General features: G+C 37.7%; 1 protein-coding gene across 2 annotated transcripts; it reads left to right on the top strand.

Moving 5' to 3' along the window:
- Window positions 1-1606: 1606 nt before the first annotated feature.
- Window positions 1607-119539, top strand: PPP1R12A (protein phosphatase 1 regulatory subunit 12A). Of its 2 annotated transcripts, XM_061369375.1 has the most exons (27): window positions 1607-2005; window positions 48305-48435; window positions 64464-64582; window positions 73076-73235; window positions 75197-75341; window positions 78154-78228; window positions 78655-78743; window positions 78873-79030; window positions 81698-81825; window positions 84645-84761; window positions 85127-85342; window positions 86092-86186; window positions 89017-89139; window positions 90970-91131; window positions 91573-91749; window positions 94190-94280; window positions 95522-95719; window positions 95899-96070; window positions 98148-98266; window positions 98946-99003; window positions 104020-104041; window positions 105182-105323; window positions 105985-106089; window positions 106970-107017; window positions 110980-111030; window positions 112684-112845; window positions 117383-119539. In XM_061369375.1, the coding sequence occupies exons 1-26, from the start codon at window positions 1769-1771 to the stop codon at window positions 112816-112818; spliced, it is 3273 nt and encodes a 1090-aa protein (XP_061225359.1). In that variant the 5' UTR covers window positions 1607-1768; the 3' UTR covers window positions 112819-112845; window positions 117383-119539. The 2 variants fall into 2 exon arrangements, with proteins under 2 accessions (XP_061225359.1, XP_061225360.1); XM_061369376.1 differs by lacking the exons at window positions 84645-84761; window positions 112684-112845 and having other exon boundaries at window positions 1608-2005.
- The last annotated feature ends 2357 nt before the right edge of the window (window positions 119540-121896 follow it).

Genomic DNA, 121896 nt, shown 5'->3' on the forward strand with positions numbered 1-121896 from the left:
CAGTGCAGTGTATGTCATGCACTGCTGTATATCTGATGGTTACCATGCAAATAGCTCAAGGCGAAATTCTGCTCTGAAAGACAGTAGAACAACACATTGCTACAAGTACCCTACAGCTACTACTTCTTGCAAAATGCTGCTGACATTTATATCAATAAAAGTGGAAATACGAAGCCTGCACAGGCTGTGATACTGCCCACTGTAAGCAGGAAATATTATAATTAGGAAAGAGCAAACCATGCAAAATTTGAAGTGTATGAGGCTTGGTGACCCTCTCAAACTATGCTTTGTTTCCTATAATTAGTTGAAAATAAATTTTTTTTTCCAGTAAGTTTAAAACCAGTTTCATCCCCAGAGATGGTTCAATTTGAAGCAAAATACATATTGCTTTTAGCTGAAGAAAACATGCTATGCATGGCAAAAAATTTACTATGTACAATAGCTTAGTTCCTAGAAGTCACAACTCCAAACGAATACATTTTAGTCTTTGTATCTTCAAATACGGTATGCTTTGTTGTGAAAACTACTTGTTTTCTCTGAACAGAAAAGATGGATGTGCTTCCCCAGGTTTTCAAATAGCAGAAGTGACCCGTACGTAAAACAGACTACAAGCACAGGGATTTGCCCACTGCCACACTGAAGCATCATGGCATATGGGAGATGGTGCTTCTGTACAGCAAGCTCCCTAACAGACGAATCTAACCTCCCAAAATGAGGGATCCTAAGGAAGACATCATTGAATTGTTTGGGTTGGAAGGGACCTTAAAGGTCATTCAGATCCAACCCCTCTACCATGGGAAGGGACACCTTCCACTAGACCAGGTTGCTCAAAGCCCAATCCAGCCTGGCCTTGAACACCACAGATGGGGCATTCATAGCTTCTCTGGGCAACCTGTACCAGTGTCTCACCACCTTCACAATAACTTACTACAAACTCACTCCATTTCTCTCCTCCTTTCCTCCAGGTGGGTGCATTTACCCCATTTGCAAGTGCAAGCAGGAATGCTGATGCTTTATCACGTCTTGACACAGAGGTGGTTGGCAGGGACAGCCAGCACCTCTCATGAAGTGGAGAGCACCATGACTCCGGCTACAAAAGCACCTGGGAGCTGCAGCTCTTAAACTTGGCACAGATTTTGGGGGCAAGCCAAATAAACTGCACCATTCCCTATCCCCACACACTTCTTTCTGAAGCAGCACATCCCTGGTCACCCTTCTGTGATAACCGCTTTTCTGTAAAAACCCCCATCGCTATCTGAGTGGGTTTTCTCGGCGCTGACAGCAGGCGCAACCACGAAAGGCCCTGGGGGCTAGACCCACGCAGGCAGCGGGTGCCGTACGGGGCCACGCCACCAGCCGCCTCTCGGCCGGACTGTTCCCCGGCTACGGCGGAGATTCCCGCCCCAGCAGGGCAGGGCGAGCTGCTGAACTCTTGAACTCACGGGCCCGGGCTAAGGCAAACCAGGGCGGCCCCGTCCCAATCACAACATACGCACAGGCTCCGGCACTACCGACACACCCCTACCCGGCCCCCACCAGGGGCACCGCCCGCACCGCCCCTAAGTCCCACCCCCCGGAAGTCTCGCGGTGTTATGCTAACGAGGCGGCCTCCGCCCCGCCCCTCCGGGTGCCTCCCGCCTTGCGCCCTCCATCTGGGTGGGTGGGTGAGCGAGCGAGGGCGAGTACGGGCCGCGGTGCTCTGTGGGATACTGGCGGTATAGTCTATCCTCTGTGCGGCCGTAGCGGAGGGGCCAGGCAGGAGCAGGGTATGAAGATGGCGGACGCCAAGCAGAAGCGGAACGAGCAGTTGAAGCGCTGGATCGGCTCCGAGACCGACCTGGAGCCGCCCGTGGTCAAACGCAAAAAGACCAAGGTGAAGTTCGATGACGGCGCTGTCTTCCTGGCCGCCTGCTCCAGCGGGGACACTGAGGAGGTGCTGCGGCTGCTGGAGCGGGGCGCCGACATAAACTACGCCAATGTGGATGGGCTCACCGCGCTCCACCAGGTCGGTGCGGAGCTGTTCCCGCCGACCGCGGGGCGGGGGGAGGGAACCTAGCCGAGCTCTGCGGCGGGAGCACGGCTTGGGCAGGCAGAGAAGGGGAGGGGGCGAGGCCGACCGGCGGAGTGCACTCCGGGAGGAGGTGGAGGAGGAAGGGGCCGGAGGCGGCTGCTCTCCCCTCCGCTGGGGGGTGTCGGGGCGGGGAGGGGCCGGCAGCTCGGGGCGGGAGGCGGTGGCTGCCGGGGTCAGGCTCGGGGCCGGCGGGCCGGCCGTGGCCTCGGGGAAGCGGCCCGAGCACCGGGGCTGAAGGAGCGGGAGGCTGCGCCCTCCCCGCGGGCCGAGTGGCGGAAGGGGGCGGCTGGGCCTCTCTTTCGGGGGGAGGAGGTGCCGGTGACCCTTTTTCGCTTTGCCCGTCGCCTCGTTTCCCCTGCTGGCAGCGCCTCCCTCGGGAGGGACTTGGGGGCGGCCGGGCAGGTGCCCCCCGGCGAAGGGGTGGTGGCCGGCAGGTGAGGGAGGCGGGCTCGCCTTGGGGGGCGCTTCCCCCAGCTGCCTCTTGCCTGGGATCCCGGTAGCAGTTTCCTGCTTCCCTCGTTCCCCCGGTTTCGCAGCAGTGGAGCCTATTAAACCCGGCTCCTGTGTGCGGGAGGGCGTGCAGAGAGACGGATCGTCTGTTTCTCCCCGGTTTCTAAGGGGAGCCAGTGTTTTGTTCCTAATATAGAAACGTATATGAATAACGAGCTTCTTGCTTTCTTTAGTGATGGTTTCTGCCGCAGTGTGAAAGCTAAACTTTAAGGGGAGCAGGGCTCTTTACCTTTTTCTTCTGTACGTTGGAGAGCAGTTAAAAAACGAATCCATATTGCTTTGTTCTGGCGCGGGTATGTGGGAGGGGGGGCTGGTGCAGAGGGAGATATCTTTCAGTTGGGGTAGGGGGGGAATGGAAGGGAAACTGGCTGTGAAGTTTCCTCAAAATGGATGCTTTGTGCATGTTGAACTTCGTAGCAGTCTGATTGGAATCTCAAAACGTTAGCCAAATAAGGAAAGGCTGTGGCAATCCGGAGATAATGCGGGTTTGCCTGAATAGTTTTTGTTTCTCTAGAAAGCTGAAAGCTTCCACACAATATTAGATTCACTGCATATCCAAAAAGCAAAACCAAACATATGCAAAAAAGGTATTTGACAGGCTAGCTTATTGATCTTAAGTTTAGAGTTTGTCCAGTAGCTTGAAAAAGAAATCTGTTAATGATTGAGATGTAGGTTGATCAAGCAGAAATCTTCCCAAAATGGTTAGGTGAGGTAACTATATATGTCTCCACATTGCTTTTCTTCAGTTCACCAGCTCATTTTTGTTTAATGTATTTTATCCGTCCCATATAAATTTTTCAAGGATGTCAGGCTCTACAAATATGTACATTTCCCCATAGTCCTGTATAGAATCTTCTCCTGAACTTAAGAGAATTCTGCTAGTCTTTACTCTGTTTCCTATAAGTTGTCGCTTGCTCCCCTGTGAAGGGTACTGGTTTACTTTCAGTTGTGAACTGAACTGGAAGAATGCATGTGTGGTGGTGTTAAGGCTGTCAGCGTGTTACTACAGCACGGTTACCTGACTTCAGGCTAGCTTGTCACTTCACAGTGATGTTTTATGTATTTAGCGTTCTCTAATCAAGCTATGATTGCTTAATGCTTCCAGGATAGCTCTGTATCATAAGTCATACCTTAACTGGTTAGATTGTTGGGTCCAAGAGTTACTGTACTGCAGTGATTGGTAGGAAAGGATGACGTTTGATTTAACTCTATTGTTAGAATATGAGATGAATGGTGTTCCCTCTTTGTGAAATCCAGAATACATTTTCAGAATGTTTATGATGCTATATACCACAAAACCTCCATCAAGATCATTCTGAGCTTATTCTCTCCTTCTTTTTACCTGTAGTCAGCTTGCAGTTTTGAAGGGCAAAGTCTAAGGGAACAGAAGTGAGGATTTACATCACTGCTAAAACTTGCTTTCTCCTCCTTTCCTATTCCCCTCCTTCAGTGATACTGAAGAGCCTTTTCTGGTTTGATACATGAAAAAGCAAATAAAAGATCAGTTGTGAAGTTATAATTGTCTTGAGATGGTCCTGTAAATGAGCATTTCCTGTTGCTATAAAAAAAGGCATATAAGAAATCCCTGCTCATGACTCAACTGTGAATGGTTTCACTTTGTTATTATCAATAAATCTTATTTTTCTCTAATATGCCATATAAAAGGTGCAAATCCTACATGGTGCAGTTTATAGCATGAATTAATTTTATCAGTCTTGGCTGTGGCATGGAACAAAGCTTTAATTTGTTCCCAAAGGAAACTCTCCAAAACCTTCTATCAGTCATTCTTCCTGATAGAATTTTGACTGACTGATGTCAATTGTGCTGAAGTCCGTGTTGTTGTGCTTAAGACTGCCATGGCTTGCTGTTGCTTTGTGGTTTGTTGTTTTGTTATTGCCTGTCAGATCCTGTGTAAACTTTACTGCTCATCAGAATACATTTGTTTCAGCAGAGTCACTTTATCTTTTTTTGGGTTGTGGCCTTTTTGTTTTGCATCAAAATTTTTTTTTTGTTATTGAGAACCAATGAATGTGTCTGAAATAGCAATAGAGTTAAATATTTAACATACTAGTCAGCTTTTTTTTTTCTGCTAGATATGACAGTTACAGACAGAAACATACGTGGTGTTTTCTTTTCCATGGCCCAGGTAGTTGGAAGTGCTAAGGGGAAACTACCATTAATCCTGAAATTCTGGTGAACTTCAGATCTGGTCTTTAATGGAGCATCAAGCTTTGTTACTAAAGCCATTAACTAAACTTTTCTGATATCAGTGGGGTAGAAAGCCATCACTATCAGAAAGCTTTATGTAATATTGTTTTTCTTAATACATACGGGAAAGAAAAAATTATAATTGGCTTGCTAACTCAGAGGAGGAAGGGGGAGAGTGTGTGTATCTATGTGTATGCATGCATATATATATCTATCTATATAATGTAGGTACTTTAGTCATGTTTTGACAGTGCCAGTAAGTGATTTTGTTTTAAATTTTCATGTGCATAAGTGAGTGGACTGGAATACATCATATCTGAGGACGCATCAGATAAAACTTCTGTGAGTTAAAGATCTTGCAGAATGGGAAAAATAAGTCATTAGGTGATGATTATTATTCCTCTATGTAATGTTGGGTTCAAATGTCATTCTCTGTAAGAACTTGTTTTAGTGTAAGTTCAGGTTAGGCCTTAAGCACCAAGGACCAAACTAGGTATACCAGTTTTCTTTCTGTGGGAGATATAAACAATGTAGAATATTGCAGCAGGGTAGTATGTATTCTGCTGCAGTATTCTGTTACATAGGTATTATAGTGTGTGTATGTCTGTAAGACCAGAAAACTTGCATTTAAGTTGCACCTTAAATTTACAGTTGGAGTCTGCTCTGTTTAGTTAGTGGAGGTTGAAGTTGGTTGTTTTTAAATCGTACATTCCCAGACAGTTGTCATGCAAGATGAGATCTAACTTATAGATAGTGCAGCTTTTTTTAATCTGCCTTAACAATTGAATGCAAGGAGAATGTGAGAGAAAAAAGAAGCCCAAAGGTGAGCTATGAGCTTGCAGATTAATAGTTTCTGCAGAGGGGTTGAGAAGTGGCATTTTCTGAAATAACTTAGAGACTATATACTGCTTTCTAAAAATCTTGGTCCCTTTTAGGGCAGGCATATTTATTCAGGGGACTAAATCTGATTATACTGAAAACTTAGAACCTATCATTCTTCAGAGCGTGGACTCTTCCTCTGCTTCCATGAAATATGCCTTGATTCAGTAGCTCTGATTGGAATTTATTGCTGAAATTACTCAAAGTAGTTTGCCTAAACTTGTAGAGCTTTGTACAGGATAGAGGAGCCTACCCTTTCTGAGCAGCACCACAGGAAGGCTGCATGTGGTGGGGAGGGACTGTGGTGTGACCAGTTTCCTGGAAGGCTGGATTTCCTGTGCAGACTGCTCCCCTGGGATCATGGGGTGTGCACTGTGGAGCACCTGCACGTTCCTGATAAAGAAGCCAGTTGAGATTAGCCTGTGGTTAGGTAAGACAATTTATGCAGCCAGTTTAGTGGCTGCCCTTTTTCTTTGAGTCTGCCCAGACCTGGGAGATGCTAACCTGGTTTTTTGGCCTCATTCTCTCTGGGTGAGGAAGGTGGGAGCTGCGGCCTAATTCCATCACATAGAAAGGAGCATGTTCTGCTGTCTTGATCTTGTTGGGTGTTTTTTTCTGTAGAGGGTACTGCTTTGGAAGTAAGATAAAGGAAATAGTCTTGGCTGCGCATGGGAATCATTAAGTACTATAGGTGTTGTCATTGGTGATCATTATGGAAGCTCCCATGTGCTCTTTTCTTTTTCATCCAGTTTAATTAAGCAAAGTTTCCCAAAGGTTAGCTCTTTGTTGCCAGTGCCTGCTGCAGCTGTTCCAAGTACTAAATTGAATCTGTGTGAGACTCTTTTACCAACATTAGTTATGTGTTAGTTTGCAGACATAGCAGTATGCAGTGTTAAATAGAAATTTTGATTTGATGCCACTGCTGTAGGGCCCTGCCATGTTGATCCCTCAGTAGTAGTTAAGATACTGAGAAACTCTTCACAAGTGTGTTTCGCTGAACACTCATTCTCTCTAACTGATTGAGGATGGTTACTGCTGTCTTAATATTTCCTGTGAGTTCCATGGGATTAATTTCTTTGATAAGAAGTACCTTCCTTTGAAGGAGTTTCTGCAATGGCTTAAGTGAAAAATTCTCTCAGGACTCTGTGGTATGCTCATAGTACCTGATATGGTAAAGGGTGTCGTTACTGTTGGGATTAGCCGTTGTCCTTCTTACAACACCCTTTCAGACAGCAAGGAGTGATGAAAAAGGGACATAAAATCTACCAACACTGGTTCCCTTTGCCTTCGAACTTGATAAAGGACATTAAGGCTATGCTGTTGGAATCCTTTTTGATAAATGATAACACAGGTCACATATTTGAGCTGGGGCCACAGCATGCAGAGCATGTCAAGTTGTAAGAGCAAAGAACAGGTTGCCACAGTCTTAAATCTCTAGGGTGTTTGAATCATAACAGTAGCACCCAACAACCAAGGATAAGGAAGATATGGAAATAGCTCAAAGCTATCTTGGTAACCTCGTAGCTATGACTTCTGCACTGCCTTGTTTGGAGAGTGAAAATACTGCTGTGTATGGTGGTAAACTTACCGATTTTTCAAGACTGTCAAATAAAAGAACTTTCTTTTGTACATAAAGGTTGCTTAAATCTCATTGTTTGGAGGGGAAACGGCCTCCCACCCACTGAGCCTCCTAATGTTCTTGTTGTAGGTGATACACAACTGTGGATTTTGGAGTCATTTGCTCAGCTTTTGTTATGTTATCCTGTTGGTTTTGGTTTTTTTCCCCCCTTTTTCTTAATTCTCTATGTGTATGACAAAGCAGAGCAAATGAGTCTTGAAATAAGTGTAGTGTTGACTTCACTCAGTGATTAGAATACAGAGGCATATTTGTTTGAAATCCCTTTGTAATAGGAGAGGTTTCTTGTGCGAGCCGTAGGTCTTTCTCTCTAGTTACAGTAGCTAGGTTCAGATTCTACAATAAGTACTTGTTAGCTTCCTACTGATCTTGTCATCCAAGTTTTGTGTTCTGTTTTTTTCCCATTTGAAATGGAAACAAGAAGAGGAAAGAAGATGTGATTTTTTTCATAATATACTTTAATAATGGAAATTTGAATGCCACATTCAAAATAATTGTGTTCTGTGTGGTGTTTTATAAAAGAAACAAGTCACATTCTTTTCATGTTTTTAGGCTTATATCTACAAGTGTTTTGCAGCCTTATCATGGCCTGTCAAGTTTGAACCTGGGATTTCTGTGCCTAGTTACATAGCAGTTGCCATTGCTATGGATGTTTCATGTGCAGGAGTAGAACAACCCAAGTGAATTCTAGCATATAGTAGTTAAGTAAAGGAAGTTTCCATGTTAGTGTAACTGACAAATTTCTTAAATTTACTTAGTCATGGAGGAAGAGTTATGTTCAATGTAAGAATGAATTCAACTGGTAGGGCATTAGTATTTACCAAAGCTAATGTCTGGGGACAATTTCTGCCAGTCTTTAGCTATGGATTTCACTGTGGCATTGATGCTGCTTTTACAGTAAGGCTTTATCTATGGTTTTCTATGTGTACTGGGATATTCTTGGTGGTGTTAGAACACTCCATGATAAATCATCAAAAGCTTGTAGCATCTCATCTGGACTTGTAAGAGTAGATGAGGTGTGCTCTTGTATGAATAAAATGTAAGTGAACATGCTTGATTTGAGGCTTTTTGATGTTGGCATTGTAGTAGCAAGTGTATTGTTTTTTACCAAATTATTAATTTTCATTTTGTTAGCTAAATCTTAAGGTAGGAGATAGAAGCAGTCACTATAAATCATTACAAGAGGTACAGTTAGGTCTTCTAACTGAGGTTCTACATTCCAGGCTTAAGGGCATATGCTGAATTTTAGTTGGAACAGATGGTTTGACAGGCTCTCGGCCAGTTCTTCACATATTTGCCCTTTGCTCATACTCTCGCTTTCTTTCTCAAAGTTGTTATTTGGGCTAATAAGATGCTTATTGCAATCTTCTCAAAAATTAAGAGCCCAGAAAATGGCTTGCGTCTTTCTGTGTCATTGTGACTTCTGAGAGTGGACTGACAGTGGAACTGAGGAGCATGCATGTGCTGTAGCAAGTACTTAGATTTTATCCAAGAATATGTTCTGAACGTATCAGACACTGATATGTTCTGGAAGGAATGTGGTGGTAGTTTTGGACAACTATAGCATGAGTACACCTTTCTGGGACTCTTGCAACCAAGAAATTGTGAATTATGCCCCATTGCTGTCATACAGTGTTCTCAACATAGAGTATATGCATATTGGACATGCAATGTATGAGGACATTTACCTAACAAAATTTATATGAGTGCTTTACAAAATATCTTTCTTTGTTAATCTGGGCAACTGTAAAATGCAAACTGGAGTGCAGCGGCAAGACAGTGAAGCTGTTGGTAAGCTGGACAGCTTCTGATGCTGCTGGCTGGGTGGAGACATTCCAAGCTCCTTTACTTTCCTATAAGCATTCCAGAAATGACAGTCAATGGAAAGCATGGCATAAGAGTGGCAGCATTCCTCAGCTGTTTCCTTTCTAGTAATTTCTGGACTGTAAGGATAGAACAGGAAGGCAGAAGATGATCAGGGTACTTAGGGGCAGAGGGGAAGTATTTCTAGATTTATTTTTTTTAATGCTTTGTATTGGCAAGACCAGCTTTCAGTTGGTTTTTGAGAACACAGAATCTGGCCTCTGTGCTTATCCTGGAAACCCTGAATCTTCGAGGACTCATTCACAGAACTGATATTAGAGCAATATGATGAAGTCTTTGAAGAAGACTGTTTCCCATTTATGCCTTTGTGGTGTTAGCACTTAACCCATTAACAGTATATTTCTCAGACTAATGGCTTGTAAAGGTCTGTTAAACAGTGAAGAGTGAAGCTGGCTTTAAGAAGAGGTAAACCCCCTGGAAAAAACTTAACCAACAAATGCATCCTCATTTTGGGCCTGCACACAAAGTGTTTGTCTGCAAGGCTCCAAGTTACTGCTGTAACTTCTGAATACTTTTATGTTTGATCTGTAGCAAGCACATAGCCATCTATTTTAATACTCAGATATTTGTAAGAGATGGGGGTTAGAAATGGTTCCAGCTTTAAAACATTCTGTCAGGGACCAACTCTCACTGATTTTAATTTTTTTTATTATTATTTTTGATCAGTCTGAAATTACCTGTGGTTTATTTTCCCATGTTATGATTGTAATTTTGGAGTCTTGAGTTAAAACTATGAGAGTTTGATGTGATCAGTTAGCAGCCAGTGGTGATTACTATGCGAGTTTTAGTTCTGGGGTGATTATTTACTTAGTTCTGCAGTTGCTGTTTTACTGTCCTCATAGCGGAGCTAGAAGAGTAACCAAAGTATCATCTGAATACATACTTGAGTACTTGAAGTTTCTTGCGCATCAGGAGATTACATGCAAGTGTTAGCCTTGTGCTGTGGATTTCAAATATCCACAAATATATAGATACATATGCACCACTTCTGGTGTGAATTTCAGTTTCTTGCTACGTTTTTGGTTCTTTCACAGAATAACCGAGATGAATGTTAGCAACATGAAAGCTGCTTCTTAACAGGTCTGCTTCAAACTGATGGGATGAACTTGCCTAACAGTTTTGTTTTTTTTTATTTTTTTCTCACTTGAATTGAGTATTTGTCTAAGGCAAAGTAACAATATGTTCATCTGGTAACAGAAGTGAACACAGTTAACAAGTGTGTATGTTGATAAATGCGTGTACACTGATACATGTGTATGGTCAGTGCCACCTCCTGAAACACTTAACTTGGATGAAGCTTTTGCGGAGAAGCTTCATTCCTCTGTCAAATTCAGGACCCTTGTGGGCCCCTTTTGAAACCAAAATACTATTGTAGACTTCTGGCTTTGAAACCCTTGGCTTACTGGTGTCCTGAAATTTGCTTTGGCCTTCTTGATTGAAAACCTATGCTTTCATTACTGAAGGAGAAACTTTGTTATTTTAAAGCTGCAAAGCATGTTCTTCTTAAGTTCTAACAAAAGTATTTCTGCTTGCAGTCTGTTCATGCATGTATGCAACTGTACTTGAAGAGTAGGCTTAATCAGATGAATGATCTTAAAGAAATCAATGAGACTTTTCCAAAAGTATGTCCCCAGTCCCAGAGATGCAACAATCTAAAACATTATTTCTTTGATCAGTCTTAATTTTTTACTACCTTCCCTGTATCCCATAAAATGTAAGTAACCCTGCTTATTGTTGATGCAGCATTAAGTTATTTTTTTTAAATCTACTCACAAAAGGTCAGCACCTCTTGAACTTGCTTTACTAACCTGTTTTCTGGAAATGTTTTCAAATCAGTCCAGCCTGGTGCTTTAGGTGTTAAACTTGTTGCAGACTTGGGTAGAAATGAATTGCCTTAGGTTTTAATCAAAGTGAAAACCAAAGGTTAGGGTAACATCACTGTGCCTGTGGGCCAGATTGGAACTGCTGTTGTTGAGTAATAGTCTTATTTCTATAAAATCATATAAACCAGTGTTTTAGAAAGCTTTCCAAACTGTACAATGCATTATCACTTACTTTGTTCAACTACTGCCATGTGAATTATGTTAGGTCCTAATTATTAAAATTTCATCCACAAGGAGCTTTCTCTTTGTCGCCTACTCAGCTGAAAATAAAAGTTAAACACTTTCATCTTTGAAATGAGAATTTTTGTGTAATGGCAGTTTCTTGGCTTCTGAGTATTGCAGAGCAGGGAGGGGGTGGAAGGTTTCACTCACAGGGTCTTGTGAGTTGGGGTACTGTCTGTCACTCTAGACATGGCTTTCTGTTCACTCATTTTCTACTTGCTTGCAGACAATCTAGCCAAATGTTTGGCATGTCTTTCTTGTATAGCTACGCTTGTATTTCTCTGTATGGCTACATGTGTAATAGTGGTATTAAATGCCAATCCATGTATGTCACAGTGCTTATCAGGTATTTGTATGCTTAGGAAAAGAAACAACTTTTCTCCATTTCCCTAAAGAAGTAATTTAACAGACCTGGAGGCCCTTGTGCTTTATGCTTGTAATATGCTTGTAATATACTTGTAAAATACTGAAGGCAGTCACTTAAAAGTATATGACTGCTCTCTGTTTTAGTTGAGCTGCCCTCAAACTTGGTTTTGTGTGAAATAGTTTCTTCATATTTTTACCTGCCATTTGCAATGTCATATCTTAGTCACAGTCTACCTGGCTTTGGCCTCATCTGTCAAATGTGACTTCAAAGAAAGCTCATTAAATTACTGTATAAACAAGTTTTACCTATCCCTGTATGTAAATATAGCAGTGGTGATTTAAAAGCTGCAATTTCAAAGGAAAATGCAACGTGAATTTTGGTGTGAATGCTAGGAAATACAGTACATATTTTGCAAAATGTTCTAGCTGTTACTGACCACTGTAAGAAGATGTGGCAGTAGGGGAGCGAGCTCTTTTCCAATTGTTTTCTCAGCAATTGAAGGGGATGCTGTACTTCTCCATAACGTAGTCAAAAGTGTTGGTTGTAATTAAAGCTCTGCATTTGCAGGCTCAAGTTGTGTTTGGATTTTTAGAATACCTCTCTACTGCTTGTTAAAAATTTGCTACAAATAAATACTGCTGAAAATGTGGCACTTGCTGCTGTTTGTTTTGGTACACAGATAGCTCCAGATATAAAAATAATGAATGTAAAATGGGAATCTATATTCATTTAAATAGTTTTATGAGAAGAAAGGCCTACGAGGAGCTGTAGTTGAAAACCAGGAATAGGCTGTCTTGAGAAACTTAACGCTTTGGCAACATATACCAGTGCTGGTTGCATCTGTGGATACTGATGTGAAGTATGGAAACATGGGCAATCCTGGCTGCTTGTATATAGAAATTACAGTTTAAAAGAGCTGTTACTTTCTTAAAAGTAGCATGAGAGATGTGGGGGATTTCATCCTTTCACTAATTTCCTCTAGAGAATTGTTCCTGAATTAGATTATGCTAGCACTAACCTCTATATGTAGTTGTCTATTAGTAATTCCTAACTAATTCCCTGCTAATGGGCTAGCTTTGTACTAATGAGTAGCAATGATAATCTAATTTCATAAGACTGTCAAGTTTGGAATCCACATCCTCACGTGTAAGAAATGTTAAAGATAATGACGTCTTATCATGAGGTTACTTAAAAGAAAAAAACTAAAAGCAGATAAGGCATTTCTGCCTTTTTCTCCCTCTAGAGAAGACTACACTTCATTTAGGGATAATTGTAGCTAGATAACTACGATTAATTGGGAAGAAATATTTAGTATCGCATATTCAGTTTACATGATGGTATGATAGATTACTTCTGCCTCTTTAGTAGTGCCAGCATGTCAGATATAACTTCTGTTTTTATGAAGGAGAACGTGCAGGAGAAGGTATTTATGTCACTGGGAGGAAAAGCCTATTCCCATTTAACTGTCCTTTTAGCCTTTTTTTGTCATGCAGTTATTCTGTGACAGCTTGAGATACTGCCTTTTATATTTAAAAAAATAAAATATCTTAGTTGCTAGAGTTCATTCAGTGTATCTAAATTCTTAGACAATACTCTTCCTCCCCAGTCCCTAGAAAATCAAAGCTATACGATATCAATAGGTCTGAGTATGTTGCAGATGATGGAAATTGTTTGGAGAAACATGCATGGTAGGCTTGAAGAGCTAGGTGATTCTGTGGTACTGTCTTAACATGCCTAAGAAGGACTGATTTATCTTCTCACTAGTTATAGGTTAGCTCATATTCAGGTTTAGTTTGTTGGTTTTGGTCTTGCTTAAGCCTAGAGGTTTCCCCCAAGTCTTTGAATGTCACATTGCCTTCAGTAAGAATTTCGTGCTCAAACGTGTCATTTCTCTTCTCCCTTCAAGAAAAGCTACCATCCTGAACAAACTTTACTGAAGACTAATATAAGTATTTAATACAGTTTTCAGTACAATTGAATACAGTTCTAGAGTAAAATGACTGTTGGAGTTTTTCTTAATCAGCAATTGCAGTGGAGAATTTGAAAAGATCATTTAAATATGAAATATAAGTTGCAGCTACAAAATTCAGTACCTGGTTATATTTGGTAAGCTAACCAGAGGCTTATGGCTGATTACCTGCTGTCTTTATCTAGCTGCCTTATTTAGTATCTACCAATTGAGAGCTATACATATGAACTCTATTTGTCCAGTTTGAGAAGTGTGCTGTGTCTTGAATGCAATAGGAATTGCTAGCTCCTAATGCAAAGTGCCGTTAAACTTACACCAGCATAAAAAGGACATGGACATATAGGAGCAAGTCCAGAGGCTCTGAGGAGACCTTAGAGCAGCCTTCTAGTACTTAAACGGGGTTCTGCAAGAAATCTGGAGAGGGACTTTTTTACAAGGGCATGTAGTAACAGAACAAGGGAGAATGGCTTTAAACTGGGAGGGTAGATTTAGATTATATAGTAGGAAGAAATTCTTCACTATGTGGGTGATGAGGCACTGGAACAGGTTGCTCAGAGAAGCTGTGGCTGCCCCATCCCTGGCAGTGTTCAAGACCAGGTTGGACAGGGCTTTGAGCAACCTGGTCTAGTAGAAGGGGGTTGAAAGTGGATAATCTTTAAGGTCCCTTGCAACCCAAAGGCAAATGGAATCCTATGATTCCATTTAAGTGTGGTGGGGTTTTTTTTGTGTGTGTGTTTTTGTTTTAAAAATATGGCATATAAATAAAAAGCATCAATAAAAGTTGAAGGCATGCAAACTATGGGGATTCCAATAAAAATCCAGACAGCACTTAAAAGCAGCTTTCTGCTGAGAAGCATTGTTGGCATCAGAGTCATAGATTCTTCAGTGACATAGTTTATCATCAACTACACTGAGATATGACTCAAGTGCTTGCTTGAAGAGCTGATGTGTAATTTCCCCCTTTTTGGAGATCTTCCAGGGACTTTGTATCTCAGCAGCTGTTCACTTACCTGTACATATAGTAAGGAGTTCTGAAGTCTTTTTCAAGACAAAGTCATGTGACTGTGTTTGGAAGGCTTTGCTGTCTTAATTTCTTTCTTCTAGGATTTCAAGCACTTTTAATTTCTTCTCTATGATTTATATTCTATTGCTAAGTTAAATGACTTGAGAATAGAAGAATTTTCCTGATGTTTTTCCTGTTCATTTTGCTTTGTCATATTTCACTGCTGATAATGTATCTGATTATAACATGCTCTGCATTCTGTTAATACTTGGAAGGTGTTTATGCAGAATTTAAACAAATATCAGCCTAAGTCAACTGATTTGTGCTGCTTTATCTGCTTTATTGTAGCTTGAATTACAAATACTACTTGGATATTAAAACCATTTAAGCCTTTAGGTAGGATCTTCAATTTTTAAAAAAGATATGGCTTAAAATCTGGTGTCAGATGTTTGGCGGTTGAGCTCATGTGACAGGTTGTAAAACTGAGGAGTGTCACTTAACTAGGAATGACATCACTAACATTTTTATCAATACACTTCTATACATATCTTTGGTAGCTGTCTGATTCATAAGACCCATATTACATTGTACAGTTGCATAAGTTGCTCTTTGAAGAAGGTATTTGACCTACGCAAAGGTGAGCAGTGGGTAAAACGGGGTAGAAAATATTCCCTGATTATAAGATAGAACAGTGACAGGAATTCTTTTTAACTCAGGTAAACTGCCCTTTTTCTGTTCTCCTGTTTCCTTGCTCTACTTAAGTTATAGAAACTGGATCTTGATAATCAAATTATTTCAAATTATTCTTAATAAATAATCACTACTTGGTAGTTGTGATTTTAGAGGTATAAAAGCAGGCTCTGAATTGAAGTCTTCATCTGTAGAGAGTTTAACAAGGTGCTAATGCTTATGGAAACCCAGCATGTGCTCTGTGTTGATTTTTTTTCCTTCAAGAAAGGTCTGTCACAGGTTTGTTTTCTTTCTTTGGTAGTATTGGCAACCATCAGGACACAGGATATTTACATCTTTGCTCCACTTCATGATCACACATAAGATGACACCCCACCCCTCCAGACATAAAGCTGTTTGAACCCTGGACACCATGATTGCACTATGAATTTCTCTGAAATGTTTCTACTCTGCTTAATGCAGGGAATAGTAGAATGTGACGAGGTTTTCCTGTGAAGCCCGTTATGTGAACCCAAGATTTCTGTGAACTCTTGCTCTTGTCAGTCTCAGTTTATATATTGTTAAATGCCTCTGGCACTTCAAGTGAGTCTTGATTCCTTGAGAATATTGATGACTCCGTTAGGTTATTTACTTTCTTAATTTTGAATATTTCTGGGTGATGTCTCATTTTAGTAATGCTGTGACTTCAGAAGTTTCATATAAGAACTTAAATTCTTATGTTAAGATGCAAATAATTTGCCTGCTTTAGGCTCAGTGTAGCATGTGGGTTTTCTATAATTATCTTTATTTATGAATATAAGACTTAAAGTTCCATATACATCAGTTCAGTTACTGAGTTTTATCAGCTGGTGGAACTTGACTTCTTGAAAACATAATGCTTAGGAAGAAAAGCAGTTAATGACCCGTGAGTATTGTGAAAATAATCAGTCTCTTGGAGAAAAATTACCTATTTCCCAGAAACACTTTAGTCATACAACAATAATAATTTGCCAATTTAGAAGAGGATGCTGAAAGAATGGAAGTTGCTGCTTACAAGATTATGCTGGTGCACAAAGGGTGAGTAGCAGACTGTTGGTGGCCTGCTGGAATAAATAGGGAAAGGTAATTTGTCTGTCCCATCTGCTTTGTGGGAGTGGAGAGGATGACACCAGCACTTAATTTGCAAAATTACAGCTTCAGATTGGAGCAATGTCTAAACCAAAAAATATAATCAGGCAGCAGGTTACTAGTTAAGTGGACAGGTCCATAATGTGAAGAGAAACCTCTCTAGCCAGCAGGGCATGCATTCTGGTAGTTGAGCCAGTAGTTCTGGCTACTTTGCTTTTATTTGAATGTGTATTCTGAGGCCTGTTTAACCTGGGGGTTTTGACTTGTCATCATGTTTGTCCCTTTGGTTCTGTCACAGCTAATATCTACAGAAGCAGGAAACAAAGGGAAGTGCTTCATCTCACTGAATGAGGGAGCGCAAAATGTTAGATTGGACTGTTTGCGGTAAAGGCTGTAGGTGCTGCCATATGAAGTGAAAAACTTCTGCAGAAGATGCTGTAATTATAAGCAACTGTGGAGAAGAAAAGCTATGTTTTTTGCAACAGAAATGCATGTTCTTTATCTGCAAGTATCAAGAGGTTATAGGTAAGAGCAAACTCATAATGGTTTTGATTGTGTAGTTTTAAAACTATTTGGAGGTGCCTTTGTGATCTATTCCACTTCAATAACTTTCAGTTTCTAGCCTGAAGAGTGGTAGTGTATTTTTTAAAACAGGCTGTTGTAATGAATATGGTGTTAAGTGTATATCTTTTTATCCCTTCCCACTTCAAGTGTAAGCTACATCTATGGTTAATAATTCTTAACATTGAGTGGCTTTTCTTTGCAGTTATTAGGAGGAGATGTGTCCATGCCATGTAGTCTGTTGAACTCAAGGAATGCCATGAACATCAGGGTTGAATAGGCAAGTGTGCTCTAGAACCTTCAGGTGGTGGTGTAATTCACCTGCAGTATCCCCATGTTATTACTAGATCTCCATACTGTTTTTACTAGAGTTTTGACAGCCTTGATTAACAAATGGTACAGGTGCTTTGCTGGTTCACTGTGCTCTTCAGCCATAAATAGTTACACTTTTGGCTTTACTTATGTTGGTGAATCTTTGATACAGTAAACTTCTAGAATGTCCTTTTTGAGCTTCGGAATTCGAACAAATATGTCAACAGTAACTTTTTTAATTTTTAGAAGAATTTTCAAATTGGCAAGCTTTAGTTTTGTCCTCTAACTTACGTTTGTGTTGAGTTTGACCTGTGATTTCAATACACATATCACATACAGTGAAATAATTGTGAATTTTACTGTGTTGCCGTAATTCTTTCCTATATTATGTCAGTACCTGTAATACTTTGTATTTCCACTGTTATGAACCAGTAGTGCCTTTTTTTTCCCCTGAGTTGTGGGGAAGGAGAAGAATGGATGTTCTACACTTGCAAATCGGAAAATGCATGTTGTACATGCTACTGAATTTGATGACAGAGGAGTCTTTGACTGTATGAAGCCGAAATGCTTACTCACCATTACTGGGTATGGGATTATTGAATTTGTAGTTTCATCTAACACTTCAGGTAAAACTGCTGGAAGCAGATGTTAAATTCTCCGCTAATAGCTGAATCTCAGTATTTAAGTATAGGGCAGCGTCTGCCTCAGCTGATGAAGTTCCAGTATACTTGCTTTGCTGAAATAACTTAAATTATATTTTGTGCATTACTGGCACAAGCAGATCCTTCAGCTCGTAACCAACCACGATATGTAATCAAGGATAGCCAGATCGTTCTGACCTTCTGCAAGTTAGCCCCCTAAAATGGAAATTATTAATTTTGCAGGTGGAAATGGCAGCCAGGCAGCAGTGAATTCCAAGAGGCAAATACTGAGGCAAAGTCATAACTTTGTTCTTCTGTTCAACAGCCAAATTACAGTTGATTCCAGTATTTCCCGCTTGATTTTCATCTGTGATTTAAAGGTATTTTCCATAAATCCATCAGGTATTTCTATGAGGACATAGCTTAATACCCAGAGTCTGTTGTTGTGGGCTTTTTTTTTTTTTTTTTTAAATCTTCATAATCCTCCCCTAAAACAACAAGCTCTTTCCGTCCGGCAACCTTTGCTTCTGTGGCTGCTGTTTCAGGGAGTTATTATTAATTTGCATTTAATCAGCTCTTGCAGACTGAATGGCAGAAAACTAGGATGGTTTGATAAGTTTGTGTGCATGTTTTCCTATGCATGCGGCAGTGACTCTGATAACCTGCATCCTGAAAGGTCAGTGTGGAACTGCTGAACTAAAAGGGCTGTTAAAAGTAGAAATCAGAAACTACATGCTTATAAATGATTACTCCATGAATCCATGCTCCACTGTGGCTCAGTATAAATGTCTTTTCCTAGATGGAAGACTTCCTGTTCCATCTTTGGCTTAGCTTTGGAAATCCAAGACAAAAACTGGGTGAAATTGTGTTACTGCTATTAGTAGTGTTTTGTGTTTTTCCTGGGGGACTATATCATCTAACTGATGCAGAAATTTTCAGTCTTATGTGAAAGATTGCTGTGTCTTTTATGTTTGGATGGAGACTTGCAACTAGCAGTACTTCAGGTTTTGTTTTTGACCAAAATCTGACTTTTATGCAAAGGCAGAACTAAGGATGTATGCAGGCAAATTACCAGACAGCTCTGGTGATGTTCCCAATGGTCCTACATAAGCTGGAAGAAAAACTGTGTGGCCTCCTCAAACTGCATTCCTGGTAGCTGTGTTCAAACCTTGCCTTTAAAGAAATAAGGCTCTTGTAGCCTAGGGCTACTAAAAACCTAATGCAGTGTCATGCATATGCAGAATGGTTTGGATCCTTTCCCAATAACTAGGTCAGCCTAAGAATTCTTTTTGGTGGGAAGTGGTCTTTTGGAGGACCATTAAGAAGCTGGAAGACAAAGTAGAACTGTGGTTTGGTTTAAATTATATATATATTTAAAAAAAAAAAAAATAAAAGGCTTCTACTGGGTCTCACAGACAAGAAGCTACCCTTGCATGGCTTTCACAACCTCTCTGATTCAGCTGTCAAGGAGTACAGTCAAGGGTGAATGAGATACTATTTCCTGTTATGAGGTGGGCTGCATTTAAAGTATATAAAGTACCTGGCTGTTGAGTGTCTAGTGGAAAACTGTGCTAGTTCTACCACTGAAATATCAGGAAGATACTTGCTTAAAAGGCCCCCCCCCAAAAAAAAACAACAAACAAACAAACCCCCTCCCCCCCAAAAAAAAAAACACAAACCCAAACAAAACTGATTTGTGTGGCTTTTGATTTATAGGGTCTAAGGAATTCTGACTTCCTCAGATCCTTGGCCATGAAGGCTAGTAAATATTTAGAGGCTGGGTATTTACTGCAGTTGGGTACCAATCGTCTTGTTTTCTGCTATATTCTGGTTGGCCTTTTTGGTTTGATCCCTGCTCTCCCCATTTTTGCCAGAAGCAGTAAGATGATCTTTGAACTGCTCTTCTTTTAAATATGTATGTTTACCAGAGAGACAATTTTACAATGCTGTTTGGTTTTCTGTTTACCTTGATAGCCTGTGGTGTGATCTTTCCTGCTTCAGTCAGTCCAAGCAAGGCGTTTTTCTCTGGTCTAAATGCAAGCCTTAGTCTGTTGGGAAGGGATACTTCTTTGCTCAGCCTATTCCTGGATCTTCTTTGGCAGGTAGGTAGGCTGTGTTATAATCTTTCCACCTACTGCTAAGTTGCCTGGACAGAAGTTGTGCTCATCTGAAGTGGTCTTCCTGAAAAGCATAATGTACAAAGCAGGGAAACTGAAAGTGGAGAGGAGGAAAGGCAGTGGCATACTGAACAGAAAATCTTTAATGTGAAAAGAGTAACAAGTTTTTTATAGCAAAGTAGTCTTTGTTCCACAAAGCAGCAATGTAAAATGCTGTTCCTAAGTGCTATATAACTTAGCGAATCTTTGTTTAATACATAGGTTATCTTACATTACCTCTCTAGAGTTTTCAGCAATATATGTCTTTAGATTGGCTTTAGGCTTTATGGTTTTTTGTGTGTCAAATGTGCAAATAAGAGATATGGGGCCCTGGCTTGATGAAAAATAAGTTTGAGCAGAAGGTTTTCTTTGATGATGGTTTAGATTGTCTGCTTTGAATACTTGTTCTTATAATTGGATGCAGAAATTGAGGTGCCCAGGATACTTCTTCAGCAGTATTGTTTGTGGAGTTCAGGACTTATGGTGGTGTGCTAACTAATGCACCAACTATTTTATTTATTTATTTCCTTTTTGGAGACTCTCCTATTTTTTTTGCTACAGTCATGCAGATACATTTTTTTTTGGCTACTGAAGCAAAAACCTCTCTTCCGGAAAGCTGACTTGCTCCACAGATGTGGGTGTAGATTCTTTGGAAGACCCTGGTCTATGTCTAGAGCTCCTAGGTGGAATAGTAATAGAAAGTTAACTGCTGTAATGCCCTGATATGCCTGATGTATAGACCAAGCAGAAATTCTTAGTGAAACAGTGGCTTCACTTTGCCTAGGCTCTGTACAGACCTCTGAAGATGTCCTTCCTGCTCTACAGTGCGTCATAATGGAAGACACATGGGAAGTTTGGGAAGGAAGAATACAGTCAAACACATAAAATTACATTAGTTTGCATTTCAATGTCAGCTGCTTGCTGAAGGAAAGCAATGTTTTGTCTTACTCTCTATCACCTCTGTCAGAAATGTTGTACTTCATTGGAATTTGTACCTGAATTGAGGGGCACTATATTAATACTGGGGGTAAAAAAAAAAAAGTCCTGTGTTCCTGTATTGTTCAGTTTTTGCTTTGTCATGGGTTGTTTGTTTTTTTTCCTTACCTGTTGAGTTTAATTAGAGAAGTTGGGCAGGAGCTATTATTCAGAATTTCTTCAGGGTTTTACTCCATCTTTAAAACATGTTGGGGTTTTTGTTTTGGCTTTTTTTTTCCTTGAAAACTGGAACACTGCTGCATATGTGAATTATCTGGTCCTGTAAACTGGTTTTCTTACAACAGTGTATGCATATATTTAATGCAATAGCTATTAAAGAAATAAATGATCTTGCTGTTCTGGGGGTTTATTTGTCATGTGACAAATGAGAGGATCTTTTTGTTTTGCTGGGGTTTAGAATTTTCCATTTATCCTGAGGCAGTAAAACACCACAGTCAATTACTTTCGGGCAGCTGTGATGGTGGAAGTTAAGATTGCTCATGATTAAAAAAATCTGAATGTTGGGTCCCTCAAATCCACTCAAGAAGTGCTAAAACTGTTGCTCTGTGTCACTTGATGACAAGGAAGGAATGGGTTAAACTGTATTTTTGTGTTTTAAATATTGTACAAATTTTTTTTTAAAGTAGATGGGCTGTAACTCTTGCTTCAAGCTCATTTTGTTAATTTCAGCAAACTTTATCTTGCTTTAACTGTAGTTCTGAACTTGTGATGTTCTGAACATGCTTAGACTAAAAGAATCCAATAAAAACAAAGTAGCTTGCAGTAATGGAAAAAATGACTGTACAAGTTGAGAACAGAACTTAGCTAAAAGGCAAACAGTAATCCTTAAAACAGAAGCTAAGTTTAAGCACTTCAGGGTTGAAGATCAGTCTGTTCTGCTGGTTTTCCAGCTACCCAAGTGCTTCAGTCATAGTGTTCATGTGTAATTCTCCCTAAAATTCCCCAGTTTTGCCAAATGGATTTCATGGTTTGATTTGGTCATTTATTACCATGTATCAAGAACCATAAGCCAATGTAAGTGTAGTCATCTGAGATTAAGTTACGATGTAACTGTGGGAGCTTATGCTTCACACTTGAGAATGTCACCAGGAGAGTAAGGATGGTGTTAGTTTGCTCATCTTCTGCTGGTTGTGCCAATAGGTGCACACTTCTTTGGAGAAACGAGCTTGCTGGTCACATGAAGGCCACCAACTGTTCAGCTTCTCTGGTTGTGTCTGTGTGCCAGAGTTCCAAGGTGTAGACTAAACAAATCTGAAAGAAAGAAGCCATTTCCTTATGAGCAAGACAAATCATGTTTTGCAGTTTCACATTTAACCTTCATTTAGATATTGTATCTTCAGTTCAAGACCTTAAGTATAGGCTAATTTTAAATATTAAACATTAATATGGGAAATTGCTGTAATTAGGGACTCATTACTTCATAGTTATGAGTGAGGCTAGTACATAGATGTCTCATATAAAGAATGGTATTAATCAAATTAGCAGTAATGTGCTTCTTTCCTTGGATTCCTATCTGATTCAGGCTGCTCTAACTGTACTTTTGCCGAACTAAAACTAACTAGAATATTCTGCACAAACTACCTAGTCATGTTCTGGGATGTTACAGTCTGCAGTACAATAGGTACCTGTTAGGCACACAGCAGGTACCTCCTACCAAAGCAATAGCCGGAGCTTATGTTGCAGTACATGTTGTAGCTGGGCAGAGGTAACGTCTTTTGTTACCTCAGTGATCCCTAAACACGCTTCTAACATGGGAGGAACTAACTCCTGGTTTTATGACATCCAGATGAGTTCCAAATTACAGAAAACTGGCTTTGTCACCTGGTTTCCCAAGAGGAAGTGAAAATTAACCAGAACTTTTACTCCTAAGCTTCTTAATGACTTTTTTCAAGGTGATAATTCTCAGTTTTACACTCCTTTTACTTTTTCACATCCAAAATCTGATGTTGGCTCCTGCATGAATGATGCCTCTGTTATGTAGGTGCTTTAAGGCACAACCATGTATAGACTTTTTCCCTAGATAACATTAGCTTTCCAAATAAGAAGGGGGAAGTTCTGAAGCAAGGACTTTGGGTTACCTTGTAGGCACTGGCCATTGTCGAGTCCATCAGTGTTTTGTAGTTTCATTGTTGATAGACTCTACAATCACTTGAATGCAGTGGTTTAAAACACCAGGAAAATAAATACAGTTCATCTTTACCAATTTTTGTTGTTCTGTTTGAGATAAAATTTGATTCACATTATACTTCATAAGTTCTTAACCAAATATTACAAATCATTCTTCTACGAACATTATTAATTCATCTTCATCTGAAAGCCCTTTCTTTGTATCCTGGGCTGCATATAAAAGGAGTGTGACCAGCAGGTCGAAGAAGATGATCCTGCCCCTCCACTCTGCTCCTGTGAGACCTCACTTGGAGTTTTGTGTGCAGCTCAGGTGTCCTCAGTATAAAAAAGACATGGAACTGTTGGAACAAGTCCAGAGAAGGGCCACAAGGATGATCAGGGGACTGGAGCACCTCCCATATGAAGATCGGCTGAGAAAGTTGGGGCTGTTCAGCCTGGAGAAGAGAAGGCTACGTGTAGACCTCATAAAAGCTTTCTGGTATCTGAAGGGGGCCTGTAAAGATTCTGGGGAGGGACTCTTCATTAGGGACTGTAGTGATAGGACAAGGGGTAGTGGGTTCAAACTGAAACAGGGGAAGTTTAGATTGGATATAAGGCTATCCTGTTAGGGTGGTGATGCACTGGAATGGTTTGCTGAGGAAATTTGTGAATGCTCCATCCCTGGCAGTGTTCAAGGCCAGGTTGGACGAGGCCTTGAGTGACATGGTTTAGTGTGAGGTGTCCCTGCCCATGGCAAGGGGTTTGGAACTTGATGATCTTAAGGTCCTTTCCAATCCTAACTATTCTATGATTCTGTATGTGGGAACATCCTTTTTTCAATGGCTTACATTTAAAATCATATATTCTAGGTTTTCCAGAACTGTACCTGTAACTTCATGCAGCTTTGCAAATTGCAAAGGCATTGTTTTCCCTATCTGTAAAAAAATAAAAAACTCCTGTCTAAGCACAGAATTTGCATCTGCTTTAACTAAATAAATTGCTTTGCAAAAGGAGCTATCTGTGTTAATACCTGAACCTGTTTTACTGAAGGCAGTATCAAGGTACTTTTTTTCTGGCTGCTGAGTAATTATATGCTCTGCTTTTGGGAAAGTGTGGTTAAATACAAACCTCTAGAGCAGCAGGGTGGTGTGTCTTCTGTTTCAGCACTGGTTTTGCTTGCCATCTTCATGTGGGGATCTTAATTTGACACAACTCCGCTGTTCATTCTACTTTAAAGTAACCTCATCCATTCCTAAGTGTGCTGCTTCTGGTCTCCCTCGTGTCCTGTTGCTTTTCATTAGGGTTGAGAGAACTGATTCTCGCAACCACCCTAAAACAAGGCCTTTTCTTCTGAAATTCAAATATATATGAATTTTAATGCAGATACGTACACATGCGGTTTTACTGATGAATATATGTCATGGTCATGTGTCAGTATTATTCTTAGACTAAAGCCAAAACACAGCACTGTACCAGCTACTAGGAAGAACCAGGACACTATATAAATGGCTTTAAACTGAAAGAGGGTAGGTTTAAATTATATAGTAGGAAGAAATTCTTTACTGTGAGGATGGTGAGGTGCTGGCACAGGTTGCCCAGAGAAGCTGTGGCTGTCCCATCCCGTTAGCATTCAAGGCCAGGTTGAATGGGGCTTTGAGCATCTCATCTAGTGGAAGGCGTCCCTGCCTGTTGCAGGGGCACTGGAACTAAATGATCTTTAAGGTCCTTTCCAACCCAAACTATCTTATGGAAATCAACAATATAGTGTTGTATGAAGATACGAAGAACAGCTGCAGTGTTACTGGAAGCTTCTTGGCCAGAAAATGACTGGGTTGGGTTTGAATTCAGCTAGTCTGGATCTGAACTTTTCTTCACTTTGACCTCGGAAAGTGATGATTGTGTTCTGCAGTATCATCTTCTTTCACAGCTGTCCTCCCCAGTTGTGAGATGCAGCTTTGAGATAAGAATAAGGATGAGCACTGCCTCAGCATGTGATCAAGGTCAGCTGTTCATAGGTTTTGAAAGAAGATTGCTTGTTATTCTTTCTGACCTTACAAGGCTTAAGACTTCTAAATTATCACTCATTAGACTAAGAAGGGTGTATGCTTTTGTTTTGCCCTGACCTGAATTACCATTCTTTTGCTAAGTGATCATAAGGACTTCTGGGCTGAATTTTGTTGATAATTAGTTACCTTCTCCTCTCACAGTTCCTAGCCAGGAGGAGGGGAATAAGGGAGGGACAAGATAGGAACTGATTAAAAAATTTTAAGCTAATGACTGTCTAAAAAGTCACAGAATGATGGGGCAGCATCAGCTGTTAATCTGTGTAGAACCCTGCGCCTTGTACATGGCAGCTTGAGGTATTTTAAGTGCAAAGTACTTCACTGTTTCAATGACCTTTTGTGTCTCATGCATCAGTTACTTTCATGGGAAAAAAGTATTGTGTAGCCCAGAGTAATTTGGAAAGGTGAAATCTCACCTGCTGTCTTACTTCCTTCTCCACCTTGCTTGCTAACATATTGCAGAGGACTTTGACATGCTCATGGCATTCAGATGTCTGCAGCATGCTATGCTTGTGCTGTGTTTTTTACCTAAACTATTTTAGTCTAACAAGAGCAAGTCCTCAGCAGAGCAGTAGGTATTTTTTGTGCCATTCCTAAGGCCAGCAGTGTATTAATGCTCTATTGCTTCAGTGTTAGCTTGATGTTATATATTTAGTGCAGAACTGTTAGAGAGTGACTGTTGTATTCTTGAGGAATCTCAATACCGAATACAGCCCTTCCAAATGAAAGGTCACCATTTTAACTGCCATAGAGGCAATCTCTGGGATGCTGATAGGAATTGAATGAGTACATTTCCTTAGACATTTCTTCTGTGTGGCTTTTAAAGTCCAAGGCCACATAAAACGTCCTTTTAGCAAACTGATACTCTGCAGAGCAGAAATATAGTTGTTGCTACTATAAAGTTATCTAAAATAGCTTAGTATAATGATACTTTTTTATAAACTAAGCGTGCGTTTACTTTAGATAGTTAGGGATATAGATATTATGAACTACAGTGCCATCATTATGATAGTCTAAATGCCTATTTAAGCAGAGTACTTACTCATTCACAGCTCCTATACATTCCCATGCTCGTTCACTCTTGTGAGAAGCTTAATTTGTCCACTTGGCAAGTAATGTTGTAGACAAGCTTGCAGTTGGAGTGCAGTAACTTCTAAAGTATTGTTAGAAGAGCTAATTGTGCAGTCCATTAAATTCCTGTTTAGGACAACCCAGTGATAAGATCTTGAGAACTGAAGTCTTAGCTCTCTTCTGTGGATAAAATCACATAAACCTAAATGCTTTACAGCTCCTCATGGGATCTTTTTAATTCAGGGTAGTGATAGCCAGTTGAATGCCAAACTTGAATAGAGATGGTTCTGCTTCCCAGTGTGGTACTTAGGTTTCAGAGGTGGTTAGCGCTGGTGGCAATGTTAAGAGCAGACTGAAGTTTCATCTTGCACACAAATGTTGTCATCTCTCCTCTTTGTGTATTTATGCCACGGTCACGTATGTAGTTGGTTTCTGTAATAAAATTGGTTATGGGCCCTTTTGGGGCCATTTTTTTTACTTTTTAACTGGTTTAATTGCCTATACTATTTGTCATATAAATCTCAGTGACTCTGAGATTTAAGACTCTCTTAAACATCAGACTTTTTTTTTTTTATTGGATATATGAGGCAAAATTGAGACATAATGCTTGTAGAGATCTAGCCCAGAAAATTTTCTCTAGGTACATTTTTCTGTCTTTGTTGGTCCAGAATGTTTCCTGATAATTAGATTTTGATGTTGAACTTTTGTACTAAACTTTAGGTATGAAACCCTCCATATAAGCAGACAGGCCTTTTTAGTTAAGGCCTTTAGTTTTAAGGTGTTTTAGTGAAGTTTAGTTAGATAGGCCTTTAGCAGTTAAGGCCTTTTTAGTTATGAGCAAAATCTTTTAAGTCCATTGGAGTGTGGCTGGAAACTAAGTGAAACATTATTGCTGAAACATCTGGACTTACTGATTTTTGAGATTTCTATCAGTAACTCACACCATAACTGGAATAGAAAAGACATCTGCAGAGGATCTATATGGATATATTTATATAGTTTAATATGCAAATTGTCTGTTAACAGTTCTGTTCTGAATCTTAGTGGTAGCCATCATTTTATATTAAATAACTGAACAGATCCTTCTGCTAAGGTATATTAAATAAATATCTTAAGAGAAAGCAATAGGTTTGTTTATAATTTCTAAAGCTTAATGCTTAGAAGACTGCAGTGCTGTCCATTAGTATTAAATCTATAGTTGAAATCTTATTTGGTCAAAGATGTGCATGCTTCCCACCCGCCTTATGGATTTAGAGCTTGAAGAGTTTGTTCTTTGGATGCCCAGACTACCGTTTCCCCCAAAAGAAGCCAAATTTCTGAGTATTACTGCTTTTATGCTCTATCCCAAACCTTGGGGATAGTCTCTCTAAATAAACTTTTTGTTTTATCAGCCCACCCCATTCTGAATCTGTTGATTCACACTGAGGAGAAAAGAGTTCTTTTAGTGCTTGGAAGTCTGTTCTTAACTTAGTTGTCAATGAGCAGAGAGTTGTTTGCATTTGTCAGTTACGGCCGTTATGTTCTGGTTATGGATACGAATACAAATCAGTATCATACTTAGAATAGAATCTCCATCCTTCTGTAAGAGGTTTTGCTTTTCCAAACTTGAGCCCTGTCTTTTTGACTGTTGCTTCAACTAAAAATGCAAGTTAATGATTACATAAGCTGTAACATTATATAAACAGTGAAATAGGTGGGACATAATCTTCAACTTTTCCTCAGGAAATTAAAAGAAAAAATTAGAGCCAAACATAGGGGATGTGAAGAATTGTTGAAGTTGACTTTAGTTTTCGTATACAGGAGTTGTTGCGGGTGCTCTGTGTGCCAGTAGTTAACATAATTCTCCAGTGTGCTTACAGGAAGAACTCAGGTGCTTTTGCAGACAATATAATGCAAATTAATCAGAATCCCCCGTATTTTTATGGAGGACATATGAAGTTGATCTAACTACCTGTCATTTTACAGATTCTTTGATGTGAGTGGTTGGAATAGTAGGTAATAGATTGGTGCCATTTTCATTCTGTTTGTAAGCAGTTTGGTTGTGGCAGAGGGAACACCAAAGCAAGTGTTAAAGAGGAATAACATAATCTGTATGCAATGGAGGAAGCATGTAAATTTTGAGTATTTAATGGGTAGATTGTTGGCGATTGATACTGATTACTGTCGTTACAGCACATGGTTTCACTGAATATAACCTACTCTTATGATACTCAGGATAGCAACAATCTAAAATTTCACTTCTCTGTTAGGTGAAAGAAATTTTTAGATGGAGAATTCTTTATTGGAAACACCAGCTTTCAGCATCATGCTACATGAGCCTGGGTCACACTGACAGCTGGTAACTAGTGCACACATATTGAGGAAGTAGCAATGCTTTCAAAAACTGCTGAGTATCATTTTTAATTTTAGTACAGAGGTTAGGTTTAAGTTAGATGGGGTATACTCTTGAGGTGCAAGGAGGCAGCTTGATCTGGCAGCAGCTGGAATTTGTTGGAAAGAACTGTTCAGCTTATATTAAACTACAGACACATTTTTTGTTCTTTTGAATCAAAAGAATACTTATTGATTGGAGAATTATATTCTAGTCCCAGTTAAGGCAGGTACAAATGCCCTAGTTAATGGAACAGATAAGGTGGCCTGGTTTACAGAATACTGTGAGGTTTGGATACCTGTTTGAAAAAGAAACCCAGTGTTGACCAAACCGTACAATGTTTTGGCAAAACTGGGTTCTCCTAAAGCATTGATGATCTGTGTTGTGAAATTAATTCCTAAAAAGCTATTAATTAGCCTTTTAATAAATGCAAATAGTAACTGAAGGTAGGATGTAAAAGGAATGACAGAGTTTCCTAGTAATTCTGATACTGTGTTATAAGTGTTGCTTCCCAACATTTAAGTGCTTGATTCCTTCTGAAAAATAAGTCCTAGAGCTGGGAAGATACTGTTGTCATGCTGGCACATGCCTCTGACCAAGGTTTTTTGTATTCCTGTATTTGTCTGTCTGACTGTAAATTCTGCATATATTTCTTTCTTGCCCCTTCTTTGCTTCTGACAGTGTTTTCCTTCTGCCTTCTCAAAAACTCCCAAGCCCTTCTGAAGTAGAAGCCCTGTGATCCTCTTTATTTTGCACCCCCTCCTGTTCAAGAATGGTGCTTTCTCCAGTTCTCCCTGTCCTTTCTCTGTAGACTGTGTATTACCATCTCCTTATAAGCCCTTGCTTGTTAGAGTTATTCTTGTTGGAATCTAGGCTGCAAATAATCTTTCCATGCGGCAAGTTGCTGCCTCTGATAAATGCAGGCTGCAGCCAGCAGCTGGCAGGGAGACTCATTCGCTGTCATACCCCTGAATTGTGAATTAGGCTTTTCTGGTACTTTTCATTTGTACCAAAATCAGAAATGTTGTGTTTATGAATGCTGCCTGCAGTTTTGAAATCAGTCTGGTCAAATATTATGTAAAGAAATGTATTCAGTTGAAAGTTAAGCTGTAAATTCTTCTGGAAGGCTACTTCCATGAAACTCAGTTAAAGCAAAAGTAATGCTGTATCTGTAAGATTTAATTCTGAAGTGACTTTTAAAAATGTACTCTGAGTGTTCATGTTAACTATAATATATAAACTAAAAAGACTGCATGGATATGATTTATGTAAGCATTTTCCATGGGAATCCCAGTGCCTTATATGGTCAACTTGCTTTGTAGTGTTTCAGTGAAATGAAGGCAGCCATCCAAAAACCAAAGAAAAAAAACACAGCCCAGCTGGCTTTAGCTCTGTCTATAATACCCTCTTTCTTGGCCTCCTTCAGTAGCACAGTAGCTAATTATTAAAACTAAAAATGTGGCAAGAGCCTGTGCAGCTCGTAGAAGAAATTCTTTTTGTGGCGGTGACTGTATACCAAAGATTTACTGCTAATTTAATAAAGAATAGTAGCATATAGATAGTACAGCTTTGTTGCATGATGAACTTTTGCCATCAGATAAGCTGCTGTGCCTTTACCCAAGCTTGTTGTTAACTGGTGGTGATTCCTGTAGCTGTTATAAACAAAGTTTAGTCGACAAAATCCAGCATGCTTTTTTTTTCCCCTGCTTGAATAGATGCTAACAGTTTAAATAAGTGCCTGTTGAGGCTTGCATATTAAGGGATTGCTTCAGAGAGATCTGGTGCAGGTTCCTCTGGAAAGAGCATCTTGAGTATGGTAGCACCAGTCATTGGAAATGACTATGTTTGCAGTGAGGTAAGCTGCCCTGTATTTACTCTGAAGTATTAGGATGCGCATGAGCTTGACTAATTCTCCTTGTGGTAACTTATATACCTGTACTTTAAAAAACCCTCCCAAATGAGAGGCTAGACTATTAAACTTAGTCATATTTCTTTCTTCAGATACGGAGAATCCTGTTTTACAAGTATGATAAATTGAGAATGCAAGTATGTTGGTACTTTTATTTGGAATACTGTTTAAAAACACAACATACTTTCTTTTGCAGAAAAGAAGGAAACAGAGCACTTTGTCACTTAACCTGCTGTGATGAGTGTAGTATGCAGAAAAAATGCTACAGTGTTAATTTGACTTGCAATTAAGGGGTTGGGGTTTTTTTTCTGTGTCCAGACTGCCTGAGGCCTTTAGGACTCTTCTCAGTTAATCATATAGCTCCAGCGCCTGATTTGTGTGGAAAAGAAAGGCCAATCAGCTGAGCTCAGTAGTAAGTCATCTCTGCTTCTGCTGATACGGGGCATTCCAGTCAGCTTTCAGAAAAGCAGCTTTTGTTTCTGTATGTCTTTTGGTTTCAGCTCTTACTTTAGTTAGCTTCATCTAATGATTTCAACTCCTTGTGCTAGCAGAAAGGGTGAACAGCTGATTCGTGTTCGGTTTCTCCATATTATTTCTGATTTTGTAGTTGTTTATTGTACGGTCATCAAAGTCATTTTGGTCTAGGCTGATGGGTTCTGGCTTATTGAGTTTGTGTTTTTCTGGAAGATAGTCCATATGTTTGTTAAAAAAATAAAATGGATCTCTACAAAGTTTGCTCTCTTACTATTTGCAGCCAAGAGCTGTAAAGAATTTTTTTCATACTTAAACAGATTGGGGGAAGCAAAGAGAAAGTGTTCTTGGGTGGATCTCTGTGTTTAATACCCTAGCATTCTGGAGGTTGCTAGGATTTTTCAGAAGGACTCCTTTTTTCAAACATTTTCAGATTTGCCACAAGACAGGAGTGTTTCAGAGAAAAGCTGATATCCAGCAGAATTTACCAAGACCTAAAGGAAAACTGCAGCATTGTACAGGGATATATCTGAGTTAATTTTTAATACACTAATTCAGAGCATGACATCAGTGCAGATGTCAGGTTGCTGTGGACTTCTAAAATTCATTTAGAGATACGTTAGTGCTGTCTGCACTGTGACCTCTTTGCCTTCACTAGCACAGAGGAGGAAGCTGCAAGATGCAAAAATAGAGTAGGGATGTAGGAGTGAGTCAGAAGAGTGGAGGCAAAAGCAAGCTGTCAGATGTGGGCTGGCTGTCAGGATGAAACTGAGAGTTAGGAAAATTAAATGGTGGTGTGGAAAGGGAAGGGGGAAGAAAGCAGATACTGGGAATACTGAAATAATTGAGCTCTGGTATTGGTGTATTGAATTATCAGATAATTAATATTGCCGGTGAAGTCTGTACTTGGACTTAACACGTTAACCTTTTAATACTCCTTTATGTCATCATACCTAGATTGTGGGGCCTGTATAGAGGATTTGCTCTTGGAATATTTCAGGACATCTGATAAAACAGATAAAACACACTGTTGCTCATGGGACTTCTGTTTTGTCAGTGCGGGGGAAAGAATATGGGTTAGGAGACTGCAGGGAAATCTGTAGAAACATTACACATTTGTTGCTGTAAATGTAATGAAAGAAAGCTTTTCTTTAGACAGGGAATATGTCTTATGATGATCTTTCTTTCTGTTTACTGTTTGTAAAATGATAACTCTTGTAGTGGAGGTTTTATGAAAATTCTGCTTGTGTACCTAAGTGGTTGTAGGTGCTGATAGGTGGAAGAGCCCATGAGAAAATGAGTTCTGTTTGGAGTAAGATTTGAGTAATACAGGCTGAACAGTGAAGAAAAATCTATAATTTTTAATAGCTGTACATTCTGAAAGCACTGATCATCTATCTCTTAGATTGCATGAAACAAATTCCTTTGGCCACAAGGAAATACAGATCATGTAGGACTGCACGCAGATCATATGTTTGTAGAGCCAGTTTCTTTGGCTTAGGCAGCATTAGAGCGTTTCCTAGTCTTGGAATATTTGGCTGTTCAGCCTTACTATTGCTTATATATAGGTGTGTGCATAAATGAATATTTAATGTAAAAGTAGAGTCCTTAGAGAAGCATCAAGCTTAAGCATGTTTTGGCTAATTTAATAGTGTAAATTAAGCTGGCAGAACAGCTTTCCCCTCCAGGAATTCCTGTAGAGGTGTGCACCATAGAGGAGAAAAAGCAAGCTCAAGGCAGTGAAGGTAGTCTGCTGGTGTGTCCGGGAGTGGGTTTCTCCTTTCTGTTTAACATGGAGGCAGTTTCTCACTGTGTACTCAGAGGTATTTGGGGCACAGCCCCACGCCAGATGGGAAGGTCTTACATGAAAATAAATTAGAACCCATTTTAAAAACAGTTTGCTTTGCAGGAGCTTTTGGTTTGGAGCATGAACAGTGGATGATTGAATAATAGAGAAAGCCAGATGGGCCTTTGTCCGTTTGTCTGAAATAAGGAAACTTGGAAATCTTCCCTGTTAAATCCTACCCCTGCCCTTGCCACTGCTCCGTCCCTGCCAGGGCCACTGAATGGTTATTTGCCAAAACTCAGCAGCACATAGACTTTCCCCATGCTGAGACAACATGGACGTTTTCTCCATATAATCAAATCTGTTTTGGTTTTTGTGTTCTTTCCACCTGTTTAGCAATCAGTAAAGTCAGTCACATTGCCATGACTGACCTTGAAGCCAGTATGCTTTTCAACCAGCCTTTTTTTTTTGTGCTCTTTGATAATAATCATCTTTAACTAGCAGTATGATGTACAAAAAGCAGACTTTAAAATATTTATGGTTAATTTCACAATGACATGCATACTGCTACAGTCAGGTAAACAATAGATTTCTGGGTTCTTGCGATGTCTTTCAAGCTGACACAGTCCTGGTGAAGAGAAGGGCAGCCTGTTTTCTGTCATGGTAAAATTCAAAGATGTCAGCAGTCTCTCAGAATTTAGAACTCAACACAGATGAGTTACTACGTAATTAGAAATGGAGGCTTCTACCCCTTTCTCCATAATTCTTTGTGAGAAGGAAAGCCAGAAGTGGTTGCTGCTCCACGTGTGACTGAGGCAATACTGTACTTTGTTGCCTTGGAAGGGTGTGCTCTTGCTTCTTACTACAACTGCATGTTCTTTCTCTCTTGTTTTCTTAGTTATTTATGTCTGTGGGTGAGGAGGGAGAAAGGGTTGTTTCTGCCTTGCCGGTGAGTTGAACTGGCTAATGGATAATCTGACAAATGCTTTGGGGAGCGTGTGGTTGAGAAGGAGACTGGGACCTCCCTGTTTGTCAACAGTGAGCTCCTATAGAATCATGCCCTGAGTGTGATTAGCATGTGTTAGCTCAAAATTGAGTTAGGATTTGCTAGTTTTATAATACTACCTCCTGCAGGGAACAGAATATTGCTTAAAACTCGCCTTGAAACACAGAAATGCAAATTATCCAATAGGGATGGCATTTATGAGTACTTTGAACACTGTTGTTACCTGAGTGTCAGAGATTCTAATGCAGAATATTCAGGTAAGGGTCCAATTATTGTGAACAGGGATATTGTTTTTATATAAGTGCCTAAAATCAAGTGTAGCAGGGGAAGAAGATCCTATAAGCTCAATTAGAATAAATTATTAGAGTGTGTTTTTAGCAGCATTTGACTACAATAACTTTTACCAAAGATGTCTTCTGCTAACTTCTTGAAAGTGGTATTATGTGCTGCTAAAGACAGTAAAAGAAATACATCATTTTACTTTGACTCAGCTGAAAGCTTTCTGTGAAGTGACACTGTTGATGAAGTAGTGAGCATAAACACCCTTTTTTAAGTAAAATTTTGGATTTCAGGCATGTTTCTTCAATGCCTTTTCTCCTTGAAACTTCCAAAATCTGGCATGCTGCACTGAGAAGCTATAGATTACAGCATTAATGTATGAATTCCCTGTGCTCTGGCAAAAGAGCAGATAAGGCATGAGTGCCGTGCAGATTTCTGTGTGTATGCTGTTGATTACAATTGCTCATCTAGATACAGTATTTTCCTGGTGCTTTATTGCTTGGATAAAACATGCACTTTAGTGAGAAGTGGAAAATGTAGATGTTATTATTAGACTACAGCTTTATATTTGCATACAGAGGTAAAAATCCTCTATGAAAATACAGCTGTGTCCTTGCTCTTTTTGTAAGCTCTTTCCTAAATGCTTGCAGAGAATTAGGGGATGGTAAGCGTGACCTCTTCATTGTGTGCCTAAACAGTGGAGTTAGTCTTTGATGCTTGATGTGATGGTTTATGGCCAAATCAGGACTTCATGATTTATTGCCAGAAAAAGAGAGAAACCTGTTTAACTCAGATTTGGGGAGACAAAGTTGTCTTCTGATGAGGAAGCCTGTTTAGGTTCTTCCCCTAAGGTGGCTTTGCTAATAAGCTTTCATGAACATCTATGAACTGTGCAGAGTCAACTTCCATCCAGCAATGAAGGCTGCAAGCCTCTCTGGACTCATGTTGGTTCAAAACTGTGTTTGCTAGTGCCCTAGATTTTAGGAGTGTGTCTCAGCTGCATCCTTCAGTGTTGATGAGGTCTAGCTCCATGGTGCTCTTGGTGAAGCTAAGCAAGCCCTTGAAGCATTATAACTGTTGGCATGATACTGCCTTCCTGCTAATAAGCTTAATGAACCTCAGATATCTTGGTATCTGTCACATGGGCTTTTCTCTGTGTGTGTTTTATTTATTTTATCCAATATGGCTGACAAGCTAATGCATTTAGGCATCTGTGTTAACACTTGGCAGTGCCGGTACACTGTTAACAGTCCCTCTGCTGTTTCCCAGGTATTTCAAGATCTGTTCAGAAAATAAACATTGGCAAACTTGAAGCTGCCTGAAGTTCTTGAATATGGCTGGAGAGCTGCCTAAGCAAACTTGTGATTTGTATTACCAGGCTCTAGAGAGTTAAACACAGATCTGTGGGGTTTTAGTGTTTAGTTCTTTATTTCTAGTCGACTAGAAGGTATATAGTCTTCATTATGCAAGACAAAACTTTCTGCTTCTTTAAAAACACAAGGTGGAGATATTTGTTGATAAACGTCTATATTAATTGTATATCTACCCTATATCATTGCTGGGTGGTTTTTTTTTCCTATTAATATATTTAAGAAATGTATTAGCATTGCTGCCACTGCCAGCTTTTTTTTCATTGATGTTCATATCTTTTCTTCCCAAATTTCTACTGTTACTTAGTGTATACCATTTATACTTGTTCTTTAAAATTCCAGTTTTATATTGATTGTCACAGTTTTCTTTGTTAAATATTTTCTTTTTAATTGCTGCCATTCCTTTGCTTTGTCTCTGTACTACTGTAACTTCCTAATCAAATTGCTTTGTAGAATAATGGCTTCGGAGCTGTGTGATACCTGTTAGAAAACGAAACCAAACCAAAACCTTGAAATTTTGCCCATTTAAAAGGCCATGTGTTGTGTATATATAGTGGTACATTCTGTTGCAGTTGCGTCTGTATAAACTTGGATGATTTTAGTTGTTGTCTGTTATCTTCCTGTCCATTTTTCAATGTAATTGGGATGTAAGGGGTTTCCTAGGAACTTGTGATTACTTTCAGTTTCTTCATTAGTTTGTCATAATGAGTTTGTAATGAGGCAACTATACCAAAGTATTTCCTGTTTAAATAGACCAGAAGGGAGTCCAGTGTCAAAGCTGGTACTTCTGTTGTGCTCCTTTGGAGAGAGGAAGTTCACAAAGTGGATGTTGTTTTTACGCTTGTGGAGGGAGATAAATTGTTAGGAGGTCTCTGTTGAGAAGCATTTGTGGCTGTTTTCCTGTGCTGGTGAAAAATTTGGATACAGTCAAAAGATAATTGTTGGAGGTGGGAGTGGAAATTCTGCTGGGGCAGAGGAACCATATGCAAGTGAGTGCAGGTCTCCTCTTGGTTCCAGCCAGTGAGGGTTTCCTGAGCAAGTTCAAGAGCAAGGCAAGCTAGCCTATTGAAAATAGAGTTTTAAGTTACATCAAGGCAAAAATGCCTTTTTTAGAAGTTGCAAACCGTATCTGTGTAGATGAACAGCTGCATAGCTGGTCTTTGAGAGAGAGGGAGTTTGATGTTGAATACTTTTTCGCATTCTTTATACTGCACAGAGGCTTGCAGTGCATTTGATGACTATCTTGTTTGTTTGTGCAGTTTTATTAACTCTGCGTGGCAATGTACTTCATGCGAGTTACTTTAGAAGACAGTAAACTTAGTAATGGCGCAGCACGAGTACACCCTTATTTAACTTCGAAGAGATTCCTGAAGTGCCTAGTCTGACTTCAGTTTTGGCTTTAGGTGTATTCTGAGTTGATCTTGTCCTTGCCAGAGGATTTATTTGAATCTTGGTGACCTTTGTCTATTGCAAGTACCTTACCTTTTGGGGATGACAGTGACATTTCTTTTTTGCAGATTAAATGAGAAAAGAAGGCTTTGTACAGGTTGTTCCAAGTGATGCTGATGTGGAATATGACAATGTAAATGGAAATTGCCTGACACTGGATTTTTTTTAGCATTGTCTATACCTTATGTAATCCCCTGAGTAATTCTGTCAAACTTTTGGCAGATCAGAGAGCAAACCTACTCCCATTTTCTTTAGATTTTTTGTGCTGAATATTTTTCTGAAGTCAGAAATGAATTATTTTAAAATGTAGTTATGTGTGTACCACAGCCAGTCTTTTCTGAAAAGGAAAATTGGAGAGCTGTGTCTTGTTTTTTTTCTGTTGAAAAGTGTCCACGTTGCTGGTGAGCATAACATGCTTCTGTCTTTAGGTGTTTAAAACTCTAACAGGATTATTCTGGAGGTTTATCAACATGTCTGTGCTTCCCTGCTTCCAAGCTAGGGCTGCCCTGAGGAATTGTTCCTTCTGCTACACCTGGCACAGATGTTGTCTGACACCTGAAGGTTTGTGGGATGGGAACCTGCAGGTTTCTCATCTTGTTATCGCCTGAATAGAGAAAATCTGTGTTAAAAAATACAGTTCTAAGAGCGAGCAACTGTTTGATATTTACTGTAACAAATCTGGCTAATTTGCTTTTGGATCATATCACTAAAAGTCTGCTTAATTTGGTTTTTAGACAGTTCTTGTTTCTCTGCTAAAATTTCAGTGAGGCTGTCAGAATACTCTTCTTCCATCCTGAAGCTGCTGATCTTCAACCTAAATCACTTTCGAGACTTAATAGCATTTCTGAAGAGCTGAAGATGCTTTCCAATTCATCTAGTCTATTTGGTGAATCATATGTTTGATCATACATCAAAAAACTCACCGGGACTTATATTAGAGAAGGAATGCTTTTCCCAGTCTAAGAACAGAAAACAGGAGTAGCAATATAGTCCTTCCTTAAAAATGGAAAATGATGAAAAACAGTTAAGTTTCCTGTTTATGTCATACTACCTTTGATTGGTTGTATGTGCAAAATGCCGTTTTGATTAATATATTTACCACATTTAAAATAATTTTATTAATGTTTGTTTCAAATGCCAGTTTGACTTCTAATTTAATTCTTGTTTCTATCCAAGTACAACGTGATTGTATTAATTTTGTACATATACAGTACATATAAATCTAACTGATGTATCATTTATGTTTGAAGTGTACTTTTTTATTCTGTTAAATTTAATTATGCAAATTAGTTGCTTATTTCCATAGTTTCGCCTACTTAGGGAGGAAGAAAGTCCTGAACAATTCTAGCCTTATCAGCTTACTAAAAATATGCTTTTACTACTAATATGTTGTATAATGTTGTATAATGATGAGGATAAAAATGATAAAACCACACGTGGCAAGTGCTAATTGAGTAAGGCATTTATAGGTGTGTATGAATGCTTCATTCGTTTATAGTGAGTGTGTTACTACCTTTCTGTACCTGTATTCTTGTTTTTTTCTGTTAAAGGTGCTTTTTACTGTCAACAGTAATGTGTAGTAGGAAAGTGAGCACACAGAAAGTCTGTCTTGGTTAGTTTAGTATGCTCTATTAACGTGTATTTTTTCCCCTCAATTGCACGAGGGATTATCATTGTTTTTATTAAATTCAGTGTTACTAATTTTATTCTACTCAGCTTTGCCACTTCACTTGGCTAAAATTCGACAGCAATGAAAACTTCCCTAGATCCTGCTAAAGGAGATTAAGTGTCGATCTATGTAACCTGTAAGAGTTCATAGCAAAATGCTGATAGGTGCGGCCAGATTTGCTTTCTTCCAAGGCAGTGCAGTTTTCCTCTCTGAAGAGCTCAGAGCTGTCTAGAGGTGATGGCAGCAGAAGAAAAAAAGGGAAACTTGGCACAGATGGTTTAAATTTAATCCAGGGTACATAAAAGTGAACAACAAACCTGTCTTTGAATGTAAACAGATTCTTCTAATAAGTTGTCTTGGTGCCCTTTTGTTTTGCTAGATGATTAATTTGATTAAGAACATGTATTAGGGGATATCAGTATGTTAGGTACCTTAAATTGAAAAGCTGCTTTGGCACATGAACTTGTTTACTTGCCCATATGCTAAAAGCAGAATATGTTTACACATGAAAATATTTAAGTATTTGAAATATGATTGGCGTATTCCTAAATTTGACTGGGACAGAAATACATACACTGTGTGACACTGCCTTCTCAGATTTAATATTTACCCATTGGGTGACCATGAAAAATAATCAGTATCTTGCTAAAATTGCAGCACTAAATTCTTAATGAAAGCATGGCTGCATTTGCATAGCGTAGCATGCACTGTATTTTAAGGTATGAAATTTCTGTTTAATCCTAGACCCCTTGTTTTTAAAGAATAAAGACTCCTTCCAGACCCACCAGGAGGTGAAAGCGGAAGTTGTGTATCTCTGTCCTACTCACTGCGGTGCACGAAGCCACAAATGTTGAAATTGCCTCAGAAAGCGAACTGGGAAGGCATAGGCCGGAGAAGAGTGAGGATGCAATTTGTGAAATGAATGAGCTTGAAATTCGGTTCTGGATTTAACTCCCAAATTCACAGATTTGGTGCTGCTGGACAAACGTCATAGGTTTCAACAACATGTAGCAGAAATAAGAATCTCATACATAATTGTACGTACTACCTACCTAAACCTTCAGGGTTCAAGACAACTGTGAATTTGTACTTTGTACCAGCTATAATACCATGCTCTCAGTCAGACGTTAATTTCTCCATTTCAACCAGTAAACTTGCACTCTTTCACCTGCAGTGTGGTTATAAAGCTAAGAAACCCGAATCTACATTTAAAAGTAACTTCTGTTGTTCCACAAAATGTACTAGGTTTGGTTTTAAATTGAAAGAAACCAGAAGGAATAGCAGAAGTTGCTTCTTGTATGCTTTAATACCATGAGTTAAAAGTAGAGTCTCATTTCTGTGAAGTTTAGGCAGAGTTTGCTTCGTAGAGTTCTTCATGTCCAGTGTCTTCATTAATTTCATGTCAGTATATTGAGCCAGGAGAAGAAAGGGCACTGAGGCAGACAGATCTGCTCCACTATCAGTATTCAGTGCTGCTTGATTTGATCTCTTCTAAAATAATTTTGTAAGGGCTATCTTTTTTTTTTTTTCCATGACATCTCATTTTTCCAGGATTGTTTGGGTTTTGTTGTCAGGTTTTTTCCAGGTATTTTTTTTTGGCAGGTTGCCTGGAAATTATTCCTTGAGTTGAAAGAAAGGAATACCATTAAAACTTAACACTAAACATTTAGCATGGTAGTTTTAATTGAGGTGTAACTTTTAGTTATCTTCAGTGTTCCTGAAAATAGATTTGCACTCAGCTAAAAAAAAGCCCATAATATTTATTTAAAAGTAGATTTGAGTGTAATACTAGGTAGCCTGCAATAGTTGGGTTTTGGTGTTTTTTTTTCAGCAAAAACAGGTAAACACACATTAGACTCGTTGTTTTGTCCATAGAGTGCCTGTCAGAGTAAGTCTTGGTCCGTTGCTGTCATTGCTAGCAGAAATGGTAGCATCTCTGGTTATAGTAAATAACATGTCATAGTGAACTCTCTTCTTTCCTTTATTTACCTTAGCAGGAGGTTAAAGGATAAGAATAATTCTATCTCTGCTTGAAATACACAAACCCCACTTAAGTATTTGTATTTTATTACAGTCCTGATTAAAAACTATGATTAAGCATCCATTAGGGTTTAAATAATGCAAGTCCCTATGAAATCTCTTTTATAACACATAGATTGTCAGTTTTAACAGCGATAGATTTTAGTGTTTTTCATGAATTGTGCCCTTAATTAAATGTGCAAGCTTAACTATAAATTACAAACTAGCAAAGCTTTAAGGGCATGTAATTAATTTAATAGTGTGCCGTGTAACAGAAAAAAAACAAAGCAGTATTGTATAGAAATTACATTATGCTCTTACTGAATATTTGAGCTAAACGGTTATTGATTTTGTGTAACTCCTGGTTTTATCCACCTCTAAGTGAACTTTTATTGAGCTATACTTGTGCATGTGACAGGATGGTTACATGAAGGGGAAATAATAACTAGAGAAGTGTGAGTTCTGGAATGGTTTGTCTATTTTTGTCAATGTTCAGCTTGGCAGCGTTCGAATTAAGTAATGATGGTTAATGGGTGCTCAGTTTCAGTAGTCTCTGCATGCCTTCCCCATGAGACTTGAATGGACATGAAACGTTGCTTCAGCCTCAAGTAGTGTTTTCTGCTTAAGAGGAAGCGTCTTGCCCACCTGTTTTTGCAGGTGTCTGAAAAGATTCGCCTTTTCTACTCTTCGTAGTGAAATATTTCCAAGAAATTTCTCTGGAGAAAAGTTTGCTACAGTGCAGTGGGGGAAAGGGTTTGACACTGAAATTAATGCCAAGATTGAGTCATGTTCTGGGGTGAGAGAAATACAAACAATAAACTTGAAACTGCCACAGCTTGCAGAAGCAAAGAGGTGCTCTTTAAATGATTGGTTAATTGGAGTTACTGGATACGGCAACTGTCATTTTAACAATTTTGTATGGACCGACTCTCTAGGATTTTAAATAGTAGGCTTGTTCTTAACTGACAGTAATGAACGTGTGCATCATACACACAATATTTACAAACAAGCTAAGCAACACTAGTGTAGCAGAAGGGTAATATTACTCGCTTGTCAAGGATTTCTGTGAGTTAAGCGGTTCAATTTTTACTAGTAAGCATGCTGTAAGAAGTAAAATGTTAAATCCTAAAACTAGATTTTGTCAGTATGCAGAGATACCTGGTATTACCCCACCTCACTGAAAAACAGAAGCTGACCTGTGAGTTGCCTAAATGAACACTGGAAAGATTATACTTAATTTCAGAATTGAGCAATATTTGCCATCTGTAATACTAGATTAGTGCCTGAAGTTCTCTTACAACACCAGAACTGTCTTGGTTTTTACTGTAAACATGAGTATCAACAGCAGCCTTTCCACCCTGTATGTACTGTATTGAAAGAACAAATGGAAAATACATGCTTTTATGGCCATTCCTTAGCTAGTAAATAAGTGTAATAGCCACTAATATTTCATTACTTTATATGTTGGTCATTCTTATTACACTTTGCTGGAAGCGTGAGTCTTAGGACATTGTCATTACTAATATTAGACTCTGGAGATGTCGTACTTTATATGAAAACATTGAAATAAAGTAACCTACGAATAAATTTAAGGTGCAAAAAAAATATTCCTCCTGTGTTCTGGTGTCTGTAACTGCTGGGTTACCTTGAATCTGTATCTGGGAAGTTAGATAAGGATCATGTTTTCGTTTTGAATGCCATCTGCCACTTCACTTGTTTGTGCTGCATTGTTAATGTGCAGAATAAATACATGACCTAACAAAAGAGGAAAATGTTGGTTAAGTGTTGCTTTGGATCTTTTGACTAAATGCCTTTTTATATCTTCTCAGTGGTTTATTGAAGGAAAAATATAAGAATTGCAATATGTAAGCTTGTTCTTTTATTTGTTTGTTTGTTTTCCCACGGAGAATGAAAATGGGCAGAAGATGTTCACAAACAGTGTGACTAGTGAACTGTAATGTCATCTGTCCTAACAAAACCTCTTCTCAAGAGGGCAAAAATCACTGCAGACTTTGGGACAAGTGTTCTGACTGCAGGGAGCTGAGCTCACTGGAAGGCCAGCGAGAGGACCTAGGTCAAAGTGGTAATTGTTGAGTTCATACTATGAACTATTCTGTGGCAGCATTAGTTCAGAGGATTTGTTCTTTAACCACCTTTTCATGACGAATAGCAAATTTAATTCTCTTCAGCCTCTATTCCAGTCTTTAGTTCAGTTGAGATTGCCTGGGGAGGGAGGACAACCAGGTAGACAGTGATTAATGTGATTTCCTTAGGAAGTCTGTACACAAAAAAAAGTAGGCTAAAATGTGCTGTAAATTTAAAAGTGTGAATGGTAAAAGTGGTTTCAAATTAGCAATGTGTTCTTTGAGGTGTCAGTTTGAAACAAGAAGCTTAAACACAAGGTTTGTAATGGGTCAAATTCCACAGTAAAACAATTTTTTTTTCTCTGATACTGCAATTAGTATGTGAGGATGAATTTCAGAGCATATCTTCTCTGAATATAAGAAACCATTTTAAGATAATCAAAGCAAATAATTCTGCTTTAATCAGACACAGATAATACTATATTGCTGTCATTTTCTTATTTTATGCAATTTTAAATTCTAATTGCTTTTCTGATGCACTTTGGATCCAGTTCAGCAAAGTATGTCGGCATAACTATAAGGGTGTGGTATGTGGTGGCAGAGGGAGCAAGCAATCCGGGGTGAAGAGAACAGGAAGTGCTTTTAACCAGCTGTGCTGCTAGGTGTGGATCAGCCCTCCCTTAATTTGGTTCTAGGGTATGTTAACAAAGATGTTAATGTCCTTCCTTTAGTTCCACTGGACTCACTGGACTTGGCTCACTAGATAAATCAAAGGAAGGGATAAACTATTCTCCAGGACACTGCGTGAGGTCTTTCTCCTGTTTCCAGCATTCTCACAGGAATTCAAAATGGTTGTTTGGCTTGGTTTATCCCTTTAAGTCTAACATATTATTCCATGTTCATATTTTTGATTCCTTTCCATACTAAGAGTAAATAAGGAAAAATGAAATGTGATGACAGATACAATGTTTAGCTTCTGTTAGAGGCAGAATATTTTGTGGAATAGATCAGGATATTAATCAGATAACAGAAAAAGGTAGGTTTTAATCTCTCTAGAAAATACTGGTAAAAAAGTACATCTAAACCTTGTTAGATGGCATTATCTCATTAGATCTCTTCATTGATGAAAGCCAATAAAAATTGTAGTCTGATGTAAGCTGCATGTACATGGGACAGTCTAACTCATTGATTGCCTCTTTTCCCTACAAGATTCCTGATTTATTTAAAACAATAAAAAATACAGACTTGTTTTTCTTGTCTTTTGGGGAGGAGTGCTCTCTGCTAAATCCTTTGGGTGGTTACTCACTGAGGGGCCAAGCACTAGATACCTTCTTTAAAGCTTTCTATTTTTAAGGTACTTACTAACTTAGTGCTACCCTTCACCTATGTACTTTACACCTGATAGTAATGATAGCCAGCTTAAATCACATGCCACTTGCACTGGGATACAAAGTCATGCTGAATTACAGTTAACATCTGGTGTGTTCAGGAGGCATCTGGTGATCCCCTTTTGAGTGATCAGAAAGTATTTCAGGGAAAAGTTTAAAGCGTTGTTTCACTTAACATAGATGTGTTGTTTCCAGAACAAGTTGAACCTACCTAGTGTTGGTCTGTGTGGGAGCTGGGTAGTGTTGATCGTTGCTGGTCTTTGCAGTCCAGGTTTCAGGTTGTTGTACAAATAGAAAGTGGTTTTCTTTCCTGGGTCTTAATATGCTTCCTTTGAGATTTCATCTCTGTTCTTATCAGAAAAGGTAACCAGACTTTGTATTATCAACTTTGCTTTGTTTTGCTTCCTTTATGACTAATTAGCCTAGTTTCTAAATTAGTTCCCAAAGGAAGTGAGGTTTATATGATTGCACTGTCCAGCTGTTGTTCTGTTTAGGTCCCACTGGCTAACTTCCATCAGATTTGGCAGAGTAATGAGTGCTTCATGCATAAATGCTGCTTTTCTACACACTTATAGAGGCTGAGAATGAGGTTGAGAGACAAAACCAGTGCATGGGATCGAGGCAGTCTTGATTATGAGCTCCCGTACTCATCTTTTGTCTCCTGGAGCTGGCTGATGTGTGCACTCGTACAGATGTGGTGGTTAACAAGTTCTCAGAAAGAGCTTTAGGGCAACCTCTTGTTTTGCTAAGTGGTAACTGAGACTCTAGGTAGGAGCTAAGGATCATGAAGTGAGAGACTGGGGGTGGGGAGATGAATGCCAAAAAAAGAGATGAATCCTTTATGGATTGTAACAAACATGGAAGAGGAATGCCTGTGGCTGTCTGTCCTCTGTGCAGAGAGTAGGACAGAATCAGAAGTCCTCATAAGAATTTCTCTTTCTAAGTCACTAACATCAGTGGAACTCTTTGTTATTTACATCTGGTGTGTGCATTGATTTTTCCTTTGTAATAACTTTCAGGCTGAGATCTACAAAGGCAGACTTTTTGGAGGCTGTTGCTTTATCATGTTGTTTTGACAGGCTTTCCTTTCGGGGCCAAGATGCCAGTCTTTAACAACAGAGGCACTTCTGGCACTTGATAAATATTGCTTTTAGAAGTGACTACGAAGATAGTGCAATGACAAGCAGAGTAGAAATGGAAAAACATGAAGATGAAATTTCTCATAACATCTGTTTCTTGGTTTCCTGACTATGATTCTGTAATTCTAGTCTATGACTTAAAGTACCTGCTGATAGTCAGAGGTGTCTATCATAGGGAAAGTGCTGAGAGTGATAGGGTCCATCAGACACCTGCATTTTGTGCTGTTAAGAGAAGGGGACAAGGAGAAATAGGATGCATTATATACCTCTTGTTAAGCAATAGGATTAACTGCATTTGCTTTTCTTAACCTTAAGATGGGTAATAACCTTCTTGGAGACTACAGTGGGTTTTCTATTAAATATTTTGGGTAGAAGGCTCATTTGTGAACAATCTGTGTTTAAAGAGGCTCAGAAGTTATATTTTTTAAATTAGACAACTGTCTTCTAGTTCATCAACTTCAGCTTCTGTTGTTCCATAATAAAATTGTTAAACAGTTGTTCAGATTGTGTAATCAGTTGAGGAACATCATTTAAACCTCATAAGTGTGATCACTAGTGTTGCCAGTACTCTTCCATTTGCATAAGCAAGTACATTCTTTTATTATCTTAATAGTTACTCTTCTATCATCCAAATATATATAATCTCACAGATTGTTTATCTTTGCTTGTCATGAATGTGCAGTCTCTGATAGTACATACGAAGTGTGTTTGAGCTCTCCTGATCCTTGCCATGTATGGCACAATAAACTGCCCAAATTTGGTCAAATATTTTTAGCCACTTAGTCATATGTCTTTTAATGAGCTGCATATGTAAGCTTTTGATTCACTTAGCAACTGTATTTTTATGAGTATGTCTTGCCACTTTTTCTTATGTATACTTGAAAAATGGATAAGGTTTGTTCTGTTTTGGGGTATGTCACAACCAGATGATTTGGCTTTTTTTTGTTGTTGTTTTTAATAGTGGTAATCAATTTTAAGATACCCTTTTTCACAGATTATGAATTTTAATTATTTTACAATATACAAGTATGCAGCATATTGAATGTTAGATTAATCTGTACTTTTAAGTGCTCAGGCAGTTTCAAAGCTTTCTGATACATTTTCCTTATAATAAACTTGTGGACATTAGGATATACATAGAATATCAATGGTCAGGCAAATTGGATATCAGGAAAACTATATATGGCATGCATGAATTATGACGAGGTTAATGTTTGTGCTAAGTGCAAAAAGCTGTGTTTCTTGAATTTGTTTTCCTTCCGAACTGAGTTATGATGTCTTGCATTTAGTTCCTTTTCATTTAAGTAACAAAATGTATTGCAAAGTGAGATGATTCTTTTCTTTCCAAGCTTGTTGAGAGCATATATGCGTTGTACACTGATGATCAGTGGAAGAAATTGAAGACAGTATGCTTGAGGAATTTCTAGTCTTTATTCGTGGAGTATGTTAGTAAATTATTTTATTGGAAGAATTGCTGGTTTTAGGGGTTGATGTGACTAAAAAGATAATTCCAGAAATCCTCTAAGAAGGGAGTTTTCAAGAATACCTGAAACGGTAGTAAGGTTTATGAGTATTTTCACTCACGAATGTTTTTGCTTTTAATTGAAAAAAAAAAATAATGCAAGCAGTGTACTGCAGTCTGGTTGCAGTCTAGCTGCAAGCTTATGGATGAACAAGTCCAAATGAGACTTGGTGTTAAAACAGTTCTGTGTTGCATTCTAAACAAAGCGTTGAGTTCGTACCTAACTAAAGCAAATGGGATCAAAGAGGCGTAATCTGCTGCTGATTTTGTTTGGCTGGTTAAATGGAGCAGCAGCATGTCTTCCTTCCAGTGTAGTTGTTGCCTCTGTGCTAAATAATGGAGGAAAGCTTTAAGATTCATTTTGGAAGGCACAGTTACTTAATTAAGGAAATCTGAGGGGTTTTGCCATAATAAAGCAGTATATAATATTCAGTCTTTATGGCTGTAGAAGTATTCCGAAAATTAAAGTTTATAAATGAATTGCATTTAATTACAGGCATAATTCTCTGGAAGGATTTAGCAGCCCAGCAGTAAAAGTTCTCCTTTCAGCCTTCTGGTTATGCAGTATTGTTGATTTATTCAGCTAAAAAATTAATACCAGTCTTGTGGGGTCTGGCTGTTTTGAGTCCTCTCTGTCCTGAAATGCAGAAGGACTTTTCTCTCTGTTGCTCTGCCCTTTTAAGGGCAGCAGTATGGAAGTTGGCAAGAAAACTGACTGAGCACCCTGTGAGAAAAATACTCAAACACAGAGAAGAGAGGCAATTAGGAGCCAGTCAGGATGGTGTTCTGGAGAACAGCAGTGGTTCTGCATCTGGACAACACTATTTGCTTGGTAATTAAGAGATGTGAACATATGATAATATTTTTTTGCAGTGTGCCAAATTGATGCTGAAGTTTAAATGTATAAACAGCAGTGATTAATAGACTGTGAAAAGATGTATGGTGGTATAGAATATGCTACAGTAGAACACAGCAGGGGGGTATTGAAATGCGACAGAGCATCCTCTTCCATACTCCTTAATCTCAACCGCTTTATAATTAAAACCACGTTATGGTATTTTTTTTCCAAACTGCTCCCCATCTCTTAGTCTCAACTTCATGATGTAGCCATTGATTCAGTGAATTGTAGTATCCAGTCAAGTGACTGAGCTGGGCCTGGGACGGAGCGAGGGCCTGGGGGCTTTGTGAATGGAACCGCTTCATGTTGGAGAACAAGGTTGCAGTGGGGATTGTAAGTGGCTTCTCAGAAAACCAGAAAAAATGTATCTGAGGAAACCATATTTGCTGGTTTTGTTAAACTCTGTGTGAATTCATTCATCTATTTAAGGATTTTTTTACAAATCTGTAACACCTGCTGCTTTTCTCTCAAATTCTTCCCGTCAAGCCTCAACAAATAACTCTTAATCCCTCATCAGACCTTTTTTCCTGAAGATGTTGCTTAAAGATGCACAGTATTGTAGAATAGCTTTAATATGAACTTATCTCTTAAATCTTTCTTTCTTTATAGGCTTGTATAGATGATAACGTAGATATGGTGAAATTTCTGGTGGAAAATGGAGCAAATATTAATCAACCAGATAATGAAGGCTGGATACCTCTACATGCAGCTGCTTCCTGTGGATATCTTGATATAGCAGAGTAAGACTTTTTTTCTCCATTTTTGAATACATGCATTTTGTTCATTGTTAGAGGGGCACTAAAAGCAGATGACATTCATAAATTATCTTTTTAGTTGTCTCTGGGATGTGTAGTGAGAGAATGTGTTTATATTGTGTGTTGTTGTGAAGTGTGCTGTGTGCATGATTATTTGTGCATTACATTTGCTCTTTCTAGCTTTCTTAGGTAGCTGTAAGATGTAAACATTTAAAACTATTCATGACTGTCAAGTGATTTATTTTTTTTAAGTATTATTTTCTCCTGTATAAACATCATTTTGGGGCGAGAAAGTTCAGATTTACATAGTCAGAAACATTATTGCAGGATAAGTCTAGATGTAGGAGGTTAATTGTATTTGCAGTCTTAAATCCTTTGTTTTTCAGGTGTGATATGAATTGGTGACTTTTGCTGATTATTTGCTGTGGAGCAAAATTTTATCATTGAAATTAGATGACTGTTATTGTATTAGTTAAAGGTTACTGAGTACTAAACTCCAGTAGTGGTCTTGTTGTTATTCTTGAAGCCTGTTGAGGGCCATTGAAAATACGCTAAAATCTTTTTTTTTTTCCAGAGGAGGTCTGTTTTAACCTGAAGTAGTGGTTGATTTGAAAAAAATTGTGGCATATGTTTTTCAGCATGCTGTTCTTGCAGTAAAGATGGTAATAGTGCCTTTCTAAAGACATTTTGGGTAAACAAAAACTACATTAATTCTGCTAAACTCAATGTGATGTGTGATCCAGTTTGACAGTTCGATTAAAATAGGAAGTAGTATTTTGTCATGTAATTGCACTACTGTACTAATTACAGTGGCAAACAATGGAAATTTAATTTTAGGGGATCATTCATTGATGTTCTGTTCTGTGAATTTGAGAGGCTTAACTGCTTGAATCTTAAGGGAAAGAAAAAAATCTGGGGACTCTTGTATAGCATTTTCTCTGGGAAGGGTTTTTTTTGGGTGTTCCTAGAGTGAAGTGCTTTGTGTGTCCTTTATATACTGGGACACTGTGTGACTGCTAACTTCTGCAGTCTGCCTTTCTACACTGTGCATGTTTGATGCTGTAATCTCCCTTGCATGCACACTGGAAATGTCTACTTGTTGGCTATATCATGACCAGAATTTCCCTATAAACTGAGATAATAAAAGCCTTTCGTCAGTTTAGTGGAGGTAAAAACACCTACTTTCTTTCCACAACAGGAAAAAGTTGAATAAACGTTCTTGGAGTTGCAGCCTGTTGTAGGAAGAAAGAGGCACATATCCCTTGTCTATAAGACAGGTTTCCACTGTTAACTTGAATATCTGAAATCTGTGATGTTGCTGAAGACTCTTCTGGTCTTTATTCTCTCAGACAGAATCATAGAATGATAGAATGGTTTGGCTTGGACAGGACCTTCAAAGGTCATCTAATCCAACACACCACCACCCCCCCCACCACCACCCCCTCCCCCCCGTGAGCAGGGACATCTTCAACTTTATCGTGTTGCTCAGAACCAGGACCTGTCTGGCTATTTTCTATAGATACCCTTTAAAGAAATGAGATTATTTGAGTATAATCCCATGGGACGGAGGACATCTAAGATTTTGGAAGAGCAGTGTTCCTAAGGTGCATGGAGTTTTGAAGATAAGATACCCTTCCACATACAGCTGAGAAGGGTAACCTGACCTGAATGGAGTAGTATTTATATCTAATGAGGCTCACAGAGTTTAGATTGTCTTCAAGCTTTTTTTCCAGGATCTCAGCTTCAAATAATTTACAAAACTGACAGCAGACTTTGCAGCTGAAACAAAACTGATGGAAGTCATCAGAGGTTAGAAAGTTTTAATTTTTCCAGTAGTACATGCTGGGTCCAGAATCTGCTTTAGTGTGGACACATCTTTCCTGGGAAGCATGAGAATGTGTGTATGCATCTGTGCTGCATTTGATATTTCAGTTTTTGCACTAAATTTTGTGGTTCATGGAAGGGAGCTTTTAATTTGGGTAAATTACGGAGTTTATAGTTCTGAAAAGATTACGCTTAATAACTTGTCATCTTTCTGTTCTGTAATGGATAAGCATTTTTTCACAGAACATCTGTTCATTTCCTATTTTCTTGCAAGGTGCAAGAGAGAAGAGAGTCAGGGAATGGGTTCCGGTGTTTCCTAACTTAGTTAATGAATGGCTGGGGAGAGTCTGACCCTTTCTCCTCCACCATGGAACTGCCTGTTGCGCAGCTTCATAGAACTTATCAAGTTGGAGACTCAGAAATCTATTTCTGTTTCCTCTGCTGCCATCTTAAGTCTTCTTAGGGCTTCCTTCAGATGGAAATAGCTGGAATTTATTTCTCTTGAAATAACACAATCTGAAAAATCTGCCAAATATGCAAATTCAGTTAATTTATTGATTTTGTTTTGATTTATTGATTCTCATGTTTTTTACAATTCATGGTAAGAATGTGGCATGATAGCATACTTCCCGTATTTCAGGTTTTTGTGTCTCAAAACCTAAAATTGTGTCTTAAGAAAGCAGCAGTGCTAGGAGATGGAGGTATTTTCTGTTATGAAATGTGTTTCTATGTTTAGAATGTAATTTAGGAGCTTTCTAGAGTAAATATGCACTCTGTATGTTGACTGCGTTCTTCATGTATGTGTGTGCATCAGTCTCTGTGATTGGGGGGGGAGCAGGAGGTCTGTTAATGTTGCATGATAACTCTTGCATGATTCATCACTAGGGTTAGAGTCCATGAAATACAGTCAAGATGGGGTGTGTTGGAGTTTGCAGATCTGTTAATAGGATGTGAAACCATGGTTCTACTTGGAAAATTGAAAGAAAAAAAAAAGCCAAAGTTTAATCATTACTGACCTTTATAGTACAATCTTTATCATAGTTTTTCTTCCATTGCTCATTTGACTTCATAGGATTCTATTTGGGGTAGTTAATGTACTTTCTTACGGAGTGAGAAAGGTTTCTGTTCAGACTGGTTTCATAATGGAATCAGTACACAATCTCACAGTTCAGCTGTTCTTTCTGTGTGTTCCATCTATTTCCTATTACATACAGTAAATGGGAATGACAGGGAGTCACGCCAGTTTAGTACAGAATGGTGCTGCCTATTTAATCAATGCAGGAACCTTCCCATATCACTGTGTTTTCACTGAACACCTAATCTCTCTCTTGCTCTCCTCTCACTCTCACTCTGTAATGTGCACATTCTTCTTAAGTAGCACCTGCTGCTACTCAGATGTTCCTGAGTGAGTGCACCCACGTGCTGGAGATCTGGGGGATATGTAGGTGGTAGGGAGCTTCTCCAAAAAAAGTCTGGATATTTCAGGAAGCCACTGCTTCAGCCATCTTTATGTGCTGCACCCATGCTAATTGCTGATGAGCTGAGTGAATCTGTGGCATAGTCCCTACTCACTGGGGGTTTGGTTTTGCTTTGGCTGACTGCCCTGTCTGGCCAATGGGCTATTCACTGCAGGTACTTTCCCTGTCCTTGTCATCCTACACTGTATTTAGCAGTCCTATAGCAGCATCGCCCCGCAGCTTCTCCTATCTCATTTGAGTATTCTGCTTCTTTTGGAACAGCCACCTTCTCTTGAGTATGTCTCCTGTCTTCTCTAAAAAGTGCATCTTCCAGGTTAAGATATATTATAGGAGCCCACTTCAGGTGAAATACAGTAAAAGAATATAATATAGTGTGAAATAAAGGCTCAGCTGGTTGCTGAGGAAGAGCTGTGCTGTGAAAGCAAAAAGAGCCATGGAGGGTAAACTGCTCCTTGTTGCCGTTGTTGTTTCTGGGATCTCTAAATGCTGAAACTGCTTCAGCTTACTGGAAATTCTTTGAATAGCTTAATTTTAGAATTGCCTACTTCAGTTAGTGTTAAGCTAGTTTATGATCGTGTGAATTATCTCAAAAGTAATGGTAATATGAACATGTTTTAGATACTCTTTTTTTCAGAGTTGCCCAAACAGGTTGATTTTGTTCTATATTTTTCTGTTCTTCATTGCTTTTCGTATACAAAGAAATGTTACACAAAGGAGTCTCTTTTTCTCCAGTGTGTTAGTATGAATTAAAGAGTCAGCATCAAAAGCTTTGACAAATTACAGTTATGTGAAAACAAACTTTAATGCAGGAGGACTTCAACAGTAGTCTTGTGTGTGCATGCTTTAAGATGGTATTTAATAGGTAGGACCATTAAATTACCTTTGTAAAACTCTTGTAAAACTACTTGGGTGCATATAAATTTTTTTATCTGTTAAATCTCATCTGCGGTTTAAAAGCTGATGTTATTTCAGTATCAGGGAATAAACAAATTCCTTTCTAAAATGCAGAAAATGCTGCAGAGGAGAAATAATGCAAATCGGCATTTAACAGAATTTTTAAATCGTTTTTTATTTCTGCCTGCTTTTTATTGTACCAGATTATTCTGTTACGTAAAAAATGTCCAAAATTGTGGAAATTTCTGTTAAAGAATCAAAACTTCTGTCAAAAACTTATATTCTTTTTGGCTTTGGACCATGCAGAGTTGTGAGTGCATAGCTGATGTATTTTGAAGCTTGCTTGCAAGTATTTAGGGGCTACAGTAAAGTTTTACTACTTAAATACAACTGCTTTTTAATTTTGCCCAGAATGAAAGATGGTGCATCTTCCAGCAAGTATAAAAAAGGCATTTTTCAAAAACAACTAAGAATCCAGTAGTAGTTACATTTTTGCTCAAAAAAAAAAAAAGTCCAAACATGGGGAAAGGTGATGTCTCCTGAGGGAAGGATAGGGGCTTTATACCTTCATGCAATGGGTACTACATCGCAGTAAGTTCGCCAGATGTTGCTGTTACCAAAGTTTCTCATGGGTTTAAGGGATGGGAAGTCTGGTGAGGGTGGATACATAGAAAAATACAAATGCAGAACGCATGCATACAAATGGGATCTGGTTCAGAATATCCATTAGAACAGCTGGGAGACTGGAAAGGCAATACAGGAAATGTATGCCTCAGTTTTGTTCTCCTTGGAAATACGCTCACTTTTGGAGACAGGCTAGATGTTAAGTGGGTGTTTGGTCTAACTCAGTATGGTTGCTTTTATGTTTGGGAGGCATGTAGTTATGTGTACAGACCCTAAGACTTAGCAAAATGCAGTTTCTTTATTTTACAGGTTTTAAAGGCTGAAGCATGTGATTAAAGTCAGAATAACTTCTAAAATTCAGAGCCTCCTCGTTCGGTTCATTTAGAAAGAGAAGTTCAGCTTGACCAACTCTGCTGTTCTAAAATGCAGCTTGCCCGCTTTCCTTCCTGCCCAGTTTCCTATGTTGCATCCCCTCCCTCCTCTGATATTTAAAGCAGACTTTAAAAGGCTTGTGTGTAACCACTGCCTTGCTGCTGACGCCCATCTGTTTTTCCAGACTTCAGACACCTGAAAGTGAACCCAGCCAAACAAGTTTGCTGAAGCCTCAGCAAACCATTGTCCCAGGATCTCTCTATTTTAGTAACAGTCCATTAAGATTAAATGAGTGATCGTTGTCTGGGATATGAAGGAGCGAGAAACAGTCCTGCAAACCTGCAGCTGAATATTTAGATATTCAGTGATAGGTGGCTTACATATAGTTCTGATCACCTTGTGGTGGCCTGCTGTGGTGCTGGGCAATAGTGATTCTTGCCTGTGGCATGTTGTACAAGGATAGTACCAGTGCTCATCTGGCAACAGGGAGCAACTGAGGGAATTCAGTGCAGTTTCACAATATGCTTAATGTGATCTAACTTGAGACAACTGAAGAAATAAAAATAGGCAGTCATTCCCTTCTCTCATTGGTTTTCCCTCCTCCACATGTTCTTGCCCCCTCTCTTGCAGTATCTAATGATCACTCAACAATGTGGGAGCTACTAGTGTAAGACTACCTTCAGGGGGTTTGGAGGGTTTATTCTCTTTTGAATCAGTGAGCTGGTCTGCCTTGCCAGCAGCAGTTGGCATAGATAGATGCAGGTATAAAAAAGAAGTCTGGGCTGCTTTCCAGATACAGCTCCTACCTCTGACCAGAAGCCTGGCTGGAAAGCTGCCTGTGCTGAGGTAGTCCTCTCCTTCATCTCCCAACTCATGAGCCTGAACCAGGTGGCACTGGTGAATGTTCTTCCACAATATCCAGGGATGGTGCTACCACAGAATATGTTTCAAAGCAGTTGCTTCTAATCCTTTCTTCTCTTAAGTTTTAATGACTTGATTGTCTGGAGCTGTTACTGAAGTGCTTTTAATCTAAGCTCTTTTGCCATAACCCATTATAATCCTAGAAGAACAAGACAATTTTTAGGCAAAGCAGACTGATAAACAAGTCAGGGATGGCTCCTATCTCCTTTAGCTTTGTTCTCACAGTTTTAACTGACTGAGTATGAAGTGATGTTATTAGTGATACATTCAGAAGTAAAACTTTGGATGATAATCAGAAGTTCTGATATGTTGAATGGCATGGTGAAGTTGGTGGTCTGATGTAAACCGCATACAGATTATGCAGACTGGTAAGGGGTTTGGTCTGATAGAGATCGTACAAGGCGAATGAATGTTTTTGTCAGGATTTGAGATGTTACTTTAAATGACACAAGGTAATGTTAACTGAAACGGTAGAATTAAAAGGAAAAAGGTCCAAAGATGAAATTTGATACAGTCCACTCAGAAAATGGGAAGAGGAGTTCAGAAGAGTATGTTATAAAACAAGCCACAGGACAAAATATAAGCAGGGGAAGATTTATTCCCAACTGAAGAACAGCTCTTCTAGAAGAATGATTGACTTCTTACAAGTTGACACTGGTAGAGATGCAGTGTTTGTTTTGAGGACTGTGAAAAGGTCACTGCAGGCTTTGGAAGATTGTTTCAGTTAATTCATTTGTACTCTCTGCCGGGTTTCTTTCTGGAAGACCAGATTGGGAAAAAAAATTAATGAGAGAGAAAATATGCTAGTATGGTAGTTGTGTCACATCCCCCTGCCCCCCCCCCCCCAGTCAAAGTGTGATGCTTGTTCTTTATCATCATCATAAAAGTTTCTCCTCCTCCAACCTTGTGTAGATAGCTGCAAGGATAAACCTAAATTCCTTTAGAGAAAATAATGGAGAAACCTGGAAATCAGTGAGCTGGCATCAGTTGGCATTTTCTTTTCTGAAGATGCACCATGGCAGTGTACAGTTTTCAGTATGTTTTTGCTGCATGTATGTAGTTCCTAAGAATAATTAAACATTGATGAAGTTGTTTAGGTTGATGGTGAAATTCCCTTCTTAAAATCATGTAGTTATGTGGTCAAGTTTAATCTTTTTTTTTATTGTGTAGTTGTGATCTGATGTTCAGATAAAAACCAGCTGGCAGAAATATATAGTAAGATATTGTTGATGGGTTAGAGGAAATTAGAGGACCTAATTTATTTGATACCTATTTGTTTAGTTGAAGGAGTCTACGAGAGTTGGTCATTCTGTGATGCACATAATTTATTTGATACCTATTTGTTCAGTTGAAGGAGTCTAGGAGAGTTGGTCATTCTGTGATGCACAAAGACAGTGTGTGCTCTGTAGATGCCTTCTTCGGATTGGATTACTGTATTCATCTCCACTAGTGACCCTTAGTATCTGTTAGTAAGTATATTGCATTTCTCTTCTAAACGTAAATCTACTAGAACTTTAAGTTCAGAAATACCTTCTTAAGAGACATACGATTTAGTGGAAGTTATCTTTTTTCTTTTAATATGCTTTAGCATTGACTCTAATGAAAAGTCATGGGGCTGATACCCGGTGTAAAGCTCAGAGCACTCTAATTTTTGGCTGAAAAAGAATTTGATAGTGCAGCTCATGCCTAAAAGAACTATCCTGCTTTGAGAAGTGAAGTGCATAGGAAAGATTTCACTTTCACAGAGCATTGATTTTATTGTATTCTGAGAACACTTTAGGTATCTTATGTATGAATTCTGAAGTTGAATTGTACATATGAATTGGTGATTCATATGGAAGCCTGGGATCTCAGGTAGGCTTCTGAGGAGCATAACACGTCAGGTCTTCCCTGAATGATGGCTTGTACCTGCCCGTTGCTACCAGTCAACTCCTATTTTCTAGGTATGATTGGAACACGGGAGAGCAGCTCTAGATACATGAGCAGTCAGGTTTAGAATTAGGCAAGTGCTTAGTAAGTATGGCAGACTGTCACTTGCGAGGACCTCATCAACTCATTCCAAATTGCTGTTTTAGAGAGATGCAGCAATATGTTCCCCAGATGTTAAATTTATGGAATAGTGTTGTAAATATCAATTATAGTATTTATCCAGTTACCTGATAGAAAAATAATGTAGTTCAGAGTAAAGTAGGTTTTGAGTGTTGTTTTCTAGGAGAAAACATGGGTGTAGTGTAGATTGTCACTTGTGTGCATCTCTGTTTTTTTTTTCAGCTTTTACTTGAGGATTTTTCCCTATTGCGAGTTGAACCTGATCTGCCATGTACAGCAGACTTTCCAATGACACTAGAGCAATTATGACCTACTTATCCTTTCTTACAGATGTGTTTTTTGTTGGATATTCTAAATCACGTCATTTCAGTGCAAATGATCCTAATCTGTGTATATTTTTCTAATCTTATCCTGACTGAGGCAGGATAAAAGCTGCTTGAATTCTTCTGAAATCTGTAAATACAGTGTGGTATCTCTAGAGACAGAAGGCTGCTGTGCATTGATGAGAGTGAGTTATTTGGATACAATTCAGATACTAAAACAAAAATGTAGGGGGTTTTATTTTTATAAACAGAGGGTATGACATAAAAAAGTATAAAAAATGAAATATTTGAAACCTCTTGATTACAGGTGAATTTGGTCACTATATTACATAATTACTTAAGTTCTGTGATGCAGTGATTATATCTGTACTAGTATCTGTTTAAGCACAGTAAAATAATTGATCTTGGTTTTAATTCTTCTGATATAAATGCCAACGCATGGCTGTTGGAGGAAAATAAGCTTGTTAAGTTAGGCCCATACTCGTAACTTCCTCTGAAATAGAAAACAGCTGTTAAATATCAGAATTTGTGGCGATACTCTAGCCAAATGTAGCAATGCTGCTCTTGGCACAAGGCATGAGGGATGCTGAGCTAGGGGTGTGATCACCTCTTGTTGGTGAGGAATTGGCTGAGGATGCTGGGCAGCAGCATGGTTTTCCTTATTCCTCCTCTTTTTTGCTTCCATGTTGTTGTTACCTCTCCTTTTCAACCAGGGTAACCAAATCACAAGTATTCATTTTAGTGACAGTTCTGCAAATCACCACTAATGCTTGGTGACTTGCTATTGGGAAGCATCCTGAGCAGAGAGTGTGTTGAGCTAGTTACTGCACGTACTGCATGTACTCTTCTGCATCTGCAACACAATGTTTTCTCAACTCAGACTTCATTTTTGCACTGTGAGGTGCAGATTTCAAAGTAAAGGACAGAAACACTTGTTCACCAAGGTCCATAGTGAAATTACACACTTCTAAAACAGTTCTTGTTTAGTTTTCATTCCAGTTGAAGTTTTTTGCCTTGTGTTCATCCTGGCATTGCCAGGCTCCAGGGTTTTTACTTTTTTGTAAACAGGTTATAATATGTTTCCCTATATAGCTTTCTTCATGTTTCGTACTTTTCTCACTCCCTGTTTACTTTCACCTAAACATTGCTCTGCCATCTCTCCTGTGTTTTTCTTGTATATAGATATGGTAAAATATGAAGGCTTAATTGCTTTTCATATGCTGCAAGTAGGAATTTTTTCTGCTCTTTGTACTGTTAATGTTTAGGTGGCTGCCTACTTACAAATATTTCTAGAGTTTATTGCTGGCTTTTTTCAGAGGTTTCTTGGAACACAGGAAGAATAAAACTAACCAGATACTGTTATCTACCCTGTTTTCTTCTATGCTCCTGCATACCAAGAAGGAAAACAGATGTGATTCTAGTTTGTGTGTTTCCTTGGGTGTGCAAGTTGCAGTGGAGGCTAGGGGCAGAGCTGTGTGTGGAGCTCGGTGCTGCGTTGGTATGTTGTGGAGTCTTGGCTTCATAAATACGTTTTTCATATAGGTACAGTATTTAGCACTGATAGTGCTGTTTGCACAGGGGGGATAGTATTTTTTTTTTCCTTATCTCTGTGGCATACTACTTGGATAGCTTCGGGAGCATTAGACAGTTTTGAGGCAAAGATGTGTGTCTGTCCAGGATGTCTTTCATAACGGCTTCACCAGGGAGAATCAGAAACTGGATTTGCTGCTATCTGGAGGAGCTCTTGCATAGTGAAAGATACAAAACAGTCTTTTCAGACTGGTCTGTGATTTAGAAAAACACATGTATACTGAGATCTGGATTAGACTGATGAAAATTGAAGAGATGTCCCTTCTCATTTGCTTAAAATTATTTGACCATTTGTTTATCAGCTGTTTTTATTATTATTTTTTAAGCATCTCTAGTTACCTGAAATTGTCAGCTCTTGTGTTCTGCAAGAGCAAATCATACATTGGCCTCAGATCTCTTGTTGGTATCAACTGTCTTAAAATACTCACTCATATTTCAGGAGGAAAAAAAAACTGGTTTTGCTGAATAATCCTAAGTGGTCTTGTTTGTGTAGCTGCTGGCTGACGATACTGCTCATAGGGGAAGCATTCCTCTGTAGAAGGTGCTGCAGCATGGGTTTTTTTTTCCTAAGAGAGAAAGATGTGAGAATCTTCTGGAATTTGTGAAGAAACACAACCTGAAAAGTGCTCGAGTTTTATCATTATTTGATTTTAATTTAAATGTCATCACAGAAGCCTGTCTTCTCATGTCAGTTTCTAATCAGTTCTAAATGTTTAGAGGCAGAAGGTTGAGGCATAGCAGCAACTGACAGCGTGGGATGGCATTTTGCAGAGTGCCTGAATAAGACATTTTAACTGAGCATCTGAGTAAGGCTGAGAGAGTTGGGGTTGTTCAGCCTGGAGAAGGGTTCAGGGAGACCTTAGAGCAGCTTCCAGTACTTAAAGGGGACCTACAAGAGAGGGAGTCCCCTGAAGAGGGAGTTTTTACAAGGACAAGGACAAAGGAGAATGGCTTTAAGCTGAAAGCGGATAGATTTAGATTAGACATTAGGAAGTTCTTTCCCATGAGGGTGATGAGGCACTGGCACAGGTTGCCCAGAGAAGCTGTGGCTGGCCCCCATCTTTGGAAGTGTTAAAGGCCAGGTTGGATGGGGCTTGGAGCAGCCTGCTCTAGTGGAAGGTGACCAAGCCCATGGGTTGAAACCAGATGAGCTTTAAGGTCCCTTCCAACTCCAACCATTCTGTGGTATTGACGTAATTGTTTTTCAGGTAATTTAGATTTATTCTAGGGTAGGTTGTCAGTAAAGAGGGTGAGGAGATGCCTACTTGTGCAGAGCAGGGTGCTCCACAGGGTGCCCCTTGCAAGACCTGCCTGGCACCTGCTCCGTGTTGCACATTTTAACACCATCCATAGTATGCATATGTGTACTGTGTACTATGTACCACAACAGAATTTAACGCAGTGTTATTCTAATGCTATTCTATTTGCTTCAGGTATGCAGTATTTAAGATTTTTTTAAAAGGGGGGGAAGTAACCTCTAGACCTTTATTTTGGAAAGTGCACCTTAAAAATTCAAGAATGACATATAAACTGTCATCCCTTGATATGCTCTATATGCAGGTAAGTATACCTCTGCTTGCCTGGCCTGCAGTGTTACTTGGGCTGAAAATTAGAAAAGAAAGCAAACCCAAACCAAAACCACTTTTGAGAAGGACTGGGGAGCTTGAGGTAGAAGTGAAATTCTTCTGCAGTGAGAAAATATTTAAAGAAATATTCCCGGACTCCCAAAACAATAGGTCTGGAGAGACTTCTAGTGTACTTCACCTTCGAAAAAAATAAGATCGGATCCTGCAGTGTTAGAATTTTATCATTTTTATTTGTTAAATGTCTCTTGAAGGTCTAATTGTTCAGCTGATTTCTTGTGTCTTTGAGTTAGTAATTTGAATTATTTACAAAGATGTAGTAAAAAGTGCATTGGTACTTTATATTTTAAACAAATCAGTGAAATAATTCTGAAAGGCATTTCAAAAGAAGGCCATTAAAATGCATATTCCAAAGATGTGTGTGGTTTTAGTTTGGTTTTGTATCCTGTGGGGCACTTTTTTTTTTTTTTTTTTTTTCATTTTTTGTTTCTTCACATGACAGCTTGCATAGCTGCAAGAACACAGTGACACTTCTTCTGTCTTTGGCTCCCTCTTATCTTTCAGTTAAAACGCTCATGGAATTAACTTGCACTCCACTATGTATGGATTCAAAGAAAAGCAGCTGGGTTTAGCTGAAATTACCAATTAGTTTAAAACTGTTGGGAGACCAGTTGTGCTGCTGGTTGGTGCCCCCACAAGCAATTAAGCCGTGTTTCCCTGGAAGGCCCCACTGAACATGTTTATTTTAAATTTATATACAACACATTAAACCTTTATTAAGCAGGAGATTTTTTTAGGAAGAGCCCTGTCCTCAGATTTTAGGACTTAGCGACTGCTGACCGGTCTTCCGAGTCATCTGAAAGGACCTCCTGTTTTCATTAGTGGCTCTCCAGTGAGCTCAGCACTCAATCTTTAATGAACTAAATCAATTCAGCAGCCACTTCTCTGCCCTGCCTTGTGCTTGTCAGTGTTCAGGTGACCTTCAGGTTCAGCGAGTACTTAAAGTTAATTATATCCCTAATGACTTTGCAAACTTGTTTCCAGATATTGGGAACTGGGGCAAGGTTCGAATGTAAACATATGCCCCTCTTTCTGTTGCCGAGATAAACTAATATTAAAATGTTATCTGCAGCAGATCTTGTTCTCTGCAGCTGACAGGCTTTGTTAAAACCAAAGTTTGAGTGTATGACAGCTTCTTAGGTTCTAAATTCACAAATAAGATTAAAAGTTGCATGTAACTCCAGAGAGAGGTATCTTCTCCGCTTGCTTCCTGTCTCTGTATGCACTTCATTAATAGACTTACACACACACAAAACCTCAGCTGTAAGGGAATTTTTGTTGTTTTGAGGATATTTTTTAAAATTCAGAGTGTAGGCCAAAGTTGCTAGTTAAAATGTTTAAGTTCCAGTTCTTGAGCTTGCTTTTGATGTCGACTGTTTGGCTTTTGTACAGTAATCTCAGATATTTGTTATTACTTATTGTCACAGAGATACTGAAGTTCCAACCCCTTACGAAATGTATTGAAATGTATCTTTCACAAAATGATGAGGAAAAATCTGGGTTTCGTAATAATTCTAGAAAATAAATATGCCATTTTTTTGTCAAGGTTGTTAACTTCAGTCTGTAATAGCTGTGGAGGAATAGACAGCAGTGATTCTTAAAAGACAAATTCAAATAGAAATATTTTGGCTTCATAAACCAACAGTATCACAAAGCAAACTTGTTCTTCCAGTCTTACCCAGACTGCATAATGCTTGTCATGGAAACATCAGGGCAGAAGCATTAGGAACAATTTGATTTCATTTTCCTGCTCTTGTCTGTCTTAGTATTGCTGGGATACTTGCAGGTCTGTATACTTAGGCCACAAGAGTGTCTAAAAGGTACCTTTAGCTTCAGTATCAACAATTGAAAGCTATAGCTCCAGAACCAAGCATGGTATGGATCAGGCTACCATCGATCAAGTTTCTTTCTCGTTTATTTACATTTTGAACGAGCACCTACCAGAATATTATGTAAGTTATTGCCAGATTGTCTGAATTATTCTTCTGTAGCTGTCTGCTGAACCTGGCTATTTGCCACAAGGGAATTACAAAAGACAAAAATTTAAGTGCTATACCAAAAGGTTTTGTAAGTACGTGGCATCAGCAGTGTTTTTGCTTTTCAGCTGCATCCAAATTTGCAAAAAGCACCTTTTTCTGGATGAGGTATCAAAGGTCATGGGTCTGTTGACCCAGGAAAACCAGAGTTCTGTAAGCACGTGCAAAGGGGAGCTTCAATAGCTCTGCTGCTCCAACCATACTAATCCCCCTAGCTCTGCTGATCTGATTTCGGTCTGTGAGCAGCTTCATTTTTGGAGTCTACTTTAAAGAATCATTTGATCATGAAGTTGCTCATATAGCTAAATAATAACTTTCTGAAATGCTTCTGTAGCCTTTTTTGCATGTTGCGCCTTTTATTCTGTCTGTAAGTTATTGGACCATTTGACCAAATGCTTCAATGAGAGATGTATTTTTCTTACAAAAGTAGCTTAATTTTTCCCTGTAGGTATTATGTGTGAACAGGTAAAAATCAGGTTTCTTAAACATCCCTTTTTTTGTGTCTTTATTAGAAAAAATAGGTTGAAAGGACACAAATGGTTACTTGGGGTTTTTTTGTTATAAAGATATTTTTGTCCATGATCCACTTTGGTTTTGAATCAACGTTTTGACTTTGTAAGTTAGTTTCCCCACAGCTCTTTTTGCCTGCTTAGCAGACACCCTGCATAGCAATTATCTGATCTGTGACCTGGAAGGCTGTGTCACCATTAAAACAGTACACCCAGTATCATTGAGAAATACTGTTATTATGTATTAATTTTTCATTCTAGCAAAAGCTAAATCTTTAAATTGAAGAGGGATAAGAGTCACAGCAGCACTGTTAAGAGGGACAGTATAAAACCAGAACTGCATACCAGCATCAAAGTTAGCAGCGGTAATTGATGATGCATATCCTGAGAGATACAGTTACACTTCTGGGAATTAATTTCAATTTTGTGATCTGTTAGTTATTACCTCTTCTTGACGTAATTACAGACATTTAATGACAAGTGCTATTTACATCATACATTAAAAAATAGAAGTGTATGAGAGTACTTCATGCTGAGTTATTGAGTAAAGTTTAAGAACATACGATCCTAGATCTGGAATCTGTTGTTAATTGGCAGTGGCTAAGCAGAAATACTTTAAAACACTTGGATTAGTATTGGATTAATGTTGCGATTGGCTTCTGCATAATTTGGCATTCTGCAATAGTAACTTTAAGAATGCATTTTTTTCATACACTTGTTACCAAAAGGATAGCTAATTCTTCTGGTCTGAGTATTTCCTGGTATTTTTTCCTCAAACATATGGAAAGTGTAAATTAAGGTCTGTATAACAGGAGGTATGTTCGCAATTTTTTGCTTGTGTTCTGTTGTGGATCAGACTGTTAAATTTGTTAGGGAAGTGAAATGTTACGGTCAGAAGGTTCAAGGCTGAGCCATATTAGTGTTTTAATTGTTGTTCATTGTCTACTTGGAAACAGATTATGTATTAAGTGTAGGTTCTCAATAACTTCATAGGCTTATGGTTTAATGCAATGAATTAACTTAATCCTTTTGTGACTTACGGTTGGCATTAATCTATTTAACTTATTTGCAAATGCAGAAATCATTTCTACTGAGTCTGGATTGTTGACTCCTGAGACAGTAGCACTTTAAGTAAGAAAACACTCAAAGGGTTGGAATAGTGTGAAATACTGCTTCCTTGCTCCCTCTCACCTCTCTTCCCCACCAAAAGCTGACCTTATGAACACTTAGGAGCAGGGGACATTCTGATTTTCATAGAATCATAGAATCAAGTAGGTTGGAAAAACCTTTATGAAGCTACCTCAGAGACCAATTGTCATCATTCTGGCAAAGTATAGAAGCATAATATGCCACTGAATTTGGAGTTTCTAGGAAGAGTGGTTTAATATGAGGAGCTTATGGAAATGGGTGATTCAAACCATGTTCACCTTGTGGTTGCTTTTGTTCTTCACCTAATCATTTTCTTCTTTCAGTTCTTGCAAATATTTATTTAAATATGTCAGGAGTCTTTGTGGCAAGCTGAAGAGCAAACAGAGAGCTCTTTATATTAATGGGCATTATGATGAAAAAACATACAGATATTCAGTCATGATGGTTTTTATGTATACCTAATATAGTTGTTTATATTAATGGTATGTATGCGTGTATATATCCATACCCATGGCTGCTGTTTTGTTTTGGTTTTGGTTGTCCTTTTTTGCAGCAGCTTTACTATATTGCTTACAGTTTGTTTTTCTTTTTCTATTGGCAGGTATTTAATTAGTCAAGGAGCACATGTAGGAGCTGTAAATAGTGAAGGAGACACTCCATTAGATATTGCTGAAGAAGAGGCAATGGAAGAGCTGCTTCAGAATGAAGTAAATAGACAAGGTAATTTGGGATATGAAAAGATAGTTTTGTGTGTTCAACACTAAATATATTTTTGAAAACTTAATGCTAAATTAAAAAGTTTAAACTGACTCTGTTTTCTAAAGAGAATTTTCAATACACGGTACAGTGCTCAACCCATTTTCTAGGTATTCTAGCCAAATTATAGCTAAAACAAGAGTAAACAACTGTAGTGCATCGCATAAATCACCCGTTGTGTCTAGGTCTCACCTTTTGAATGCCCTTCTACAATACCAAATGACTGAAGCTACTCACTGGGATAAGGAATCTTAGATTGCATTTGTTTTAGGCCTGAGAATGTATCATGAATCTTTTAAGTTTCTCCTGGTTTTGTGTACTCTTCTGAGAACACTATGTAGGTGAGCATTCATGGTACAGATAATGGATAGATGGCAAGTTTTGGCAGTATTGTTGAAAATGAATACCCTATATTTATGCACCTTGCTGCTATAAAATTGGCACTAGGCATAGGTGTCTTTACAAGAGACACTGGCATAGGTGTCTTTACAAGAGAAACCGGGCTTTGAAAAGAAACATTTTGATTCATTTTTCCCTGCTTTTTTTCCTCTCCTTACACTGCTGTTTTCCATGTTCCAATCTTCATGGGTTTTCCAGTGAAAAGTCTTTGAAAGTTTCTGTTTTTTTTCATTCCACAGAGGAAAGAATATTCAGTTGTTGTTGACTGACCATCTTGAGTCCAATAGAAATGCACTGTCATTCCAAAACTCCCAGTACAAGAACTGGGGTGATGTGGTAGGAGTTACATTATAAATTGAAGGAAATTGACAATCAGATGGAAGATGTGGAGCCTTTTCAGTTGGAGTGCTAGGGGAATGCATCTCCATTACTTCTAGACTCCTGCCTACCTTTTAAAAGGCTTCTTCCTCCTTGAAAAACTCATTTTTGTAGCATTGAATTTATATCTCTTAAGACAGATTAACACAATTTAAAAGTAAACTAATAATTGCTTCAGGCTTTGCCCTGATTTCATTTGTATGGTAAACCCATTTAATACCTAAAGTAAAGGTTAAAAATAAAACAGATGACATGATAGGGAAATATGAGATACCTAATGATATAAAGAAATAGACCGTAGATTTGACAAAGGCTTTGATTCACTTATTTGGTAGTGTTAATGGAATTTTGATTAACAGTTCTTACAGTTAACACACAAACAATTTCAGATTAGATAGCTGTGACTATTTTTTCGTCTGTACTACCATTTGTCTATTATAATTATTTTGGAAATAATACAGTTGTTGCTCTCTTTTCTAACAGTACTGTCAATCTTTGCTGGAGAGTTGTTTCTAGAATGTGCCTCAGCTTAAATTCTTAAAGGCTGGTTTTGAAATGTTTGACTTTACTGATGTGCTGTCATAATTGACTGCAGTATTTTTTTTGTAAAATTGACATTATTTAGGAAAAGAACCCTTTCAAAATCTCTTATTTATATGTTATGCTTTTTAAAAAAATGTTAATATGGGTGTTTTATGTACATTTTTACAATGCAGATTCAACATTGCACACTAATATTTATTCTTTTACAAGTTTGTTTCGAACAGCCCGATTGTAAAGTTAGCATTGTCAACCTAAGCTAAATGTTACAGTTCACTGAAAATTTCAGTGTAGTTTACATATTTCATATTTAAAGCTTACAATAAACTGTGGTACAGTCTTTACAAGTCTGAGAAGAATGTAGATATACCCACACTGCAGCTGTTAGTTTCTAAAGGGGCAATTCAGGTTGTTTTAAAGTACTGTATTTCACTTGCTATGGAAAGCTGTTCTCCAAGCATTCCTCTTCTACAGTTTTTTGTCAGTTGGCTTGCTGACTAACTAAAGGATTTCCATAAAATTGGTCTTTCTCAGATGACCAGATTATATTATTATTTTATATTTTATTATTTTCTCAGATAACCCAGTTGATTGAATGAGGCACCATGTCAGGTGAGAAAATACTTGTTAGGGCTGTGCTTCAGAGCGGTTTGACCTCCCTCTGTGCAGAACAGGAACTGGATGCTGTCCTACAGAGTGTGACCACACTGTGAACATCCCTGACAGCATTTCTGCCTTCCTGGTCTTAACAGGACACTAATGCCTATGGTTATATATTTGTATATAATTTTGTTTTATATATGTATGTATATATATTTGCACACAGACATATGAATGTATTTCTATGTATGTATGCTACCTAGTTCATTTTGCTGTTAGACAACTTACTTAGTAGTTTCAGTTTCACAGAAGCAGGGAAGAAGGCATACAGCATCCTTCAGAATTTGTGTCTGAAGTTGTAAGAACTAAGGGGATGAAATCGTAAGAAATAGTTAATGACTGTGGATGGGAATGGAATAGAAAGGGTGTGAATGTGGATGTGAACCTTAGTGTATACCTAGTAAATCATGAGACAGTTGTCTCAGCAATAAGGTTTTAATTGTGTGCTTTGACAGCATCCTTAACTTGCATATACAGTTAATATTATATACAGAATTGTTATCTAGCCATTACAGTAACTTGGAAAGTGCCTAATTGTGTGTATGTTGTAGCTACAGAAGTTGTATCTCTAAAATTGGAATTTAATTGTTTATCTTAATGTGGAATTAACACTGATGCCTATTGACAATTTCATCTTTGACTGTACAGATGGCTCAATGTAATTACCCCTCCAGCTTTAACATTGGTCATCATATGAAATAAAGCAATGCTGCAGTTTTGATAATGCAGGTTAACTGTGCGATCTGTGGAGTTATCGGCCTTGTTTCACTGTTAACAGTAGTGGAATATCAGCCTATTGATTTTGAATAAACAAACCTGGGCGCCAAAATATTTTACTCTGTATAGGTAAAACATGCAGTGTGAAAATTAAGCATACATTTTCTTTAATATGCTTGCCTTGCAAGTTTTTCATGTGTATTTATTCATACATTCATTATAGTTTAACTTTTGTGTTGCTTAGTTAATGCTGTGAATATGGTTTCCTATATACTGATGTCAGCAGTCAGAGTCGTTTGGTGGCAAAAAAATGGTCTGGAAAGATCAGTCTGTTTCATTGTGATTCCAAATACATTTAAGTGATGACATTTGATAGAAATCTGAGGAGAATCACTGTTAGCTCAGCCTTTTTGCTGCTTTTGCAGACTTTCTGTCTTTATAGGGAAAGTTCAAATGGAGCCTTCCAGTTGTGCAGCTATTCAGTCTTCTACAGATCATGAGTTTATATTTATGCCCAAGTTTTACAGGTGTTGAATTATATTTTAAGTATATGTCTTACATACTACAGGTCAAAAAACGGGAGCCTCTGGAAACATTAAATTCACAGGAGTAAATTGTAGAATACAATACAGTTCAGATCTACGTGATGTTACAGGCTTAATAAAAAGAAGGCTCTGCAGTGTTTGCTCACCCTATTTTAGCATTCAGACTCCAAAATCTGACCTGTCTAGAGAGGAGGGGGTCAGTGATCCGAATTAATCTTGCTTAACAAGTTCTGTTGTAAGCCATGTTAGATACGAGGGAGCTTTTATAGTATTATTATGCTATGTCTGTTTTTCTTCAGTTGGTCTGATCTTCATATATAACTCTTCTGAATTGTGATCTTTGGTTAAGGCATCTTTTCATGTGTCCTTGTGTGGGCCACATGTCCTCAGATAAGGCCACCTGTGTTCTTTTGAACATATTGCAGGACCCTGTTCAAAAAAATGGACTGTGCAGTAGTCTTCAACTAATCGAGTAGGTAGCCTGTAAGTGATAGCACTCCCAATAGTAAGATGAGCATTTTTCTACCCTGATCTTCAAAGGACAAGTATTGGCTTAATTATGTTTTTTAAGCTTAAAACCTAGCTTAGTTTTATGCTTTGTGAGAAGATAAATTACATTCATGCTCACATAAGGTATAAAGATATTTTGGCACAGTTACGAGCACTTCACAAATAGCAAAACTAGGTGTTTTATGGAAATTATTCCAAAGTAGTGCTGAACAGCTCTTCCCTTTGCATACCATGTGTTTGAACTACTTTGTGTGTTAATGGAAAAACTCTTAGGACCTGTTCTGTTGTTTCTCCGTGCGGCTGGTATCTTTATCATGTGCCAATCCCATGTATATATATGCCACCACAATCCCCATAATTCTTTATCTTTGTTGAAAATATTTTTATTTAGAGTTTCTCAATGTATGATCCCTTATGTTTCTACTTGGCAGTGTTTCAGCGTGTCATAGTTGTGGAAGATGTCTTTTGCCAGTAGTGTGAAGTTTTCATTTGCACTGGTGAGAATCCGGAGACTTGAGAGAGATGGGGCTTTAATCCCAGCTAGCCCTGGCCAGTTTTAAATGTTGCCTCTCCTCAGGTCTTGAGTAGGGTTAACTGTAATGGTTTCAGACAAATTTTTAGCTGTTTATCATCAGATGTCCTCTTAAAATTATTTTTAGCTGCTTAAGCAGTTATTTTGAATTATAGGAAACATTCTCAGGAGGTGAGTTAGTGGGGAGAGGTGACATGAGGTGAATCAGGAGTTCATGATACAGCCTGGTAGCTATTCAGTAACTATCAGGGAGATCACTTCTCCTTTTCCAAGGAGAAGCAAGCGTTTCTCATTCTTAATTATAGGTAAAAGTAGGAAGACTTTCTCGGATGTATTGCTTAACTCAGCTTTGTTTATGTGGATAAAATGTGAACTATTACATTTGTATATAAACATTCATACATGAAGTAAAAGTGGGTTGATCTTCCAGGCAGTATCTATAAAACATGCCTTTATATGGCTGAAGAGTCGTGAAACAATGATTCAGCATTTAAATTTATGCTGAATTTCATTAAATGCTCACCGAACAGCACAACGGCTTCCAAACCTGTTTGGAACTGTTGAATAACACTTGTTGATCCAAAAAAATGAAAGCATTTAGCCATAAATTATTAATGATTTAAGAAGTTGTTAGAGTGCCAGAGAGGTTAAGTGTCCTGGTGGTGTGAGGGAATAATATTCCGGCTGGAGCTGAGCTGGGAGGCAGCGCATTGCCATCTATGGGCCGTATGAACAAAGTGTTGGAAACGTATGACGAGCATTTGCTTTTTCCCTGATACCTTAATAGAGTCTGGAAAACAAAAGCAAGGAGAAAGGGCCGTACAAGGTAGAATAAAGGCTGTTTACATTCCGTTTTCTGTGGTTAATAACGGGAAATGTATTTAGCTTATCTCGGAGAGCAGCTTTTCTTCTTCGACACACAGTTTAATTCCTTTTTTCCTGCCAGTTACTAGCGTGGGATGTTTTATTTAGATTGGCAAGATTCATGTACTTTCTTGTATTGAAATACGATCAGAAATTTTCTGCCTTGTAAAATAATGTATTGATGCAGCCCTTAGTCCTCTGCAGCCATTGCATCTCGTTTGGGCTTCAGAAATGCAGTCGACTGTGATATTGATAGAAGTCTATATTCAGTATTAGTTCTTTCCCTGCAAAAGCATTGCTATTTTGACATAATTCTCTGCTTCTGCAGGCATACCTGGAAAGTATGCTTAGATTTTAACCATTAGAAGTTCAAGATCAGGCTTTGAGAAGTGTTTTTCCTGTTTTTCCTTTATGCAAAAGTGCTTCATGAGCCATATATAAGAAATTTTACACTGATAGGAGTTTACATTGGATTCTTCAAGTGGAGAAGGTTACTCCTTGATAACAATTCACAGTAAGACCTTGGGCTTGCAAACAGGGGATGGCCATAAATGTTACTAGCAGATGATATATAAACTATTTGCGTGGTGGTGTTTTGCAGGCAACACTGACATGTAAATGACTGTACTCTAGATATTTTCCCAGGGTCTGCTGGTCTGTACTGCTGTGTCATTCTGAAATGCAGATGGCCCAAGGAAGTTAGCTTGCAGTAGTTCACAAATCGATACATAGGAGCCTCCCAGAGAATGAGAATGTGTGATTATTGATACATTATTGATTCAAAGTTCATGGTTTCTATTCTTCATATCTGTTAGAGTTATAAAGATTGTTAGATACATAAAACTTAATCATTCGTGGTTTGTTTTGAGAAAGACCATTTTAGACCATACCTACTTCCATGTATTCAATTTTTACCACAGCTTCCTTCAAAACGAGTAGCTTTGGGCTTTTTTCTCTGCCTAGTGCTTCAGCAGTCTTCTGAATCTTCCTGCATCTTGCCTCTGTATTATGGGTTTTCATCAGTTTCTGATGAAATTTAATTCTATTAATTTTTATTAAGTTGCCAAGATTGAAATGCTTGCTTTAGTCATTTAAGTGGATGAGTCTAGGAACTCAGTCAGCTGTTTAGAATGCTTAAAATATAACCTGCTTCAGTTATTTTATGATAGTAACGTTTTATCTTTTCATCTGTCCTTAGCATAAAGTTTTACCAGATTTACTTAGAGAACAGAATTGTTTCTCCAACTGGTCTTGCTTTGTTTGCTTTTATTGGTTTGCTTTGGGTTGTTTGCTTTTTTTTACATGTTTGTAGATAGGGAATATCTTTTATAGTGTGAACTGGTGGAAGAAGAATAATCAAGACGTGAACTCTGTTACAGCACTGTCGTATGCTACCACAAGCCAAACAAATTACATGTTATGTTTCCAAAAGTATATAATAATTATATTCCTTCTTCCTGCATTTCAGGAAGTTTTGGTTCAGGCATGTAATTTTTAAGGTTTTTCTTGCCCTATAATTGGGGGATTACAGCATCTGTGAAATACTAATTCATACTAGCATAATAGATGTATCAGTCTGCTATCCTCTGCCTTAAGCGTATTTCAGCAGTGGCAATGTAATGGCTTTCAGTTTGCCACTTCATTGCTCTGCCTTTCGAGTTGCCAATGGATTGATAAAAGCTTGATGAATCTGTTTTATTGTAATCTCTTTTGCCACACTTTACTCAGTAGAACGATGCACTGCACTACATATTATCGCTATATTATCTATATTTTCATTTTATGATATTAATAATTTCTTTAATGAAGGCCACTTCATCTGTTAGCTGTTTGAAGACATTAGAACCTGAAATTGCTGTTCATTATAAAGACTTTGAAAATTAATTAAAAATAATTACGTAGAATAGTTTTGAAAATAGATGTTCTAGCTTTGCATAGTCTTGCTTGTGGTCTGCCATAGATTGTCATGCTGTGATTAGTTGGGCAGTTGCGAGTTACGTGATAGAAACAAGTGTTTTTGAGAAAAATGGGGGCAGATGAAGCTTCAGCACGGAATACTGAAAGAATGTAGAATTAGATCTGACTCAAAGAGTGTCTCTCTCTTAAGTATTTTAAAAATCATTTGTTGCAGAGGCTGTATAAGGACTACTGTCAAGGTTTGTGTTTTTATCTAGTAAATCAATAACCTGTTTCTGGATTTCACTTGCTCTTTTTACATCCAAGTTAATGCTTTGCTCCATGAGAAATTAAAAATTCAGAGTACAGAAGAGCAGTACATTTTTCCCAAGTCTCTGCATACCAGGGTCTAAGACTAGACAAATCATAGACATAAAATAATTTTGCTGAAGGTTGGTGCACTGATTCTGTTAGATGTCAGGCCAGGTACAGTTTGAGCTCTTGATGGTCACAATTCGTAAGTCGCTTTTCCTCACAGAATTGTCGCCATTCAGTCAGCATAGGTAGAGCAATGCTCATGCATAGTTCTCTTCAAGACCTTTTTCTGCCATGTTGTTTAGGTCAGTCCGTATGTTAGTAATTAAAACATGCTTGCATATACCGACTTTGCTTTGCCTATTCAAGGTCTGTGTTTTGTTCGGTCTGTTTAACCTGATGTGCATACTTGTAAACGTTATATTGCATTCCTCCCTTTTCATCACTGTGTGATAATTTTTTATGAGACATACTATAAGAAGGTTTTGGTGGTTTGGTTTTTTAGTCGAGGTACGAAGGGAGATTTCCAAAGGCTTGGTTATTTGAGCGCAAGGTTTATGTGTCCCAGTAATAGAAAGCAAACAAGACGTTCTGTAGAAATTATAAAAAATATAGCTCCATCTTTCTTATCATCATTGATGAGAATATAGGCTGTTCCTCTTCCCATATAAAAAACTGTAGCTGTTTTCTACCTTCTGCAGACACATCAAACCAGACTTGTATTTTGGTGCTTAGAAGGTTAAAATATATTTTTTCTCCTTTTTTAATTGGTCACTGTACTGATTGTTACTGTGATGGTAGAAATTCTTAAAACTGAAGAGCCGGTTCTGCTAGCTTTCTTCTCCTTCCCCCTGCCGCATTCTCCCCTTCTCTTTGGGGAAAAACTCCATTGTGCATGCAAATAGTCATGCAGTAATGGATGTTTCATAACCTCTTGGAATTCATCTTCAAAAGATACTAATATCTAATCATGAACATCTGTTCATATTGTTCAGCTGTTATTGCACCACGTAAGGATGGTACAAGATTTGTTTCATAATTGAAGTATTGGAACTAAAATATTTTGTGTCTTCTCTTTTCCCCCCTCTCTATCCGAATTAGGGGTTGATATAGAGGCAGCTCGAAAAGAAGAAGAACGAGTAATGCTACGAGATGCAAGACAGTGGCTCAACAGTGGCCATATAAGTGACGTCAGGCATGCAAAATCTGGTGGTACAGCGCTTCATGTAGCTGCTGCAAAGGGCTATACAGAAGTCTTAAAGTAAGTATGGTTTAAATGGGAATTTTTCAAATTTGATTGTCTTGTTGATGTAATGCTGCTTGGAATTGATACAGTTGAACACTTTCAACTTTTAGGAGTTGTTGGAAAATAGCAATCTCTAGAACTGTCTTTTCCTCAAAGCTTGGTTTTATGTTTTCAAGCACTCATAAATCATGTTACTGTTAGCTTTCTACCTCAAATCATTCAAAATATGAACACAGTGTACTTATTCAGCCTGAATACTTATTTAAAAGAAGAAAGCTGGCAAAAAAAATTGCCTGGTTTCTAAAGCCAACCATGTAAACAAGCTTAATACCTTTTCATAATGACGGTTAGCATTCTGAGTGATGCATGTTTTCAAAACACCATATTTATTTGCATACATAAAGCAGTTTGTAATCCAGACTAAAGGTTTTTACACCTAAAGAACGGAGAATTTTATTTTGGGGCTTTTTGATACTGTTATTTAAGTCGTAACACTTGAAATATTTCCTGAAAAGTTCCAGGCTTTTGGAGTCCTCATAATTCATAGGTACCTTTTCATTAATACAATACAAGGCTATATTGCGATGGAGGTTTAATTGGGTTTTTGTCAAAGCCCTGCTTTTATTGAAATAAAGCATACTTAATAATACATTTTGAGGTGATATGGTTTAGAGCGAGGTGTCCCTGCCCATGGCAGGGGGGTTGGAACTTAATGATCTTAAGGTCCTTTCCAACCCTAACTATTCTGTGATTCTATACATTGCTTTACTGTGATTGTAAATGTATTTTGACTGCTTTAGCAGTCCTAGGAACAGATTTATATTGTAACATGAATGAAAATGAACACACCTTGACTGTGTATTACCGCCTTTAAGGTCTGCAGAACCTTATAATGTTTTGTCAGCACAGAAGTTGAATGACAGGTTCTTTAACCATTATAACCATTACGTACAATTTACTGAATGGGAGATCTGCTTCAAAAACCCTGATGCTTCAACGTGATGAAGTTATTTTGCTTGAAAATAATGATTTTTGATTTAGGATAGTTTGTGTCTATAAGGGAATTTTATCTATAACTGGTTTCTTTTTTTAGCTGTCTTCTTTGTAGTGCAGTCCAGGTACTTTTGCTAGGGGGTGAAAAATGTGTGTGTGAGCAATTTTCTTGATGGGTTCACATTATCAAAAACGTGTGCTCTGTATAGGCTGCAAGACTTTGCAGCTGAGGATGAGTGAAAGTTGACTCATTGGAAGATACTACTTTAAGTATGTTGGCTCTTGAGAAACGGAGAGAAGTTTTTGAGAAGAGTGCTTCACAGTTATGGCATTTTTTTATAGTTACAGACAGTGTTTCAGAGAGATGATAGCCCTTTACACAGAACTGTCAGGGTATGTGTGTCTGTTGTCACTTGGACACTCACAGTTCAACCATGGTGAATTCAAGTGTGCCAAATGCAGGCTGAAAAGCAGATTCTCTAACTGGGGAGCTCTGCTCCCTCTCAGAGAGCAACTGAAGCACATACCGTTAGGTTGTTACATCATCACACATTACTGACAGGAGGAGGTGCAAGTTTCAAGCACCTAATATTAGAATAGGAAGAGGTTTTAATAATTTACTATGTAAGAACATTGTATCCAACAATTTTTGACATTTTTCAGCTTTCCTTTCATTAACAGGGGTTCTCCCTGTTACTGCACATGGAGAAAAATAGCACTGTGGACTTCAAATGAAGAGGAAGTGAATAAAGAGGAAAATGGAAAAGGCTACTTTTCTTGAATTTTCCTTAAAAATGCATATACCTACTGAACAATGAAAAGGGAAATGCTTCTGTAAGGAAGTTAATCGGTTGTCAATAGCCCAACTAAAATATGTATGATAAAAAGGAGAAGGATGTTATTATAGAATAACTTTTTGCTTTTATGACAATTCATTGATCTCTGTGAGCAGTGTCAACATCTAATTCTTCTAATTTCTTTAGGCTTTTAATACAGGCTCGCTACGATGTGAATATTAAAGATTATGATGGCTGGACACCACTTCATGCTGCTGCTCACTGGGGTAAAGAAGAAGCATGTCGCATTTTAGTGGAAAACCTTTGTGATATGGAGGCTGTCAACAAAGTGGTAGGATTTTTATGTAATCCTTGTCAAGATACAAAGTTCTGGTCTCTAAAGTGACTTTAGAAGCCAGGGTAAGAAAAGTGATGATAAACTGCTGTTTACTGTACGTGGAGCTTTATATAATGCATGTTTTGTCAAAACAGCATGTTTGTGTTCAAAACTAAATACTCTGATCATCTAAATTAATTTCTAGGCCCACTTTATGCTCAGTTCTATATTAAATAATCCATGAATTATTTGACATGAAAATTCAAAATAGAATGAGTTTGTTGACCTTTCAGAGGTACAAAATCAGTGACTTTGAAAATCAGCTTGTGTTAGCATACTGTATGCTAACTGCTATACGGGTTGGGTGCACTGGAAGAAATTTGTAGGCCTCTCTGGACTCCCTAGACATAACCTAAGTGCTTCCTAAGCTGTATTTCCTCAGCTCTTACTCAAAGACCTGCATAGCTTGCTGGCTTTGCAGCATCTTGCTTCCAACAGATACAAATATATTCATGATTCACACAGGCATCACAAGGATCCAGATCTTTTCATTCAGCTGTGTAAATGCTGAAGCTCTCTTTATTCTCTTTGCAGTATGTTCTACAGATAGATTCCAATCTTCTTCCAGTTTCTGTCAATTCTGCATATGTAAATTACCTGGCCAACTTTTAAGATGGATTCTTCATTGAATTGTTTCATAAACTTAAAATAAATTAGAGAAATATGCATATGCAGATCACAAATTAGCAAGTATTTAGATAAGGACAGAAATTGGTTTGTAACATTTTTAGTCTTTGTTGACTTTTTCTTCCTTAGAAATTGAGGTTTTGTGTAGTAAAAACAGTGAAATCTGGAACTGAATTTCAAATAGCTTCAACTCTTTCTGTATAATCCTTATAGAACTGATATTTATATCAGCTGTTATAACTGTATTTTGTATCAGACAGTCAAAAGCTGATGCAATTAGTTGAAGTCAGTTTATAAAGTTACCTGGTAGACTTTTTTACTGGGGTTATAAAAATGTGGAGGGTGGTATTTCAGAGAGCACTGTCATGAACGTAACGTTCAACTCAGCTGGTGCAAGAATAAGAATAAAGGAGGTATAGAGAGATGCAAGCGATTGTATTTGGTATATGGGCTTGTCTGTGCAAGCTAGGAAGATTTTGCCTGTTGTGTTCTTAAGTAAGCTGATAAATATTTTTGGTTTTGGAGATACCAAGATTGAAAATTCCTTTATTTGGTTTTAGATGCAGGTGCTTAGAAGCTTATAGAACTTAGCCTTTATGGTTAAAGCACGTTTATGGATTGCATTTAGGTATAACCTTCCAACTGCAACAGTTTTTTGCAAAGTGATTTTTTTTTGTGGTCAAGGTAGGTCTAACTCAAATTTTTTGGAAATAAGTTCACTTAATAGCTACCTAAAACTAGAAATCTGGATTAAAAACTGTAGTCATAATGCAAATATGAAGTTGACGTGATTTTGTTGCTTAGTTTCTAGTTGCACTAGATGGAATAGTTCACATGTCAGAGGAGCTCAAGCTGTTTTGGGTAATCCTTGTTGAAAGGTGCACCTGCTTCTACTGTATGGTCAGAGGTTTTTACATGGACGTGAAAATTAGTGGTTTGAAGGTCCATCCTTTCTAACTGTTTGGTAGCCTTCACAATGTAATTAGGAATACATTTGTATTTAGTTAACATTCAAGAAACAGAAATGAGCAGAGACAAATACGAACAGCTTTATTTTTGTAAGCTGCTGTGACCACTTTTAAATGACAGCTCTGTCTTTAGTGCTAGTTATTGTATAGGAGTACTTACTTGGCTGGTCTTGTCTTGATCCTCCCAACATTTTTGTATGCCCACCTAGTGTGTTGATGCAGCTGCTTTGATACTGTGTAGGTGAATCTAGGACTTTGCCTGCATTCCAGGCTTCTTGTATTTGAATGAAAACTTCAAATACAAAACGCTGTATTGCAGTATCAAAGCAAGTTGGGCTTTCTTTGTGGAACTGTGTGAGCTTCAGCCCTTCTCATCTTCAGGTAAAGATGAAGAAATGGGAGTTTTGAAATCTTTACCAATTCAGACCTTAAAGACAGAATCTCGTGTCCTGTGGATATCTGTTCTAGGACTATGAAGTCAGATATGGCAAGCTGAAGAAATTCCAGCTGACAGCATTACCCTGTTACTGAATAGCATGATAGTCTGTTTATTCAAGAACATGTTCCATGAAAGTCATAGACTAAAGGGGGAGGTAGGAAGAAATGGTCATAGCAGATCTTTTCTAAAATGGAATGTAAAATGTAAAATACGGTTTTACTGTAAAAACATGAAAATGTGACTATTCAAGATTAGTATAGCTTGCTTAGATAATTGAAACTTTAAAAATCAAACTGTATATGGTAGTCTGTAATGGACAGGATAATGAACTGCTCAGGATCCATCCATACAACTGCCATTGGAATGGTTGTTTGAAACTAATACTGTGGGAATTGTATTCTTTTGATCTCTTTTCTGTGATAGTTTTGTTTTGGGATTTTTTTCTTTCGAAGGACAGCAGTACTTTACTGAAGTCTTGTTTTATCTTTTAAGAAACATATTTGCCCATCAGGTATTGATATTTCTCTTTCAGTTACCCCAAAAAAAGTAAAATTGCAAAATTGTTTTCAACTACTGGCAGACTAACAGTTTGGGATAGAGCTTGGCTTATACTTTCTAATTTTTTTCTCTGAATGTGCTCCTTACCTGCATCATCATGTGATAAGGCATCATAATCCATTTCATTTAAGTTCTTCTGTACAGTGATGGTGTTTTACTTCTTCCCCCCCTCCAGGGGCAGACAGCATTTGATGTGGCAGATGAAGATATTCTAGGATATTTAGAAGAATTACAAAAGAAGCAGAATCTGGTAGGCCTTTTGCATATAAAGACATATATATATTTTACTTTATTATCCATGGTTGTGATATCCAGTTCAGAGCAGTATATAGATTAAAAATAAAGGTTTGAATTGGGGTTTCAATTCAGGTAATGCCACAGTAACCTCAGAAGTTCTTTTATGCCTTATTCGGTCAATTACGGTGAAAAGCGTTGAAAGCAAGAAAGTGCTTTTCTGCTTTCTTGTCCAGTAGGCATTTTTTCATCTGAAGCATCAGCAATGAGAATCTTACTTTAAGTAACAGTTTCTGAGATACTAGAGTTTTGAACTTTTAACACTGAAAGCTTATACATATTCTAGTGTTTGTAGTAGTTAGAGAAGATTGCCCTCCATTTGTAATTTTGTCACACTGATACCATTCTATAGTTTAACTACATCATTCTGTATGTTTTGAAGCTTCATAGTGAAAAACGGGAAAAGAAATCTCCCTTAATTGAATCCACAGCCAACATGGATAATAACCAGACACAGAAAACATTCAAAAAGTAAGTAAACTGGGAAAAAATATAATCTCTTAATAAAAAAGATACCTTTAGAAGCTGTCACAAAATCCTGCTTGATAGGCTTTAGTAATGTTTCCAGGACTTAGTAAGTATTTTTCTTTTCAAACTCAGTAAAGAGACACTGATTATGGAGCAAGAAAAGAATGCATCTAGTATAGAGTCTTTGGAGCAAGAAAAAGCAGATGAAGAGGAAGAGGGAAAGAAAGATGAATCCAGTTGTTCTAGTGAAGAGGAAGAGGATGATGACTCAGAATCCGAAGCAGAGACAGGTATTTATTTGGAGCATTGTCTTTCTTTAAGTTTTTACTTTGTAAGTTTACTTGTTTAACATCACATGATCCAAAGTCAAGTATCTTAAGTTTCACTTATTCTTCTGCTTTTCACTAAGTTTCCAATTATTTTAAAGCAAATTTATATTATGTCTGAAGTCAAGTTATAACAGAGATGTTAAACAGATGTTTGTACTGGTACAGATGTGGTACTGGTGGCTACTTGGGTTAAAGCTATTAATCTACTTATTTGATTGGCTACAGTTGACACTTTGAATTAAATAGTTGGAATAATATAAGCCTTAAGTAGCATGTCAGAAAACATTAAAGAAATCTGAATATCAAATCAGAAATGAAGGCTTCATAGCAGTGTTTGCTTGTGGAACTGGTATAGAGACTGGAACAGCAGAAGTGCAAACGTTCTCATTTTTTCTTGCCTTCCTGAAGTAATTACCAATTAATCTGACAGTCTTGGCTCAGGTATTCATAAAGTAATGGTGCATATATTTTCAGAGTGCGCTGAAATGAACTTCTAAATGTAATATTTTAGTGTTAATAGTTACTTTATATACTGTATTACAAGAGGAATTCTTTTTGAAAAGTTTGGAATTGTGTGCAAAGAAACACATATTCTTTACTTTTAACTCCAGTGGAATTGATGTGGGTTTTTTCTTGAACAATTGTCAGAATCGTCAAGTAGTGATTTAAGAACAGCATTGCACCTTCCTCCAAATCACAAAACAAATATCAGGTGATTTGTGTTTCAAGATGTATGTTGAATCCTAGTAAAGAATTTTAGAACTACAGTGCAGCAATGCAATACAAGGGCATAGATGTCATTAGAAATACCTTGTTAATATTTTATACTTCTTTAAATAAGTAACTCTGAGCTGTCTGTCCTTATTTTTAAACATTCTTCCTAATTTTTTTCACCTGGGAAGTTAAGACTAAGGAGGGATTTCAAAGCTAACCAGTGTATCATAAATATTTAATGTAGGAAGAAATAAAAATAAATTGTGAAACCAAACTCTGTTATGGCCTAATTACTTTTGTATTTTGAAATAAACCAGCATTTCATTGTTAAGCTGGAAAAAAAAAATCTATCAAGCTTTGTAATTAGTCTTTCACCTTAGTATACTTGCATCCCTTATTCACAGAGACTGAGCTTTCATAAACTCAAAACACAAGAAATATATAACATGTAGTAATCTCTCAGTCACTGAGCTAACTGTAGTGTATCCTGAGCTCTGTGATTCTGGTAACTGTGTTCTCTTCGTTACCAGTAGATACTTCGTGCCAGGAAAGTATGACTGTGACACAAGAATTAATTTATGTAAACTTTGGGGTTTTTAATATCAACAAGGCTTTATCATACTTTATTTGGCAAGCTAGACTTCAAGCTTTTCCCTGTAGAGCTGCATCTCTAAATTCCAAGTTTGTACTTTCCCTTTTTTCCCACTATTCAGCTTAAGGCAGTTTTCTAGTGAAAAATTGTAAGATTATAAGAAGCATTCTGGTAGTAAAATAGTTTACTAGAGTTCAATATTCTGCAGTACTGGAAACTCTGATTTCTAATCTGTGGGGATATTTGAATTTTTTTCCTAAAATAAACATTCTGTTTCATTGATTATGAATACAGTTTAAGAATAAATGCATTTCTGTCTGTAAAACCAAGAAGTGAAATATGAATATGAAGCTGTATGTCTCCTAAAGGAGGTAAACAAATTTCAGCAGTTCAGGTTTGTTAACTTACATTGCTTGAAGTAATTTAGTGGTGCTTTGGAATTTGGTTTTAGCTCAGTCATGCACACAGCTATATTCTTACAGTCCTGTTCTGAAATTGTCAGAAATCATTTCAGAATACAGTTGTAAAAAAAAAGAAACCCAAACAATTTTCTCTTTCCACTCCTGAGAACTTTTCCTGGATATTTTAAAGCTGTATTACTCATTTGCAGATTTCCAGCAGATCTCCCTGTACATCATCTGAATCATATTGTCAGTCCACATTGCTCTGTTGAACGTTTTTATCACCATGACCTAGGAGTTTACCACCACTTATTTTCACTTGTGTTTAAAACGAACTTTCCATTAAGTGCAGTTAGACATGTAAGCTGTTTTTTTTGTATTTGTTCACTGCATCAGTAAAATATTTCACTTTGGAACAACATCCTCTGCAGTTCACATTAACTGTTAGATGTCAACGTACCTCCTACTGTTAAAATTGTATGGTCATGAGCCATATACTCAAATATAGATGGTTTGGGAACACTGTGGACTCTCTGTCTCTAGAGGTTTTCAGGACCTGACTCGTCAAAGCCCTGAGCAACCTGGTCTGTACACAATATTAACTGTTCTTTGAGTAGGAGGTTGAATTAGATTATGTCCCGAGGTCACTTTCAACCTGAATGGTTCTTTACATCTGCATCTCTGAGTGTTTAACACTTTTTGAATGACAAAAAAAAAGTTACATGCCATGACCATTATGGAAACAAGATGGACCTAAGGTACAGATTGGGAGTGAGGGGGAAGACCTCAAGGAATAGATAGTAAAATGCTGCTTGGAAAGTTGACTGTCCGATTTGTTCAAAAGAAATCAGGCTCTGTCTTGTAGAAGTGATGAAATTGTGAATGAAAAATGAAAACTCAAATCTTGTAAATATTTTGCAGATAAGACCAAAACCTTGGCAGCTGTAACTAACAATGCAAATACCACAAGTACACAATCAGCATCAGTAGCTATGACAGCGCCTTCTGTAGTTGGTGGCCAGGGGGCACCTACATCACCTGTTAAGAAGGTAAACCAAAATGTCTTTCTCATTATTTTAGATTTCTGTTTCTGTGTGCAAGCAGACGCTTCTTGGTCCTTCTATAAAAAGTGGATAGGGTTATCCAGTGAATAGCTGAAAATATGCATGGATTCCTAAAATATTTTGTCTTTTTCTGCAGAAACTATGTTCAACTTTTTTAAGCTTTGAATGGTTTTGATTCTAAACAGGGATGTAATGTACGCAACTATGAAACAGCTGAACATCTTTTCAAAAAGCAAAAATCTGTTGCACAGTGAGTGGAGTTCTTGCTTTTTTTGAAGCTAAGCTTCATTCTTTGAAAGTCTTTTCTATGGCAGACTCCTCCAGAATTTTTAGAAACTGCAGTTCTAGTGTCTCTCTGTGCCTGTGTTTGTGATGCACTTAAGGAAGGTAAGTATGACTGAAGTGCTTTCAGGAGTTCTTAAAAGCACTCAGCTAGTACTTAGGTGCGAAAGTTGAAAAAGGCAGCAGAAATAAGTAGAAAGTGCTGTAGGTCCCAACCCTGTTTTCAGTATTGTTAGGACCTCATGGATGGGCTAGAGGACTAGGACACATGTTTTTTTATTCAATGCACAGCTCAAAACCACATCTAGCAAAGGCATATTGTGTACAGGAAGCTTTTTAGTTTGGGTTGTGCAAGATATGTAATCCCCCGTGAAAAAAAAAGTTAGATAAAAATGCATAGTCAGAAGGTGGTATACAAGTCAAACTTTCAGAATATCAAAGCAAACTGTATAGCAAGTTGGTAAGGCTTCATTTCTCAGTCATTGTCGCTTTTTTGTTCGCATCGTAACCAAGGTCTAACCCTCTACTGATGCTGTTGAAAAGCGTGTTCAAGAGACCTAGTAGCTGCGTTCTGTAGAGAGTAAAGAAGATAAGATGTACTGCTGAGTGAATACTATGCATTGTATTTAGCTCCTGGGAGCTTATTGGAGTTTTACTTTTATGTTCACAATGGAACCTAACAGTGATTCATCTTAACAAAGTATGCTTTAATGTCGCAGATGCAGGGAAGATATTGCCCAACTGCATCATATTATGTGATGCTGTACAATAGAGCTGGGCCAATCTTCCTGATCCTAAGAGCTGCTTTACAAAAATCATTGTGACTGACATTCACAAGATTTATGTCAAAAAACATGAGAGCAAAAGGGGAACTGTGGGCATGGCTCACTTGCAGGAATGACTCCTGCTTCCCTTCACTGAACTTTGTGACTGGGCAGACAGCTAGGTTCCAGGGTGATCTTGTGATGTTCATCTAAACATTGTCTGCTGGCTAGTAAGGAATTATGGTTCTCTGTCATGAGAGCTGTGTTTGCAAAGCTTAGGAGCTGTGCAAAGCTCAAGAGGTACAAGTTCTCCATACAAACTAGTAAATGCATGAGGGAGGGAAGACATTGTGAATAATTTGCTGGTTTGCTAACTGTGGCTTGTTGGAATGAATTCAAATATATAATGCGAATTTTACTGCGAGGAAATAGGCCTACTTTATACAGTTTATCTTTTGAAATCACTTCAGTAGTACAAGTGTTTGTGGCAATTGGGCAGTTAAACTGATGTGCTCTCCACCCACTTTTCTTACTGCACTTAGTTATCTTTGAATGCTGTAGATTCTACCTCACACTTCAAACACAGAATTTTTCTTGTAATTACCTAAACTTCATCTTGAAGTTGGGAGTTTCCTAGCTTGTCCCTTCTAATCCATTAATCTTATATTATGCAAAAGCATTCTTAGTTATATGATCTTCAACAATAGGATGTTAGCAAATTGTTGCTAGCTGGAGTGTGGCTTGATATTCCGGAGTTGAATGATCAAATATACACAATTTTTTGATATGAGATTAAATGGCAATATATTAGGGGGGTTGGGGAGATGGCCACACAGGCTTTATAGTAAGTTTGATTGTCAGCTGGATGGTAACCTTTTATAAATCATTAATATACTGGCATTTTGTTTGTTCTAATTTTACTATGCAAGAATTAATGGCTTATCTTTTTGTCTTAAAAGGTACAGGTTAAAAGTAAATGAGTTACCTAATACTATATGTGAAAAGTTCAGGGTCTTCTGTAGCTACAAAATAAATGCACATTTGTATCAAGACTAATTGTCTTGTAACATAGCAAGTGCATGGGATCTAGAAAAGCAATTGCAGCTCATATCAATAAGCAGAAAGGCTTTAAACTGGTTTTACTACTTAAGGTAAAACAGCAGTGCATGTGAGATGTTGTACATACTCTTGCACCTGCCTTTTCAGGTTTGCACCGTCTGTGCTACTGCACTTACTCTTCTGCTTTTACACCACAGCTGGCCAAACCCTATGTTGCTCACAAGTGGTGCAGATGCAGTGTACTAAGCTTGAATCTGGGTTTTCTTCAGTCTGTATGGCATTCAGTAATGCTGCTTTCTGTCTGAGGGTACTGAAGTACGGTGAGTTTGGGAGCGAAGGTATGGGGTTTGGTATCTAAGCTAGCATGGGATGGTATTAAGGGATAGAAGATAAAAGGTATAATAGTGTGAATCTTCCAGTATTCAGCCATATGAGGATTTAGGTCATGAACCTTGTTAGGTCAACAGGCTTTGCTGTCCTCTTTTATGCAAACTGTAATTCTGTCTCTGAAGTAGCTAAACATGCTGTGTTTTTAATAAGAATCTGTTACTAAGGTTTTAAGTCTCTTACTGCTTTTTGGTATTTTGTGGTGTAACATAACATAAACATAGGATCAAGCTATGTAGTTTTAAAACAACCTTTTATTTCTGTTTTCCATTCTTTCCATCTTCATCTTTGTCTTGTCTTAAATGGCTTTAGTATGATTTCATTCCTCCTATCATGCCTGTCGCGGAGTCAGTAGATCCTGCATCATGGAGGCAGGGCTTGCGCAAAACTGGCATTGTTCTTGTGCCCAATAAGGGTGAAAAATCGATGGTGAGGTTCTGGTGTGCACAGGTTTGTGTACAGGTTGCAAAATAACATATTTAATTAAAATGTTGATACTGGATTTGCATGTTTCTAAGTTTGCATCTCCTGCTCACAGTGTGTTATTACAAAGTGTGGGTTTTTCTAAGCTAACTTGTAGAGGAGTACTATACCTTGACCAGTCTTACATTTCTTACCTCATTAACTAATTTAAAGAGGAGAGTGTGTAGGTTATGTCTCATTAAAACTCCCCTACCAATTCAACACATCTGCGATTATTAAAAAGAGTTGTATTCTCAAATCTCCACAAGGAGCATGAAGTACTGCAGGTAATGAAAATTAGTAATATAAATTCATTTACATGTGTTTTATAGTTTCCAACATCTACAACCAAGGTTTCTCCCAAAGAAGAAGAGAGGAAAGATGAATCTCCTGCTTCATGGAGGCTAGGTCTTAGAAAAACTGGTAGTTATGGTGCCCTTGCAGAGATTACTGCTTCCAAAGAAGCTCAGAAAGAAAAGGACTCTGCAGGTGTTATGCGTTCTGCTTCAAGTCCTAGACTTTCCTCTTCATTAGACAACAAAGAAAAGGTAATTTTTGGTGTGAAACATTTTGAAGAAACTATCTACCTTATTTAGTATAGATGTTTGTGATGTACTGTCGAATTAAGACTGCACTACACATCTGTTCTTTACCAACATTCCAAAAAGTCATGCAACTTCTGTGTATTTTCTTTAGTAGGTACCCGTGTTGTGACCTGGTGCATTGATCTGGGCTTTTCCCTTTCTGGGGCTTGAAATGCTAGTAGTAGTTTTTACAGTTAAGGGACATCAGAGGTTTGATAGTTTTGGCATCACGTGGAGAGTGATGTTGAAAGAACCTTATAAAAAAGGAGTGGTTTTGTATTCCACAGTCATTTTTATTTACAAAAATACGGTTTTGTAGTTAAAAATGAATAGAGAAATAAGTGAAGTACTAATTTGGGACAGTGACTAGCATAGAACTTGTGGTTCTGTTTCACTTACAAATCTTTAAATGTTTTCAGGATTAAGAATAATGCTATACTATATGAAAATACTGAAACAGCTGCTTTCAGAAAACAGTGTTGGAACTGTACTGCAGCAAATCAGAAAGGAAAAGAAATCGAGTCATTTGCCTCACTAGAATGAAAACATGAATAGCCTCCTTTTCCTGATGTAGGCCTTATGACATTTAATTAAAGCTTAAAAATCACTTGCATAATCAAGTCACAGTAAATATAGCTGAAGTTGTCATAATGATGATTTTCCAGCCAACAGCAGTATAATCAATAACACTTAATAAAAATCATGTGTTTCAGGAGAAAGATGGAAAAGGAGCTAGACTTGCATATGTTGCACCTACAATACCAAGACGACTGGCCAGTACCTCTGACATTGATGAAAAAGAGAACAGGTGACTGAAATTACAATTTCTGTTAAATATAAAATTGCTTGATTTTAGAGTGGCTGACAAACTTACAAATTTTAAGAAAATGCTAATTTATAGCATTATCCTGCTCTATAGGTTTTGCTAATCCATATGGTAATCCAATTCCTGAAGGTTTTTGATATTGTAGATTGTAATAACCCTTTTTAAAATCAGTGTTATTTTATGACAAGAGGAGAACTGGGCAATGAGTGCTGTCATCTTAGGGGAGAAAACGAATAAAATCCAAAGTACGTAGTTGTAAACTTTAAGCTACTGGAAGGTGCTAAAGGCATTTTACCGCTTTGACTTGAGCTTTAGCGTTCTGGTCTCCATTGTTACTTTTGATAATAATAAAATGTTGTGTTTCTTATAGTTTTTGTTTAAAACTATATTGGGCAGCAGCAATGATTTGCAAAAGTCAGAAGTTACTAAAGCATTTTTTCTTGTTTATATGTTGACTTTTCATCTTCATTTGGAGATTTTTACTTTCTTTGCTGATACTTTTTAGCTTTCAGTAAAAAAGAAACAACGGATTTAGGTGCATAGGCTTGTTACCTGTTAGCATTTGGGCTGCTTCCATGGCGTATTTGCGTTGTCAGAAACCTCTAATTTTTCACTTCTCTCCTTTACTACAGTTCTACTTGGGCATTTTTTTGAGTTAAGATAAAATACATAGTACAAAACTTAGAATTCTCCCTAATGTCTTATTTCTGTCGGATCAAATCTAGATAGCTGAATGTTGAATGATGTGAACTGAAAATACTCTCATTGCTCAAAATGTACTGTTATGATCATTGTCTGTAAGACTGATAAATCTTCTGTCTGAAGAGGAGATTCTTTGTTGCTGCTCTTGAGAATGGTTGATTTCAGCACAAACACAAGATAAATACTGTTTTTTCTTATGCTTGCAGGATACTGCTGCTGAAGTTCAGTCCCTGGGTGACAAATTCTGTTTGGAAACAGGGATATTCTAGCTCTCACGCTCCCCTAAGTAGCATCTCTTATGTTGCTTCACCCGATTTCTTTTAGTTTGCATGTCTGTAACAGGACAGTTTGGAGTTCTGTTTGTGCTTATCATTCTCTGGAATACTGTATTCTTTGAGGCTGAGTTTGTCAGTTGGGGTTTGCTTATAAGAGACATTATCATTATTCCAATTTTTATTCTTTTGAGATCTTCTCAAAAACTCTTGTTGTCTACAAGTGTCTTAACTAGATGATACATTAAGATTGGGATAAATATTTCATTGTGGTTTTATTTCTCAGAAGCTGTTATTGCTTGTAACAAAGGGGTTAAATTTTACCTCAGTGTTGAGGTTTGTGTCCTTGATGTGCCTGTCTTAACCATTCACAGACATAGTTCCAAAACTAGGTATCAGCGATAGTAAGTTTTTCCTCATTTGCATTGGGTGAATTTGGGTCATCAGTCTCATTAGTCCCAGTGCTGACCAAACAGTTGACATAAGAACTTTCTGTATTCCTTGGTGAACCAGAGATGAAGCCTGCTTTTAGGCCCGCCTGTTTAGGCACCAGCACTGTGCCTAGTGTATGATGTGTCAGACAACCCAGCTTACTTGCCTGAAGCCATAAGAGATCTTTGACATTTAGCCTGGCCTTCTTTACATGTAGAATTTAACCATCTGCCTTACAGGTGCCTTAGTAAAGTATTGAGGTTTCTGCCTTTGTCCCAGATCTTTGTCCTTCTTACTCAGATGCTGGGTTCTTGTTCTCCCTGTCTGAACACCTGCTTGTCTAGCTTATCGATGATGTAGTGTAATGCAGCTGACATCCCACTGTGAATAATGGACTTCCAAGATGAATCCTGGCTGGGTTTTTAGGTTAACAAATCTCAGGCTTCCAGCCTCAGTAGAGTAGCCAGTGCTACAGCAGAAGTGCTGAAGTATGTAGTGTCCTGGCAAAGTGAAACTTTCAGTAGTTATGAAAAACTTGTCATATAGCAGGACCTTTCAAAGTCAGGTCATATCTCAGAATTCCTTTTCTTTGGTGGTAAGGCATGGGTTGAAAAGACATTTTGGTGGTAAGAAAAACACATTGGCCTGTGTTTGATCATTTTCTAAGGTTATTTCCAACTGCAGCAGAAAGTGCTAGCATAAATTCTTGTGCAAAAAGAGGTACATTCTGAAGGCCATAGGTGTCTGAACATAAAATACATCTTTACAAAACATTATTTTTCCCTTGCACACCTGGCTGCCTTTTAGGTATAGTGAAAGACTTTTTTTCCTTCTGTCTGAACTTTAGTTTAAATGTTGAGCTGACATTTTTATTAGAATTCAGGTTTTTTTCGTCTCAGTTTTCAGGGTGTTTTTCCTAAGTAGACTTTTGCAAGGTTATTTCTTTCTGCTATAAACTGCAACAGCAGGCTGGAAATTCCTTATGACTAAAGTAATGTCAGCTAGTGATACGTGGCAGGCCACTCAGGAATGGCTACTGCAGGCCTGTTTATACTGGTGTACAGTATCATGCGTTCTAAAGGCTAGTCAGCTCTTAAACTTTTTATAACATCAAAGAATGAAAAAGCCCATGAAATCAGTTTCTGATGATGATTCGATCCTCTTTAGCAGTTTTTCTTTTAATACGACTTTTCTATTATATTTCTGACAGTGTTAGCTTGACTGTAATATTTTTCCATAGGAGCTTGGAAATTATTGTCCATAAAGGTAATTTTATTCCTGTTTCACATGATTTTGTTTAAGTGTGTTATCCAGGGTTTTAATACTTAATATGAAATGCCTTTTCAGCTCACATCAAGAACAGCCTTCTTTAATACAGGTTTGCTAAACTAAAATTTTTTTTACAGGGACTTGTCTGCTAGCTCAATACGTGGTGGCAGTTCCTACACCAGGAGAAAATGGGAGGAAGATGTCAAGAAAAACAGTTTGAATGAAGGTCCTACATCATTAAACACAAGTTATCAAAGAAGGTGTGGGATTTTCTCTTACTTTCTTTTTTTTTTTTATCAAAACAAGCTTACAAATTATGAAAAGAAAACAATGAATGAAGTGCTGAATCACTTCATAAGGACAGTTTGAAACTGAATGCTGACATGTTGAAATGTTAATAATTTAGAAGTATGCACTTATGCTGATGCAGTGCTCATGCTGATTTGAAAGCTACACCATTTTTACTAAGTTAGAGTGTTGCAGCAACTGCTATATAATTAAAATTATACGCTTTCTTTTTCCTGTTGTTTGTTTCAGTTTGAGGTTCATTTGACTCTTTCCAGGTTAGTTCAGTAACCAAAGAGAACTACTTTATATGTTGGAATACAAATAATTCTGCTTGGTATTTGAAAAGAAAAGGGGGAAAGTATTGTCTCTGTTGACTTCAGGTTTTTGCATGACCAGTATCGGAGATCTTGGGCTGCTCTCCATAGTGATAGATTATAACCATCCCTATGGTGAATATTAGCATCCTAGAATGCAAACATAAAACTAACTTGAATACAGACTAAATGAAATTAATTTTCAGTTGTGCACAACTCCTGTCTTGCAAGATTTTCTCAGAAGGAATCCTATCCTGCAGATACAGAGATGATTGATTTTACTCCATTGTGTAGTTTCAGTGTAGCTATTTGAGTAAAGTTGTTCATTGGAATTAGTGGAGCAATGAATACCTAAATTGAATACATCAAAAGAAAAGATTCGGGTAGCTGAGTTGCATATTGATATGTACTGCTGATGTACGTGCTACTTAATACTTATTTAGTCTTGACATTGATGTCAGTGGCGTGTAGACAGGCTGTTTCATACACAGCATAATACATCTTACATCTTTGTTAACCTCCTGTCTTAAAAAAAACCCTCAATTTCCTACCTTTAGGTTTAGGAAAGATAATGCACAGATTTCCAGTTCGGGATGGGAAATATCAGTAGTTGATGTATGAGAGCAATCTTTGCATGTTAGCTTTAATCAGTATTTATGCTCCAGTCTTCAAACAAAATGTACTCATCACTTTTAATGGCACGTGGTGCTCTAACAGGGTATTTCCTTAGTTGTTCTTGTACAGTTATTTTTTCTTTGTCATTATAGAATCGATAGTAATAGAAAAAAATGATCAACTGCAGAATGAGAAAGAAGCATCTTTCCTTAAATCTTTTGCAGTTGGCAATATGATGTTATGTCTGTCCTAACTCTGATTCTGAGATTCAGTTATGGGAAAACATCCTGACTTGGTCATATAAAATTTGTTCAGCAAGAATCAATGGATAAAAATGTGGAAAACACTGTAACTTCTTTACAACTTGAAAAGCAAGGGAAAAGTTTGAGTGGGAGGTTAATCTCTCTGGGGATGATTAAAAAAAAGCAGTACATTTAATTGGTTGAAAATTATAGGAGGAGTGATATTGATGACATTTCTGACAAGCTGTGGAGTAAAATTCTGCATTTTCTGAGGTATTCAGTGGGGGTGAAACAGCGGTTTAAAAATGGGATATTGGGGGCCCATCTGCATGTGTACTTCAGTAGATGTGATTAAGACAGTCATACACAAGCCAGTGAGATTCTTTTATCTTTGTGTGGAGAAATGGTCACAGCTAAGGCATACTTCTGCTGCCCTCTGATGTCATAAGTTAGAAGTCCTAGTCAAGGAATAGTGAGGAAAATAGCTCTTTTGCCTCAGAATTTTCTGATACTCAACTGAGACACAAGAATACATAGTCAGGAGTTTATTGGATAATTCACAGCTTTGTGATATTTTAATGAGTAAAGATACTTAATACAAATGCATCCAATGTGCATGTCTCTCCTTCAGTGGCTCCTTTGGTAGAAGACAAGATGATTTGATTAGTTCTAATGTTCCAAGTACTGCATCAACAGTTACCTCTTCTGCTGGTCTTCAGAAAACACTGCCTGCCAGCACAAACACTACTACAAAGAGTACAACGGGTTCTACTTCAGCAGGTGTACAAAGCAGGTAATGGCACCAGCACACTTCTTGTCTTCTTTTTTTGTCAGGTCTATTGTGTGCTTATGTTTGTGCATGCGTTCTTGTTTAGTAGATCCTGGGGCTCTGGATTTTTTCATTTTCCTGTTAAATTTGTTTTGATTTTATACAATTTGGCTCAAAAATTGTGAATGGCTTTCTACTGTAAAGTGACTGCCATATTGGTATAAAAGACTAAATTGAATGTTAGAAGGGTGCAAAGAATAAAAGTTCCATTATTGTGAACTGCTAATTCTTAATGGTTTCAATTTAACAGCTCAAGTTGAGCTTTCATAGTAGAGACATTTCTCAGATTGTTTTTAAAAAAAATCCATCCCTCAATTTACATGTTATTAGTTGTTTAGTAAAGTGCTTTCATTGTTTAGCTGTTTCCTTTTCTCTTTTTTTGTGTTGCTGCTTGTTATGCTGTAGTACCTCAAATCGTTTGTGGGCTGAGGATAGTACTGAGAAAGAAAAGGACAGTGTTCCTACAGCAGTGACCGTTCCTGTTGCACCATCTGTTGTAAATGCTACAGCCACTACCACAGCCATGACTACAGCTACTTCTGGCACTGTGTCCTCAACATCAGAGGTCAGGGAGAGACGGAGGTGTGTAAAGGTCCTAAGAGTAATGTTGCTCTTACAGAAAAATTTTCTTCTTTTCTTATTTCAAGGAATGTGTTGGTTACAACAAATTTGGATAGTGCAGTATGTAAAGCAGTCTTACTTGCTTGCTCTGTACTGAAACAACTAGCAGTGTGCCTCAATGTATGTAAGAGCTTAGTACTGTAGAGACCATTCATATATTTTTTTTACTGGCCTTGGATTCTCATCTGGTATATGGTACTTTCATATTTGTATTTCTGTAATAGATTAAATGAGTCCTCCTAAATATACCCATAATGGAACTGTGTAAAAACATGGAATTAAAAATGAGAAAATCAATGATTGATTACTTACTACAAGTAGGTTGCTGCTGATTGAGCTACTGTGCCACTGGCAGTATGCTAATATGGTACAATGTAGCATTTTTTCAGTCATCTTGTCTGCCTAGCACTACTGATAAAGGAATATCGAACCCAACACATTCTGTTTATGTCATTGCATCATTTAGGCTCTCTTTTACTTGAAACATAATATGCAGTTGTAAATGCAGTGGTTTCAGAGCTGTTCAGTACAAAGAATGAGTAAGAAGATGGTATAAATGTTATTAAAAAAATACAGTGGTTTTCGTGTTACATTGAGGATGAATTAAGATTGGTGCATATTTATGGTTCTGTAAAGAGTTCTTACCTGCTATTTATGGAAGCAAGAGTTGCTAATTCCTGTTAGCTTTCCTTGGGTTTTTCTTTTTCCAGATATTTATAAATGTTTATCCTTTAATACTCCTGCTGAAATGCAAGATTTCTTTGCTTCTTCTCTAGTAGTTTTGAAATGCAGCTTCTGCATCCGTACCAGATTTGTGCATCTCTGTATGTTCACGAAGATAATGAAGCTGTTCATGGGTACAGAAGAAAACCTGCATTCTTTTGGTTGAATTAAGACAGCAATAACTTTTAAGCATTTTTCATAATTTTAGGCCTATTTGGGGTAGTATTTTCCATAGTCTTCATACCCAAAACTGAGATGAAATAAATTCTCTGAAACGAGGATTATTTTTTAGTTCTCTGCCGTGATTCAGGAGGTGCCCACACATGCTTCCAACCCATCTTAGTAACAACCGTAGTTGGAACCAGCATTTTCCGTAGCAAAATTTGGCTGAACCCAACACATCAAAAGCAAAATCAGCAAAACACATCTTTTATTTCAGAAGTGGTCCCAACTTTAAAATGCATATGCTTTTTCAGTTTCAGATGAGCTAGAAAAGCAAGAAATTTAGAATTAAGGCTTTTGCTGTCTTGTTCGCTCTCACTAGTACGTGTATACTAATGCTCATAAACTATGTATGTTTTATATATCAGCAGTTGGCCTGAAATGCCTTGTTTTTATATGGCTCTGGGCCAATTGTGTCATATACTATTACAGATGCATTCTTGATGGCGTATAAAATACCCATTAAACCTTGAGAAATCAGCAAAACTGAAATAATGACTGCAATGCACATGAAAGATAGTGCACATGAAAGCATCAGCACTTGCATATCTATCTGTATATATACAGATACATATATATATGTGCGTGTGTGTATCTTTGTATGTTTATATGCAAATGGAAAACTTCTTTATATATGAAATATTATATGCTAAGTATTTTCCTTAGAAATTAAGTTGGTTAATCCATATTGACAGATTGAAACTGTGTATTTAGAAAGTATGTTTGAAATGGTACTTCCAAGAATATTAGAAAAGTAAAGGCAAACTACTTTTAGTAACGGAGCATATAGTGGTGCATCCTTTTGGAATGGTTTCAGAAGCTATATATCTCATTTTTAATATTGGTTTAGAGACCTTGTATGTACTCTAGTAGCCTTTTGTCTTTGATTACAGTTACCTGCTTACTCTGCAGGATTTGGGGGGGGGTTCATGAGGATTTATTCTTAAACACAGTTTTTTTCAAAGGGAGTGAGATTACTCAAAGCATGGATGATTCATATGAAAATATGGTAACCACCTCCTCAAGGACTTTTAATCTCAACAACAGCTGGTATAATTAGATTTTTGGCATTAGCAGTATGTTTAGTTTTTTCTAAATGCCTAGAAGTTTAGTTGCACACACATATTTTATGTATAAATGTGTAATTGACTCTGAGGTCTTCTACTGCTGTGTTAGTAGACTACTGAAATATCAAAAAAATTCAGGTTACATTTAGAGGAAATGGTAAAAAGTAACCTAATTAAGTAGGAAAAACACGATGTATTTTAATTGAGTTCTAAGGCTGCAATCTTGATGAATCGGTGATTATGATACGGTTGTAATCTGGTTTATATAAAGATTTTCTTCTAACTGCTTTGGTTTTCAGTCATAATGTGTTGTGGGTTTTTTTCTGACCATTTAATACATTTGTACAAAAGTTATTGTGTGCCAATTTTGTTTGTAATTAACTCTTTAGATCATACCTCACTCCAGTACGAGATGAAGAGTCAGAGTCCCAGAGAAAAGCTAGATCCAGGCAAGCAAGACAGTCTAGAAGATCTACGCAGGTATAGTTTCATTGAAGCTTCCACGTTTATGGAAGCATCCCTCTGTAGCTCCCTGAGTACAATGAAGTACTAATTTCCCAGTAAAGCTCCAAATAAACTGATGGGTCTTCCTGGTATAAAACAGCTTGTCTCAGATAAAATAAAGCCTCTTTGGCCTCTTTTTTCCCCTTTCTTTCCTGCAAGCTTTGTGACCTTCATTGTGTACTGAAAGTTGCTTTTTCTAATCACTGAAGAGTCATTTAATACAAATTTGAAAGCACAGCCTCCTCCACTAAAAGGAAGATTTTGATTGCATGGGGGTGAAATGGCTTACTTGAGTAATTGTATCTTGATGTTATATAGATGTTTAACACTTTGAATTCTTTAAGAACTAACAGCTATATGTTTCTGACTGAAGACTTAATACTCAAGAAATAGGCTTAGCATACTTTATGTACTTCCATTTCTCAGTCTTTTTTTTCTGTACATGGACTACTAAAGATAATGGTTGAGCTGACCAGTATATGGCTAGCTAATAAGATCCATGACATAGAAAAAAATACATTCAACCTAGTTTCTGTGGACATGGAGGAGTACTAAGGAAGAGGGTTTTGTTACTTGCTAATAATCTAGAATCTCACAGCATGCCTCCTTTCAGCCTTTCTTTCTTAGTTTACATACTGATACATTTGGTTGCTCTTTCCGATTTCTGTCAGATCTACCTCATACTAATTGCCAGGGCAATCTTAACCCAGGGGAGGATGTGAGAGTAGCAAAATCTCCAGCTGGTACTTGAACACTCTTTGAGCAGTGAAGCAATTACCAACTGCTATCCTCTGGAGCATCTCTACCCTTCTCTTCTTGTGTCTGCTGACAAATTGAGAATAATCAGCACATAGTTCCAGATGAAACAGCACAAAAAAAATCCTCCAGCCATCATCCTTATGGATGTTAAGGCCAAGTCTGTATCTTCATAGTTTATTGATGTTACTTTCAAATTTAAAAAACTAAGAATTGTGTTGCTGGAGAATCTGTGGCGGACCACATTGCAGCAAACACTTTCTGCTAATCAAAAAGAGGTTTTTGGCTCCAAGGCTCGAGAGGAAAACATACAGGTAGAGCATATAGGTAAAATTTATTTCCTTATAGTTAGAATTAATATTCTTAAGCTGAATTTTGTCATTAAAATAGTGATCACCAACATTAATATGAGTGATACATTGAAACATTTGCTGAAATGCTGAAAACTGCTGTTTTCACAGGGTGTAACACTGACAGATCTTCAGGAAGCTGAAAAAACTATAGGAAGAAATCGTCCCACACGAACCAGAGAACAGGAAAATGAAGAAAAAGAAAAAGAAGAGAAAGAAAAGCAAGACAAAGAAAAACAAGAAGAAAAGAAAGAATCTGAAACTAAAGATGATGATTACAGACAAAGATATTCCCGAACTGTTGAAGAGGTATTTTCATGATGAGTGTCTTTAGGTAGAGAAATCGTATGAATCTTAACTCCCAAGTATGATGCTTTAATTTTGTTACTACTGTAAGAATTATTTATCTAGGTAAATGTTTTAATATCATATATTTTAATTCTTTTTTGATCTTGGTAAATTAATTTTGACATTTTTCTGCTGAATAGCCATATCATCGCTATAGACCAACTTCAACTTCAACGTCTTCGTCATCAACCACCTCTTCGCTCTCCACCTCCACTAGCTCTCTTTCAACTTCAAGCCAACTGAACAGACCAAACAGCCTTATAGGTATAACTTCGGCCTATTCTCGAAGCGGAACAAAGGAAAGCGAGAGAGGTAGGAGTACTGTTTGTGAAGGGTTATTTTTTTTTCTTTGGTTTAGTTAACAAAGGGCAGCATATGCTTCTACAGGTAATTCAAAATAGCGTGTGATGTGTAAGACCACTGGGGATGTATCTTACTCCAGACTTTTACAAGAAATTCCAAAACTTGAACATAAAAAGGAAAATGATTTTCTGTACTTGGTAGTGTTTTGCAGCTGATTATTATATGAATCTATGTTTTCCATTGATGCATCTTAGAAATGTCAAATATACTGCCATGGGTATGCACATAATGCTTTCATTTCTGCTTTAACACATCAACAGATACCACATTTCAGAGTTTAAATACTTGGAGGTATTAAGAAGGAATTTTACTTGATTAAATAAATGAGGTTTTTTTCAGTCCTTCCAATATTGGAGGATTGGAACAATGCTTTAATGCTTTAAGAACCTCTCAAGGTTTCATTAGCAGCTGAAAACAAAGGGAAGAAGACATTTCCAGTGGTAGGTCAGAATATCTCATGGAACCATACTTTTAAGCACTTACTGGATTCATGTAACCTTAAGCTGAGGAACAGATGTGTGACTCAGAGGTGAGAAAAAAGCTTTTCTTTGACATCACAGAGATTTTGCTCTTACTGCAAATATGAATCACATGCTATAATTCTCAGAGATGTTGTGCCTGACCAGTTGCCTGCCAAAAGAAGACATTGTTGATAGATAACAGTGTGATTTCCTGCTCTGTCTCAGAGGCATGCCACAGTTGACATGACTGATTCAAGTCATTGATCAGTAACTTGAACACAATTACTGATTGAAATTTATAATTGTTATACAGAGGATCAGATTAAATGATCGAATCTCCATAAACTACATAGAAGTATTGCCATATTCCCTAGACTTGTATTTTCTGAGGAAGTTATTGGAGCTAAACTTGAGGAATATGCTTCCTGATTTTTTTTTCCTTTGTGTCCTGCTATGAACTGAAATTTGGATTAAGATTCTTCAGTAATGCATGCTTACTCTGAGAAACTCTTTCTAGATTGCTCTTAGAAATTATTTTCATGGGTAAATATTAGCTACAGCAGGTTCTTTTTTTCAAATTGTGACTGTAGGAGGAGAAATACGTTACCGTCTGAAAGCCCAGAGGTAAAACCATCATTTCTTTAATTAAGGAAGGTGTATGTGCACCAGGAATATTTGTGTTTCCTTCTTTTCTGTTTAAATCTTGCTTCACACTAAACTGTTTATTTATCTTTAAAGACTAGTGGTGCTAAAGTCACATTTTTAGTGGTGCTTCTGTCTGAACTCAAATCTGTGGTTTTCTTCTTTAATAAAAGAACAGCACACTGAATAGACTGCATGGTAATAGGCAAGTAACTGGCTTGGGCAAGTTTGGTTTTGGTTGTTTGGTTTATGGAATGTTTTTTTGTACAAATTACTTGTAAACATATAGGGAAACAAACACAATCCTGAGATACTATGTTGGGCTTGAACTGCAATTGCGTTTCTTTTAAAGAAAAGGAGAATCTGTAATATAGTATTAATGTAGTCTAGGGGATCCCATTTTATTCTTCCTTAAATCAAACTGGAGAGGACTGTAATGAAATGGGGGACTCTAAGGAGGATTTAACAGAATTTTTAAAGTTTTTGAGTTTTAGTATCCAATTCTTGATGCAAGCAAAAAAACCTTTGTTTGACAAAGAATTGTGAAGACTTGCCTTGTCTTATTTTGTACTTTTCTACATCTACTGACACAGATGTTTGAATTATTATATGACAGATTGGGAATGTGAATTTTAAGTACAATTTATATGTATCACTGTCCCATTGAAACATTTTGTTGAGGTGGCTGAGATGGAATTAGTATTTTGCAATTGATGTTCAAGAATCGAAACAATATTTATAGTATTATAGAGCTACATTCTGAGGAATGTGTACTACAGCAAACCCTGTATGTGATGAGAAGCTCTTTAGCTCTCAGGTCAAAACAATATTTGTAAACATTTTAGACTGAGAATTGTCTCAAAAATTTTCAGAAAAATTCGATTTTGTCATATTTAAATGAATAAGAAAGTTGTTATTAACAGAAGGGGGCAAAAAAGAGGAAGAAAAGGAAGAAGATAAGTCACAGCCGAAGTCTATAAGGGAAAGGAGGCGACCAAGAGAAAAACGACGATCTACAGGAGTTTCTTTTTGGACTCAAGATGTAAGTAAACAACTGCTACTGCTGATCTATAGCCTTAGCTTGTAGCGATATGGCATGTGTACAAACTATTCTTAACATAGAGAATAGGGTAATACAGCGTATAATTAATTATTCTGGAAAAACTGATGCTTGTTCAAGTTATATATATTCTTTGTATCTATTTTGAAAAATTAAGTCTTAAGTTATGATGATAATGCTAAAAAGTACTTTAGAATACTGTATTAACCATAACTTAATAGGAATTAATCCTAATCTAAGGAAAAAATAATCATTGAATAACTCTTTTGTAACGCATGCATCCCAAAGCTGTAAGAATGAGAATCATTTTCTGGCACGTTACAGCTGTGCCAGAAATTGTACTTAAAATTGAAAGAACTGCTCTGTCAGATTGGAAGGGTTATAATTGATGGTTCAGCCAATTCCCTTTCCCTCTTCTTTGTCATGGGATCAGTATGAAATTTTGTAAAAGCAAGATTTTCATATGCCAGATGCAAAGTTCTGTTTCCTCTCTTTCTGGTACTGCAAACATGCTCTTGTTCAAGAATTTTCACCATATATTCTCTATATATGATTTGGGTGGAATTCTACTGCTCTTAGATTTTCTCATATGAAGTCTAGAATGCTTTAAAATCTCTGTAAGCTTTCAACAGTTGTTTTCCTCTCCCACCTCTTTCACCAGAGTGAAAATGAACAGGAACACCAGTCTGATTCAGAAGAAGGAACAAATAAGAAAGAAACTCAGGTAATTTTAAAAAGATGATTACTTCATTAACTTTCTAACAGATACGTATTGATTGCAAAACTTCTGTTGCAGTTGCATTAAATTAAAAGAGTACCTACAGTAGGTAGGTAGGTGTTAATAGTTCGTGGCTATGGCTCAGTGCCATTTCCTTTGCAGGCTTTAATAGCAAATTTTAACAAGTTAACAATGGCTAAAATGGATCTTTTTATCTTCCATTCTGATTATATAGAAATAACATCCATAAAACATAGGTGAAATCTCTTGACGCGTAGGTTAGCGACATGTTGCAGCAAGTTACCAGAGGGCTGTCAGTTTCTACCTTGCAGAAGTTTTTCTTCCATATGCTCTGTTATTTTCAGATAAATTATGTACAGTGATTTCTGCACACTAATTAAAGCATTTTAAAATTGACCCCAGTCAATAATGTCAATAATGTAATTAACATGAGAAGTTAATATAATGAAGCATACAATGCTGAAGAGCACAATATACCTGATTTCTCCATTGAAGAAAATGGATTTCAGAACATCCTAATTCACCACTATTAGTCAGTGGATAACAGTATAATAGGCTTGATTTGATGGAGAAAGGCCTTATAAACTGAGTGGTGTGTGACAGTGGGATGAAGAGGGATTTATAAGGGAAATAATAACTTAAGATGTACTATAAAATGGTATAGCAGGATGTATTTCTCTTGACCTAAACCCTGGAGTTACACATTATGGAATCGTCTTCGTTACTGAGGAATAAAACTTGAATGATATTTCTCTCCTTTTTGTAAAAGCTTCCATTAAACATTCCTTAAATACTCTAGTTAAGAGATTCATTCTGGTTTTGGTTTGCTCCACTTTTTATTTCTGTGTCACATTAACATGAATGCATAGTCCTGTTTCCTTTCCTCCCACTAGTATATATCATTATCCTTAGATCTGTAATTACTCCTGTTCTGTAAAAATTTGTTTCAGTTGAATGTCCATGTGGTGCTTCTAATTGTATTAGACTCATAAAACTACAATGAAATAGTGATAAAACAGGCCCAAAATTACTGTTATGAGCTATAATTAAAAGGATGTGTGTTGGGGTAGGATGGTGAAGTGTAGACTTAGACTGCCTAATCATGGCTTGGTTTAGGAGTCAAAATACTCTCCTAGCTCTGTACTTCCCACAGAAGACTTTAGTAGTTTGGTTTCATTTTAAGTCAGTATAATATCAGATTTGAGTTCATGAAGAGCTCTGAAATAAATTGAAGGTGTGAACTGTCACTGTCACCTAGCTACATAAATTGATTTTGTTTTGTTGATACGAGCTCTTGTGTCAGCTGCAGAAAATACAAAACCAGACTGAAAGTGAATTAAATTTCAAAACAAGTATTTCATGTGCGTTTAAGTTTTCTTTTCAAGTTTTGTCAAATCTAATACAGAATTTCCAGTATGGTGTCAAAATTGCAGAAAATGTCCTAACCTTGTAATTATTATAATTTTTAACTATGTCTTAAAAATTGTAGATAATGACTTCATCGTTTTCATATTTAGGTGTGGGGTTGTTTTTTTTCCTTTGCATACAGATGGTTTATCAGAGATGTAAAACATTTTGTAAAGTTCATGTAACTTCCTCTCTTTGATAAACAACTATTTAGCATTTATCAGTGATAAACTGAGTACTAAATATATTACTTCTGTCAGTGCAGTATATTGCCACCTAAGAAATAGAATAGTGGAATAAATCTTGAATGTTCTGAGAGGAAGTTTGTTCCCAAATCCATGCAAAAAGTGTATTTTTATTGTTTTTTTAAATGCCTAAAGAAACTGCACTTTCTGTATTGTAGTTGCTAAATCTGCTTTCACTTCGACACAAATCTTAATTGCTTTATTGTAGAAATTCATTATTGGGTTACAAGTCGTTCTCAGTTCTAGGAAGAGAAAAGGAAAGGTATGAAAAAACTAGAACTAGAGTGAAAGACAGTCAGAAAGTAGTTGTGCTTTTTCAGTTCTGGTGGTTATTTGATGTACTGCTATTTAGAAGACAGAAACATCAGATAGGCTGAAATTCTCTATTACTCCCTTATGTGGTGCTGCTGTTGTGTGGTTTGTTTTTTTTTCTTGGTGAAGCTACAAGCCACAGGTAGACGATGGTAACTATAAAATTCCAAAGGCTTTGGCAGTAACTCAAGAATTTAAACTGAAGAGAAGAGGTCTTGGGTGCATGCTACAAAGAAAACTGAAGGACCTTAGACAAAATAAGGAGCCAGAAAATTATTATTTGCTTCAGAGGCCTCTGAAATAACTGTTTTGTAAGATTTCAGTTTCTGCTTTCATGTTCTTTGGTCCTCCAGAGCTGCCTTTTTACTTCTTAGCTGATCCTTTGTCCATAAAGGAGAGCAATTAAAGAGATGTCAGACTTTGCCTCCACTTTGACAGTTCAAGGTTCTAATGAAATTTTCTTTAGGCTTTTTAATGTTAAGAGGTGAGAATTTCCTCAACTCGCACAAAAACCACCAGGTTACTTAAAGAAAATTGGTGTCCCTGCTGGAAGGATAGCATTAGAAATAAGCTGTAGCATAGCCATTTAAAAATAAGGAAGTGAGAAGAGATCTTGGCAGCTGAAGGATTCTAAGTAACAAAGTGTTTCCCTGAAACCTGGGTTTCAGTATGAGGTACTACAACTGTGATTAGGTTGTAATTAAATGGGCTGAAACTTTGTTTTAGCTAGCGATACCAGGTATGTGGCTTCTGAAAGGTTAGAAGGGTTGGAAGTTAAGTATTATTTCAGGTCATGTAAGTAAGGATATGTATGGTTTAGTTTTTTGTTACTGCTTGTGTGCTGCTGCTTCGATGGTAGCTGCTCAGTCTACTCTGTTCTGTGACTGCAAAGAACATCCATGTCATGATTTGGATGCACAGGGATAGCTCTGGTGATATCATTTGTCCGCTGACAAGCTTTATGTAGAGTTCATAAACTCAGTCACACCTTTTCATAATTCTTTTTAGTTATATGTCAAAGATTGTGACTGAACTGAACTGACAGAATCTGAAGGAGAAACAGAGCAAACAGAGAAGAGTGCTACGAAAGTGAAACCTAAACATGTTTTGTGAAAAGTGAGGGGAACAAGAAGAGGCATGTGCTTGAGAAATACGATGTTCTTTCAGTGAGGTACAGAAGCTGGATGACGCTTGAGCAGCAGGAGCAGGGCTTAGCAGCTTTCAGGGAACAGAAGCCACTGAAGTAGTTTTCTGAAGATTATGGTATCCTTGGCCAGCTTCCCACGTTCCCAGCCTCAGCCAGGAGAATGGGAATGGCCTGTGTCTGTGTTTTCCTGCCTCTAGTAATTACTGCTTTCTTACCTCACCCATTCGTTTGTTGTTTGCTGTGTAGCTGGAAAATTTTGTTTCTAAGATGGTCTCCGTGTGACTTAGTAACTCGCCTTTCCGTTTGGGAAGCTATAGTGCAGCAGGGGAATGGAGATCTGGGAGGTTTCACATTCCCACGGCGCCATGGGGAGTCCACTAGAAGGAAAGAAAAACAACCTTTAGAAAGTGTATTTGTTAAGAAATAATGTAGGAATGGTTTACTTCTTTGTAGTGGCTGTCTTACATTGTAGGTGAACGTTAAAAGGACCAGCTTAACATTTTTCTGCATACAGCATTCCTTCAAGGTAAAAAAAGAGACCTAAAGTTTTGACTGCGGACAAAGCTTCCTCTGTTTTGTTGAGGTGAGAAGGAAGCAGTGGAAAAGGGATTTCTATAGGTCGTTGATTGTATGGTGGAATTCTGTAATCTCATACTGATCTTACTTAGACATGCAATTATGCAAGATAAAGCTCATGCTTAGGTGGAATTTAATCTTCTTGTGGCCAGTAGCTTAAAAGATACGTATGTATAGGTGTGTGCCACCTGACTGTGATGTATGCTATGAAGTCTCTTAAGTTCTTGGCATTATTCATGCCCCTAACAGAAAATAACAATGTTTTATTAGGAGTGGTTAGTCTACAGCATGTACTTTTGATACACTCTGTATAGTAAATGCACTTCAGGGTGTCAAAGGGGAAATTGCATATATTGTGGAGAATGTGGCTTTTTCCTCTATGCACACTGAAAAAATATCTTCCTTCTAAAAAGGGAAACCAAATAAAGCACACCACCCAAAAAAACAAAACACCTCTGGGGATGGCTTCAGCCACTGCTAGATGGGTAACACTGGAGGATATGATATCCAGGTGATGATAGATACATCAGTGGAGTTCCTTGACTAAAATGTCTTCATTCAAGACTGTTTTTATGATTGGAATAAATGGTGAATCTGTGTCGACCACCCAGAGGGGAAAAAGGTTTGCATGGCTGATGTAATGCTTAAAGGGCGCTCCCTCACTCTTAAGATATCACTTCTAATTAAATTCTGCTTGTCAGATAAAGTGAGTGAACTTTGTGCCTATGGATTCACCTGGAATGAAAGCAATACAAAAAATGAAATGATGCCACTTAATTTTAAGTCTAATAAGTACTTCCTTATGTTACTGGTATAGTAGCTTGTTTTCCATCAAGCTATGTTGAAACAATGATCTTGTAGCTTATTTGATATTACTGTTTTGAGGTCAAGTACTGATTCTGTTGACCTTTCAAAACATTGTGAATGATAGGGAAAAGGAAAAAGGACAAGGGAACTCAGAGAACACAGTTCTGATGCCTTCAATAACAGGCAGGCAAATTGCAGAATGCACCAACTGCTGAAATTACTAATGTTTAGGCCAGTCCAGACTTCTAGGGTATAATGTTAACATCCTTGTAAATCATATTTTGGCAATCTTCTTTTGGCAGACACATTCTAGAACATATTTCTTTTCTGTTCCAGGCATAACAATATTGAAGCTTGACAATGTTCAGATAATACATACTGTTGGGTAGTGTGTGCATTTAACATAGCTGTTTAGGTATATTTGTTCACATATTGTTATATATTTTGTTTAATAAAATTACTGACTTGATCCATTCTTTTTCTCTCTTTCTACCCCTTGCACCTCAGAGTGACAGCCTGTCAAGGTATGTGCAATTTAAATAAATCAATTTAAAATTGTTACACTTTCTGTTCACATATTCTCATTTTAGGTTCTTCGCGTACAAATTCAGCTTAACCCCAGTAGTCAGCCAGGTTGAGCTTTAAAAGGTGTTAATGATATTTAGTCTTTGTATGAAATTGTATGGGAAAAATGTACTGTAGTAAAGCTACAGTACTAACTATTTTTTATCATGTGTGGGTGGGCTGCTCCATTCCAGGGAATATACTGGACTCTCTGTTAGTAGTGCACTGAAAGCGGGCTGAGCATTCTGTAGAACACTGTGGATATAGGATGGTTCCCTGCAGATTTTTCAGTATGAAGTCAGATTTTGCAATGAAGATAAGAGGATCTTGTTGCCCCTCTTTTAGAATACCCTAATGAAAATTTTGCAAGGAATCTCAAGAAAAGTACTGCACCCTCTGAATATCAGATTTCCTTAAGATATGTTAAAAGGCAATGCAGAAATATCCTTTAAAAAAAAAAGTTTTGTTTTCAGACCTTTCAGATGATTTGATTTTATTATGTTCTGTCTGTGCTGAAAATCTGTTAAATAGAACTGCTACAGCACACGATCAGTGAAGAGTGAACAGTGGACTTTGTTAATAATGGTTGTGTTATAGTGATGAACAGGATAAGGACTTTGCTGAAGATATGTTTCATAAACCACATCTGCTGAAATACTAGAATTCACAACAAAAAGTTTTGAAATCTCCTTGGTTTCTCTAATAAAACCTGGAAAATTCATCTAGGATGGTATTTTAGAGATTTCCTTTATAAAAACCTTCAATTAAAATAAATCTTTAAAAGTAGATCTTTATAAATAATTAAAGTACCTAAGTTACCATAAAGTGCTTTAAGATGTAAATATCTGCTTGAATTAAATAATTTAATTTAAAATACGTACAAGGTGCAGGAACTTGGCAGTTTGAAAACCTTTTCATGCAGAATCTTGAAGTACTGAGGGAATGTAAAAATCAAATTTGCATCAAATTAGAAGAGAGTGGCTAAACTGAAGCACATAATTGCATTTGGTTGTTTTCAGCTGGGTTACAGCAAATTCCTAATGATTGATACAGTAAGTGGTCTCAGTTTGAACACAAATTTAAGACTTTTTCTTTCACAGATATGATATGGGATCCCTCAGCCTGTCTTCAGGTGATCGTTATGATTCAGCACAAGGGCGGTCGGTGTCACAGAGTTACCTTGAAGATCGAAAACCATACTGCAGTAGACTAGAAAAAGAAGATAGCACTGATTTTAAGAAGGTATATGATCCAATACTTTTGGTGGGAAAATAGAACTTTATTACTGTTTCTCATAAATTCTCTGGAAACAATCTCACATTGCATCACAAATGCTGCTCAAAGCAGCTCAGCAAAGCATCCACTACACTGGAGAAAAATGCACATTACAAAACAGCTTCTGGCTTTTGCACTTTTCAAGGCAAGGGAAAAATACAGAGGAGCCAATATCCATTTTTTTATGATAAATACTGGGGGTTTTTTTTAGTTGATTGTGTCATTAAAACTGCTTTAGACATATGTGAAGCCGTTTATATTTGCTAGCTTACATACATATAATGTAAAAATTTGTTTAGATCTTGCTTAAAAATAGAGGAAGAGTTTGACAAAGTTTACTGTGGTGTCTAATCTGTGAATACTGAAGCAAAAAGAGTAGCAAGTATTTCTTTAATATGTGCAAGGTAAGTTACATGATCCCTGTGCAAAGTTGCTCGTTTCTCGAAAAACTTGGTTACAGTTCTTTAAAGTGCTTGCTAATTCTAAACATCTTTACAGTCTATAACTGATTTTTGCTTCTTAATATATTTGTTCATTTTACTTGCAGCTCAATCGCAGTTTTTAAATTTTTCAGCTAATCTCACCGAATGAGTATTTGGTATTTTTTTTAATGCATATTTTCTCTTAGCTTTATGAACAGATTCTAGCTGAAAATGAAAAACTGAAAGCACAGTTACATGATACCAACATGGAACTTACGGATCTTAAGCTGCAGTTGGAGAAGACCACTCAGGTTTGTATGAAACAAAAAAAGCATGTACTTAACTGACAAATTGAACAGCAAACTAAAAGCACCCCAGGCTGTGGGCTGCTTTGTACTAGGCATCAGCTTTGTTTCTTATCCAAAAATGGGAGTAAAGAAGAGTACCTCTCTTGTTTCTAAAGAGAAATATGTGCAGGATTCTGGTCTTTAGCTATTAACAAAATGTGTCAGACTGCCTGCTACCTATTTAAGTAGTAGTGATTCTTGCTAGCGTGTATCTGGGACTTCTTTGCTGGTTGGGATATACACTTTCTACACTGTTAAGCTTACATTCCAACTGTCAGTCAGGATTGATTGATTAATTCGTAAACCTGCTGGCAGATTGGCATAACCTGCAAGTTCTTCCTGGCTAGTTAGATAGCTTTATCTTAGAACTGAAGAGCAAATAGTGCACTCCAGTTACAGATAACTGCTGTCAGATAACAGTGCTGAATACAGTAATAGCAAATGCATACATAAAAGTTTAATTCTTCATAAATTGCTGTAGAGAGTGTTTCCTAGTCTGAGATCTTATTTGCTGGAATTTACCTTTATGTAAGTGTCTTCCATGTGTACCCTGTAAATACCAGTGAATTACATTAAAAAGTTGTTTGTTTTGTAATGCTTTTAGGTAGAAACACTATATTACCCTTATTTGCCAAAGGCTGTGTAGTGATTAAATTACATAGGGATGGTCACAGAGGAAGTGCATGATAAATCCAGTTCATTATCCTTTATTTCAGTGTTAACTTCCCTGAAAATACTTTTCAAAACATACTTTGAACAGAATACTAAAATGTCCAGTTGAATTGTTTTTTCTTCAGTTCTATGTTGGTTAAGCATTAATGTCTTCATTAATTTTGTGTTTCAGAGACAAGAAAGATTTGCTGACAGGTCACTCTTGGAAATGGAGAAAAGGGTGAGTTTCTGCCAAAGTTCTCTTAAGTACTCCAGTTGAGGCTTTGTTTTAGTTTGTTTCGCAACCCCTGGCTTGGATATATTTTAATGGGAGCAGAAGCCTTTCTCATAACTTGCATTTTTTAGACGATTTGGGGATTCTAGGTTTCCAAGTGGCACTGAATGTGAGATACTGTAAGATCAAATTACTTATAAGAATTGCCTTCAGGTTATCTGTTGGTTCATGATAACCAGGCTCCAAACCCTGCTGCCCTCCAGGGATCTGTTCCATCTCATCCAAAACAATGTTGGCATTCCAGAGGGTTAAGCAGATTCAGTGTGTCTCATGTTCTAAGCCATTTCCAAGATTTGGAGACTTTAATTACCTCAGAGCTTTCCAGAAGCATACATGGTGTTCTGCTAGTTATTGTTGGTAAGGAAGTAGATGTTTCAGCTCACCTTAAACCTGCTAAGGATATAAGTTTAATCATAATCTGTCTCTTTCCCAGTACTGTAACTTTTTCCAGAGGGAAATACTGGGGAGGGCGGGAAGAATGAGTAAGCGGTGTGGGAAGAGGTGGGCATCAGGATCAGAAACAGCCCTAAATTGAATGGGAAAGGAGCCATGTAATAAACCTATATGTGGGATAGACTACAAGAACTATTTCAGAAGTTAGACACATGATAACTAGGCTGTAGTTTCGCAACAGTTTCAAATCCATCTTCATAAAAGTGTAGTTCCACAGCAATGTAAAGCTAACTACATTGGTTTTATTGTGGTCCTGGCTTCCTTCATGGTGCTGGCCACATGTTCTTTTCTCTCCTGATCCTGGAGTGACACATTAGATGCGTAAACTGGACTTTGACAGTGATAAGTGATATGGTATACATTTATTTATCCCTGGTAAGCTTCACATTCACTAGCTTATGTTTACTTTCCAGTATTTGAGGTTAAGAAAATGATTTTTACTTATACAAACCTGTCTGGTGTATAAACAGACACTTGGTAGATTTTATAGGAGCACATGGAGAAATACTCTCAGGCGCTTCCTGAAGTTTCATTAACTTTATCTTAATAATCTCTCCAGATAATTGCAGCAGCCTTTTAGCACCTATTTCTCCTAGATATGTTGGCATCCTGCTGTAGACACTGATTTCATCAGTAGAAAAGTTTCATCAGCAGCTTTAATTGGTTTCTTGCTTGCTATTGTGGCCACACAAGTGGACATTTAATTGTTTCATAGACTTAGGTGTGTTCATTACTATATAGGTTCCATACTGCAGAGCACTCAGTACTGCAGTTTAAAACATGAACTTAGTGATAATGCCATATGGCTGAAAACATGTTTTACGGAAGATTTAGGAGATTTTTACTTGTATTTATAATTTTAAATTTCCTTTTAGACAAGACTTTAAAATTTTTTCTGAATTCCCTTGTTAAAATCTGGAGTTACTTTCCCTTTGAAAGTGACTGAAGCAGGATTCTCAGCTGCTAGTCATCAACAGCTGATCTCCAGAAATAAGCTTAATGGGAACATTAATTAATGGGAACATTTATTAAGCCTAGAATAAGTATTAACATATAGAAAATACTAGCTTTGAATTTCATTTGAGTTAAGCCTTCAAAAGTGGCTGTCCATGGTGTGATTTGGGAACTGTTCACCAGAAAGGGGTGACTTCCAAGGGAAGTGGGGTATAGACTCAATCACAGATGCAAGGTCCTAGCAATACATAGACAAAAATAAGGGTTTCATTAACAACCTGTCACTCTGAAAAGTACATTAAAAGCAGAATTTCCTATGGTGTGACAATAAAACTCAAACTGCCAGGTTTCAGTCTGGATCAGAATTGTAGGTGCCTTTAACAAGCGTCCCCCAAATTTAGAATTCATCAGCTGGGAATTTGGGTTATGGAAAGGTATTTTTTTTATAGTGCTGAATATATAAATATATATAGGTATATACATCTACATATATCTGGTTTTACTTCTTAATAATTTTATAACTCTGGTGTTGATTTTTCACCTATGTATATCCCTGTACCGCAGTCTCACTGCATCAAACCCATGGCTCTTAGCTGCTTTGAGAAACACAAATGAGCTATTGTATTTTATAAGCTGAGAGACTAGCATGCTTTTTTTTTTTCATGTTGAGGATTACAAGTGTTCCTTGGCATACCTTATAGAGTTGTTGAAGTATATAATAAAATTCTAGACTGCATAAATTGCAAACCCTGTGTGTCCAGGGACTAATCAAATAATCCTGGTAAATCTTCCCAGTGAAACTGCAGTGTGGTATCTTGTTGGCATTCCTCACACCAGTTAAACTAATCAGAACAATACCTTTTGCAAAAACTCTTACATCCACACCAGTCCACTTAAATGTTTCTGTTAAATAAAGTGAAGTATATAAAGTTAATGAAATAAGGATTTTACTTGATTGGCTTTTACTGCAACTAGTTGTTCTTAGACAAGCTCACCATGGTAGTTAAGCAAATGCATCAAAAGGACTAACGATTTCTAAACATACGAAATGTTGACATTTGTTTTATGATTTGTCTCTTGGTAATCATAGGACTTGTCAAATACTGTTTAATATAAGAACACATACATTGTTCTACAAAGCTAGTAGACAACTGACACAATTCTAATGTAAGATGGTGTGGGGTTTTTGTTAGTTGCTTACTGCAGTTAACTCACTGGTACTTACTATGCACATTACTATCCATCAGTATCATTATAGGACAAGTCTTAACTTGAAGGAGTTAAGTATATTAAGTATATTAACAACTGCAGTAATTTATTACTTTGATAAACCTTTAAAGTTGTTTGCTAAAATGGGAAAATGGTGGGGTATAACTGCACTATGATTAAACTGAACTCAAATGATTTATATCTGAAAGGTGACCGGCAAGAGTCAGTATCTACTGGGCGGTATGATCTAACCAAAGTTTTACACACTTCAGTCAATGCTGCTTGCTGTTTGCATAACACCGTTGTATGCAGATGCATATGTCCACTTTGCAATAATCTGTTGCTTTTGCCTTTCACACTTTAGAAAGATCTGAATGTAGAGTACTGATAACCGCAGCTGCTTTAAACAAGACACACTGCATTGTCTGACACAGGACAGCAAGCAATCAAGCTATAAAGCCCTGAAGTCTATTGCATTAGCTATTCATCTGTCAGATGTGTTGAAAATCAGGTTTAAACTCAATAACGTCATTTAGAAATATGGTAGTGTGTCTGCACTGCAGACTGCATCATAGTGCAGAAAACCCTAAGCTACCTTTCAATGAGCTTGCTTGGGGACTGTAATCAGTGTAATCCAAACAACCTGAAGTTCGCTACAGAGGATAATTTCTCCTGCTTCTCAGGTTAAAAAAAGGAAGGGGGGGTGTGTTAATAAAACCATACTAGAAACGCAGAAAATATTCAGGAAACATTTACTGAAGAAGCAGGTGGTCTTATGTAGCTACTTTGGTACTCAGCTGAACCCCTTTAATGTAAACTTGGGTGTATCTACACCACATTGCATTTTATAAAGTGTAGACACATCCCACTGATCTGAGACAGATGTTTCAACTAGTTTTGCTTGTCTATAAAAGCTTATGCTTTTGTGCTTGTTTCTTTTAATATTCTTTGTTTCTGATCATTTTCTGCATTTCTTGTATCCTAACTTATTACAGAAGCCTAGCTTACAAAAAATAAATCCAAATAAATGGTACTTACAACCTATCTAAATTTGTGTAAAGGAAGGGGTATGTTTTGTAGGACTTGATGTATATCTCTTCCTCCTCTGATATTAAAATTCCATATTGAGAAAATTTCTGTAGATCACTGCCATCACAAATTTCCTGTCCACACTATGCTTTTGATTGTATGATCTTTGAAACTTGAAGTATTTCACTGTTAACACGGTATTTACAAGCAGTAGTTTTTAAAAAATTGTGGTGTTCAGTCTTAACACACATCTTTCAATTTAGGAAAGAAGAGCTCTAGAAAGAAGGATATCTGAAATGGAAGAGGAACTGAAAGTAAGTAAATTATTAACATGTTAAACTATTAATAACATATGTCAGTGCAACATGTAGTCTGGCCGTATTACTGGTCTCTTATAATTTCTTTAGAAAATAAGTTATAATTGCGTTTCAGAATCACTCATGTCATAGCTTGAACAAAGACTGGCACAAGCAGTCATACATGTAGGATGTTTTAAGAAAACACTGAGACTTACAGTTCATTAATGTATTGGCTAACAAGAAACATTCAGAGATGGTTGGAGTTGAAGACAGCTTGATCTAATCAAGATGGAATTGCAATCCATGATTTTGATGCGATACCCTCTACTTTATTCACTTAAAAATAATGATAGCATATAATCTTATGGATATTTATGCATTAAATGTTGCTTAAAATCTTATCTCATGCTCTTTAAATTATGTGTTATACAGCATGTTGCCAATATCAGAAGAAAAACTTTCCTTTTTATAGTGAATAATAATCAGGTTTTAGTTAAGAAAAAGCAGGAGATAGGTTTCAGATGCCAACAAACAATATTTACTATATTCACTGAACTCTGGGTTTTTTTCAACTGTATATAAACTGAATCCCAGAAGGAGAATATCTATACTTTTAGTATACTTTTTTTTTTTATTTTTTTAAACTAGTCATGGATTTTTTTAGTTTCCTGGTTTATCAGTGTTAAATCCTCTGATAAGATTAAGAAAGGGATGAAATTTGGCAGGGCTTTTTTTGTATTATGTCCTTGGATATAATATTGGACAGGGCCAACCAAACTGATAGAATTAAAGTATGACTAGGAAACATATTTGCACATCAAAATTTTCAGCAAGTATCATGGGTTTGACATTTGTTATTTGTCATTGATTAATAAAAAGTTTCCTTTCAAGCTCAATTTTGAGCTCCCTCTGGTGCTTGGAATCAGCATTAACTTCCAAATAATTTTTGTTAAAATCTATGCATAGTTTTGTTAAAGTAATTGTAGCTGCAGATGTAAGCAGAAGGCAACCACAATGCCTCTAGCTGCCTTGGGTTCAGACCAAGATTGTTTGCTGTAAGGGAGGATGCAATGTCTGTGGTTCCTGATGGGTCTTTAGAAGTGAAATATGTCGAAAGCAAACTGTGGCAGAGGAAAATAATTGTGTCCAAGAGTGGAAGACAGGATGTGAGCTTCTATCATCAACCTGTAAATTCCTGTTAGGGGAGGTTGGGCTGCCCAATAAAATAGAGAATGCAAATACATTGCTTTTTTTTTTTTTTTTTTCCCTTTTTTAAATAAGCAATATGTGAAAGTTTTGCATTAAAGATTAAATATTTTTCCGTGTAAAAGCATACGTTAAATGTGTCATTATTTACAGACTTCAGGAGATTTAGTTTGTGCAATTAGGATGTTAAGTAAAGAATTCCAGGAATAGCTTTCATTGTTAATGTATCCTGCACTGTTTTGGAAAGCTGTGACTAATCACGGCTCATTCTTAGATTGCTTTTCAAGAATGTGCCACTTGTTTGATACTTTCCTTTCACAGTGACTTATCTGCTTTAAAGAAGACTGTCTCTTACAAGTTTTCTTTCAGTTCTGCTCATCTCTTGTTCTTTTAAAACACATATAAATGTGGTGGGGTGTTCTTTTTCCCTCGTTTTCACTCCTGTTTCTTTGATTCCTGCAGAACCTGCAACAAATAAAGCAGATTCAATCTTTGAGACACCTAAATGAGCGACTGGTGATTGAGAATAGGGCCTTGACCCGAGTAGTTGCCAAGCTGTCAGGGTCCCATAGGCAACTGCGCTCTTTGGACTTGTAATTTCTTCCTTCTCCTTTGTGTAGCCAGGCAGGTGTTGACATTCAGTTTGTGCTTGAGTCGAATTTTACTATTAACACTTGTGTGCCAGAAACTGCCTTAACTGATGCTCGGTTATGGAAGCGTGGCTAAAGCATGGTGTCCGGTGTACCAATTAGAGGTGTCGCAGATGTGTGGATATGGTGTGGTGTTGTCCTTGCTAGCACTGAAGCTTGTCCCTGCTCTCTTGAAGATAAATTGGCAATGATCCAGGAAACCTTTGACATGTTAAAACCTTGGCAATAATTCAAAGGATTTGAATTTGCACTGGGATACACTCAAGTCAGTCCCTTGTTTTGATGTTTGAGTAAATGCTCAAATTAGATAGATTTTTTTTTTTTTTGCCTCTAGTTTTCTAACAAATTGAAATTAGGAATTGTGCCTTGCTGCAGTATAATTGAAGTGCACAGAATTGATACAAATCTAGTCTCAACTAAAGAGTGTTTGAGAATTGGTTTCAGTACTGTGTATTCCTGAAGAGTTGCATTAGCACTTTATTTCTTACATTTGTGTCTTTAGAGGAACGAAACTCTTTTCTTTGAGAAATGTACTGGAATTTCAAGTCAATACACTTACTTTCAAATATTTTTACATATTAACTTCCTGTGTGGCTCTGACCAATCCTTATTTTTATCTAGACAACTTAAAATACCCAGGTTTAGCACTGGTTGTTGATTTGTATTGCTGCGTGTGTAGGCATATAATGCATGGCCTGTACAAACACAGACACACAAAAAACTGCCTAGTGTGTCAAACTGGTTCATTCTGGTTCCGTCCTCTTTTGTTAAAGCTATGAGCTGTTTTGAGTTTTACTTTGGGGAAAAAAGTGCCAGTTTGTTGTCCTTAGTGTTATTTCAGGACCATTTCAGAAACCTGCTGAAGATTCAAAACTTCTGTGAGGAACCAAATGTAGTTTCATTCCACACCAAATCTATATGCCTTTCTTCCTCCTCTTATATAAACAGCTGAATAGGGTGGAGGTTTCAATGAGCTTATAAGATGTGTAAGTAAAACTAAGTTTAAGATGTATAGGTGAAACACATTTTAACATGTGCAGTCACTTCTGCAGTGACTCTTGCTAAAGTGCTTCCCCTCGCCTGCCCTCTTCCTACTTAGAAGCAAGGCAAAGAGTATATGTTTTTTCATTCTGCTCAGTGTCTGATCTCAGGTGTTCCCCACCAAGAGGCATGAAATAAAGAGGTTTATCCTTTGGCTTTGTGTCTTCCTGGAGCTGGTCTGAACAATAGGATGTGGATAGAAAGGTTGCTGCTGGTCCAGGCGCATTCCTCAACATTCCCTTGTGTTAACCCTTCGGCTCGCTGACCTGGCTGAAAACAAATCCCTTTATTCCTTATATGAGTGGATCCACCTCACCCCAGAGTCGTTGAATCACTAAACTAACATGCAGAAAGCAGCAAGGCACACACTGCTGCATGGGGAGGGAGAGCTGTCCCTTTAGGGCAGCCTATCTTACACCAGCTTCAGCTAACAATGTGGGTTTTCAACACAGCTGAGCTAATCTAATGACTGCTGTCATCCATACCTTCTATTTTGCTAGCACTGGCATTCTTTTAACCATGGTAAGCCAGTTCAGGGTGTTAACCCATAGAAAACTATTCAGTATTCCTTTCTGTAGGGGGAGTTTTCAATGGCAGATCATTATGGAGCTTGAGGAGGCTGGCTAGCAAAGGAAACACAATGGAAACACAGCAGGGAGGCTTGACATTATGATGGTAGCTTAACCATAGTGTGCCTGATGCATCTGAGCAGGTATCTTTTTGTAATCTTAATTTACAAGGCTGTTTTATATGTAAAAACTGCTAAATCCTCCAGCAAACACAGATACTATTCTTACTGTACAGAGTTGGGTTGGCTCCATGTATGATTATTGAATAGTTGTTTAGCACTGCAAAGTTGCTAGCTAGTCATACATAATACAGATAGGCAAAAGAGCACATTTGTAGTCTTATTCAAGAATCTCATCACAGGAAGATACTTTTCTATTTTAGTGAGAAGCAAATTGGAATTCAGAGTGTTAAGTATGGTATACAACTATTTTTACTGAACATACTGCAAAACTTCTTTTCCTCCCTTTGCACATGAAAGGTGTGTGATGTCACCTCATGAGAAGTCTGACTACCATAGAAGTGCACTGCTCCAAGAAAATTGTATAAATGTCTTTGGCTAGGTTTAAAGTATGTGGGGATTAGTATAGATTGAGAAGTGTAAGTATTTTAAGTTACTTGAGTTTATCCTTCCTGGTCAGTTTCCTATTACTCATAACTGCTTTTGTCTCCTACCAGTCTTCCCCTATTCTTTAGCAGACTCACAACAAAAGAGAAAATATTTTTTTAATACATATTCAACCTACTAGTTTAATCAGTATTAAAATGTAACTACTGAGATTTGCAGACATGTAATGGTACTGGATTATATTAAAACTCTGCATTTGAACGGTACCTTTTTTATTAAACTAGTTCACCAGCAAATATACCACTCTGTGGGTCTTCTTGTATGTCACTAAGCATTTTGGGCTGCAGCTCCTTAGTCAGTTGGTTGAAGGAGGACTGTGACATTCCTGGAATTACTTTGAGGTTTCACTGGAAAGCATACACGACAACACTGCTGAGATACCCATTTAACAAGACCAAAACTAGAGCCTCTTGCTTCCTAGATGGATGCTATTATGATTTCACCCAGGATCTTTGGTGTGACATCTGGAACAGAATGCAAAGGATGATGGGAAGGCTTAGATTGCTTTGCCTGAACAAATGGCTGTCTCATTGTTTGCAGATACACATCATAGAACCACTCCAGGTTTATCCTGTTATTAGAGGTGTACGCACAAATGTGTGGTACACATGCCTGTTATCTGGATATGACCCCTAGCACATGTATCTCGGACAACAGTTGTTGGTTTTTACAGCTTAGAAATTTTAACATAGATAATACTTGAAAATAGCCAAATGATTGTTTGTGTTGCCCAATTCCAAACACCCTGAGGTGGGTTTTGAAAGTAATCAGCATTTTACAGCACTTTCCATTCAAAGCATAGTTCTCACTCGGCTGTAGTGGAAGCTTCCCTCTGACTCTCTGGAGAGCTCAGTTTAGGTGTCTTGCCTAAGCTTCACCAGAACAGAGTTGGAATCCACGTTAGCAGAATGATTTTTACTTCAATTGTAGAGACCACTTTTTTCCTCTTATGATCTCCTGTTGTCTTCCTTTCACGTACTTTGGTATTTTCAGGTAAATTGTAGATCCTATACCTTGGTCATCTTCAGTGCATCATTATGTTTCACTCTTAAGAGAGGGTCTGCTGTTTGCTGACCTGAGTGTGGACAGGAATCCTCCAGAGGAGATGTGAATATGAAGCCTCTAGTGTAATGCATGGTTAATCCCTGCATTTTTAAACCTCTCAGTTCTTTCTGTTCCGTAACAGTATTCAGAATATAATCGGGTTGAAAGTATAATTTTGCTTGAATCGAATGAAAACTAAATTAGTGGCAAGAAAAATTCTTCATGAAAAAATATATAGCAGTTACATAGGTCACTAGCTGGACTTAGACCTCTTGCATACAGTTGCACTTCAGGTTATTGAATAACCACTGTGCAGGAATAGGCTGTTACCTCCTGTGTAAACCTGCTAGAAAACATACACATAATTTAGCCCTGAGTATTATGGGTGGTTTGTTATCAGTGTGTGAATGTAGATACAGAAAACTGCTGAGATTACTTCTGGTTTCTCTGACAAGTTAAATTCTCCCAGTACAAACCTTTGTGCACTGACTTGTCCTTCTTTCCTGTCTGATCCTGTCCAACTCTCACCTCACTTGGCTTCTGCCTTCCAGCTTCTGTGCTTGTGTGTCACCCATCTCCTGTGGCAACCTTAACTTGCCATCTCCTAACTTGTTGAATGCCTGAGTATGCAGCCTGATGTTTCACTGATCTCTTTCAATGATCTTGCGTGAAATATGCTATTCAGGGGTATGAGCTGAAATTGCAGGATGTGTGCTTCAACATGAGTTTGGAAGTGGTTGGAAGATTAATGCTGTGAGCTAACAAGCTGAATCACACTGTATCTGATATGGGTGAAGTCATCCACAAGTACAGGGGTAGATATGCTTAGCCACAGCATGTTATGAAACTATGCAGGTGCAGCATAGACAAGCCTCTTTAAACTGTTGGTAATTGACATTTCTTTTTGGTTTGCACTGAAATTTGAAGCATCTAATTACGCTTGCTGTAATGCTACTGTAACACTACTTTCTTCATGCTACTGTAAATGCTTTTGTTGGAGGCTTGTCATCTGCACCACCAAGTTTCAGTGCATCTAGTCCAAGCAAATGAAACCTCCTAATCTATAACTCTTAACTGTATCATGCCAAAAGGTGCAGTTTTTCTGAACTGCTGATATGAAGGGGGAGAACTGCCAAGATGCTTAAGCTGAATGAAGATTCTTATGCCCAGGACTTGTCTGCTTTTACTTGGGGTATTATAGCAAATAACCATCATGTTTCATTTCTCACAGATGCTACCAGACCTGAAGGCAGACAACCAGAGGCTAAAAGATGAAAATGGGGCCTTGATCAGAGTTATAAGCAAACTTTCCAAATAAAGGGTTTACTACAGCAGCAAATACTGGTATTGCACATCACTAGTAACTCCAGTGGACCATAGCATGGCAGTCGCTGGAAGTGTGGGAAGATCCCTTGGAGACTGTAATTTTTCAGATATCCTGCCAAACGCCCTCTTACCTGTGTGTTTTTTTGTATCAAGATCATTGTTTCTGTTAAAATGCAGCTGCTGAGAAGATGAAATGACTGAGAAATCTTGTTTACAGCTACAGCGTAATAAGGAAAGTGTTCAAGGCCAGATACGCCTCAGATATTTAACCAGTAAGCCTTAGTTGTACATAAACACTTTTACATCAACAACAGCTTTCAGCTCTCACAGAAGACAGTTACTCAATAATGTTTTTGTTGTGCCACAATTCCCAGGTTTTTTCTATACTCAGTTTTTCTTCAAACCTTAAGGGTTGTTTTTTTTTTTCCCTTCTAATTATTCATGTACCAGATTTTCTTGTACAGTGTTTTCACAGCTTTACCATTTGCAGAGACCACACACCCTTTTAAATTACATATTTGTGTAGCTACCTAGAGATGTATTGTCCAACCACCTGGAACAGAGATGCTTGGTGGAACATTTGCTTTCACTGTTTGTGCAATATGCATTTATTTCCTAAACAAAATGCTTTAAAAGTCAGTTGAAACTAAAAATATTTTAAGACTCCTGTTTTCTGCCTTTATTGGACACTTTAAAAATAAAATTTAAAAAATAATAAAAAAGTTTGTAGTGAAAGATGTTAGATCCTGTAATCGTCACATTCATTTGAGCAGGTACTGAGTGATGCTGTATATATAAATGTGTACTGGTTTGATTTTTCAGACCACCACGTGGCATGCTTGAATATATTTCCCTATTGCAAATGTCTGTAATGCAAATTAGGCTACTCCAGAATAGTGTGTTTAACAAAGTTCATTAATTTTTATGGTATAAAGAATTTAGACATTGTACATTGTATGGAGCCCTATCTTTACAAAAGGTCTAAACTATATAAAATACTTTATTATCTTTTCCTCCCATTTTTTTATTTGATAGTGTTCACCATAATAAAAAATTGCATAAATATAACTGCTTCACTACATTTCACATACCTGTATTTATCTGAGTGCTGTCCAAAACTGTTGTGCTAGCCAAAGTAATGTACTAAATCATCTGAGAAACATAACCCGTTACACTCACATTAATGTTTATATGCACTGTTGCTGCCATGTGAGAAGGCATCCAATTTGGTAACACCATCATGTCAGACCATTTTATACATTTCAGTGGCCTTTAAAAACAAAGAAAGTACTTAAATGAAGATCGCTTTTGTTAGAAACAGCTTTTATATTTTCACTAAACCATTCAAACTACGACATCCTATCGGCACATAGTTTATTGCCTAAAACCACTGAGCGGATCAGCCATTAAAACAGATTGTACATTGTAAAGCTTGTAGTAGCTATTGTATTATTGATTATATTGTATACTATATTAAATGTGAATTTGTACCCCTTCATTTAAAAAGGTCATTGTGTTCTACTGCCGACTCGGGGAGCGGGGGGTAGTTTTTCTGGACTGGGATATGTTTTGGTAAGAAAGACATGATGTCCTCTCTGTTGATTGGTTTTTTGAAGATGTAAGGTTATGCTCTTACTACCAAGCTCAGGATTCTTGATTTTAAAGGTACACAGATAGTTTGAGATATCTTATTGTAATTGATCTGTATGAGAGGTGGGTCTGAACCATAGGGACTTCCATTGTCTTACGCTAACATAAAATAAATAATTGAATGGCTGCAACATATTGAGTTCTGTTACAAGACAGTTAGGCATATTCTGGATTATATTTGGTAAAGTTTGGGTGCCTGTGAATGATTAAATAAGTGTTTCTAATATTTTAGTGTTTTATATTTAGGTTATTTATTCTTTATATCTAAAAAAATGAATGGCTACTGTGCTATATTGATTTTATTGGTAGTACTGAGCAGACCTTGTATCTGCATGAAACTAGTTGCAAAACCCACTATTTTGGAAAAAAAAAATTGTATTTTGACATATACAAATAAAATGAATACAAACTATTTTAAATGCGTGAAAGTTTTACTGAGGAGACATTGAAATTTGTTACGAATTTAAACCATGTTATATATTTAAATTCTTTGGTGGGCATTTTTCGTTCATAGCGTTACTCGGATGCAAGGTTCAAGTACCTTTCAAAGATTGTAATCAAATTGTGATTATTTGCACATCATTGTACATGCACATCTGTAAATGCAACAGTAAAAATGCCATATTTATGCAATCTGTAACAACTTGGACAAATGTTTATATATTTTACATAAACCTGTCTGTGTGCAGAATCTGAGAACCATTTTTTACGGGATATCAACCGCATCTCACAAAGTGATTGCTAAACTTGTGTCACCATCTTACTGTACTGATCACGTTGCAGATCAAACACACCCCCAGAAATTCCAGCTACCACAGAGGGAAAATTGGGAGTGGAGGACTATTTTATTATCTAGGAGATAGTTTCATAGAATGGTTTGGGTTGTAAGGGACCTTTAAAGCTCATCCAGTTCCAACCCCTCTGCCATGGGCAGGGACACCTTCCGCTAGACCAGGTTGCTCAAAACCCTGTCCATCCTGGCCTTGAACACTGCCAGGGATGGGGCCAGCCACAGCTTCTCTGGGCAACCTGTGCCAGTGCCTCACCACCCTCACAGGGAAGAACTTCTTCCTAATACCTAATCTAAATTTACAAGGAATATAGTACTGCTGCCTGCTGACTCGGAGCCAGCCCCAGCTGTGAAGGAAGCTGTGGCCTGGGGAGGAGGAGTGACCAACCATGGCTAGGAAAGCAGCCCAGGCAGCAGAGTGCGGGGAGGTGGCTGTAGGAACTGCCTGACTTTCATGGCTCAAATGGTAGCACTTGCCCAAAAGAAAAGACTCGGGAGCTAGAACTTCATTTTTGCCCACCTCATCCCCCTCACGATAAACAATTCCCTCTGTATCCCCTAGTTCCTGGTACATGCTGCTTTCAGACCACTGACATTTCCTTGTCAGGTTCCAAAACAGTTGTAATTCATGCTCCGTAGGTTGGTGCATTTGTTTGCTCAGCAGCAAGTACAAAACATGAGTCTCACTGTTCCCTCCCTTTAGAAACACCTTTCATGCTAAATGCTAGTTTGTGCTCAGATGAGCATTAAGCCAATGGGGATTCATCTTACCTGCTCACTATTCCTGGGCCCTGTCCATCTGGTGATCTTTTAAGAACCAATGTGTTATCACAGAACACGTGTCCTTTCTTTCTTAGAAAGGTAACTACTTGCATGACATCTTACAGAAGAGGGAAGAAGCATGCTCCTGGGTAGCTGAAGATTCCTGCTTTAGATGTCCCTCAAGGGAGGCATTTCCTTCACCTTTATAACACAGACATGGGCTCCAGACAAGATTGCTTCTGCTGCAGCTACCTGACCTAACCGTGAGGTTTATAGTCAAGTGTGAGGGCACCACATTAATTTCTTTTTAAGTGAGGTGATTATGAAAATAATCATTACACTGACTTGTACTTGACCTGGGTGATCCCAGCAGTGGCTTGGCTCTCCACAGCTGGCACTTCCCACTTCTTCTGTGGGCACCTTGAGGTTTTCTTCACCAGTGTATTACACCAGCTCCTCCAGAAAGGAACATGCACCCTTACGTCTCTGTCTCTTTGCTTTGGCAGAAGTATAAATAGAGGTGGGTAAACCTGTCATGCTGCACTGCCGTGCACCGTGTCGCTGGAGCTCCGGCTGGGTCGGCCTGCTATGGCACGTGGGGCTTGTGGCAGCTGCAGGCCCGAGCCTGGCCAGCACAGGAGGTGCAGGCAGCCATGTTCTCAGTTACACTGAAAGGCACTGTTCCCATTGTTCCTCTAACTTCACATGACACAGTGTGGGCAGGAGGTAATTCTGACACTTGAACTGTGCAACTGAGAGGTTAACATGTTTTATAGATGAAATTTAATTTCCAGCTCCAATCCAGAGGGCTGGCACAGCAAAACAACACAAATGCACTATATAATGTATGGGTTTTACAACTCCCCAGCTGCACAAACATTACAGAATGTTTTGTGGAGCTTGCTTTTCTAGGCAGCAGGGAAACACTTGTGACTGCACTGCAGAGAGTTGCTTTCCCACCTGCTGTACATCTTAGAATAGTTTTGGTCACCTCAGTGAATTGCAGGTTTTCCCCATGTAGGAATAATAGCCAGTCTGTCTGCCGGGGAACAGAAGGAATGATTCCCTGAAGTTTCTCAGGAGTTCTCGCTGCTCATGGTTATGTACACGGTGTTAACATTTATCTTTGGTGATTCAGCTTCCTCGAGTTCTTATGTCAAAGCCACTAATTACAAGGGTAAAAAATGTTGGTGACGAGTTATTTGCTTTACTTTTGT

The sequence above is a fragment of the Neopsephotus bourkii genome, unplaced genomic scaffold (genome assembly GCF_033783945.1).
Source record: "Neopsephotus bourkii isolate Nb327-2 ecotype Australia unplaced genomic scaffold, CSIRO-AGI_Nbou_v1 NB_1493, whole genome shotgun sequence".
Taxonomy (NCBI): domain Eukaryota; kingdom Metazoa; phylum Chordata; class Aves; order Psittaciformes; family Psittacidae; genus Neopsephotus; species Neopsephotus bourkii.

Excerpts from the sequence above, each read along its gene's own strand:
- PPP1R12A (XM_061369375.1), top strand. The coding sequence starts at position 1,769 with ATGAAGATGGCGGACGCCAAGCAGAAGCGGAACGAGCAGTTGAAGCGC. Across the intron at positions 78,744-78,872 it reads ACACAGAAAACATTCAAAAA|TAAAGAGACACTGATTATGG; the intron begins GTAAGTAAACTG and ends TTTCAAACTCAG. Across the intron at positions 81,826-84,644 it reads CTACATCACCTGTTAAGAAG|TATGATTTCATTCCTCCTAT; the intron begins GTAAACCAAAAT and ends AAATGGCTTTAG.